Consider the following 106,000-nt stretch of genomic DNA (forward strand, 5'->3'; position numbering starts at 1 on the left):
TTGAGTAAACACCAGGAGTTGGTGATGGACAGGGAGGCCTGGCATGCTGCGATTCATGGGGTCGCAAAGAGTCAGACACGACTGAGAGACTGAACTGACTGACTAAACTGAAAGCTGTCAAAAAATTTAACTGTTCCTAAAGTTAACCTGGCAACTCTAGTTTTATCCTTCTTTCCTCTTTGCCCCAGTCTTTATGGCCTTCTTCTCTTCCTCAGAACATGCAGAAGGTAGTGGGCATATTCCTTCCTTGAGGGGACAAGAGCACCGTTTGATGAGTGAGGAGTAAGGGAGGCTTCAGGGAATCTGGATACCAGTCTGCTTAATCTCCAACAAAAGTCACATAATTTCCCAGTCTTGATCTTCCTTTCTGCCCACTGAGGGGAGGGAAAGCAGAGAATCCTTGCCTCGCATCCTTGGTGCTAAGTCACTTCAGTCGTGTCCGACTCTGTGCAACCCCATAGACGATAGCCCACCAGGCTCCCCCGTCCCTGGGATTCTCCAGGCAAGAACACTGGAGTGGGTTGCCATTTCCTTCTCTAATGTGTGAAAGTGAAAAGTGAAAGTGAAGTCATTCAGTCGTGTCCAACTCTTGCGACTCCATGGACTGCAGCCTACCAGGCTCCTCCGTCTATGGGATTTTCCATGCAAGAGTACTGGAATAGGGTGCCATTACCTTCTTGCATCCTTAGAGGTGATGTTTGAGGAGTCCAGGTAGGTGGGCGTGAATATTCTGGCCAGGATAGGCTGTGCAGGGAGGTGTGAGCGCTAATGAGTCTAGTACATGGAAGTTTCAACACCACATCTCCCAGCCTGGCAGATGGATTGCCCAGAGGCATCTTTTTGGCTGCATTCAAGGACCAGAGAAGTGAAGAAATTCATAGCCAGTACTGTGTGGGCTGGGGTCAGGAGTGAAGGCTTTGCCATGGGCCCAGATGAAGAGGAGCTGGTGCTGGGAGAAGACTGATTGTTTAACTGATGTGCAACAGGGCCAGGCAAACTGCTGGCCTCCTGTCAGGGGCGGGTGGGATGGAAGAGTGGAGGGGCTTTGCAGAGAGACGGGGCTGGGGCGGAAGGCCTGGGAGTTTCCCCTCAAGATTCACTGGCAGTGGGAGAGAGGGCCTTGGAGCACTAGCGCTTCCAGGTTTCTGAGTATCTAGAACCTCATGCCCAGCAGTCCTAAGTCATTAATCACTCAGGAGTTTGACAAGTAGGGTGTCTTCTCAGTTTCTGATTCATCCCTTCCTTGCCACTGCTTCCCTCCCTCCGGCTATGAGCATGCTCAGGTCTCCCCATGTGAAACCAAGTTCTCTTTGAAGCTACTCTCCTGCAGCTGGCAGTCCATCGTTTATTCTCTTCCCTGCAAAACTCTTTCAAAGCCTCATCTGCACCTACACCCCGCATTTCCCTGCCTGTGCCAGTGTTAACCTGTGAGATGGTACTTCTACCCCACTCCTCCTCCTTATTGTCACCAAATCTTACCATTGCCCCCTTAGACCATTCAAGCTACTCTCCAGGTCTGAACCCCCCAGAAGCTTTCTTCCTGAAATACCTGCTAGCCTGCTCCCCACTCGGGCTTCTCCCCCTCCCTGGTGCTATAGGCACAACCCTGCTTTCTTGCAGCTACTCTTCTGAGTGACCTCATCTCTACCAGACCTCAGTTGAGATGACTCAGATTGAGCTCAAGTTGTGTCCTTGGCCCTTCCCACAAGCCCGCTGGACCCTGCACCTGAGTGTCCCTATTGGCACATCCCACCAATACCTGTCCAGGAGTGAATTCCCACCCTTCCCCAGCTCTCATAACCAGCAGCTGCCGCTCCCTCTCTCCCATATAGGCATCAGCATTTCCTTAGGAGCCCACGCTTGACATCCAAGAGCCATCTTTGCCTGGCTGCTCTGCTTGACAAGCCAGGAAGCCCAGGAGCCCCACACGTCTCTCTTGCTCATCTCCTCTGTTCTCACTGCCTCTTTTCATGTCTGACCGCTGTTACCTCTGACTGGTGTCCCTGCTTTTTACCCTCTCCCTCCTCCAGTTCCCTCTGCACAGGGTCATAGAATTATCTTTCAAAGCTTCATTCAGATCTGTCAGTCTCCTGTTCAAAACCTACAAAAAAAGCTTCCCGTCACCAATAGAAGAGACCTTGATATTTATTTAGTGATTTACAACCTGAAAAACACTTTCAAATAAGTAAAATAGGCAATGTGATCACCCCTCCTTTATGGATAAGAGAACTGAGGCTCAGAGATGTGGTGAATTGTTGGGGTTCACTCAGGGCTGAAGGGTGGAGCCAGGATAGGCACTGAGGCCTTCCAGATTCAATTGGGTGCAACGCCCACTCCAGTCTTTCCAACCTCCCCTGAGAAGCCTTCAGAAACGTGACCGCTCACTGTCGCGCGTTGGCTCAGCTGGAGGTCGGTTCTCCCACTAAGTCCCTACCTTGCCCAAAGCATACCTCCTTTGCTCTGGGCAAGCTAGTTGAAGCTCAGATTTTCAATTTTTTTAAAGTCACATGGGCAATAGAATCTTACATCAGCAACCCTGATGTGATATAAGTCAGAACAGCTAAAGCAGGAGCAGCTCTCTGAGCCCCGAGACCTGAGCCTCCTTCCCAGCCTTTAGAGCCTCTTCTGCCAAGTCCTATGTATTGGGGGTCATTTATGCCTTCTGTCCCCCCAGCCCCGACTGGCAGTTTTCCTTACCTATATATCTGCAGTGCTCAGCTCACTGATACAACAAAAGGAGCTCAATAAAACTCTCCTGAACAGATCAAGTGGATGGATGAATGAATGAATGAGCAATGAGTTTAAGAAGAAATGAAAGTGACGTATTCACTTCAGGGTTTAGAAAGAGTTCCATGCTGTCTGGAGGGACTAACGGGCCCTGACCTACCCCACACTTCCCTCTCCTCACAAACACACCGAGCCACAGGGAATTCTCCGCCTGTGTTGTCACTCCTTCCCATAGACCCAGCATCTTGCACAATGAAGCCTCTGATCCCGGAGAAGGGAGAGAGGAGGAGGAGGCAGGGAGACCTAGATTCCAGATCTGAAGGGGGGAGGGTAGAAGAAAGAAGGAGAGGAAGGGAACTTCAGGAAAGCCGCTGCAGAGGCAGGCTTGGCTTGGGGTGGGCCCCACTGGGGAAAGGCCAGGGGCTTCCCTGCCATCTAGAAATCTTTTCCTTCCAAACTGCCTGCCCTTGCCCAATCCTGTTCCTTTTCCTCCTCCTTGTACACATGATACTCAGAACAATCCTAAAAAATAAGGCAAAAACTGAAATAACCTCCTGCTGTTGGGAAGAGGAGAATCCTAAAACTTCATCTACCCACCCAGTCCCCTCGGAGCTAAACAGAGCCTTGACAGCCCCCTTCCCTGCTGCTGTCCTGGTGGAGGGGGGAGGGCGGCTGGGATGGCTTCAGCCTCACTGGAGGGCCCCTCCTGACTTGGGGCATCTAACCTAGTCTGGAAAACTCCAGGAAGGAAGACAAGCAGAGCTGCCCCCTCAGGAGTGCTTCCACCTCAGCCCTCCCTCTCCTCTATCCACCCTTTTCCCCACTGCTGAGACTGTGGGGATGAAGCGTCAGGGAGAAACCCAGGACAGGGGCCTTGAGAGGACAGAAGCAGGGCCAAGAGGTAAAGGGGATGAGGGCCAGACCCCAGGGATCTCTAGACTCATGGTAATGTTATCTTGCTCCCAGAGCCACATGCCAAATATAAGCTTTTCATAGGGTATTTTAAGGACACCCAAACCTGGTACCTGTGGACTTTTAGCATGACTGGCTGCACAGAGCAGATTCCAGAATTTTTCACTTCTCTACTCTTTCTACCCCCACTACTCCACCTGCTGGGTGCTATCTACTTGCCTTGTTGATAAAATGTCTGTGCTAGACACTCTGAAAGTCAGTTTTTTAAGCCTTCATAACCGTGCAATGAGGTGGTATTTCTATGCCAGTTTTATGGATAAGGAGACCAAGGCTAAGCTGTTCAAGGCTGGTGTAAGCATGGAGGTCATTTATGCTTTGGAGGTCTGCAAAGCATAAGTGGACCCTGGCCATAGGGATGTTGATCTAGTCAGGGTGCCCTGGACGTACTGTGAAAACCAGCGTTTTTGGCTCAGTGTAAACTCCACACACCTTGCTTCAACCTGTTTGGTTAACACCTCTCTACACCATCCTCTGCCCACTATAGACCTCTGTCCCCCTTTTCTACTTTTCCCACCACAAACTTCCCCTCCTCTCAGCCCTGCAATCTGCCTTAGGTTAGGTAGCTTGGATTTAGTAGTTTTCTAGATGGAAAATGGGCTTCCCTGGTGGCTCAGCTGGTAAAGAATCCACTGGCAATGTGGGAGACCTAGGTTTGATCTTGGCTTGGGAAGATCCCCTGGAGAAGGGAATGGCTACCCACTCTAGTATTCTGGCCTGGAGAATTCCATGGGCTGAGAATTCCATAGGGTCACAAAGAGTCGGACATGACTGAGACACTTTCACTTTCACTTAGATGGAAAATCCAAGTGCCCATGGGTTCCATATCCATCTTGGCATCTTTTCCACCTTGGAATGTACTCACCAGTTGTCAGAGTAGGACAGGATGACAGGTGTCAATCGTCTGAGATGACTGATGGATAAACTGAAGCCAGGAGAGGAAAAGTAACTTGGCTGAGGCCACATAGCCAGTGAGTGGCAGAGTATGGTCTAGAAGCCAGCTTCCAGCTCTGCTAACTCTCAAGTGCTCTTTTCAGTGCGCCAAATGGACCTGCTGCCAAAGACAGTTCACCACTGATGCCCTCACCCTCTCCCACCTAGGAGACTCTGAGGAGATCGTGTGCTTTTCCCAGAGCAGTTCTCCAGGATGGACCCTAGCTGAATCAGCTCTGTTCTCAAAGAGGCCAGTCTGTTCCCCCAGGACGCTTGACCCTGGAAACAGGCAGGAGTAGAAGTGGGGAGGGAAGGATGGGGGGAGGAAAGAAGGGAAAATTATTTTGGTTTATTTTACCCAGAGCTGAAGAACAAACAAATTACCTACAGGTATTATGCAAATGTATCTATTACATGTCAAAAATCCATGGTGAGGTGAGAAGAACTGCAGATGAGAGTGGGGGCGGAGGTGAGAGGGCAGGGGAGCTCAGTTGCCTCCAGGACTGAAGCGGCTGCTGGAGTCTTGATAGGGTGACCCAACCATCCACCCCCAAGCTAGGCCAGCCCAGCTAGGGTTTTGCAGGTTTTTATGACAGCTAGATTAATGAAAATTAGGAAGCTGAGTGAAAATTAAGAGAAAGCCTTGAATCAAAAAGAATTTGAGTCAAGGAAAGGGCTGAGAGACAGGTGTGTGAACACAAGGCTTGTATGTTCACAGGGCATGGGGAGTAAGCAGACCTTCAGGAATGTGAAAGAAATCTGTAGGGGAAGTGGAGGGGGATGCTGGTAGGAAAGTTGACATGTTCCAGTTTCTCCAGCTAGGTTCTAGGGAAAGGTTGCAATTTTGCTCTTGAGGCATAGATTCCTTGCTCCTCCTTAAGGTAGAAATGGAAGTTAACTTTCCCCATGCTGGGCTTCCTCCTTCTCCAGGGAGATTCAATCCACCCTTACCCTTCTCCTCCAAGCTATTCAGGTTCTAGTCCCACCTCAGGCCTCACTGTGATTCAGCACAGATTTCCAGCAGAAGCTGTGGGCTCACACTTGTTAACTGAAAAAATGTACAACAAGAAAGTTGTGTATTATGTTTTATTTGGGGCAAAAAGAGGACTATATCCTGGGAAACAGATTCTCAGATAGCTCTGAGGAACTGTTTCAAAGAGGTGGGTGAGGGGAAGTCAGTATACATGTGATTTTGGTGAAGGGGGATATGTGCAAACAAGCACACATTTTGGTAGAGGGTTGCTGTTAGTTATAAGGAGCAAATGTCTCCATTAATGATTTTAGTGATTTTCTAGATATGAGAAAATGCAAGAAATTGGGCTCATAGAATCTTCTTCTGAAAATATCTAACTATCTGAAGGGATGTTTGGCCAGTTTTTCCCAGAGCACAGAGTACTTCATTCCTGATCTCTGCCCGGACTCCTGAGCTGAAGGTCAGTGACTGCAGTGGCTAGTGACTTAATCTTTGTAGAGGCAGAGGGCAAGTGACAATTTTTAGTTGGCAGGGACTCCCTCATGGCTATAAATTCAGCCATGACTTTTGGAGGCATTTCATGACCATTTTGTCCCATGGTGCTGGGTCAGGTGAGGACTTCATTGATAGGCCACTCAATGTGATATTACTGGACTGTAAAGGACAGAAACTATATGAAGCTAACAGAAGTAGGGCTTCCCTGGTGGCTCAGAGGGTAAAGCGTCTGCCTGCAATGCAGGAGACCTGGGTTTGATCCCTGGGTCGGGAAGATCCCCTGGAGAAGGAAATGGCAACTCACTCCAGTATTCTTGCCTGGAGAGTTGCATGGACGGAGGAGTCTGGTAGGCTACAGACCACGGGGTCACAAAGAGTTGGAAACAACTGAGCGACTTCACTTTCACTTTTCAACGGAAATAGAAGATATTAAGAAGAGGCGGAAAGACTACACAGAAGAACTATACAAAAAAGATCTTAATGACTTGTATCCATGCTTGCATGCTTGTACCCATGCAAAGAGTCAACTCATCTCTCTCCCTACCTTAGCTCCATCCTTGGCTGCATCTCTGAGTCCTGCCCGAAAAACAGCCTTGGGTGAGATCATGGCAAGATGGACCATTAAGTTAAGTGGATTATGCAGATTTTCTTCAAATAGAATGACCAAGATTCAACACAAAGCTTCAAGTAGCTTCAAGGATTAGTATTCTGGAAAAATGTGTATGCTTAGTCATTCAGTTGGACACAGCTGAGCAACTGACTGGTGCCCAATATGCTACTAGAGAAGAGTGGAAAAATAACTCCAGAAAGAATGAAGAGATGGAGCCAAAGCAAACACAACACCCAGGTGTAGATGTGATGGGTGATGGAAGTAAAGTATGATTCTGTAAAGAACAATATTGCATAGGAACCTGGAAAGTTAGGTCCATGAATCAAGGTAAATTGGAAGTGGTCAACCAGGAGATGGCAAGAATGAACACCAACATTTTAGGAATCAGTGAACTAAAATGGACTGGAATGGGAGACTTTAATTCAAATGACCATTATATTTACTACTGTGGACAAGAATCCCTTAGAAGAGATGGAGTAGCCCTCATAGTCAACAAAAGAGTCCAAAATGCAGTACTTGGGTGCAATCTTAAAAATGACAGAATGATCTCTGTTTGTTTCCAAGGCAAACCATTCAATTTCACAGTAATCCAAGTCTATGCCCCAATCACTAATGCCAAAGAGGCTGAAGTTGAATGACTCTATAAAGACCTACAAGAGCTTCTAGAACTAACACCTCCAAAAGATGTCCTTTTCATCATAGGGGACTGGGATGCAAAAGTAAGAAGTCAAGAAATACCTGAAGTAACAGGCAAGTTTGGACTTAGGGTACAAACTGAAGTAGGGCAAAGGCTAACAGAGCTTTGTCAAGAGGACTTACTGGTCATAGCTAACACCCTCTTCTAACAACACAAGAGACAACTCTACACATGGACATCAACAGACCATCAATATTGAAATCAGACTGATTATATTCTTTACAGCCAAAGATGGAGAAGCTCTATATAGTCAGCAAAAACAAAACCAGGAGCTGACTGTGGCTCAGATCATGAACTCCTTATTATAAAATTCAGACTTAAATTGAAGAAAGTAGGGAAAATCATTAGACCATTCCAGTATGACCTAAGTCAAATCCCTTACAATTATACAGTAGAAGTGACAATTAGATTCAAGGGATTAGATTTGATAGACAGAGTACCTCAAGAAGTATGGACACAGGTTCGTGACGTTGTACAGGAGGAAGTGATCAAGGCCATCCCCAAGAGATAGAAATGCAAAAAGGTAAAATGTTTGTCTGAGGAGGTCTTACAAATAGCTGAGAAAAGAAAAGAAGAGAAGTTAAAGGCAAATGAGGAAAGGAAAGATACACCCATCTGAATGCAGAGTTCCAAAGAATAGCATGGAGACATAAGAAAGCCTTCCTTAGTGATCAATGCAAAGAAATAGAGGAAAACAATACAATAGGAATGACTAGAGATCTCTTAATGAAAATTAGAGATACCAAGGGAACATTTCATGCAAAGATGGGCACAATAAAGGACAGAAATGGTATGGACCTAATAGAAGCAAAAGATATTAAGAAAAGGTGGCAAGAATACACAGAAGAACTATACAAAAAGGATCTTAATGACCTAGATAACTATGATGGTGTAATCACTCACCTAGAGCCAGACATCCTGGAATGTGAAATCAAGTGGGCTTTAGGAAACATCACTATGAACAAAGCTAGTGGAGGTGATGGAATTCCAGTTGAGCTATTTCAAATCCTAAAAGATGATGCTGTGAAAGTGCTGCACTCAATATGCCAGCAAATTTGGAAAACTCAGCAGTGGCCACAGGACTGGAAAAGGTCAGTTTTCATTCCAATCCCAAAGAAAGGCAATGGCAAAGAATGTTGGAACTACTGCACAATTGCTCTCATCTCACATGCTAACAAAGTAATGCTCAAAATTCTCCAAGCCAGGCTTCAACACTACATGAACTATGAACTTGCAGATAGTCAAGCTGGTTTTAGAAAAGGCAGAGGAACCAGAGATCAAATTGCCAACATCCACTGGATCATCAAAAAAGCAAGAGAGTTCCTGAAAAAACATCTATTTCTGCTTTATTGACTATGCCAAAACCTTTGACTGTGTGGATCACAACCAACTATGGAAAATTGTTAAAGAGATAGGTATACCAGACCACCTGACCTGCTTCCTGAGAAATCTGTATGCAGGTCAAGAAGCAACAGTTAGGACTCGACATGGAACAATAGGCTGGTTCCATTTGGAAAAGGAGTATTTCAAGGTTGTATATTGTCACCCTGCTTATTTAGCATATGCAGAGTACATCATGTGAAATGCTGGGCTGGATGAAGCACAAGCTGGAATCAAGATTGCCAGGAGAAATATCAATTACCTCAGATATGCAGACAACACCACCCTTATGACAGAAAAGAGTGAAAGTGAAGTCGCTCAGTCATGTCTGACTCTTTGTGATCCCATGGACTGTAGCCTACCAGGCTCCTCCATCCATGGAATTTTCCAGGCAAGAGTACTGGAGTGGGTTGCCATTTCCTTCTTCAGAGGATCTTCCCAACCCAGGGATTGAACAAAAGTCTCCCACACCGCAGGCAGACGCTTTACCATCTGAGCCACCAGGGAAGACCTTATGACAGAAAATGAAGAACTAAAGATCTTCTTGATGAAAGTGAAAGAGGAGAGTGAAAGAGTTAGCTTAAAACTCAACATTCAAAAAACTAAAATTATGGCATCTGGTCCCATCACTTCATGGCAAATAGATGGGAAAACAGTGGAAACAGTGAAAGTCTTTATTTTCTTGGGCTGCAGATGGTGACTGCAGCCATGAAATTAAAAGACGCTTACTCCTTGGAAGAAAAGCTATAACCAACTTAGACAGCATATTAAAAAGCAGAGACATTACTTTGCCGACAAAGTCATCTAGTCAAAGCTATGATTTTTCCAGTAGTTCTGTATGGATGTGAGAGTTGGACTATAAAGAAAGCTGAGTGCCAAAGAATTGATGCTTTTGAACTGTGATGTTGGAGAAGACTCTTGAGAGTCCCTTGGACTACAAGGAGATCAAATCAGTCAATCCTAAAGGGAATCAGCCCTGACTATTCATTGGAAGGACTGATGCTGAAGCTGAAACTCCAGTACTTTGGTCACCTAATGTGGAGAACTGACTCATTGGAAAAGACCCTGATGCTGGGGAAGATTGAAGGCAGGAGGAGAAGGGGTCGACAGAGGATGTCATCACTGACTGGATAGACATGAGTTTGAGCAAGCTCCAGGAGCTGGTAATGGACAGGGAAGCCTGGTGTGCTGCAGCCCATGTGGTCACAAAGAATTGGACATGACTAAGCGACAGAACTGAATTGAGACCTTATTAATGGTAGCCAAAAATCTCCGGACAGTTTGTCTTACTAGTCCGTTATGGTCCAGGAACCGATTCCCTATTGCTTTTTTTCCACATTAAAGTTACACTATTACAATCATTTGTATATTACTACATAAGTGGTCAACTGCTTCAAGTCATCTAGTTATTATTTTATCAGAGGCTCAGTCATACATTTGGTAGTGCAAGAAACAACAATTTTGTAAATCAGGCAAAATACAAATGCCAAGAACTTCCATTAGGTGTGGCCCAGTATATCCCTAGGTCATCTGACTTATTCTATTCTGTACCAATCATATCTTTAATAGAAATTACATATTGTCATTACTCATAAGGCACCCAACCCAATGTTCTACTGTTATTTTACTTTTTAATCTTTAGTATGGTTTAATTGTTCCCAACTTAAGGGGGACCTTAAACTTAAATTATTATATCTTGATGTTATTCATATAAATCTATTCCACAACTGAGGGAGGTTATATTCCATGGCTAAAATTTTACTCTGACAAGTTTGACTTTAGAAGAAAGTTCCTATTTATGATCAGAGTCAAAACAGATATTATTAAAAGGCCAGGTGAGAGGAACCTACCTAATAATATGAATAGTGACTTGAACAGAACTATGATTTCTTTCTTCTAGAATAATTTCCTAAGGGCCTTCCAATTAGAGCCTTGGGGTAGAGAAATCAACAAATGTAACCCAATTACAGGTAATTGACCATAAACCTAATAATTGGATGAACTTTAACTCTGCATAAGATTGTGATAGACATTTGGTTCATAAGCAAAGGTGTGAGTAATTATCAAAGTAACTGATGTACAGGCCTGGTCTAGCATCTTGGGTCAGCTGTCTGCTTCAGATGTTGTCTTCCTCTTATCCTGGTCTGGTAGTTTCTTCTCTGTATGAACATTGATTTAAGGTAATTTTAAGGTCAGGAGTCCTCTCTATAGGCCAGTTCAATGCAGGGGCACTTTCTAAGAGGAAGTAGTAATCCTAGAGTCAATTATCTTCAGTTTCTTGTGTATGAGTTAGTTAAGAGTACCTGATAAGGGTCCTTCCATCTAGATTGGAGATAGTCTTTTAAATGACATCTTTTCAAGTGTGCATACTCCCCTAGGTCACAGGGCCTCTGATCTTCATCCAGAGATAGATTAATGAGATAACCTTCAGAAACAAACCTAGAGTGTCCTTTTAATAATTCAATTAAACTTTACAAGACTATAACATAATAGCATAGAGCTGTGTGTGAAGTGAGTCTTAGGCAGTAAATACAGACCTCAATTAACAAATCTAGAATTTAATATCGACTGAAACACCATCTTTCTCTCTCTAAAATTACCCTCATTTCTAACAAATACTGCCAAATTGACTAATTTGTTTGCAAAATAAGTCTGATTTCAATAAACTTGGCCTGATTACTTATATAATTGATCATATAGGCTTTTTAAAAATTTGGCTTTGCTGGTACTTGTCAAAAAGTTCTTGCTAGGGACTTCCCTGATTATCAGTGGTTAAGAGTCCACCTTCCAACCCAGGGGACTAAGATCCCACATGCCACACTAAGACCTGATGCAGTCAATAAATAAATAGATAAATATTTTAAAAAGTTATTGCTATGAGTCTTCTTGAAGAGGAAACATTTTTGCAAAGGCATAAGTATAAAACTATGACTATCTATTAATGACAAGAAAGACTTAAGAAGGCACAGTTAAGTGCCTGATTATACAAAGCCATTGACAAAGAAACTCAGTTACTGCTGTGACATACAATGTTTTAAGATAATAACTAGAATTATGACTGATAATAGTTTATCAGAACATACCATATTTTTATAAATTCCATATACTTTTAAAAATATCTAGATTAAAAACAGTAGCCCAGAACTTCCATGGTGGTCCAGCGGTTGAGAATCTGTCTGCCCATTCAGGGGACATGGGTTTGATCCCTTGTCTGGGAGGATTCCACATGCTGGAGGCAACTAGGCCCATGTGCCAGATCTACTGAGCCCGTTCTTCCAGAGCCTATGCTCCACAGCAAGTGGAGCCACCACAATGAGAAGCCCTTGAAACACAGTTAGACAGTAACCCTCGCTCACAGCTAGAGAAAGTCCACGTGCAACAACAAAGGCTCAGCATAGACAAAAATAATAATAATAATAAAATTTTTAAAAGATGAGGTTTCCGTCATTAAAAAAGGATTACCCATACAATATAACCTAAGAAGATTTATTACACATTTGACAATACTTCCCATTAATTAACATATCAAATGAACTTAATTAGTTTAATATCTTTCTTTGGGATGTTTCAGGGTCCCTTAAAGCATCCCAAAGTAAGCTAGATGTTAAATAAACTTCACTAGAATTTTATTTGGGAAGTCTGTCAAAAAATATCAAGAAGTTTTAAAACTCTTGGTCAAATAGGATCATAGGTCACTGTTAAAAAACAGTTATTCACTTAACCAATGTGACAATAAGATATATCAGAGGCAAATACAGAGGCAAATCACTTAAAAAGTAAAGAAACTTAAAATTTGCTGCAAACCAGATCAACACTTTAAGAAAACATTGTTCTCTTAACAGAGAGAAAAGCCAAATTTAAATTTCCACAGTTTACTTTTAAAATTGATTTACTCAAATTAATTCGAAATTTAGTCAATCCTAATCATGCACAAACCTCTTCTCAGGGTTCCTTATCCATCACTTTTTATATCCATATTAGTTTGCCCTTATTTTCTCCATCCAGAAACAACCAGATCTAGGATAAAATTTCTTTCCCTTAATGAAATACAATTCCATTCCTCATATCTTCTTTTATTGAAAACATATATCCTACTTTCTTACTGCATACTGAAACTTTTATTATTTCTAGTAGCTTTAATGACATTTAAATTAGAATTTTCAACTCTTAAAAACCTTAATTTCTAGTGAAAACTAAAAAGTAAGCAATTGTGAACTGTCTACTACATTAGCATTCTGTAGACTGGAAAGCATAAACACCGATAACAATTGCTAAAAACATGTGCTTTTTTATATCAACTATCTCAGTATGGCACCAAATATATTTATTAATAGTATTGAATACCTTTGGTTTCTCTGTGAAAGGAGGCTGATGTTTAGTAATTAAAGTTTCAGTATCTTATTTTATTTGGGAATGATAAACTTCTATCATTTAACTTAACTTTGCACAACTCTAAAATTTTAAGTTACCAAATATCTGGAGAGATTATTTTTAAGTAAACATTCTCGGGGGGGGGGGGGGGGGCGCTTTTCCGGTGCTCAGCTGGTAAAGAACCTGCCTGCCAATGCAGGAGATGCAAGAGCTGTGGGTTCGATCCCTGGGTCAGGAAGATCCCTTAGAGAAGGAAATGGCAACCTCCTCCAGTATTGTGCCTGGAAAATTCCATAGACAGAGGAGTCTAGCAGGCTACAGTCATGACATGACTGAACACACATACACAAGCACAGATATTCCTAAAATATAATTACTCCTAAAGAATTCACCCAAAATCTATCTTGTTTATATTTTACTTATCAAGTATTTGATAAGTAATCAAATACTATCAAGTTATTTCTCTTGCTGACAAACTTGCAATAGATGTTAAGATCTTATTTGACTTCTATCAAGCCTAGGTACCTGGTGGATCAGAGGGTAAAGTGTCTGCCTGCAATGCAGGAGACCTGGGTTCGATCCCTGGGTTGGGAAGATCCCCTGGAAAAGGAAATGGCAACCCACTCCAGTACTCTTGCCTGGAAAATCCCATGGACAGAGTAGCCTGCTAGGCTACAGTCCGTGGGGTTGCAGAGTTGGACACGACTGAGTGACTTCACGTTCACTTTCAAGTCTAGGTACAACATTATTACACTAAAATAATGATGTCACTAAAGACATGTCTATATTAATTAAATCAACAAGCTTTATTGTTGTTCATTTGCTCAGTCATGTCTGACCCTTTGTAACCCCATGGACTGCAGCATGCCTTGCCCTCTTGTTCCTCACCATCTCTCAGAATTTCCCCAAGTTCATGTCCATCGAGTCAGTGATACCATCCAACCATCTCATCCTCTGTCATCTCCTTCTCCTCCTGCGTGCCTGCATCAGGGTCTTTTCCAATGAGTTGACTCTTCAGATCAGGTGGCCAAGGTATTGGAGCTTCAGTTTTAGCATCAGTCCTTCTAATAACTATTCAGAGTTTATTTCCTTTAGGATTGACTGGTTGGATCTCCTTGCTGTCCAAGGGACTCTCAGGAGTCTTCTCCAATACCTCGATTCAAAAGCATTAATTCTTTGGCGCTCAGTCTTTTTATTGTCCAGCTCTCACATCTGTACCTGACTACTGGGAAAACCATAGCTTTGACTAGACAGACCTTTGTCAGCAAAGTCATGTCTCTGCTTTTTAATATTCTACCTAGGTTGGTCACAGCTTTTCTTCCAAGGAGCAGGTGAGGTGAAATCGCTCAGTCATGTCTGACTCTTTGTGACCCCATGGACTGCAGCCTACCAGTCTCCTCAGTCTATGGGATTTTCCAGGCAAGAACACTGGAGTGAGTTGCCATTTCCTTCTCCAGGGGATCTTCCCGACCCAGGGATCAAACCCAGGTCTCCCACATTGTAGGCAGACGCTTTACCATCTGAGCTACCAGGGAAGCCCAAGGAGCTAGGATCTTTTAATTTCATGGCTGAAGTCATCATCTGCAGTGATTTTGGATGGTATTAATTTAATACTAGGTAACTCAGCTGGTAAAAAATCTGCCTACAGTGCAGGAGACCCTGGTTGGATTCCTGGGTCTGGAAGGTTCCCTGGAGAAGGGATAGGCTATCCACTCCAGTATTCCTGGGCTTCCCTGGTGGCTCAAAACTTTAATACCAGGTATTAATTTAATACTAAAAATTTCCCAGTTCATATGTATATAAAATTCATTCTGGCAAGCTTTTTATTCTGAAAAATTTATGTAAGCTCTTAATTTTCTTTAAGGCAATTAAGTAGAGCTAATATCATGCAAAGTTAGATGATATTAACAGACATATAGACAGATATAACCAGAGATCTCATAGCTTCATTTTAACACTTAGCCATGAATCAAGTATTACAATATAAAACTCATTAGAGTGCCTTGTTCTTGATCTCTGCCCTGAACTCCAGTGTTGAAAGTCAGTGACTGCAGTGGCTAGTGATCTAACCCTCGTAGACGCAGATGGCAAATAGCAGTTTTAGTTGGCACCCACCTCACAACAGAACCCCTCTCTTGACATCCTGAAACCCAACAAGAGTGCAGTGACCTCAAGGACTAGGGTGTGGCCAGGTGGCACTGGACTCCCCCCGCTTGACTCTTTGCCCTTCCAGAGCTCTTTTCCAATGTTCATGAGCAAGGACTTCTCAGGTTGGGATCTTTGTAAGGCACCTGGTCTGAGGGAGCATCTTCCTTGGGGTGGTCCTGAGGCAGTACCAGTGGCCCACCTAAATTGAAACTGTGGCAGGAGATCGCCAAGAGAGGGGTCAGGATGGTGGACAGTGGAGAGAGCACTGTGTGGGGAGTCAGCAGCCTGGCTTCTTATTCTGGCTCTATTAGGACTTGCTATGGTAACTTAGGAAAGTCTCTTCCTTCCCTGGGCTGGCTTCTTTATCAATAACACGTGGACATTGCACTGGATACCTGCGGCTTACGTACTGTGCTACGAAGAGGGAGAGAGAGAGAGAAGAAAGGAGGCACAGAGGAGGTGGAACTGATGGAAATGACCTTGTGAAGCCAGGTCACTTCCCTGTCTCAGTGCCCTCATCTGAAAAATGGGAATTGCTAATAGATTAAAACGTGTTATGAAAGATAGAGGTAAAGCGAACGTGGTGACTCAGGATAGAGCCTTCAAAGCAACGTGTGCTGGAAGAACATTAGCGCCTGAGAAAATGCAGGGGCTGGTTTCCTGGGAAAGGGGGGTTTCAGGCCGAGGGGTAGGAGCGTTTGCCAGGGCTTCCAACTGGCTGTTGAGGGAAATGGAGAAGGGGCGTCCTAGAGTCTCGCAGGTGCGATGCCCTGCTGCGACTTGGATTCCCACATCACACCCTACGGAAAGGTCACATCTCCCAGCTTCTTTCACCCAGAATCACGGCCTTTGTTTAGAGGAGGGGATGAGGGAGGAGACAGAGCCCAGCAGGGAGGGGCCGGGGCCGCCCCCGCAGCTCCGGCTTTGCGGAGCCGGGCAGCCTCGCTCAGCTCCCGGGCCGGGGCGACGGAGGCGCCGGGCGCCAGAGCTGAGTCTCAGCCAGTTACTCTCCCTCTGGATTCTTCAAGCATCCCTGGAGCGAGCGACTGCGCACGGTGTGTAGCTAAGAGGGCGCTTGGACAGAACCGTTCAGGTGGCTCGGAGCTCTGCCAGCTTTGGTAAGTCTGTACCTCGTTCGCCTGCGGTCATCCCCAGTGGGGATGGAGGAAAGGGCTGACAGGGACTGCTAGAATCCCCCGGGACCGGGTGTTTACGAGGGTCCCTGGCAGAGCCGCACCGGGATTGGGGACTGCTAGGAAGCAGGAGCCAGCGTGTCTCAGGTGGGTGGGCGTATGGCATGCATGCGCGGCAAGGTGGGAGACGGGGATCTCTGCACCCTGGCCGCTGCTGGGCTCAGTACTCCAGACCCGCGCCTGCCAGACCAGTCCCAGGTGCGAAAGTGGGGCGCTACCTCTTTAAACGCGTCCAGTCTGAGCCTCTGCCGCACCATGTGATTGCTTGAAAGGCAGGGCCGGGAGCCTGGAGGATGGTGAACCGCTGCGCGCGGAGCCCAGCCCTGCCTGGCGCAGCCTCCAGCCTCCGGAGGCACCAGGTGCCCAGAACTTTGGGCACCGCCTCTGGGACTCGCTGGCCACCAGCAGACAGGATGGTGAGCTCCCTGCGTCCTGTTCTGTGAGCATGGGTAGGTAGAGCCAGGCACCGGGAGCCCTGTGGGTTGTGTGTGTGCTGGGAACTGCCTCACACCTGATAAAAAAAAGAAAAAAAAAAGCCAGTGGAGGGGAGAGTGCTGCTATTTTAAGTTGTTGAATGGATCCTCTGGGGTTGACAGGGGGAGGGGACAGAGATTAGGCAGAGAAAGGGTTAGCGTGCCCTGTCAGCTTGGCTAGGCACTAGATGTGCCAAGTGGGGCACGTCTCCAAAGGGCAGCTGGAGTTCCAGCGCTGCCTGGTTCCCCTCCCCCCAGGCAGGCCTTCCCACCCTAGGCTTCCCGACCACAGGTGCTTGTCTCCGCCCTTTGGCGCCTGTCTGCTGATGTGCCCAGCCTGTGCCCACCATGCCGCCCTCCATCTCGGCCTTCCAGGCCGCGTATATTGGCATCGAGGTGCTCATCGCCCTGGTCTCTGTACCTGGGAATGTGCTGGTGATCTGGGCGGTGAAGGTGAATCAGGCCTTGCGGGATGCCACCTTCTGCTTCATCGTGTCACTGGCAGTGGCTGATGTGGCTGTGGGCGCGCTGGTCATCCCACTCGCCATCCTCATCAACATTGGCCCGCGGACCTACTTCCACACCTGCCTCAAGGTCGCCTGCCCTGTCCTCATCCTCACTCAGAGCTCCATCCTGGCCCTGCTGGCAATTGCTGTTGACCGCTACCTCCGTGTCAAGATCCCACTCAGGTGAGTCTAGAGCAGCTGCAGGTACCCCATGCCGGGAGACTCGAGGGCCATCTGAAGAGGATAAAAAGCAGAGCATAAAACCCCACATGAGCCGGACTTTCCTTGGGCCGTTATGCTCCAGCCCTCGCTCTGCAGCACCAAGCTGAACTGAAGTTGAAGCAGGAAGGGGCTGGGTGGTTGGAAGAATGTGAACCTAGTAGTGCTCGGGCCCCCAGAGCTGAAGCTGCTGCTGCTCTCCTGATCCGGCCATGGCACCTGAGGCTGCCTGCGCAGCCTGTGGAGGCGGTGGTGGGGAGCGGCTGGGTGGTGGAGCTGAGCTCCCCTAGTTTGAGGCAAGTAGAAAGAGCAGAGCAGGTTGCTCGGGTGGGCTGAGGGTGACGCACCGCAGACAGGGGTGCTGCTTCTCTAACCAGACCTGGGAAGACTTCCTAAAGGTACTCCATAGTTCTGTTCTCCAGATTCCCCCGTGCTAGCCAGCTCCAAGCTCCAGGGCTCTCCTGTTGAACCCGAGTGGCCTGATTACCTCTGCCCAACTCCCGCTTATGGAATCTCTGTTGCAGGCAGGAGGAGACAGGCTCTTAATGATCCCGTTCTGTTGTGAAACCGGTGTTTCTCCAGTCACAGCAGAGATCCTTATGCTGTGTCCAGGCAGCACCAGAGTGGGTGGCCTAATTACGGCAATCCTCTCAGGCAGGTGTCGAGCCCACACTGCGGTTCCTTCACTGGGCCTGCCAGGCCATAGGCTCATCACCAGGCAGTGCCTGGGCCACCAAGTGCCAGCAAATGCCTGGGCACACTGCCAGTGCTGCCTTGCTGGGACATTCTTGTGAGGCACGCTTGCCTCCTCTTTAAATCCTCTCACTAGTATATTCTCTCTCTACTGTGAAGTTCTAGCCATCTTTATCACCAGCCATCCCTGGAGTAGCTTCCTTACCTGGAATATGGGGCCCCTGGCCTCACTTGATGATTTGCCCAAGCAAGCCTAGGCACCCACATTTGTCCTGTTTGTACATTTACTTTTTCAAAGCTTCTTTAATGCACCATTTTCCCCCCTCTTTTCAACATGATTCTATAAGGGAGTTGAAGTGGAACCTGGTCAAGGGGAAACAGATCCAGAGAATCTCCTGAGGCTGGCTGGGAACACAGCCTTAATCCCACAGCTTCCCTTCCTTCCTGATTCCCCCGTGTCCTAGCCCCTCCATGCTGGTCTCTCTGCCCTGTTTACCCCTCTCACAACATCCAAGTTTCCCAGGGAAGGTGAAGACTGCTGCTCAAGGGAGAAGGGAAGGCAGCCCAGAGAGCCTGTGAGCTGAGGGGCCTTCCTGCTGCTATTAGCCCCAGGTCACGGCTGGCCTGTGCTGACGAACCTGGTTTCAGTCCATTAGAGTGGGCTGGGCCTCTGAGCCTGGCCATTACAACAAAGTGTTGCCACAATCAGAAAGTCACACAGATTTGTGAATATAAGAAAGCTGCTTAAGAAATGTGGTCTACTGAGTGGGTGCCAAGGTGAGACAAAGGCCTGGCCATGATGTAACAGTGATCGCAGACTCACAGAATGTGCCCGACTTGTCCTGTGGGGGTGGGGATGGCTGAGCTGGCAGGAACTGCAGGCTCATTCCTGCAGAAGGCAGCTTCTGTCGCTCCTTGCTTCAGCCTTGAGGCGGCAGGGTGGCAGGCGGGTGGTCTTTAAGAGTTATCATTGGAGGGCCAAAGCAGAGTCTTTGGCATCGAGGTGAAGACTGCAGACCTGGGTTCAAATCCTTGCTATGAATTCCTAGCTTTAAGAAAGTCACTTGTTCGCCTCCTTCATTTTTTCATTTCCATGTCAATGAAAGGAGACATTAATAATAGTACCTTCCTTCTAGGGTGCTTGGAAGAATATAATAAATTCCTACATATAAAGCACTTAGTACTGTATTATACACTTAGCATTATATGCAGTCCTTAAGTGGTAGGTTTATTTTGTTGCTTTATTATCATTATTAACATATGGGTCTGAATAGGCAAGCCCTGTACTCCCACCTCTCACACACTCATGCTCTTATATAATAACACATATGCCTATACACACATGTGCACACACAACACACTACATTCGCTGGGAGGTGTCAAACTACTATGAAATTATATTTATACATGTTTCTTCTCCCTTGCTAGATTGTCATGCCTCAAGGGCGGCAACCTAGCAGTGACCACATTTTGTTAATTCTTACAGATTCTCTAAATGCCTAGCATAGTGTCTGGCACATAGCAAATGTCTACTCAATAAAAGTCGATTGAATGGGATGAGTGTTCAGAGTTACACGGTGAAGCCTCAGGCAGGCTTCCCAGGGGTCTGACCTCTAACCATCCTGCTGTGGCCTGTCCTCCCGGCTTTCCACCTCAGGGTCAGGACCACAGCTGCCCACTCAGCTCAGGCAGCTGCTTCAGAGCCATGTATTGATAGTGCCTGAGAGAAAGACTGCCGGGCCTGGCTTCCAAAGCTGGGATCCCAGAGGCTGGGCTGAGGTGACAGACCCCTCCAGGCTCTTGCTGGTCACTGCCCAGGTCCCTCCTGCAGGAGGAACAGCAGTGTGGCTCCACTCTGGGCAGCTGGAGTCAAAAGGCTGTTGGGCTGGGAGAACACCTCTCAGCTAGAGGCCCCCGGGCGCCTGATTCCTTGCCCTGACAAGCCAATCTGAGGCGCATGGGGCCCTGGGAGCCAGGCAGTAGCACTGCCCAGGCATTGGTGAAGCATGTACGGGGCATCCAGTGACAGGAGTTAGCTGGACCCCTCGCTAAGCAAGGCATCATTGGGCTGGTCGACCACAGCTCTTATTTCCTTCCATATGGAAGTAACAGCAATTTTTAAAAGTTTAGATTGTTGATTCATCAATAACCTGTGGTTATGTACATGTATTTTACAGGTTATTTGCATAGCACCTCCACATGCTTGACAATAGATACCCCATCCCCCTCATCTCCTGCTTCTAGGGAACCCTGGACTTTCTTGGTGGCACTGTGTCATCTTGATACATACACCAGGGGCTTGTTATGGTGAGGTGCCACACCCCAACCACCAAAGCCCTCTCTGTGAAAAGGGGATCTGAGCATGATCTGTCTGTCATCAGATGGGTTGGTGTGGTGGGAAGGGGTGATGCATATTTGGGAGTAAGGAATACGTGAGTTTGAACCTTACTCTGTTACAAACTAGCTGTGCAACCTTTAATAAGCTACTTGATCTCTCTGAGCCTCCTCTTTCCTGCCCTGTCCCCTGCTCCCTGCATTCTGGATTTGAGGTCTCTGAGGTTCCTTTCAGCTCTAACTTTCTATGGTTCTTTCTTATCATGACTCCTTCCAATACTATGTTGAAATCCTAGGCAGATTGTGTTGTTTTTTTAGTTCCTAGTGGTGATGAGCTAGACACAATGCTATATTTTTATGTGTGTGTGTGCATGTGTGCGCGCACTCAACCGCTCAGTCATGTCCAACTCTTTGCTGCCCCATGGACTGTAGCCTGCCTGGCTCCTCTGTCCATGGGGTTTTTTTAGGCAAGAATACTGGAGCAGGTTGCCATTTTCCCCTCCAGGGTATCTTCCCAGCCCAAGGATTGAACCTGCATCTCCTGCATTGGCAGGCAGATTCTGTACCACTGGCGCCCTGTGAAGTAGTCATATTTTTTTTTATTAAATGAGATAAAGCATAATGCTCATAGTTTCTTGCCGGTAGAGATTATTATCCCCATTCTAGATACTTCTATAGATAAACTGAATTCTAAAGCTCAGAATGTTTCAGTAATTTGCCCAAATATCTTATCAGGAGCAGAGAAAGGATTTGAATCCAGGTCTAGTGCATACATGCCTGCTAAGTTGCTTCAGTCGTATCCAACTCTTTGTGACCCTATGGACTGTAGCCCACCAGGCTCCTCTGTCCATGGGATTCTCCAGGCAAAAATACAGGAGTAGGTTGTCATTTCCTCCTCTAGGGGATCTTCTGACCCAGTGATTCAACTTTTGTCTGTTTTATCTCCTTCATTAGCAGGCCAATTCTTTACCACTAGCGTGACCTGGGAAGCCCTTAACTAGTGAGCCCATGTGTATTTTGAGTCAGCCTCAAGAAGCTGTAGGATTTATGGAGGAGTTGCCTCAAGACTGTCAGTGGGGGTGATTTTTCTCCTCCTATTTTTGCCATGGACTCTGCACTCTGCTACAGCCCATGCCTGACACCTCTCCCTCCCTCCTCACCTTCTCTCCAGTGGGCAGTTGAGCCCCTGGCAGCCCTGCCTCTGTCCACAGCTGGAGGCCTGCCCAACTGGGCTGCTGACCAGGGAAGTACAGCAGAGTGTGGGGAAGGCCAGACTACTGGACCAGAGCTCTGACAGGGAAAGAAATTTGGTAGATTAAGGTATGTTTGCTCTTAGGCATCAATTTAGGTAACCCCAGAATAATTGCTCTTCAGTGATGCCATCTGCTTCCAGTAGACATAGGTCACCTCTAGCTCCTCTGTCTAAGGATGAATTAGTCATTGGCTTAGAGTGTCTGAGACAGAAGAGGAGTGATAGCAAGCCCTGAAGCCCAACTCCCTCACATTTGGAGAAGAGGAAACAGAAGCACAGAATTCCAGCGTTTTTAGGTCACTCAGCCACAGGCTCTTTTCTCCTCCTAATTCTGACTGTTGCTCCCCAGCCTCTGATGTAAAAGACAATCATCCTCAAGGAATAGAACAGAGAAACTCAGCCTCTACAGCTTGTCAGCAAATTAATGATAGGTCTAGAGGGGAAAAGTGATGGAGAGATGTCAGCTTTGTGGTTAAAAAAGTAGTTTCTTTGTTTGAACTGGGGATAGCCTTCAGATGGGTTATATTAAAGAGCGTGCTAAGCACTCTGGATTAGATTCAGTGAAAGCTTCCGCTAGCTGGCATTGGAATGGCATCTAGGAAGCCTCCAAGTGCTTTAGGAGCAAGATACCCTGGTGTAAGTGCTGCTTGGAAGCAAGAGAACGGCCAAGATACCTTCTGGAGAACCCCTCTACCCAGAGATCATGGGATAGAGTTTTAAAGGCTGTGCCCTGACATTTTATATTTATTTCCAAGCATAAAAGCAATCCATATTTATTGTAAAAATTTTGAGAAATATAGAAAAGAATAAAGATGATAAAGTGTTAGTAGCTCGGTCATGTCTGACTCTTTGTGATTGTAGCCCACCAGGCTCCTCTGTCCATGGAGTTCTCTGGGCACGGATGCTGGAGTGGGTAACCATTCCCTCCTCCAGGGGATCTTCCTAACCCAAGGATCAAACCTGGGTCTCCCACATTGTGGACAGATTCTTTACTATCTGAGCCACTCAGGTGTCCAAAATTACCAGTAATTCTGCCACCTGCACATCACTACTGATAACTTCCTGGTGTTCCAGAAAATTTTCCCATATAGATGATAGATGGGTAGATAGATAGTTATTTTTATGCAGTTGAGTACATCGATGATTTTTATATCCTATTTTATTCACTTAATGATATAAACATTTCCCTCGTCAATAAAAATATTTTCTAAGGATTTTTATAATGATATAATATTGGATTGACTTTTTATTCATCTTTTGGGTCTTAGCTAAAACAGCACCTTCATAGACACGCCTTCTCTGACCCCCTCCTCAGCTAAACCAGTTTCATTTCCTTTGTTATTTACTCGGGTTAGAAATGTTTCTACTTCCCATCTCTCCTGGCCCAGGTAGTTCCTTCTGAACTTAGTAAGTGCCGAAAGGGCAGGAACACATCTGCTCACATACTGACGTCTATCCCATGCCTGGCATGGAGTAGACATGCTGTAAACATTTTTAAATAAATGATTATCACATTTTATTGATGCATTCTTATAATTTTGACTATTTAGATTATTACTGATTTTTAAATGTTTATAAATGACACTGCAGTGATATCCACAGTTCACATTGTTTGTAGGATCAGGGCCAAGCCTAGAACTCTGGATTGTGCCTCCTAGTAAATGGCACAGCTTCTATCTGTGAGAGTTTTTACAAGTTTAAATATTCCCGAGGTCCTTTTCCTCTACTCTCCCTGCTCCTCCTGCCCAGTTTCATGAAAACTGCAAATCTCCTTAGCTGCGTCTGGCATTTATCTGCTCATTCACCCTTCTGGGCTAGGTAAGGCAGGAATGACTGGGCCCCAAGTCTAGGCCACATTGCCTAGTTCTCTGTTCCCTGAGGCCTGGGCATCCTGTTTCTTTGTGTCTTGGTGAGGGGAGCAACCCCTAGAGCAGAGGCGCTTGGAGTATGGTACTTCCTGGTTGGCCTCGTCCAGCAGGCTGGGCACAGGGCAGAGAGGAAGGACACCTGGCTCCGTGAACTGCATGAGTCACCTCTTCAGCCTCAGTCTCTCAGCTCAAGCCCAGAGGAGGCTACCAGCTGCTGCAGAAGAAAGAAAAGGCTAGCAGCTGAAAGTGGGGTGGGATACAAAGGAGAGACAGGTAGGTGGGCCTTGGTATTCATATCTCCTTGGAAATACTGGCTTGGGGGTGGGCAGGGAGAGTGGGGAAGCTGGCAATGGCTTTTCCTGACCTCTTCCCCCCAAAAAGGAGATCAGACATCTTATCTTGCAATGTTCCTTACCTTGGAATTTTTTTCTTTAGCAAGATTGCAGGGAGCTGTTCAGTTAGGGAGCTGGTTATATCCATTTATCTATTTCATAAACATACTTTTTTGCACTGACCACTTATTGGGTACTTTGTGTGGCCTGGGGATACAGAGATGGGTGGGTTGGTTTGGTCTCTATCTCTGTCTGGGGGTGCTTAGAAACTGCTGAAGGTGTGGATTCCTATATACCAAGGTGGCCAAGTAGAAAATCCCAACCTGTCCATGGTGGGGGTAGGGGTGGCTGAAGAGCTGGAATCAGCCCCTGACCCCTTGCAGGGCTCGGGCTGGGGGTCTGAGCCTGACTCCACACCTACTCTCTGCAGCCCTGGTCATGGTGGAGGGGGCCTGTGGAACTATCTTCCTACCACCTGCTTTCAGAACTCTGTTCTTTGGGAGAGGAGGGTAACTGATTTGTCTAACCCTAATTTGTCTCCACACAGGGCCCTGATTTAGAGATATCTGTTCATTCATTCATAGGAGGCATCTTATGTGCCAGGCATTTTTATGGTCACTTGAAATACATTCATTAATAGAACAAAGATTTTCATGGGGCTTGAAGGCTAGTTGGGTTGGTGGACAGGTGCTGAATAGTAAACATAAAACCTAATATGTAGAGTGTTAGAAGGTAAAACACAGGGAGCCCAGCCTGGCATGCTCTCACAACCTAGAGGGGCGGGATGGGGTGAGGGAGGGAGGCTCAAGAGGGAGGGGATATGTATAGAATTATGGCTGATTTGCATTGTTCTATGGCAGAAGCCAATACAACACTGTAAAGCAATTTTCCTCCAATTAAAAAAGAAAACAGAGCAGGGCAAATGAAATTGGGAATGCCAGGATAGGGGTCAGCGGGTGGGGGGCGGGGGTGAAGTTTTGCAGTTATAAATGGAGTGATAATTGAGGCTTTCTTGAGAAGGTGCTATTTGAGCACAAACTTGGGGATGAGGAACTCTGCCATGCAGATATTGGGAGAATAATCCACGCTGAGGAAATAATTAGAGCCAAGTTTCTGGGGAAGAAATGTACCCAAAGTGGTAGCAAGGAAGTCTGTGCAGCTGAGATAAAAGGAGAGAGTGGCTGAAGATAAGGCTGAAAAGTTTATAAACTGCTGGCTTGGAAGCCTCTGTAAGGACACTGGCTTACACTCTGAGGGAAATGGGAAGCCATTTCAGGTTTAGAACAAGGAAGTGACATGCTACTAATGACTTAGGTTTTCAATGCTCACTCTGACTGCTTTATGGAAATAGAGTGGAAAGCAGAAATTCAGGCAAGAGAAGAGGGAAGTGACTTGAATTAGAATGATAAAAGAGCAAGCAGAGGAGATGGTAAGAAGTGATTAATTCTGGGTGTGCACTTTCAAAGTTTAACTTTTTGTATTGTTTTTACTGTATTCTTCCCTGGTTGGCTGAGATGGTAAAGAATCTGCCTGCAATGAAGGAGACCTGGGTTTAATCCCTGGGTTGGGAAGATCTGGAGGAGGTAATGGCAATCCACTCCAGTACTCTTGTCTAAAGAATCCCTATGGACAGAGGAGCCTGGTGGGCTGCAGTCCATACAGTCTCAGAGTCAGACATGACTGAACGACTAAGCACATCCTTTTTATTGGGATAAAATATTCACACAATAAAGTACATAGTCTTACATGTACAGCTCAATAAACTTTTTCACATATGGATGTATCTATGTAACTACCACCAGATCAATATTTGGAAAAATTTCAGCACCCTAGAAGGTACTTTCCAAAAGATAATCACTATTTTGACTTTTACCCCCATAGATTGATGTTGCCTGTTCTTGAACTTTGATAAAGGGAATTGAATAATGTATCCTCCTTTCTGTCTGGCTTCTGAAGCTTAAAATTATGTCTGAGATTTATCTGTACTATTGAATGAAATAGTAGGTTTTGCCTGTTTTTTTTTTTCTTGTTGTTATTAGAATTCCATTGAATGAATATGCCATGATCTGTGTAAATTATGGATATATTTGGAAGAAAGAAAAATTTTTTTGTGCATTGAATGTGGAGTGTGAGAGAAAGAAGAGTCGAGAATAACTACGATTTTAGTTCTAAGCAACTGGAAGTATGGAATGTGCATTATCCAAGGTGGGAAAGGCTATAGGTGATACAAGTTGTAGGAGAAATAAACGGAGATCAAATTTAGACATGTTGAATTGTCTGTATCTATTAAATATCTCAGTGGAATGTTGAGCAGGCAGCTGGATGAATATACGAGGATGGCATTCAGGAAAGACGTCTGGGCTGGGGATGTGAGTGTGAGAGCCATTGGCATGTGATAGTGTTTAAATCCATAAGGCTAGAGGAGATCACCAAGAGAGAAAGTGGAAATAAACAAGAGGATGCAGATGATATGATACTATACATAGAAAATTCTAAAGACACCATCAAAAAACTACCAGAGTTCATCAATGAACTTGGTAAAGTTGTAAAATACAAAATTAACATACAGAAATCTACTGCATTTCTATACACTAACAATGAAATATCAGAAAGCTAAATTAAGAAAACAATCTCATTTACCATAGCACCCAAAAGAATGCAATACCTGGGGATAAACCTACCTAAAAGACAAAAGATCTGTAGTCTGAAAACTATAAGACCTGGATGAAAGAAACTGAAGATGATGCAAACAGATGGAAAGATACACCATGTTCTTGGATTAGAAGAATTGATATTGTTTAAGTGACTATACTACCCAAGGCAATCTACAAATTCAGTGCAATCCCTGTCAAAATACCAATGTCACTTTTCACATTTGTATGGAAAGACGAAAGACACAGAATATAATCTTGATGCAATCTCGAGAAGAAGGGTAGAGCTGGAGGAATCACATTCCTTGTCTTTCGTAATCAAACAGCATGGTACTCGCACAAAAGCAGACACACGGAACAACGGAACAGAACAGAGATCGAAGAAATAAACCCACGCATGTACGGTCAGTTAGTCTGTGACACAGTAGACAAGCATACACAATGGAGAAAAGATGATCTATTAATAAGTGATGCTGGGAAAACTGGACAGTTACATGTTAAAGAATGAAATTACAACATTCTCTAACACTGCATACAAAAATAAAGTCAAAATGGATTAAAAACCTAAATGTAAGACTGGATACTATGAAACTGCTAGAGGAAAAATATAGGTAGAACACTCTGTGACATAAATCACAGCAATATTTTTTTGGCTCTATCTCCTAGAGTAATGGAAATAAAAGCAAAAACAACAAATGGGACCTAATTAAACTTAAAATCTTTTGCACAGCAAAGGAAACCATAGACAAAATGGAAAAGCAACCTACTGAATGGGAGAAAATATTTATAAACAATATGAAATAATATGGGATTAATATTCCACATATATAAACAGCTCACATGACTCAACATTTAAAAAAAAAAAAGGTTTAAAAGTTGGCAGAAGAACTGAGTACACATTTTTCCGGAGAGGAAATGCAGATGCCCAAAAGGCACATAAAAAGATGCTCAACATCACTAATTATCAGGGAAATGCAAATCAAAACCACAATGACACAGCAACTCACACCTGTCAGAATGTTGTTGTTGTTGTTCAGTTGCTAAGTCAAGCCTGACTCTTTGCGACCCCATGAACTGCAGCATGCCAGGTTTCCTTGTCCTTCACTGTCGCCTGGAATTTGTTCAAATTCATGTCCACTGAGTCAGTGACACCATCCAACCATCCCATCATCTGTTGCTCATTCTCCTCCTGCCTTCAGGCTCTCCCAGTAGCAGAGTCTTTTCCAATGAGTCAGTTCTTCGCAACAGATAGCCAAAGTATTGGAGTTTCAGCTTCAGCATTAGTCCCTCCAATGAATATTCAGGGTTGATTTCTTTTAGGATTGACTGGTTTTAATATCCTGTTGTCCAAGAGACTCTCAAGAGTCTTCTCCAGCACAGCAGTTTAAAAGCATCAATTCTTTGGTGCTCAACCTTCTTTATGGTACAGCTCTCACATCCATACATGACTACTGGAAAAACCATAGCTTTGACTATACAGACCTTTGTCAGCAAAGTGATGTATCTGCTTTTTAATATGCTGTCTAGGTTTGTCATATCTTTACTTCCAAGGACCAAGTGTCTTTTAATTTTATGGCTTCAATCACCTTCCACAGTGATTTTGGAGCCTAAGAAAATAAAATGAGTTACTGTTTTCACTTTTTCCTCATCTGTTTTTCCATGAAGTGATGGGACTGGAGGCCATGATCTTTGTTTTTTGAATGTTGAGTTTTAAGCCAACTTTTTCACTCTCCTCTTTCACCCTCATCAAGAGGCTCTTTAGTTCCTCTTCACCTTCTGCCATTAGAGTGGTATCATCTGCATATCTGAGGTTGTTAATATTTCTCCCAGCAATCTTGATTCCAGCTTGTGATTCATCCAGCCTAATATTTCACATGATGTACTCGGCATATTAGTTAGATTAACAGGGTGACAATATACAGCTTGTTGTACTCCTTTCCCAATTTTGAACCAGCACATTGTTCCAAGTCCGGTTCTAGCTGTTGCTTCTTGCCCTGCATACAGGTTTTTCAGGAAGCAGGTAAGATGGTCTGGTATTCCCAGTCTCTTTAAGAATTATATACAGTTTGCTGTGATCCACCCAGTCAAAGGCTTTAGTGTAGTCAATGAAGGAGAAGTAAATATTGTTATAGAATTCCCTTGCTTTTTCTATGATCCAGTGGATGTTGACAATTTTATCTTTGTTTCCTCTGCCTTTTCTAAATCCAGCTTGTACATCTGGAAGTTCTCTGTTCATGTACTGTTGAAGCCTAGCTTGAAGGATTTTGCATTTGCCACCATGTGAAATGAGCACAGTTGTACAGTAATTTGAACACTCTGTGCCATTGCCTTTCTTTGGGATTAGAATGAAAACTGACCTTTTCCAGTCCTGTGGCCACTGCTGAGTTTTCCAAATTTGCTGGAATATTGAGCGCAGCACTTTCACAGCATCGCCTTTTAGGATCTGAAGTATAGTTCAACTGGAATTCCATCAGCTCCACTAGCTTTGTTCATAGTAATGCTCCTAAGCCCCCCCCTTGACTTCACACTCCAGGATGTCTGGCTCTAGGTGAATGACCATAGCATTGTGGTTATCCGGGTCATTAAAACCTTTTTAGTACAGTTCTTCTGTGTATTCTTGCCACCTATTCTTTAATCTCTTCTGCTTCTGTTAGGTCCTTGCTGTTTCTGTCCTTTATTTAACCTATCTTTGAATGAAATGTTCCCTTGGTATCTCTAATTTTCTTGAAGAGATCTCTAGTCTTTCCCATTCTATTGTTATCCTCTATTTCTTTGCATTGATCAGTGAAAAAGGCTTTCTTATCTCTCCTTGTTATTCTCTGGAACTCTGCATTCAAATGGGTATATCTTTCCTTTTCTCCTTTGCCTTTCCTTCTCTTCTTTTCTCAACTATTTGTAAGGCCTCCGCAGACAACCATTTTGCCTTCTTGCATTTCTTTTTCTTGGGGATGGTTTTGGTCACCACCTCTTGTACAGTGTTACAAACCTCCATCCATAGTTCTTCAGGCTCTCTGTCTACCACTTCTAATCCCTTCAATCTATTCATCACCTCCACTATATAATCATAAGGGATTTGATTTAGGTCATACCTGAATGGTTTAGTGGTTTTCACTACTTTCTTCATTTTAAACCTGAATTTTCCAATAAGGAGTGCATGATCTGAGCCAGTCAGCTCCAAGTCTTATTTTTGCTGAGTGTATAGAGCTTCTCCATGTTCGGCTGCAAATACTATAATCAATCTGATTTTGGTATTGACTAGCTGGTGATGTCCATATGTAGAGTCATCTCTTTTGTTTGGAAGAGCATGTTTGCTATGATTAGTGCATTCTCTTGGCAAAACTCTGTTAGCTTTGCCCTTCTGCATTTTGTACTCCAAGGCCAAACTTTCCTGTTACTCCAGGTATCTCTGGATTTCCTGATTTTACATTTTAGTCTCCTATGATGAGAAGGATTTTTTTTTTTTTTTTGGTGTTAGTTCTAGAAGGTCTTGTAAGTCTTTATAGAACCATTCAAATTCAGCTTCTTTGGCATTAGTGGTTGGGGCATAGACTTGGATTACTGTGATGTTAAATTGTCAGTCTGTCAGAATGGATTTAATCAAAAAAGCGACTGTTGATGTTGGATTTTCACATGTTGGAAATGGTGTGAAGAAAAGAGAATCCTCCTACATTTTGGTAGGAAGGTAAATTGGTGAAACCACTGTGGAAAACAGCATGGAGATTTCTTAAAAAGCTAAAAATAGAACCACCATTTGAACCAGCAATTCTACTACTGAGTATATATCTGAAAAAAACAAAAACACTAATTCATATGCAATGGAATACTGAAAGTGTTAGTCACTGTTGTGTCTGACTCTGTGTGACCCCATGGACTGTAGCCTGACAGGCTCCTCTGTCTATGGAATTCTCCAGGGAAGAATACTGGAGTAGGTTGCCATTTCCTTCTCCAGGGTAAATTCCCAACTCAGGGATTGAACCTGGGTCTCCTGCATTACAGGCAGATTCTTTTATCTGAGTCACCAGGGAAACCCAATGGAATACTGCTGAACCATAAAAGAGAAACAGAATTTTGCCATTTGCGGCAACATAGATGGATTTGGAAGGCATTATGCTAAGTGAAATAAATCAGACAGAGAAAGTAAAATACTGTATATCACTTATATGTGGAATCTAAAAACTACAGCAAACTAGTGAACATAACAAAAAAAGAAGCAGATTCACAGATACAGAGGACGAACTGGTGATTTCTAGTGTGGGGGGCACGAGGGGTGAGGGCAACATAGGGGTGGGACAGTGGGGTGTACAAACTGTTGGGCATAAGATAGACTTAAGGGTGTATTGCATAGCATGGGGAATATAGCCAATACTCTGAAATAACTATAAATAGAAAGCAACCTTTCAAAATTTTATAAATATATATATTTTTTAATTTAAAAAAGAAGAGGAAAGGACCAAGGACTGAGCATTAAGAGATTGGGGAGATGAAACACCAGCAACAGAGACTAAAGGAGAGCCACAGACATAGGAAGAAACCCCGAGTCCCTAGCGTGGTGTCCCAAAGGCCAGCTAGAGACAGCTGGTGAAGGGGGACCAAGAGGCCGGCTGCCACATACTGCCAGTGTGGCAAGGGAGGTGAAGACTGAGAATTATCATTAGCAGGAGCAATGTTAATAGATGGTGGGAGAAAAATGTCTAATTGAAGAGGACTCTGGAGAGAAGACGAACGGAATCGAAGGCAGCTGGCATAGATTACTCCTTTGAGGAATTTTGTAGCAGAGTGCAAAGGCAGGAGGCAGGAGCTGCCAGGGTAAATGGGAGCGAGGCATTTTGCTATGTTTTTGCTAAGGAGGGACATTGGTATGTCTGTGTACTTATTGAGACAATTTAGGAGAGAGTGCAAAACTAGCAACAGGACAAAGAAGAGAATTTCTGGATTGATGTTGTTTAGGCGAGCAGAGCTGGGACCTAAGGCAAACTCAGAGGGGTTGGCTGTAGAGGAGCATGGAGGTCATATAACAGGCAGGAAGGCAGGGTGTGGGTGCTGGTGGGTGAAGTTCTATTCTGAGTGTTTCAGTTTTCTTAGTACAGTGGGAAGCAAGGTCGTCAGCTGAGAGGGAGGAGGTGTTGGAGAGAGTAGAAAGTGTGAAATAATTCTTTAGGAAATGGGAAAATGACCAGATTCAGAAAGTCTAGTACAATTGGAGGCAGTGTTAAGGGCCCACCTGAAATTCATGGTGATCAATTTGAGTGTTCAGCTACATGGGCACAGGCATAGAGCAGGTGAAGAATTCATTCTTTCACTTAATCAGAAGTGCCAGATTCCTTGCCAGGCATCGTGTATCTTACAGTGGCCAAGACGTCAGCCCTGATTCCTGCGCTTGTGGAATTTAGAGACTAGTGGGGATGAACCAAGACCCAGATAGTATTCATGCATATATATGGAATCTAGAAAAATGGTACAGATGAACCTACTTGCAGGGCAGGAATAGAGACAAAAATGTATAGAGCAGACTTGTGGACGTGGGGTATGGGTCGGGGAAGAAGAGGGTGGGTCGAATTGAGGAGTAGCATTGAGATATATATACTACCATGTGTAAAATAGGTAGTGGGAAGCTGCTGTATGGCACAGGAAGCTCAGCGCGGTGCTCTGTGATGAACTAGAGGGGTGGGAGGAAGACTCAAGGGAGGATATATGTATACATATAGCTGATGTGGCTTTCCTGGTAGCTCAGTTGGTCAAGAATCCACCTGCAATGCAGGACACCCTGGTTCGATTCCTGGGTCAGGAAGATCCTCTGGAGGAGGGATAGGCTACCCACTCCAGTATTCTTGGGCTTCCACTGTGGCTCAGCTGGTAAAGAATCCGCCTGCGATGCGGGAGACGTGGGTTCGATCCCTGGGTTGGGAAGATCCCCTGGAGAAGGGAAAGACTACCCACCCCAGTATTCTGGCCTGGAGGATTCCATGGACTGTATAGTCCATGGGGTCACAAGGAGTTGGACGTGACTGAGCAACTTGCACTTGCATAGCTGATTCACTTTGTTGTATAGCAGAAACTAATAAACACAAATTGTAAAGCAATTATATGCCAATAAAAAATTTAAAAAGCAAAAACAAGCAGGTAGCTACAATTGCAACTTGAAAAGAATTTGAGGAAGGAAGCCATCCTCGAGCTCACTGTAGCTGGCCCTTGTCTTTGGCTTCTGCAGACTTTGTGTCGGTGCAGCTCTCTTGGGGTCCAAGGACTAAGGCAGGATCTTGTAGGCCCCAGGTGGTTCATGGTCAAGAGTTCGGTTTGGATTCTAGGCACACAGTGAAGCCTTTGAGTACTTTAAGCAGGGAATGACATAATCCAGATTACATTTTTAAAATGTCAAGTCCTTAACAAAAGAGAAGCAAATCAGATCCAGTGATACATAAAAAGGGTAATATATCACAACCAAACAGGTTTTATCCCAAGTATGCAGGTTTGGTTTAACATTTGAAAAAAAACGAATATCTTTACCACATTAGTGTAAGGTCACTCTGCCTGGTGTGTGGAGCATGGCTTGGAGCGGATAAGAGGAAATGGTAAGAGAGCAGGCCCAGGCGGGGGTTGGGGCAGGCAGGCAGCCAAGGAGGCAGTGGCGACGGAGAGAACTACAGAGGTTGCAGGCATGTTGGCTTTAGAACCAAGTGGTAAAGAACTGGATCGCAGAGTGGGAGAAGGATCAAGTGTGACTCCCCAAGATGAAGGCTAAAGCCACAGGTGGATGGTGGTGCCATTTCTGGAGACAGGCAATGGTGAGGAAGGGAGGAATTGAGGAGGGGGCGATTCAGATCCTAGTAGGTACTCAAGTAGAATTGATGCAGTGGCAGGTCTAGTGGTGGTCTCTCTCTTGCTGATTCACCAGCTTCTGTCCTTCTCATGTGGTCCAACAAACAGCCTTTTGGCCTCAAACAGCCTTCTTTAAGGAGTTCCTCAAACATAGAGCAAGCTTCCTGGGTACCTCCAGCTGCTGCGTCTATTGTTCCCACCTCACTTCTTAGGGGGAGATTGACTTTCTTAGGCTGAAACCCCAGAAATAAGGACATGTGACTTTGGACTCCCCAAAGCTTCCAGAAGGAGATGGCAGAGTTGGGGGTTTGTCCTCCTTGCCAGGCTTTATTTAGAATGAGGCACAGAGGCTTCTGTGATAGCGAAGGCCACCTCAAGTCTCTACTGATTCTCAGTCAGGTGGGCGTTCTCGTAGACACTGTGTGTGCCCCCATGGCCTCACTCCCACCCTCATCGCTGGAGCCCACCAGGGACCTGGCACTGTGCTGCTGGTCTCACTCGCTCAGTCGTGTCCGACTCTCTGCGACCCCACGGACTGTGGCCTACCAGGCTCCTCTGTCCATGGGAAGAATACTGGAGTGGGTTGCCACTTTCTTCTCCAGGCCTGGCACTGTAGATTGTGTTAATCCTCTGCACAACGGTTGTTCCTCTCCCACTCCACAGCAAGGTCCTCTCACAGCTGCTACATTGGGCACTGGGGTCCTGGTTTTAGCTAACACAGCAAAGAAGATGGTCAACCAGTAAGGAGGCAGTTATCAGCTCCAGACTAGCCCTGATGGGCAGAGCAGGAGGGCCGGGGAAACCCCAAGGCTGGCATAGGTCACACAGGGACAGGGTCTCTGCTGCCATGGGCTGCTTGGTGGAGCACTGTCAATTCTTCTATGCAGAAACAATCTCCTTTAGCCTTGTGTAGCAGAGAAAGCTTTGCAGTACAGTTTGTTGGGTTGGTGCTGGCCCTGAGGGCCAGACCTTGTAGCTCTCACCATGCAGCTTGTTCTTAGAGTCCACAGACTTCCAGTTCTCTGCTTCCCACCCCTGGGAAAGCAGGGACAAAGACTACAGGAGGGCAAGAGTTACTTCCTAGCCCTTGTTTTTCCAGCCCAGTGGAACCAAGTGCTCTGATGCATACCTACCCACTTGGAATGGGAACGTATCAGGCCATGATTCTCTTGGGGGCACCAGAGGGAAAGGTCTCTTGGAAAAGTGTCTCTTAGCCCAGATATATTTCATTTTTTTATTGAGGTATAATTGATTTACAAGATTCTCTTACTTTCAGGTGTACAACATAGTATTTGATATTTTTATACATTATAAAACAATCACCAGGATAAGTCTAGTTGATATTTTACCATACAAAATTATTACACTATTATTGATGATATTTCCTGTGTTGTATATTACATTCCCATGACTTATTTTACCCCAGATATTTAAAAGTTTTGTTTATTTTTAATTGAAGGATAATTGCTTTATAATATTGTATTGTTTTAAATTTTATTAATATTTAATTGGAGGATGTTTGCTTTACAATATTGTGTTGATTTCTGCCATATATCAACATGAATCAGCCATACGTATATGTATATCCCCTCCCTCTTGAGTCTCCCTCCTACCTCCTGCCCCATCCCATCCCTCTAGGTTGTTACAGAGCCCCAGGTTGAGTTCCTTGAGTCAGATAGCAAATTCCCATTGGCTATTTTATGTATGGTAATGTGTATGTTTCCATGTTTCTCTCTCCATTCTTCCCACTCTCCTCCCCTGCCCCCCACATGTCCATAAGTCTGTTCTCTATGTCTGCATTTCCACTGCTTCCCTGCAAATAGATTCATCAGTACTGTCTTTCTAGATTCCATATGTGCACGTTGATATACAATGTTTGTTTTTTTCTTTCTTACTTCACTCTGTATAGTAGGCTCTAGGTTCACCTACCTCAGAATGGACTCAAATGCATTCTTTTTTATGGCTGAGTAATACTCCATTGTATATATGCACCACAGCTTCTATCCCAGATATTTTTAATGATCACCTTTTCAGAGAAACATCTCTCTGGTTCTGCTTTATGGTGGCACATGAGTGGAATGAGGGGCAAGAGAAGTATCCCCAGACAGATAGTTCAGGTACTTAAACTAGTCATCTTGGAGTAGCTACTTAACCTTTCTGATTAAGGTTACTTAACTTTAAGGTTAACTACTCCACCTTTCTGATTAATGGTGGCTGTTACTATCGTCAAATAACCCAAACTTGGTTTCACTTACACTTGCTCTTCTGTGGCCACTGTGGTCCCACAGGGAGGAAGCTCTTGCTGAGATGAGTTGCCTGCTCTGTGAGAGAAGGATATGGTTCTCTTCACCTGCCTCACTGACTATTTCAGGACCTAACAACGCATGATTGACTGGCACTTAGTAGGTGACTGAATCAGTGTTTGGTGGGGGAAGGAAGCGTTAGTGGGGCAGATTGAGTAGCTAGATTGAGAAGAAGTCAGTTGGATATTTTATATTCACCCGCAGAGTGCAAATGCAGGTACTGGAGAGTGAAGTGTTATTTTATTAAAACATCCCCAGGAGATCAGAGGAGTAAAGGGTCTCATCAAACTTATCTGGCAAGTTAGGGGGAGTATTCTGGCCTCCTGATCCCCAGCTCAGCTTGTGTTGGTCTCCATGCTCCTGTTTCTATGAGGAAAGGGTGTGAAGAGTCCCTCCTGAGCTCCATTTACCTTCCCAAGGCCTCATCCTTCCCTTTCTGGAGGTCTGGCCTCTGAGAGAGCTGCAGCAAGGGCTCCCCTGAGGGCTGGCAGGTCCATAAATCCTCTCTGGGGAGGAAAACATTCAGTGTGTTAGAGTCCCACTGTGCTCAGCAGACACACCTGATGTGGTGCCCTATCCTCTGCGGAATAAACACAACCCCGCACCCCGTGTTATGGGCTGCTGGTGCCGCCTTGATGTGGATGCCCAAGTGGGGCTGGGGAGAGCTGCAGTCACCACTCAGGCCCAGGGGCTGACAGTCTGGGAGCAACCAGCATGCCAGAAAGGGGTGTGAAGGCATGACACCCCTGCCATCATCAGAGGCCACGGTGGTTTTAGGCTCTTAGTGGTGTGTGTGTGCGTGTGTGTGTGGGTGTGTGTGTGTAGGGAGCTATAGCTTTTTATTTTTTATGGTCAAGGAATTATGTTCTGGATTTTCAGCCCTTTCATTCAATTCTCCTTGTTCACCCCTGCTCACTCCCATTCCAGTCCTTCATTCAAGGCCTAGGAAAGAGGCCCAGCAAGCTAATCTCTTTTCTGTTTGTGCCCTCACCCAATCCTCATGCCTCACCCCCACCTTCCTGAAATGGAAATACAGTGTGTTCAAGTCAAGAAATGTTTTCTGACAACACAAGTCTTGCCCTCAAGGGCACAGCCCCATAGTCTCATGGGTGAGACTGGCAGTTTACCAGCTGCACACAGCAGGAGGCCTAAGCAGCCTGGTTCACACACAAGCACACAAGTCCAAGGTTACTCCCCCAGCCTAGGATGCTCAGCCCCATCCCTCTTTTTACCTGTGCTCAAAACTCACTTTCTTTGCCTCCTAGCCAGTTACAGCTTAATTTGTCCAAGCCTTGGAGTTGAGGAGAAATATAAAAGGATATTTAACATATAAGACCTTAAACAAATACACACACCCCTCAGAAAACTATTCCCTTCTCTTTTTTAATTCCTGCTCATTCCTTAATAGTCAACTCAGATGACACCTCCTCCAGGAAGCCTTCCTTGTTTTGTCATGTTTATAGTTCCCCATGCTCCCCTGTTACACAGCCCTTATCAGATTGCACTGAGGTAGCCTCCTTAATTGGCTAGTGAGCAACTTGAGGGTGGGGTCCAAGCCTATTCATCTCTCTCTCACAGTGTCCAGCATAGTTTCTGCCCATTTTTGGTATCCAATGCCTTATCGATAAATGAATGGTAATGGTAGCAAGTGACTCTTGCTACCTAATATTTGCTAGGCCCTGTGCTAAATGCTTTGAATGGATTCTCTTATTTAAGTCCTTACACAATTTTATGCAGAGGAGCTAATAGTATTTTATAGTAATAGTTATAATGTGTTCCACTTTTCCTCATTTTCTCAGGGAGTTGAGGCTCAGAGAGGTTAAACAGCTTGATATTAGTCACACAGCAGTGTAACTGGGGTTGTTGAATGAGCAACTGAACAGATGAATGAGAAGACTTGTCTTTGAGCCTTGACTCCACCGTCAGTGCTGGGTGGTTTTGGAAAAATCACTCACCTCTTTGGGTTTAAGCTCCCACATGTATAGAATGGATGCAACTGCTAACCATACTGCAGAGAGCTGTCTGTAAGAGGTGCTCTCAGAACATAAGAGGAATAGGCTCCTTGCTCAGGAGTGAGCTGGCTCTGAGTGTGTCTGGGGGAGGCAGGACCCCCAGTGCTCCAGCCCCACCTGTCCTCTGGCTGCAGCGCAGAGGAAAACCCGCGAGCTGGCGCAGCCGGGTGCGCAGAAGGGGCAGGAGGAGCTAACGCTGGGGGCAGGGCCATGGTGTGAGAGGAGACAGGAGCCCGCGAGGCAGACAGGCAGACACAGCTGCACTGGGCAGCGAGAAGGCTCAGGAGGCAGGTGCTGCTGCGCCTGGCTGAGGGGCCTCGTGTGTCTCTGGAGTCGACATTTAGAAAGAGCACCTCTTCCCTCTCGGGTGTCGGGCCGTGCTGTCTCCCCCTTGCCAGAGCGGGCACAGCTTCTGACCCCTGGGAGATGGCCATCCACCTCCAGCACGCCACGGACTGGCGGCTCCACACCAACAACGCCCGGACCACACGAGGTCAGCGGGCAACGTGGGGCTGGTGGGGGGCCTCAGCCACGGGGCATGCAGGCCAGCATGGAGCTCGAGGCCCTCAGTGTCGAGCAGCTCTAGGGCCTAAAGGGTCTGCACAGGAGCAGTTGTCACCTCCCGCCTGTCACTGCTGCTGTCCACAGAGGCAAGAAGCGGACACTCTTTAGGCCCCTGTCTTCTGGTCAGAACACGGCCTGAGTCTGAGCTCAGTCTACTGTTGATTTGAAGAAAAGAAGGGATACACTTGGGAGCAGAATCAAGGACAGGGAACCTTTCCACAACCAAGGAGACTTGATCTCATTTTCCCAGGGCAGAGAGAGGCTGAGAGCCAGCAGCCCTGAGGCTGGAACTCAGACTGCACCCATCAGACTGCACCATCAGACTGCACCATCAGACTGTACCATCAGACTGTACCCATCAGACTGTACCATCAGACTGTACCATCAGACTGCACCCATCAGACTGTACCATTAGATTGTACCCATCAGACTGTACCATCAGACTGCACCATCAGACTGCACCCATCAGACTGTACCATCAGACTGCACCATCAGACTGTATCATCTGACTGTACCATCAGACTGTACCATCAGACTGCACCCATCAGACTGTACCATCAGACTGCACCATCAGACTGCACCATCAGACTGCACCCATCAGACTGTACCATCAGACTGCACCCATCAGACTGCACCCATCATCAGACTGTACCATCAGACTGCACCCATCAGACTGTACCATCAGACTGCACCATCAGACTGCATCCATCAGACTGCACCATCAGACTGTACCCATCAGACTGCACCCATCATCAGACTGTACCATCAGACTGCACCCATCAGACTGTACCATCAGACTGTACCATCAGACTGTACCCATCAGACTGTACCATCAGACTGTACCATCAGACTGCACCCATCAGACTGTACCATTAGATTGTACCCATCAGACTGTACCATCAGACTGCACCATCAGACTGCACCCATCAGACTGTACCATCAGACTGCACCATCAGACTGTATCATCTGACTGTACCATCAGACTGCACCATCAGACTGTACCATCAGACTGCACCATCAGACTGCACCCATCAGACTGTACCATCAGACTGCACCATCAGACTGTATCATCTGACTGTACCATCAGACTGCACCATCAGACTGTACCATCAGACTGCACCCATCAGACTGTACCATCAGACTGCACCATCAGACTGCACCATCAGACTGCACCCATCAGACTGTACCATCAGACTGCACCCATCAGACTGCACCCATCATCAGACTGTACCATCAGACTGCACCCATCAGACTGTACCATCAGACTGCACCATCAGACTGCATCCATCAGACTGCACCATCAGACTGTACCCATCAGACTGCACCCATCATCAGACTGTACCATCAGACTGCACCCATCAGACTGTACCATCAGACTGTACCATCAGACTACACCATCAGACTGCACCCATCAGACTGCACCATCAGACTGCACCCATCAGACTGCACCCATCATCAGACTACACCATCAGACTGCACCATCAGACTGCACCCATCAGACTGCACCATCAAACTGCACCATCATTCTGTACCATCAGACTGCACCATCAGACTGCACCCATCATCAGACTCCTCCATCAGACTGCATTCATCATCAGACTGCACCATCAGACTGCACCATCAGACTGCACCCATCAGACTGCACCATCAAACTGCACCATCATTCTGTACCATCAGACTGCACCATCAGACTGCACCCATCATCAGACTACACCATCAGACTGCACCATCAGACTGCACCCATCAGACTGCACCATCAAACTGCACCATCATTCTGTACCATCAGACTGCACCATCAGACTGCACCCATCATCAGACTCCTCCATCAGACTGCATTCATCATCAGACTGCACCATCAGACTGCACCATCAGACTGCACCCATCAGACTGCACCCATCAGACTGCACCCATCATCAGACTGCACCATCAGACTGCACCATGAGTCTGTACCCATCAGACTTCAGCATCAGACTGCACCATCAGACTGCACCCATAGAGTGCACCATCAGACTGCACCATGAGTCTGTACCCATCAGACTGCACCATCAGACTGCACCCATCAAACTGCACCATCAGACTGCACCCATCAGACTGCATCATCAGACTGCACCCATCAGACTGCACCCATCATCAGACTGCACCATCAGACTGCACCCATCAGACTGCACCATCAGACTGCACCCATCAGACTGCACCATCAAACTGCACCATCATTCTGTACATCAGACTGCACTCATCATCAGACTGCACCATCAGACTGTACTATCAGACTGCATTCATCATCAGACTGCACCATCAGACTGTACCCATCAGGCTGCACCCATCATCAGACTGCACCATCAGTTTGTACCCATCAGACTGCACCCATCATCAGATTGCACCATCTGGACAAGCCACCCTGCTTCTCTGGCCCCACATCCCCACCAGGAGTGGGGACTTGCCACCCCTACTTACCTCTCAGAGTGGCTGCAAGGACCCAGGGGATAGCGTGTGTGCTGAGTCTAAAGAACGAAGGCAGGCTAAGGGGTGCAGAACTGCATGTCTTAGGAGTCAGGCTGGCAGGGCTGGTTTCCCCATCCTGATTCTGCGGCTCACTTGTTCTGGGATCTTGGCAGAACACTCTGAGCCTCAGTTCCTACATCTGAAAAATGAACATAAGGATATCTACCTCACTGAACTGTTGAGAAGATTACACGTGAAAATAATGTAAACCCACCATCTTTCTCTGGTACCACAGGGCTCATTCTCCCTTTTTCCGGCCGTTTCATGGAAGGGAGGAGAATAGATGGATAGTAGTGTGTGTGTGTGTGTGTGTGTGTGTGTGTGTGTGTGTGTGTGTGTCTGTCTGTCTGTCTGTCTGTCTGTCTCTGTTGCAAATGGGGTGGACAGTTAACACATGCCTGCTCCAATGTGTCTTGAGGGCTCATTCACAAGCTTGCCATGTTTACCTTGGGGAGGTGGCTGCAGCAGGCCGGGAGGCGCACTGAATGTGAGGTAGTACTCTGTCACTGTCCTGGGTACAGTGCCCGGGGCTCCTCCCTCTACTTGAAGCTCCTCCATGAGCCCCAAGGCTGTCTGACAAAGGGTCCCCAGGAAGGAGGCGTGTGGTCTTGAGGGGAGGGGAGGCAGCTGAGTATGTCAGGAGTAGCACTGAGTGACTTCTTTGGCAGCATATTTAATTTTATTTAGCCGTGCAAGGCTGGTATAAACATCATTTATACAAATAAAGAAATAGAGAACCAAGGAGGTAAAGGAGCTTGAAAATTATTATCCAACTAGTAATTAGCAAAAGTGGAGCTTGAACACCTGCCTGCCAGACACCAAAGTGAATGCTGTTTGTGATACACCCACTCACCCGGCCACTGTCCTCAGGGATTTCCAGGTCATGGGGAACCACAGTCCCTGTCCTCAGAGAGCTTCTAGGCTGAGATGGAGCTAGAACACACGAGATTTCTCAGATAAGAGAAACTGATAAGAGGACTGAGACTTCCAGGACAGGGGTTGCTAGCAGTGGACACAGGCCTGGCCTGCCCTGCCGTCTGGCTTCCTTCAGGCCCTGTCTGCTTCCTCTCAGGTTCCAGAGCCTGCATGCACTCATCTGCACAGCTACTTCAGTCACAAGTGCAAGGAAGCTAAATCAGGAGGTGTTGCTAGCATCACGGCAGTAGAAACAGCCCAGTGAGGTCTGTGGAAGTGAGAATGGATGGAGGTGATGGGCTAAAGAGGCAGCGCAGCAGACGCTGGGCTTGGTCCTCGAGCGTAGTGTTGTGAGAGGTTCCGGGAGACTTTCTCTGCCACCCGCTGGTAGCATGCACCCTGCAAAGAGCACTGGGCCACAGTCAGAGGAACCTGGTTAAATCTTTATTTGTCGAAATGATGTTTATACCAGTCTTGCATGGCTGAACCCTCTTAAGGCCTCAGTTTCCCTACCTGTGAAATGTCAACAACAAAAGCTGTCCTTTCTGTCAGGCAAGATAATGTGTGCAACAGGGAGGATCCTTGGTTGGAAGTGCTTTGTGAGGAGAAAGCTTCCGCCCCACTGTCATTTGCTGAGGTGGAAGCCTCTTGCCCTTCTTTCTTCTGGCTCCCTGCCTTTCCTGCCTCCATATGGTGGAGGTGGCTCTCCATAAAGAGAAGCATGTCACACAGGTGGTTTGCAGGGGGCTTGGCATGGATTTGAGTTCCTATTTCCTGCAGGATCCAAGACAATGCCTTTCTTTTTCCTAGGCTCCTCAGACAGGCTTTTGTGCAAACAAGGGTGGGAAGGGTTACTTTTGTGCCAACCATTTGGCTGAATGCCATTGGGCCTTGCTCCTTCGACACACAGTGAAGTCTGAGAAGCTTGGACAGTGAGGGACACTGGGGACGTAAGGCTACAGTCCCTGTTCTCGAGGTCCGCACTGCCTCACGGGGATATTACTGTGTGAGACACAAAACCCTGGTCTTGGAGGGAGCTGATGGGAGTTGCAGTCCCAGTTCTGGCCACCAGCGGTGTGACTCTGAAAGAGTTACCCAGTCTCGTCTGTGGAGACGCTGCCTTCTTCCTGGGAGGACTGTGAAAAGAGGAAAGGACAGACTGTGTGGAAAGCTCAGTGCCAAGTGGTTACCATGGAAACACTGGAAGGTGGGCTAGGCAGCTCTCAGCTCCATTTGGTATCTGCCTAACTAAGATTCTGAGAGGTGATATAATCTGCTAACACAGCAAGTTTGAATCTGATTCGAACCCAGGCCCTCGGACGCCTGTCACATGCCTGCCAGCCCTTTGTTATCTTGAGCTTCTTGCTTCCCTGGCCAACTGGTGTGACTCTGTTGCAGATACTGGTACCGGCTCCCCCAGGAGAGGAGGAGTGGGGGGTGGTCAGGCCTTTGTGGGATTTGAAAGTTGGGGGCGCTTGAGTTAGACCTCCCAAATGGCCCAGATTGTTGATATTAGTATCAGCTGGGAGAGGAAAGCCACTTTGGTATTCCCAGCACATGCCTGGTATGCCTTTCCTACCTAATTCTTGCCCAGTTGAGTCCCCAGGGTCCATTATTGCCCACAATCTGCCTTTATTTTTTGCGGCTCTGAGCCCAGCACTTTGAAGTTTTTGTGAATGGTAGATGGGGAAAAAGGCTTTGATTTTTAATAAACTTCCTCCTCTCCCACATACATCATAATGTGAGATTCCCTCATCCAGGGTTGTGGCAGATGTGAGTGATTTATTAGGCTTTGCAGAAGTGGCAGAAGTGACTGAAAATGAGGTCACTGATCAAGGCTCTGAGAAGCTGCCTCACCAGGTCCCTGCTCTGGGATGCTGCCAGTGGCTCCATGCTGCTCCATTATCCTGATGCAAGTCACGGGGATGTAGGCCAGCTCGCTGAGAACAGACTGTACCCTACTTCCACCCAGGAGCAGCTGTGAGGAGAAAGTCTAGTCTTGCAGTGGGAGGAAGTGCAGTTAGACTCTAAATAGGCTGGTGGTGGTGGTTTAGTCGCTAAGTCATGTCCGACTCTTGTGACCCCACGGACTGTAGCCTACCAGCCTCCTCTGTCCATGGGATTTTCCAGGCAAGAATACTGGAGTGGGTTACCATTTCCTTCTCCAGGGATCTTCCTGACCCAGGAATTGAACCCGGGTCTCCTGCACCATAAACAGACTCTTTACTGAGTGAGCTATGAGGGAAGCCCTAAATAAGCTAGAACTACCTAATTAAGTAGCTTAATGTACTAAGTTGGGTGACCTAGAATGGAAAGTGGGCTGGGTAACTGGGGCAGAAATTTAGGGTTGGAAATCTCAAGGAGTCTATGGGAGGTTCCTCAGCTGTGTGGGCTGGGTGCATGTTCTGTTCTTCTCCTTCCAGGAGGGATGTTGTGGCAAGAAGCAGAAAGCCTCAGAGCAGCTTCCTCTTCCCCACCTTCCTGCTTTATTCCCATTTAAAATGGTCAGTGATATCACTGGCCATCTACCATGTTAGTGACTGTTTTCTATTCATTGGATTTAATTGTTTCTCTCCCACTTTCCCTTTTTCTGACTTCTCTGGTTTTAATTGAGCATTTTATGTGAATCCATTTTCCTTTCTAAAAATATTATTGTGTGCCTACTGTGTGCCAGGTACCACGGCAGGTGCTAGGAATACAGCATTGAACCAGACCTGACTCCCGCCATTGGGGAACTTGCAGTTACGTGCTCAGGGAGGAAAACATAGTTTTAGTGACTGTCCCACACGGGGAAGAGGAGGGAATCAGCCTCCACCTTCACCCAGGTGAGCCGACTGCGAGAAGGCCTGGGAAGGGGCCTCTATGCTTGGCCTGCACCGACCTGGGCAATGCTGGGTGCTTCCCCATCTCGCACTGCATCAGGACCCTCCTTCTCCCCAGCCCATCTCTGGAGGTGCTACAGAAAAGAGGAGAAAAGCCTCAAATCCAAGAAGTTGGAAAGGCAGGGTGGGGCAGGGTTCAGAGCTGACAGCTGTTGCTAAATGTTTCTGTGTGCTGCTGCCTGGGAGGCTACACTGGTTCCTGGACTGGGCCTGGCCTGCAGCTTCATGTGACTGTCCTGCCCATGTGGGGATCAGTGAGTAGGCCTGTGCTGGGATCAGGGGAATAGGCAAAGGAGGGATGATGGGAAGCTGCTAGGTGCTGGAGTTCTTATCACTGTAATTTGGGCTCCAAATTTCCACCAACCTGAACGTGAGGTGGTAGCAAGGACAGGACCTGGGAAAATATGACTGCAGCTTCTTCCAGGTCCCGAGAACAGTACTTCATTGGGTTGGGATACAGCAGGAGGGACTGAAGTTAGATCCTGGGTAGGACTTTCTGGTGTAAAAGTACAAGCTATGGAATAGAGGCCTGCAGGTGAGACGGGCCCTCTCTTTGGAAAGACTTCCACAGAGGAGGGGTCTCCCTGTTCTCCCGTCCTCCTCCATGTCTGTTGTGTCTTTCCTAGAGTAGAGGACTGACGCTGTGACTTTAGGGAACCCTGAAAGCCCAAGCGGCTTTCTTCGTGGTTCAATGGTAAAGAATCACCTGCACTGCAGGAGACTTGGGTTTGATCCCTGGGTTGGCAAGATCCTCTGGAGAAGGAAATGGCAACCCACTCTGGTAATTTTGCCCAGGAAATCCCATGAACAGAGGATGGTGGGCTACAGTCCATGGGGTCACAAAAGAGCTGGACACAATTTAATGACTAAACAACTAAACACCACCAGCAAGGCCCAGGAGGCTAAAGCAAAGTGAGGACCCCAGTCCTCTGAGAGCAGCGGCCTCTGCGGGGCGGGCACCCCTCCTCCCAGGCCAGGGGAGGCCTGGGGGGCACCCCTGTGACTCCACGCCCTGGTCTGCTCTCTGATCTCAGTGGGCTACCGCCTTCGGGCTGCTCTGGGCTCTGCTCACTGTCTGTCTACCCAGAGTGGGTCATGGCCCCTTGAGGGAAACCTTCCGGCCTTCAGGCGGATGTTGAGTACGCCACAGTTCCAGAGAGACTAGAAGATGAGCAGACGTGGGTGGGAGACAGCGCCGGAGCCCCCCGAGACTGTTCCCCCGTCTCCACTCTCTGCACTGGTCACTTACTCGTGAGAGCATTACTGGACTTAACCAGGAAGTAAGGTTTCTCCAGGGCCCTGTGTGGGGTGTAGTGCTGGGCTCAGCAAGCTCCCCATCTCCATCTGCTCCGAATCCAAAGACTCAGACACTAGTCAGATCAGGGGACACAGACTAGTTCTGTACCAAGGCTGAATTCAGGAGGGGAGCTGACATGAAACAAGCAACTTTTTGTTTGTCTGAGTTGCTGCAACCTGTTTTGTTTCTCTTCAGGAGCTGCCTGTGTTTTCTGGTGGAGTCAGGGGTGTCCTTGGGAGAGGAGGCACCAGTTGCTACTATTCACAGAGGGGCCTTGTGGTCACAGTGAGCTTGCCAAGTAGGTCCTCTCATGCCAATGTGCAGAGGACAAAGCAAGGCTCAAGGAATTGTTACTTGGCCAAGGCCACAGACTGTTAACTGGTAGAGCCAAAGCTTAAACTCAGATCTGACTCCATAGCATTCTTCATTTATTGGAGAAGAGTTTCACCCAAGCTCACTCCCCAATGCAAAGCCTGGATCAGAACTCAGCTCTGTTTTCCTATAACGTCAGATCTTTCCACTCCATTGGAAAAGAAATTTGACACCCTTTACCACCGTGCCAACAACTCATAGGTCATTAAATCTATATGCAGACAGGATGTTTTTTCTTTTTTTCCCCCATGCCACCGAATGAGTCAGAAAGTCTCCCACAGTAGGTTGGGTTATTTGACCTTGGTGTTTTCACCATCCTGGCCTTACCCCAAGAACTGGAGAGAATCAAATCTGAGAGCAGGAAATTGCCAGGAAGGCTGAGGTCTGGGTCTTGTTTTCCTGAGTTTGCAGTTCAGGTGAGACATTCTCCTCCCTGAAGACCGCCCTGTTCCTGGGATGTGGGGCTTCACTGGTTTCAGGAGTCAGAGTACTGGGCTGGGGAGGAAGTGATGGCATCTCAAAGTCACCCAGGGAACTGTGTCAGAGCACAGTTCTGAGTCTCCTGCTGCCTGTGTGGGGATGTTCTGATATGCCTGGGATTGGGGGAAAGGGTTGGGGATGTAGGCAAGGTTGGATCTTCCCTGGGGGCTCAGACAGTAGAGAGTCTGCCTGCACTGCAGGAGACTCAGGTTCAATCCTTAGGTCAGGAAGACTCCCCTGGAGAAGGGAATAGCAACCCATTCCAGTATTCTTGCCTGGAGAATCCCATGGAGAGGAGCCTGGCGGGCTACAGTTCGTGGGATCACAAAGAGTAGGATACAACTTAGTGACTAACACTTTCAGTTTCATACTCTGAGAGCATGCCTTCCCTGAATCTGCGAACCTCCCTGCCTACATCCCACTCCCTGAAGCGTCCTCCACATCAGATGCTCTGAACAAATCCCAAACCCTATTCGTAAGGATGAGAGGACACAGCCAAAGAGGACAGGGGCTTTGTCACAGGCTCATAGGCCTCTAGAGGAGCTTGTGATGTCAGTTACCTGGACTACTTTTGAGTCTGGGGTTGAGGCCAGGAACTTTGGCCTTGTATGCTTTATTTAGCCTGGACTGCTCTTCCATCAGAGACTCAGGAGCTACACCTCCCCTGTCAGAAGGGGAGTTCCCTTGGGACAGAGAGAATAGCATGTATCTTCCACTCATTCCCAGATTCAAGGAAGCTCTGAATCTGAATCAGAGAGGGTGGGGAAGTTGTTCAGAATAAAGGACGTTACTGGGTCATATAAGTAGATATAATTGTTTTTCCTACTGAGTCTGTTGAATTGTTTGTTCTTAGAACATGACCAGGAGTATTTCCAAGGCCCATCACACTACCAGTATAATTAATTTATCCAGCTCTGTTGTTTCAAGGAGTTTAGTGTCTTCCCCACTGTCTGTAGCTCTGCAAAGTAGCCCGGAGGGTGTCAGATGGATCCCCCTTTTGGGGATTAGTGACACTGATATTCAGAGGTAGTGGGTAATGCCACAGGGCCTAAAGCAAGCAATATTCAAGGCAGGATAATTAAGACCCAGACATCCTGGTCCTTCCCCCGGGCTTCTGATCCAGACTCCCGTGGGGAATTTTGCTATTAAATATTTTGCCCCTGGAGTGTGCTTTTGATTGTATATGGTTTCCTGTTTCCTTTGAAAGGGAGAATTTCTCTGCAGGAAGTAGTTTAATAGTCTGAAAGTCTTACGTCTCTGATCTTGAGACCCAAGTTTCCATTTATAAGTAGCTGAGATCTATGATAAGAAGGGAGGAAAGGAAGGAGGTAACCCGAGCTGTGGAATATCACTCCTTCTCAGACGGCAAGAAAGGGAAGAGAAGATGGAGGATTCAGCCTCAGACTATCCAAACTGCATGTTGCAGAAAGGTGTGGACCCCTTCCAGTCTCCTACTCAGTTTGCATGCCCAGGACCTTGGTGAGAAGCAGGTGGCGGTAAACAGGTATGGCCAGGCCTGAGGACCCTTCCCTGGTCTCAGCAGTTCACGGGACACTTCATCAACCCCTGCCTCCAAACAGAACCATGTTTAGCCTTTTCCACACTCATTCTGTGGATTATCTCTCTCTTTTTTTGAGTTAACACATATTTATTAAAAGTCTAGTCAGGTCTCTTGTCTCTCTAGCAGGGAGTTCTTTGTGATAACTACACTCAATTGTTCCTGCTCCAGCTTCACTCCTGAACCATTGGGATCTAACCCAGAACACAGAAATAATTAGGTGTGGGCTAATAATAATAATAACAACTGAGGGCTTTTAATCCCCTCATTAGGAACTGGTAACATAGGTCATGAAGCATCTGGGAAGTCAAAGAGGGGATAGTGAGATAACTCAGACATTAGCAACAACAAGAAGCTACCCCTAGGCTGAAGGACAAAACAAGGAGGTGGTCCCAAAACCAAAGGGCTGCGGGCGGTTAGTGGAAGCTGGATCCACAGTGGGCGTGCTAGTGGGAGGTAGAGCCAAAGAAGCGATGTAACCGCTGCCTGAGACCTGCTTGTGACACAGGAGGGGTGAAAACATCCTTCTGTCTCCTCCCTCCAGCAGTCCAATGCCTTCCATGAACCCAGTGACCCAGGACCTTGGGAGATGCAGGCTGCAAGAATGAACCCCCGGTCCCCTGTGACTCAGAGCAGGGCAGGGTTGGCGGGGGAGTGCCCAGCTTGAGGACCAGCACCCCCAGTCTTGTCTGTGCAGGGATGGAGCAGCTTCTCTGAGGACCTTGCTCTGCTGGCCGGTTCTTTGTCCACCAAAGAGTTTTTGAGGATCTGTTTCCCTCCCTTCTCTTTTCTTTGTCAAATGCATCTTTCTTGCCTAGGTCCCCTGGTCTCTTTATCACCTGGTGGCATTCTGAGCATTTCCTGTTCTAAGGAGCTTATTGTTCATGGTCTCAGAGTCTGCCTAAAATCCATTCCATAGTGGTGTCCCTGAAGAGCCATCCTGTGATGCTGTAGGCAGGCAGAGGCCAGCCCTCTCTGCAGTCGGGTCTCTAACCCATGAGGAGGGCTCATTCATAATGCAAAGGGCCAATGCAGAGCTCAGGCACACTCATCTCTCCTGCTGGAGTTCAGCTTGAGATGGAAATGCCTCTGCCCTGGGAGACTCTGGGGAGGCTGGTTCTGGCTGGGGAAGCCTCTGCTGGTCTCACTGTGTGTTGGGAACAGGGCTGCTGTGTGTTTTGGAGCCTGGCCGGTGGCCTGGTGGCACGCGCTCATACTGCTCAGAAGAGGCCCCCGTCCTCAACCAATCATGAATGGTCAAATAAGTCATTTTTGTTTATCACTGAATAAAATGTGGTTGCCATTGCATAAATCATAAAGATTGAATAAATGGATATATGCATTCATGTGTCCATTTTTACGTGTATTTATTCACGTTGAGGACTTGGGAGAGGAGAGGGGCCCCTGGTGAGAGAGGGGTCAGGCTCAGGGAGGGTGCCACTGTTCCCTCAGTGGTTGGGATGAGAAACCGAGCCTTGGCCTGATGGTGCTCTCTCACTTGGACATCCAAACTCGGCAGCAGGTCCTGTGGGCTCTGCTCCCAACACCTCTGACAGCCGGGAGCTCCTCCCAACCCCCCACCGTCACCTACCCGAGGTCACTGCCTCACCTCTTGCCCTCCTGCATGTAAGTCACTTCAGTCGTGTCCGACTCTTTGCGACCCCATGGGCTGTAGCCCACCAGGCTCCTCTGTCTGTGGGATTCTCCAGGCAAGAACACTGGAATGGGCTCCATGCCCTCCAAGGGATCTTCCTGACCCAGGGGTCAAACCACATCTCTTATGTCTCCTACATTAGCAGGTGAGCTCTTTCCCACTGAGCCAGCAGAGCATAGGGAACCCCCGCCTGGACAGCTGAAATCGGCCCCCTGTGGTGTTTTTGCTTTCCCGCTGCACAAAGTCACTCCACACCGCAGCCCGAGGCATCTTTTAAAAACAGAAATTGAATTATATTCTTCCTTTGCTTTCCCTGCACAAGAACAAAACCTTGAAATCTTTCCTGTGACCTGCCCGGCCCAGGGGGCCGCCCCAGGCCACAGCTCTGACTGCCCTGCCCTGAGTCTTGCCCTCACCGGGCTACAGGGGCGGGCAGGGCTCTCCCTGGGCCCTTCAGTGACGCCTCCGAAGGGCTGCCTGCCCTGCGTGCCTGCGGACAGAGCTCCGCATGGTGTTTCAGTGCCTCCATGCTATTGCTTCCCCTTTGTCTGTGTGAGATTGCACACTGAGGGCAGCCATCTCTCTGACTAGCTCTCAGCATAGCCCCGGGGGTGATGAGGCCTTAGACCATGACCTGGGGGGGACAAGCCCCACTCCATGTGCACCCCAGAACTTGCAGCCTCTGCTGCTCTTTCCCACATGTAAGGAGAGGTGAGTTTTTCTCCCAGCCCTGGGAGGTAGCCCTTCCTGTGAATGCCTGCCCCCACCCCACCAAGGTTCTGAATCTAATCCTTTTCCACTATGGAAAAAATAGCAAGAAAAACAGATGAGAACTGATACCCTAGGCTGCAGGGTCTGCTGGGACCTGGTCCTGGAGGAACCCCAGGAAAGCTTTAACCTCAGGGCTCCAGGCAGTTGAGAAGGGTGAGGGGAGGAGGAAAGGGGGGCACCTCTTTAGCCAGAAACTGCCTCCTCCTTGTCTCCCAGCTGGGACACTGTCAGAATTCTCCACCTCTCTTGGTGGGTCATCACTGCCCAGATGTGGGTCCTGGGCTAGGCACCCCCTCCTCCAGTCCTCAGGCTGGATGTCAATACCAGAACTCACTGTGTCTACCCTTCTTTCTCCTGGTAGTACCGCCTGTGGACAGGGTGTAGGCACTCCCATTTTAAAGTTTGTCAGAAAGGGATATTCCCAATCTGCTTATCATCCACAACTAAACAACCCATAGTCAACCTGCAGAGTGGTCGTGGGGATTGCCTGAGACATGAATGTGAAAGCACTTTATAAATGATACACATGATGTGAACCATAGAGGTGACAGATTGTGACAGGGGATGCCTGCCTCCATCCTTCCTTCTGCAGCTGCAGCCCCATTTGGCCTGCTGAGGCTCACCCTAGGGCCCTGCCCCCAACTTGTGACAGCTGTGACAGAGTGCCTTTCTCTTTTGTAGAATGATCTGCACTCCTTTAGTCACACCACAGACTCTCCCAGAACTCCTTTCACCATGGGACATGTGGGAAAGCAATTTGAGCTCATCAGCAACAAATCCTGAGCCAGATGATTGCAGACACATTGGGCTACATTTGCTGAACATCTAGAGATAGCAGGGTTTCCAAGGTGTGTGTGTTTTCAGGGGCTTTGGAGGGGTAGGAGCTCAGGCACAGGAATGTTGGTGGGGTGCTTACAGAGCATTTCACATATATTAACTCATCTGAAGTAGGGCCCATAGTCTCATTTTACAGAGGAAGAATTGACCTAGTAGGTTGCAGACCCGGGACTCAGATATGGATCTCTGACGCCAAAGTATGCACCAGGCTTGCTATTCTGCTGGGGATTCAAGAGGCGGAAATGGGCTTTAGTTACAGCAAGAATGCAAGGATTCAGTTCAGTTTGGTCGCTCAGTCGTGTCCAACTCTTTATGACCCCATGGACTGCAGCACTCCAGTCTTCTCTGTCCATCACCAACTCTCAGAGCTTGTTCAAATTCATGTCCATTGAGTCTGTGATGCCATCCAGCCATCTCATCCTCTGTTGTCTCTTTCCCCTCCCGCCTTCAATCTTTCCCAGCATCAGGGTCTTTTCAAATGGGTCACTTCTTCCCATCAGATGGCCAAACTGTTGGAGTTTCAGTTTCAGCATCAGTCCTTCCGATGAACACCCAGGACTGATTTCCTTTAGGATGGATTAGTTGGATCTCCTTGCAGTCCAAGGGACTCTCGAGAGTCTTCTCCAACACCATAGTTCAAAAACATCAATTCTTCGGTGCTCAGGTTTCTTTCTAGTCCAAGTTCTTTCTCACATCCATATGTGACTACTGGAAAAACCATAGCTTCAGATAGGCACAAGCATTCTGGGCAGCTTTCAAGACTCCTTGGAGCTCTGGGGACACAAGAATACAGAATAGGGGAGGGGTACCACGCTGTGGAGTTGGAGTCTTCTAAGGGCCTCAGTTTCCCCACTGCAATGATGAGATTGGAAATGAGGTTCCCAAGGTCCCTTCTAGTGCCCAATTTTTAGATGGGGTGGAAGTGGGTCCAGCTTCTCGCATCCCCCATATCATTCCCTTTTTCACTTCAGTAAAGTCTTCAAGGAGAGGGGGGCTTTGGGCCAAAGTGAGAGAGACCTTAAATATTGCTGTGGAGGAGAAAGCTGCAGATTCTCCAAGCACAGGATAGAAGAAAATGAAGCTAGAAGGAGGCCTCCGCCTTCATACCCATGGGCCTCAGTAGCTGTTTACATGTTCAGGAGGCCACTCCATCCATCTCAGAAGCAGCATTGGAAAATAACAACTGGGAAACTGCTGGCCCAGAGCCAGGCAGGCCCCAGCTTTTGGCACTCACTCCAAGGCCAGTGCATGGGCCAAGGACATGCCGGCTGCTGGGTGAATTGGTTTAAAGGGAAGCCGGGAGCCCCTCTAGACTGCATCTCCTCAACCTTGGGGACAGCGGTAGAGAGAGGCATGGCCCACAGGCAGCCACGTCCATTTTCTGTGCCATCCTAATGTTTTCATATCTGTGTGTGTTATGGCCTGAAAAGGGTTGGGGGCTCTGCCCCTTAACATGGTCCTGTTTATTTCCTTCAAAGGACATATCACAACCTGTAGTTGTATTATTTATTTCTTACTTATATGTTTTCTATTTCTTCACTCAAAATGTGAGCTGCATAGAGGAAGGGATTCTTTATCTTACTCCCAGCACAGAGATCAATGCCTGGCACAGAAAGCACTCAAAAAACAAATGAATGCACCCATGCATGCATACCTGAATTGCAGTCCCTTGCATGCAGTCCTCGGTGACCATCAGTTTTCTTTCTTGAGAATATTTCCCAATTAGTTTGGGGGAGGAGAGCTGGTTCTTGAGATGAACCCTTCAGGAGATAAGCATTGTACAATGACTGAAAAAGAAGGGGAGGTAAGGATGGAGGTGGGGGAGACGGGACGGAGCCATGGGAGGCGGGTGTGGGGGAGCTTTTTATGATAGTGAGTCAGCTGGCCCAAGGGGAGAGGTGGTTTGTTAATCATTTGTTGTGTAGTCAGTAGGAAGCACAGGATAGCCTGCACCCTCCATGTGGCCTCGGGAAGGACACGCCTCGCACAGCATCTTCTCAGCTGTCAAATGGGCCCTCATTCTGATGATGCTTTTCTACCACATGGGGACTGTCATGAAGCAATGATAAGGTCACCAGTGATGGTGTGCCAAGTGCATATGAACAATTTTTACTTTGGCAATTTTAGTAAAACTCCTAAAGGAGTTTATCTGTTATTCTCTTCTAGATTTTTCCCACCCTCAGCAGGCGACATGAGCCAATGCATTGCAAGTCCTGGCTTAAATTTTAGATCCCAAAGACTTTGCCTTCTAGCCAAAGACATGCACCTCCCCACTTACTGGGCCCTGGCTGGGCAAGGAGCTCCTCTTAGAGACCCCCGGGGCTGGGTGAACCGAGGAGGGGCCCTCACACTCTGCCCTCCTCTCCCTCAGGTACAAGACAGTGGTGACTCCTCGAAGGGCTGTGGTGGCCATCACTGGCTGCTGGGTTCTCTCCTTTGTGGTGGGCCTGACGCCCATGTTCGGCTGGAACAACCTGAGTGTGGTGGAGCGGGACTGGCTGGCCAATGGCAGCGTGGGCGAGCCTGTGATCGAGTGCCAGTTTGAGAAGGTCATCAGCATGGAGTACATGGTCTACTTCAACTTCTTTGTGTGGGTGCTGCCCCCGCTGCTGCTCATGGTCCTCATTTACATGGAGGTCTTCTATCTGATCCGCAAGCAGCTCAACAAGAAGGTGTCGGCCTCCTCTGGAGACCCGCAGAAGTACTATGGGAAGGAGCTGAAGATCGCCAAGTCGCTGGCCCTCATCCTCTTCCTCTTTGCCCTCAGCTGGCTGCCCTTGCACATCCTCAACTGCGTCACCCTCTTCTGCCCTTCCTGCCACATGCCCAGGATCCTCATATACATCGCCATCTTCCTCTCGCATGGCAACTCGGCCATGAACCCCATCGTCTACGCCTTCCGCATCCAGAAGTTCCGAGTGACCTTCCTTAAGATCTGGAACGACCACTTCCGCTGCCAGCCTGCACCTCCTGTTGACGAGGATCCCCCAGCAGAGAGGCCCGATGACTAGACTCCCCCTCCCGCCCCCCCGCCCGTGTCTGGGGCGTCTCAGCCCAGGGCTCCCCTCCCTGCTATCCCACTCGTCTCCCTTGTCTCTCCCCGCTGTGGGCTGTGGCTGTGACCCGCCCCTCACGGTCCTGGGGGAGGTGTGGGAGGTTAGTCTGTGGGGAAAGAACCAGGTAACCTGAGGGAAAGAGGAAAGTGGCTCGTGCTTCCCCATCTGCAAGATCAACCCAAGGCAGCCTGAGACCCTGAGACTGCCCTGGGACCACATAGGCCAGAAGAGCAAGCTCAGCTCCCACAGCAGGCAGGACAGTGGCTTGTCTGACTTAGGTGCTGGGCTTGCAGCCCTGGGACCCAGCTTAAGGAGAGAAGCTCCCTACCAAGACGGAGAGAAGGAGAGAAAGAGAGAAAGTGGATGTCCTGGCCTTGTTTTCTCTCCTGTTCTGCAGGAGAAGGTGGCCAGAGCCACTGACAGGCAGGAATCAAGACGCCTTTAGTCCCCACCTCCCACAGCTCTGTGTTCCTGGCCATGACGCTTGCCAGGGTGCCTGCTCTCCTCACCACAGGGATTCCAAGGTTATACTTCCGAGAGGCAGAAAGAACCAGTCCAGAAACAATTTCCAGTATTTGCTTTATTCTCCACTAGCGCTTGGGCCCTGAGTGGGGGCTCCACGCCCCCTGGAGCGAGTGTGGAATGGTAGGTGTGGGCCTCAAACAGCCACAAGGCAGAAGCATTGAGCCCTGATTCTTGCCCTGAGCATCCCAAGTAAGAGAATGAAGTGTCATGGCTTGTCATCTGGGCCACCAGCTCTACCAGTCCTCTGTGCTGGGCACCCTTCTAGGTAACACCCCTCTTTGCTGCTTCTGGGCCAAATAGAGAGGGGAACTCCACACCTGTCAACTCTTGGGAACATGCTGCCTGCCTGGGGAGGAGGCAACCAAGAGAAGGTGAGCTGCCATGGGCACTGTGGGATGAGTGTGACAGGTTGCTCAGGCCGGGGGAGATTCCCCTCCGGAGTGTGTGGACAGGAAGGTCTTACCGGATTTTAAGTACCCTCAGCACCCCTGGCACTTAGCACTATATTCATGGGCTTTGAGGCTCTGTTGCAGAGTCTAGGCCCTTAGACTAGACCTTTCAGGAAGGGTCTACTCCTGGCCCAAACCAAAGCTCCTTATACAGAGGAGTGAGGGGCCAGGTTCTAAGTGTGAACAGCAACTCCAGGGCTGATTCCAGGCCCTTCCCTCTCTCAGGCAGGATGTGCCCTGGCTCCCAGGGAGGGTCACTTGACTAATAAAAGACTGTCAGCCCTCATGGAGAATGCACCCCACCACTGAGGGAAACAGACAACCTCAACAGAGAGAAATCAGTGGTGGTGTCTGGGGAGAAATGAAGGAAATGGGGAGGGCATGGAGGCGTTTGGAGCAAGGAGGGTTCCAGAGAAGGGTGTGTCTGTTCCTGTGGTTATCCTCTAAGGGCAACAAACTCTGAATGTGAAACAAGATCCTAAAAGATCTCATATCTGGAAAACCCCCATGAGATCATGGGTCCCCTCCCACTGAACCTTCCTCATGGTGTCAGAGGTGGAGACTCCCCCAGGGGACATATTCAGCCCACCCTCCTGGGGACACAGTGCCCATCACGCTGACCTCACTGTCACAGAGGCGCTGCACCATAACACCAAACACCTTTATTCAAGTGCTTCTGGACCAGCATACGACTCTGCAGGAGGGCTCCGATCTTTGCACCTTCCAGGGCTCCTGGTGTCTAGGAAGCCTGTACAGGGGCCTTCTAGGCCCGCTCCCAGTGGAGGGACAGGGGCGAGGCAGGTACCAAGGAGCAAAGCCATCAGCTGTCACTAAGATGTGAAGATCTCGGGCCTCTGAGGCACTCGACTCTGGGCCTGGCGGCCCTGACCCCTCAGGCCTGCAGCACCTGGCAGAGAACATTTCACGAGCCCCACTGTCAGGCAGAGCTGGGCGACGTACGCCTGCTGAAGAGGTGATATGGGGGAGAAGACCTCCCTTCCCGGCCCCCCTCCCCTCAGGTTTTAGACCCGCAGCCCCGGCTCCAGCTCTGCCCCCGCAACTCTAGGGTACACCCTCACCCTTCAGAACCTCAGATCCACCTGGGAAGGGCAGTCCGGGCACGGTTGTTTCTGCTACTTTTCTGGCTGAGGAAATTACCCCATGGGGATGCCCTGGTCTGAGGCCATTCAGAGTCAGGACTAGAGCCTGCCCTGTGCCCGTCCCCTGGATGCCCATGCCTTCCAGGCCTTGCCAGCATCACCCTACTGTGCTGGGTCTTCAGAGCACCACCGGGACTGCGCAGGTACCTTGCCTGTGGCTGCAGATTTATGCTCAGAGCTGACTGCCACCCTCCCTTCTTAAGCCCACCCCTGCCCCAGGCCTCCACCCCCAGAGGCAGGAGAAGGGGTGCATGCAGTTACTTACCTTTCTCCTCTTTACAGCTTCCACCAGAGGTTCCTCAGTGTGTGGCTGAGGCTGGGACAGACCTGAAGGTTAGAGCTCAGGGAGGGGGTGGGTGTCTGCTGGGGACCCAAGTGCAGGGTGGGAGACAGGGAGTCTCACACCCTCACCCCAGTGAGCCGTGTGTCTGCAACACAGACTCCAGCCCTCCTTTTCCCGCACTGGGCCATCCTCCCTCTTGGAAAGTCCCCCCAAGAGCCTGACCTCTATCTTTACTACCCTCATCTTGCCTTGATTTTCAGTGCTCAGCCTCATCGAGTCCAGAAGGAGAAAACATGGCTTCTCCTGGTCTCCCATGCATCAGAAGATTCCTAAAAAGCAACCTCTCTCAGTCCTCACCTTTCACCTCCAGCCGGCAGTCCACAGACGCCTCCCCCAGCACATTGATGGCCTTGCAGGTGTAAACTCCGGAATCAAAGGGGCTGGGTTTCCGGATCTCTAGGGTGCAGACGCCTTGCTCAGAGAGAGCTCGGTATTTGGGATCACCCTGGATGTCCATCTTGTTTTTCATCCAGATGATCTTGGGCTGGGGGAGCAAGGTCAGAGAGAGCTGGGAAGGGTGTGGGCCAGGATGAAGCCCCCAAAGGCCACCTTCAGGCTTAGGCAGAGTTGTCTGGAAAGACTGTGCAGCCCCAGTGCCCCTGCCCTCACCTTGGGTGAAGCTCTGACACTGCAGGAGAGCTGCGTGCTGTAGCCGGGGGTGGAGGTGTGGTCGGCCAGGGGCTGAGTGAAGGAGGGCGCTTCTGAGAAGTCTCGCTCAACAAAGCTTTTGGGTTTGGCAACAACATCTGGTTTCAGGGGAGAAAGAGGGGATGAATTTGAGGTTACAGGAGAAGACCTCTTAAGACTGACCTCATCTGTTTTCCTGAAATAATCACTACAGCTTACACCTAGGTATCCCATTTAATCTACACAGCATTCCTTTGGAAGGATACATTTATCACCCCAGCTAACAGATGAAAAATTAAGACCTTTCATGGATGAGGGACTTGCCAATCTCACATAGTGAGTTTGTGGCTTAAGAGGTGGAAGGTCACATGATGATCATGGCTCTTTGAGCAGAGAGCTGGTGGTCTGGAGGAAGATTGAGGGCAGGTGACTATCCATTTCATCCCTGCCTCCACCTCTGGAGCCCCATGGCAGGACCCCAGACTCCTGAGATCTTTGGGAAGTCAGGCACAGCCAACATGCAGGAGCTTAGAGACAGAGTATCTCAGAGAGGCAGAGGAAAGCCAAAACGATGGCTGGGTGAGTCACAGAGGGAGGCAGGGAGGGGAGTGATACTGACTGAGGGTGGAGACTAAAAACCCGAGTCCACATTTTATTTCTCTTTGTCTTTGGAGACTTTACTGGCTTTCTATTTTTAAACAAAAGCTTTTTCTTAATTCTGTGCAACTTAGGCTGGTGTTTAAAAGTGTGCTTTCTGCGGCCCACACAGACTATGTGCGGCCCTTAGGCCCAACGTCCAGGTGACATACAAGGCGACGGGGAGAAAGGACTGGGAATTTCACATTTGACGCAAGAGGACCATGTGTGTATGTAGAAGCAGTAAATACCCATATCTCTGTTGTCCATCTATGTGGTGCTATATATTAGGGTTGGGAGTTTGCTTTTAGCAAACTCACCAGTCTACCTAACCACACACATTGTCCTTCAGAGTGGTTCTTGGGACACTGTACATGAGTGAGTGCTATGATGTTGGCAGCCATGCGGCATCTTTAGTATAAGTACAGTCTCCCAAAGGGTGCTGCTCATTTGCGTGGTTTACTCCGATGTGTTTGTTACAATCAGTCAACCACATCCATTTCTCACAGTCACTCTATTAACATGTGTGTGCGCATAGCGGTGGCCTGGGTGTGGAGAAGCAGCAAAAGTTCTGGCAAGTGGACTCCTGTGAGACGTAACACAGGGAGCAGTGCTGACACTCCAAGGGAAGGGAAGAGATGGGCAGAAGCATCAGCATGGCAATGCCTGGCTTGGTTTCTGGTCTTGGGCCCAGACCCACCTGTCTTTACGATGTGGGCAAGCTCCTTGGTGACGGCCGCTGAGGCGCTGAGTCCACACAGGTTCTCTGAGAAAACTCGGAAGGAGTACGAATTGCCCACGATGAGGTCAGAGACGGTGCAGGTGGTGGGGTGGTAGCGCTCCAGCACCGTGAACCATCGCTGCAAGAGCCGGCCCCGTCATCCTCACCTCCACACGCCCTCACCCTCCCTTCGCCCCCGAGGCCTCCTCCTCCGAGGGGCTTGCTCCATGTCCCGTCCTTGGGACTTGGAATGCGGAGAAGTAACTCCTGGGAGAAGGTGATCTCTCTGGGAACCTCAGAGAATTCTAGAACCTTACTGGTCAAAGTGTGGCCAGATGACCTACAAAGTAAGAATCACCTGGGACCTTCAGAGAAGTGTAGGCTCTCAGTCCTCACCTCAGACCCACTGAATTAAGACCTGCATTTTAGCAAAATTCCCAGGTAATTCACATGTACATTACATTTCCAGAAGCACTGCTTTAGAGCTTGAAGTGCCCCAGAGAATCGCCTTTGCAGTCTTCAGGAGGAAACTGAAGTCCAGAGATGAAAGAGGTTTGCCAAAATCCACACAGCGAGTCCGGTTGGCAGTGGGCAGAGCAGCAGTCCTCTGTCCCCGTACCCTCTGCGGGCAGGCCTTCCCCACCTCTCGGGCGCTTCCTCCCCCAGCCCCGCTTCCCTGCTCGAGCAGGCCTCACCCCCGTCTTCTCGTCTGCCTTCTGCACTGTGTAGCCCAGGAGCTCTGTGTTGCCTGTGTCCTGGGGCGGTGTCCACTCGAGGGCAGCGTTGCAGCTCCAGACATCCAGCAGTCTGATGCTGCTGGGGGGTCCAGGTTTCTCTGCAGGACCAGAGAGTGAGGAGGAGGGCTGGGCTCGCGGCAACCCCACCCCCAACACGATCGGGCTCCTATCGCTCTCTTTTGGCCTGACCCTCTTGACCATCAGTCCTGGGGCAGGAGGAACCTCAGCCCTTGCCTCCCCTGGCCCCATACCAATCACCAGGATGTTGATGACTGCCTTGGCCTCCAGGCCTTTCAGCTGCACAGTGAGCTCATAGCAGCCTGAGTCGGAGCGCTGGGCTGAGCGGATGAAGAGGATGGAGTCCTGGTCCCCGGTGCGCACGCTCACCCGCTGGCTGTCCAGGGCATGACCATTGTGGGTCCACAAAGCCTGAGGCTTGGGATTCCCCTGGGAGGGAGGAACTCTCTGAGTGGGAGCAGAAGGTGCCAGGCCCCCACTCCTACCACTCCAGGGTTCTCTGGAGCTGTGCTCAAGGGAGCTGGCCACACTTGCCTTGCCTAGAAAGGGCAGAAGTGGCTAGAGCCACAGGTGCCAGAGCCTCACTGTCCAGTTGTCCAGCCGGCCCCGGGGCCACCTGTCCTATTTGCCGGCTGGAGAATCGACTGAGTCATGTGCATCTTGATGGGTGGGTCTCAGTAGACCTCCAAGGGAACCCTGACATTTTCTGGGCTCCTCTGATAAACTTCAGGTGGGGCCCTGTATTTCCACCCAAGCGCTTACCCTGGGAGGGAGGCATACCCACCTGGAAGGGGATTTGCAGGTTAATCGACTCTCCCACCTGGCGAATGTAGGTCTGACGAAGGTGGCGGGGAACACGGATCTTGGGGGCCTCTGCATTAGAACCGAAGTCTAGGCTTAGTACAGCAGGGGGGCTGCTGAGAGGCTTCTGCAGCAGGGGACTGGACACACAGTGAGGCTGCGCCCCAGAGGAGGGCTCCTGGGACGCTCTGAGGCTGCCCCCTTGTGGGCAGGGCAAAGCTCACTTCCAAAATTCAAGGGCCAGAATCCCCTGAGGCCCTTGAGGAGTTGAGAGACAGGAGGTTCCAGGAGGGCAGGGCCTCCACGGTGTGAACTGGTAGGCATCCTAGGCACGCCCTTGGTGCCCCAACCCTGCCAGGCTGGGATTTATCCTGCAGCCCTGGCATTCCTGGACTCCAGATGGGCCCTGCTGGCTCCCTGGTTCCCCCTGGTGGGGAGTGTGTGTGCACCTGTCGCCTGTGTTCCCAGGAAGGGTGCCCAGCTCTGTCTCCTTCCTAATGCCTCTGCCGTCAGAGAGGCCCCTCTGAGACCTATTTGCTCATTGCCCTGTCCCCAAACCAGGTGAGAGGACTGGGGTCTTTCCCTTGCTAAAGGGAGCCAGAGCAGGCACACCCCCTTCCTTCTCTTTTCCCTCCCACTACCTTTTAGTCTGCGTTTGGGAGTTCCTTCCTGACACCTAACTTCCAACCCACGCTCTGGTGGAGAACCACTTTCCCGACCATTGCCTCACTGGGTGCAACCGCTGGAGCTGCTGGGCGTCCCCGGGGAGCTGGAACAGCCCCACGGCTCTCTGCCTAGGTGGGCGGGGTGGGGTGGCTGAGGCCCCTCCGTGGCAAGCAGGTGGCTGCAGTCGGTTAGTGGCGTGCAGGGCAGGAAGGGAGGAGACAGTGAGAAGGAACACGGTGTCTCTGAGGATTAGCTGTGCAGGCACTTGGCCCTGGGAGCACCAGGGGTGGAATGTTCCAGAGGCAGCTGCAGGGGGCCAGGAATGCTTGGCAGTTCCAGGTGGCTGAAGAGGGACAGCTGAGCAGCTGAGGACTCTAGACAGGGTCCCCACCCTGCCCTGCCCCTGAGAAGGGCCTGGCTGCTCCCTGTTTACTCATGACCTCCTCCTGCTCTCTTCTCTCCAGGAAATCCCCTTCTTTCTTGCCAGAGGAATTTTAATGGAGTAGTGGGTGCTGAGTCTAGCTGATTCCTCCAATGTTAGGCCTTGAGGTTGAGGGTCCTGGCCCCTGTAGGCTCTCAGAGTCCAAGAGCCCTGTGCCGTCAGGGAGGGTCCAGGATGCCTGCCAATGCCCCTTTCCCCACCAGGAGGGCTCCCTGCCACTTCCAGGCTAGAATCATACTGAGCTGCCAGGTGGGACCATGTCTCACCTAGACTCAAAGGATGGACATGTCCTCTGGTTTTGAAATTCACCAGAAAAGATTGCTTGCCACCTGGTGGGACAGGAATGGTCTTGTGTGGGAGTCAGTTCTGAAACTGCCACTAATAGTCTGGGTGACCTCAAGGGAGTCCTGGGGTGCCTTGGCTTAGATAGACCAGCCATGACAGTCTATAATTCTGTATTGCTTAGCCCTGTGGTTCCCACATCTCTCAGGCCTTAAAGCTGAAAAGTATTTCCTTGAATCCAAACTTGACTCCCTTTTGCGGCCATGAAGTCCCTCTTTCTGGAGGCCTTGTCCAGAGCTGTGGGGTGCCCCTCTGCCTCTGGGAGATAGGAGGGCAGGACAAGCAGGAAGGTGGAGGAGGCCTCTGGCCACCTGCTGGCCCATGTCTCTTGTCACTCTGGGGCTCTGGGCTGTCCCCAGAGATCTTGGATCAGACCAAATGACTCACTGCCATTAACAGACTGAAACCCGATCAGCCTAGGGAGGGGAGCAAGGGTAGGCTTGAGGCTAATGCACCCTACAAATAGAAATCTTAGCAAGGAGACAGCAGCTGGCCTCCCAGGTTTCCAGTTCAGCACTGGCTTCTGGGGATGGAGAAACTTTCACAGGTCTTTTGCAGGGTGTTCATCTTCTTTCCACTAGGGACATGGTACAGTAAGAGGCAAACAAAGAGTTTTCTCTGTTCCAGAACCTTTGGGAGAATCTGGAACCCACGTCATAAGAAATGAGCAGAAAATGAGCTTCTATGGCTGCTGAGGGGATTATGATTAGAGAGGAAGAATGAAATGACTCTAAGTGTTGGGACTCTGAGGCAGGTGACCAGGGTAGTGTGAGCTTTTGTTTCTGGGAGTCGTGAAGCCCTTTCTCCAATGCTTGCGAGCTGGACCACCCAGAAAACTGGCCTCTTTGACCTCCAGAGACTCCTTGCTGCTGAGGAACCTGGAACTTTCTTAAGGCAAGATGGCACTAGCAGGTGGCTTGTGCACGTGAGTGTGGGAAAGCGACTCCACCCCTTGGCCTCCTTTTCTCCATCCCTTAGCTAAGGTGCTTGGGAAGGGCTGGGGAGCAGGGATTGGCTTTACCGATGGTCTCCTGGATGTGGACAAGCTGCTCCAGCACCGCTGGTGGGCCAGCCCCTGCAGAGCTCACTGCAGCCACGCGCACGAAGAACTTGTCACCTACAGCCAGGTTCCGCACAGTCTGCTGGGTCACCATCATGGGCCGGGCATTCACAGGCACCCAGTCCAAGGCTGAGAGGAATGAAGACAGTACAAGGCCCTGGCCCCATGGCCGCGGGCACCCCTTCTCAGTGGGGCTTCCCTTCCTACTGATGGTCTGAGGAAGCTGGCCTCCCTTTCCAGGCCTTATTCTCCTTTTGCTCTCCCTCCCTGACTTCTCATGTGTCAAATGGCATCAGAGGCACCTTGTGTCAGAACCCTTGAATGGTGGCCAGAGATGGGGCTGCTGAAGCCCAGACAGGCTTGGACACGTTCGCCAAGTCACACAGCAAGGCGGGGCCAAAGGCAGGAGCCAGCCTGCACTTGCTGCAGAAGGGGACAAGACGGCGGCGGACGAGGTGGCGGCCTCGGGAGTCTGGCCACAGCCCGGCTCTTTCTCCTCACTGTCCCTTGTTCTAACTTAGCCCTCTCCCTCAGCTTCTCTACAAGCAGGGTCCTCTGAGACTCAGCACCTTCTTAGTTCCTACAGAGGAGAACCCCAGTGTCACCGAGCCTTTTATTCTCGTTACGCAGAGGCTTCCTGGAGCTAGAGGGCAAGGCACCTGCTGAGGTCCCTTGGATACCATCCTGCTTTCAGAGATGTGTAGGTGAGCAAGACGCTGCCCGCGAGGCTTAAGCAGACTGCCTCCACTCCCTCTCTGCGTCTCCCTCTGGAGGGCTTGTCCCTACTGCCCCCCAGGCCCACCTCCCCTCCGTATATGAGGGTTAACCCGGAGCTCACCTCCCTCTCGACGGAGTTCCAGCACATAGCCCTGGAGCCCCAGCCTCCCCAGCCTCTCTGGAGGCTCCCAGCTCACAGTCACGGAGCTGTCACTCACATCCTCCACGGCCAGCAGCAGCGGGGCACTGGGGACATCTGAGGGAGAAGCAGGGGGTGGGGGTGGTGAAGGGGCTTGCAGCCGAGACCTCGCCCCCCACCGCTCCCTGCCGTGACTGCCTCCCCCCTCCACCCGCCCCAGCTCTCATCACCTTCACGTGGAAGTGCAGGGTCAGTGGCTGTGGGGGCTGCGGGGGCTGCAGAGGCTGCGGGGTCAGGAGGCTGAGGGGCAGACTCCTGTGGCTCAGAAGCCCGCTCTCCCCCGGGAGCCTGCTTCCCGCCAGGAGCCTGGGGAGCTGCCGTGTCTCCAGAGGGCCCTGTAGGGGGCACATGTGCAGACTCAGAGGCGGTCTCCTCCAGACCACAGGCAGGGGCCTCCGAGGTGGCTTGTTCGGTCATTGCAGTGCCTGCTGGAGGGTCAAGCTGGAGTGTGCAGGTATTAGCACCGGAGGAGCTGCGCTTCCAGGGTGCCCGGGACTACCTAGGTCCAGTCTTATATAGTCAGGGGGCTGCCCCACCCCCAAGCAAATGTTCCCAGCTGTGGGGTCAGGTCAGGCAGGGGGACTGAAGGGAGAGGGAGGCGCCTAGGCCAGAAATAGATCTGGGGGAGGAACTGCAAGGGTCCCTTGAGGAGCGCACAACCTTGTCCATCATCCCGACTGAATCTTAGAGACAGGGTTCTTGTGCCCAGATGGGAGGAGGGCACAGATCAGTGAGATGGGACGTTGCCAGGAGCCTGTGCCAGGGGTCAGGGCATTGGGAACAAGAGCTTCCATCTGGATAATGAACCCAGATCAGGCTGTGTGTGTTTGGCCTCTGTGGGGCCACTTGTGCTCAGCGCTTCTCGCTTGGGTGCACACAGCCTGAAGCAGCCTTCTCTTAGAGCACTCCCAACTTTGTTCCTGGGGTCCCACACTCCCCTAGTCCTCACATTCCCTGGGAATTCTCATTTGGGCTGTATGAGGCTGAGGGCCTAGAGAAGGCGGGAACTCAGATGCCCAAAGTGGACTGGATTGCAAGAAGTCTCCTAGCAATGGGACCCCAGAAAGGGAGTCCAAGGCCCCAGGTTACCCAGCCTCTCAAATTCCTGCTCTGGACCTCAGTTTCCTCATCTGTTACAGAGGGCACTATGACAGTCCCCTAGTCCTTGGGGTGAAATCAAGTCATAAGACAGATTTGGAAGAGATCTTGGAGGAGGACAGCACTCGGAGACTTCTAGAGTCCTCGAAGCAGAACATGGCATGGACATTTGCGTGCCACGGGGGAAATGAGGCAGGTGTGGCCAAATTTCTAGTCATTGAGTTATTCATCCAATAAAACGTTAAGATTTGTTGCTGGTGGGAGTGTAGATGGGAGCAATCTCTGAAAAAAGTGTGATGGTATCTAGTCAAACTGAAAATGTGTGACCCAGCAGTTGGTCCCGGAAACATGCATGTAAACATTCACAGCAGCATTGTTTATAACATTAAACCTGGAGAACACAGCTCTGCCTCAACAGAGGAATGCACAAATAAGTGGCGTGTATGTGTACCTATAAACCAAAAATGGAATAAAATGAGCAAACTTCAGCTACATGGTTGGTCTAACAGACATAACGGGGAGCAAAAGAAGTTGGGCACAGAGAGTGATGTGACCCCACTCATACTCAGTTCAACTACGGGCAGCAACAGCTCTCTTCTTCAAGGGGCATCTCTAGGAGATAAGACCACAAAAGAAGGCAAGGAAGATTAGGATAATGCTTGCCTCTGGGTGGAGGGACAGAGATATGGAGTTTCAGAGACACAAATGAGGTCTTGTTTCCTGTCCTTGGTAGTAGTTATACAGGCTTTCACTATATAGTAATTCTTTAAATAATAATTTTTAAAAAAATACATTTTGTGCGCTCTTCAGCATGTATGATATATCCTACCATTTTAAAAACAATGCCTGTGTAATTTATTTCAAGCCATCAGTCGTGTTCACACTCTGCTCCTTCCCCAGGGCTGGGGGCACAGGAATGTGGTCATGTCCCACGGTGGCTGTCCTTGTTGGGAAGGGCAGTGGAGGGCCTCAGGAGCCTCTTGATCCTGCCCTGCTCGGGTGCCCGAGCCCTCTGCTGGGTGAGTCAGAGTCCTGCCGGGCGGGAAGCAGGTCCTGGAGACCGGATCCCCATCCCTGGCCTCTGACTCTGCAGCTATAAGTGAATGTGACTAACACAGCAGGACCCTGAGTCAGCCCTGCAGAGCCTGTCCCAGGATGGGGGAAGGGTGGCTGGGGGAAGGTGAAGAGGGGGTTAGCTGCACTGGAGGACTCACAGCTCCTGGGATTTCAGAGCCCCCAGTGTGGTAGGAGGGCTGAGGGCACAGATTGGGGATGCTGGGTCCACTGGCCAGCAGTGAAATGCCAGGCACCCTTGAAGCTCTGGCCAAGTTCTCACTCTCTTTGCCTTTAGCTTGGCAGTGACCTTGGGATTAGTTGCTTCTGCCCTGCTCCAGCTAGTTCAGATTTCAGGGAGGCCGATAGGTATTTTCTTTCCCCACACCTCACTAGTGCCACAAACCACTGGGCCAAGTCACAGATAATTCAAACATCTGGGAATCCACAAATCAAATAAATCAAATAAATTCTATTTGATTTTGGAGCATGTAAATGAACTCTCTTTGGATACAAAGCTTGTCTGAGGCTCTTGGAGTGAGCAGGAACTGTTAAGAACATCTCTACTTCATGAAGGCTGGAAGGCTGGCTGATCTTCTCAGCTTGTCCTGTCTGACCCACACTGTCCCATCCGGCCCCCACCCCATGTCCCAGGCTAGGCCAAGGAGCCTTGATTTCTGCATGGGCTGAGGGCTGAGTGTGTCCTGAGAGGGGAGAGACAAAAGGGCTAGACTACAGCCCTATGACATCTGACCAATTTCAGTCCAGCAATGAAAAGGGCTCCTCTAAAGTAATGAGCAATGAGTAATGGTCACTGAAAGTGTTAGGGGAGCTTGGAAGGCCAGTTCTCAAGGTCTGCAGAGATTCTAGCTCTGGGATTGTGGGAAAATGTGTGAGGTAACATTGGTGTCTCCTTCTAACTCTGAGTCCCGGGTCAGGGCTCTGTCTAACTTGGCCCTATATTGGCTCCTATCCCTCCCCAGAGTGAGAAGAGATGAAGGGCTGGGATTAAAGGGTTTCCTTCCTAGTGCCTGCTAGCTCCTGGAAACAGAAAAGGCTTCTTTCAACAAAGAACTGTATAGAGAAGTCTGGATGACAATGACTTTAAGATCTAGAAGGCCTCCAGCACTCTTGGGTTAGCTCCACAACTGATGGATCTGGTGATGCTTGCCCCTTTGGGGGATGCCCTGGAGGCAGCAGAGGACAGGGTGGTCTCACTTTCTGCACCTCAGGGCTCCCAAGTCTGAGAGAAAGGAATCCAGAAGAGAGGCGGGAGGTGAGCCCAGTGGGACCACAGATGCTGAAGCAAGCGCCAATAACAGGTGAGCCCTGGTGCTTTATTGAGCAGGTGCAGAACCAGGAAGGGGAACTGGGATGGGGACACAGTTATGGTCCCGGGATAAGGTTTCAAGCTGGGCTTTGCAGACGGTGTAATTAGTGTGGTTGCTGCTTCTCCTAAAGCTGTGTGGCAGCAGAGCTTGCCAAAACGGCGTCCTTCGGCATCAGGCCCCAGAAGTAAGCGAGGGGAAGAAATCTCCCAGTGTTGGGCTTGGCATTGCTGAGCGTTCTCGTTCGTCAGCACCTACGTGCTGACTTTGCACCGTGCGCTGTGCTGCCCCGCAGCCCCACTCCAGCCTGCCCCCCAACCAGAGCTGAGCTCCGATGGCAGAGCCGTGGCCCTCACACGGGCCCAAGGAAGGGGGGCTGAGGCTCAGCGGGGCCCCAGCAGGGCAGGAGGTCAGGCTTCCAGTCAGTCAGAGCCAAGTGTGAGCGGCATCTCTGCCCACCGTGAGCCCAAGGGCAGACGGCTACGCCCCAGCAAGCACATCCTTGACAGCACTCGTGAGAGGAAAGGGCAGGTTCTGCCCACAGAAGGTGCCCCGGAAGTCGTCCAAGTCCAGGGCCCACACCATGGCGCCAGCCAGCTGCCTGTTCCTCAGGTACCGCGCCTGGTGGGGAGACCCAAGGCCGGTGTGGCTGGGTTCCCTGCGCCAGGGTGCACGTGGGCAGGGCATGCTATCTAGACGCCTCCGCAGGGAAGAGAAAAGCAGACACCCGGAACCTGAAACACCCCTGTAGCCAAGCCCCACCCTCAGTGCAGGGGGCGTCCCTCCCGCTTTTCACCTGGGGGGTGTGGCCTTGTGAACATACCTTGTTTTTGACGCTCTCCTGGTCGTCATAGGCTACCCACTGGTTGCCCTTGGTGGCACACGGGACCTGCTGGTCACGGAGCCTATGGACAGTGGCTCCATGGAGGAAGTCACAGATCTGAGCAGAGAACAAGGCAGGGGTGGCTGGGGAGCTGTGCTGAGAGGTCGCCAGTCACTGGGGGGATGCTACTCCCCAAATCTATCCCTGACCCTTGCTTCATCCTAAAGGTTGCACCTGCCCCTAGAACTGCAGGTTTCATGCAAATTTACTTAAAACAGATGCAAATATCCCGGGGTTCTGTGGCTGCTCTGCACTGACACTGAGGACTGGCCAAGGCAACTCAGAGCAGCAGAGGTTGGGTCAAAACAAAAGAACCTACCTCTTGGCCGTTGCTTTTTCCTGGGCTAAAAGGAAGGCCCCAACTTGGCGGCCAGAGGGGATGAAGATGTGATGTGCCTGCCCTCCTCCTCCCCCTTCTCCAGAGTGCTAGATCCGCTGGAATTTCTTTTTTTTTAAAGGAGTAAACGGGGTGATTTGGAGGGTCAATTTCCCCAGGGCTGCTGATGCTGTGGGAGATCTTACCTTCTTCCTAGCTCATACCTCATAATAGGCAAGGATCCCTTTCTCCTTAGTGAACTGGCCTGGTATTCCCGGCCCTGAGATGGGGGCTCCCACATCTGTCTTGGAAGAGGCCAGAGTGAAGCTCCTTCCAAAAGTGGGGATACCCATCACCAGCTTATTGGCTGGAGCCCCCAGCCTCAGCATGTAGCTCACAGCATAGTCCTGGGTGTGGAAAGGGCAGGACAGTTTGAGCAGTTAGTCTGGGAGAGAAAAGGTCATGCTTTTCTGCTGCCTTGAAAGGAGTTCCAGATCTAGATGCATCTGGAATTCCCTTCCTTCTGGGAACTTATAATGTCAGTCTAAAAAGCATTGTACAGTTTCCGTCTCAAAGAAATCCTCTTAGATATAGGAAGAGATGCTGTTTGGTAGTTGCAGAAATCAGGTGACTGGTTCAAGTTTCATAGCAAGCAAATGGCAGGGCTAGACTAGACTCTTGGCTTCTCAGCCCCCAGCTCTCTTTTGCTCTCTCCCATCTGCCCTGTGCCTTCACCCTATAGGCCTGTCAGGAGATATCTTGATTCTTTATGTAAGTATCACCTCCTCAGATCCCAGAGCCGTGGAGAATGCATGAACTTTGCGCCTCAGATTCCTCATCTGTGAAGTGGGCCCCTAACCCCTCCCTTACAGGATTACCAAGGAGTGGAGAGGTTGGTGTGTGAGCTCCGGCAGGCAGCAGGTCTTTGTGGCCCCCTCTCAGTTTTCCCTCCTTTGGGACACTCACAGCATTACTGAATCTGTCAGAACGTGCATCTTCCTGGCCTCGAAACAGGGGGCTGTGATGTCCTACTGTCTGACGCCAGGCTCCGTGAAAGTCATAGGTCAAAAGGCTGATGAAGTCCAGGTGTCTATAGAAAAGTGGATGCAGGGCAAGGAGAAAAGTTTAAAAGCACACCACCCCAACAGGATGTGAGCAAGAAAAATAGGCAGTCATTAATCCAAAACCTGGTAGAACCCAGTGACCAGACTAGGCTGCTGGATCTAGGCTCCTGCTCAGGGTCCCATAGGAGCATTCAAAGAAAGAACAGGGCTCTTCCTACCTGTTCCCAGGACACAACTGGGAGCTGCCCTCCAGCACACCTCAATCCCTACTCTCCAACCACATTCATCTTTGAGAAAGCAGATTGATATCATCAGTAATTAGCCTTGTGAGGAAAGAGCAGGACCAAAGAATGGCCTGAAACTATGATTCCTTGTAATAGGGAGTAAGGTTTCTACACACACAGATTAGGAGTCTCCAGGTGGATTGCATGACTATGAGCTTTAGGTGTTTGGGGCAAATGATTGACAGCTACCTCATTCCCACCCTCTAAGTGATCAATGCAAAGAAATAGAGGAAAACAATAGAATGGGAAGGACTAGAGATCTCTTCAAGAAAATTAGAGATACCAAGAGAACATTTCATGCAAAGATGGGCACAATAAAGGACAGAAATGGTATGGACCTAATAGAAGCTGAAGATATTAAGAAGAGGTGGCAGGAATACACAGAAGATCTGTACAAAAAGATCTCCATGACCCAGATAACCACATGGTGTGATCACTCACCTAGAGCCAGACATCCTGGAATATGAAGTCAAGCGGGCCTTAGGAAGCATCACTATGAACAAAGCTAGTGGAGGTGATAGAATTTCAGTTGAGTTATTTCAAATCCTAAAAGATGATGCTGTGAAAGTGCTGCACTCAATATGCCAGCAAATTTGGAAAACTCAACAGTGGCCAAGGACTGGAAATGGTCAGTTTTCATTCCAATCCAAAAGAAAGGCAATGCCAAAGAATGTTCAAACTACCACACAATTGCACCCATTTCACATGCTAGCACAGTAATGCTCAAAACTCTCCAATCCAGGTTTCAACAGTACATGAACTGTGAACTTGCAGATGTTCAAGCTGGATTTAGACAAGGCAGAGGAACCAGAGATCAAATTGCCAACATCTGTTGGATCATCAAAAAAGCAAGAGAGTTCCAGAAACACATCTACTTCTGCTTTATTGACTAAGCCAAAGCCATTGACTGTGTGGCACAACAAACTGTGGAAAATTCTTAAAGAGGTGGGAATACCAGACCACCTGACCTGATTCCTGAGAAATTTATAGGCAGGTCAAGAAGCAATAGAACCAGACATGAAATGGAACAGACTGGTTCCAAATAGGGAAAGGAGTATGTCAGGTTCTATATTGTCACCCTGCTTATTTAACTTATATGAAGAATATATCATGTGAAATGTGAGGTTGGATGAAGCATAATCTGGAATCAAGACTGCTGGGAGAAATATCAAAAACCTCAGATATGCAGATGACACCACTCATGAAGAAGAAATAAAGAGCTTCTTGATGAAAGTGAAAGAGGAGAGTGAAAAAGCTGGCTTAAAACTCAATATCCAAAAAACTAAGATCATGGCATCCGGTCCCATTACTTCATGGCAAATAGATGGGGAAACAATGGAAACAATGACAGACTTTATATTTTGGGGCTACAAAATCACTGCAGATGTTGACTGCAGTCATGAAATTAAAAGACGCTTGCTCCTTGGAAGAAAAGCTACGACCAACCTAGACAACATATTAAAAAGCAGAGACATTACTTTGCCAACAAAGGTTCATCTAGTCAAGGCTGTTTTTTCCAGTGGTCATGTATGGATGTGAGAGTTGGACTATAAGGAAAGCTGAGTGCTGAAGCATTGATGCTTTTGAATTGTGGTGTTGGAGAAGACTCTTGAGAGTCCCTTGGACTGCAAGGAGTTCCAATCAGTCCATCCTCAAGGAAATCAGTCCTGAATATTCATTGGAAGGACTGATGCTGAAGCGAAGCTCCAATACTTTGGCCACCTGATGGGAAGAATTGACTCATTTGAAAAGACCCTGATTCTGGGAATAATTGAAGGCAGGAGGAGAAGGGGGTGACAGAAGATAAGATGGTTGTATGGCATCACCGACCTGATGGACCTGAGTTTGGTAATGGACAGGGAAGCCTGACATGCTGCAGTCAGTGGGGTTGCAAAAAGCCAGACACGACTGAGCGACTGAACTGAAGTGACCAATTAAAGCAATTAAAGCAATGAGTCTACATGTGCCTGAGACCCTAAAGAAGATTTTAGTCAGAGTGAAGAGTCTTTGTTTCTTACTCTTGGGTTTTCTAAGATCCATGTCTTGTTCCACCAAGAAATCAAGCTGCTTGACTGGAAACTGCTCATCGCCACATACATAAGGAGGCAAGGTGAGGAGAAGGGACAGGTGGACAAGAAAGGGGAGTACCTGCAAGACAGAGTCCCTTGAGGACTCTCCAGCAGCCTAGAAATGAAAGGTATTATTAACTGCTGGTTTGCCCTTCCAGAGATTATTGACTGGCTCGTTTGTATAACTTTCTCTACTTCTTTTCCCACAAACATACATTCATAACAATTTTCTCAATTGGTCAGCACAATATCCCAAGTGAAAAGGAAAGATAAGGATTATTATGCCCCTTTTGACAGATGGGAAGGCTGAGGCACAGAGAGGCGATGTGACTTGCTCAAGGTCATGCATCTCTGGAGAAATTTGGACCAAAGGCCCAGTCTTCTGATTGAAAATAGACTGCTAAGGCAGAGTAGGTCAGAAGACTCACCGGGATATCTGGGCGATGTCATAGCCTCTGTCAATAGCAATCTTCCCTGCAGGCACGGCTGCGCTGAGCAGGAGCTGCTCTGTGCCTGCTTGGGCTTCCTTTACAAACTCAGCCTTCATTTCCTGGTTGACAGAGAGGCAGGTAAGTGACAGCAAGCCTTATGGAGAAAGATCTTTGAGCATGTCATTGGCCTTCCCTGTCTGCTGTAATCTCCAACCAGAGCTTAGTGGGAATGATAAAGTTGTCCCATCCGCAGGCTCACCCATCCTTTTCCTTAAAAAAAGGTTTGGGTTGATCTCATCCCTACACCCCATGCATACTCATCAATATTCAATTTTTCTTTATCCTGGAGGGACCATGAGACTAGTGATCCCACTTAGTGCACAGATAGAGCTGGAAGACATTTGCCGGTTGGTCTGTGCTTTTGTTAAGCTAGTAAATGAGGACACAAAATTAAAGTGATTTATACTGAGTGTTGTTCAGTCTGTTGTTCTACTCTGTTCAGTTGCCAAGTTGTGTCTGACTCTTTGCGACCCCATGGACTGCCGCATGCCAGGCCTCTCTGTCCCTCACCATCTCTTGGAGTTTTCCCAAGTTCATGTCTATTGAATCAGTGATGCCATCCATCCATCTCATCTGCTGTCACCCCCTTCTCCTTCTGCCTTCAATCTTTCCCAGCATAGGGTCTTTTCCAACGAGTCGGCTCTTCACATCAGGTGGCCGAAGTATTGGAGCTTCAGCTTCAGTGTCAGTACTTCTAATGAGTATTTAGGATCAATTTCCTTTAGGATTGACTGATTTGATATCCTTGCAGTCCAAGGGACTCTCAAGAGTCTTCTCCAGCACAACAGTTTGAAGCATCAATTCTTCAGTGCTCTGCTTTCTTTCCGGTCCAACTCTCACATTCGTACATGACTACTGGAAAGACCATAGCCTTAATTATATGGACCTTTGTCAGCAAAGTGATGTCTTTGCTTTTTAATACACTGCCGAGGTTTGTCATAGTTTTCCTTCCAAGAAGCAACCATCTTCTAATCTCATGGCTGCAGTCACCATCCACAGTGATTTTAGAGCTCAAGAAGAGGAAATCTTTCACTGCTTCCACCTTTTCACCTTCTGTTTGCCATGAAGTGATGGGACCAGATGCCATGATCTTATTTGATTTTAATGTTGAGTTTTAAGCCAGCCTTTTCACTCTCCTCTTTCACCCTCATCGAGACGCTCTTTGGTTCCTCTTTGCTTACTGCCATTAGAGTGGTATCATCGCGTATCTGAGGTTGTTGATATTTCTCCTGGCAATCTTGATTCCAGTTTGTAACTCACCCAGCCCAGCATTTAGCATGATGTGCTCTGCATATAAGTTAAATAAGCAGGGTGATAATATACAGCCTTGACGTACTCCTTTCTCAATTTTGTACCATTCAGTTGTTCAGATTCTAACTGTTGCTTATTGACCCACATAGCTTCTCAAGAGACAGGTAAGATGGTCTGGTATTCCCATCTCTTTAAGAGTTTTCCACAGTTTATTATGATTCACACAGTGGAAGGCTTTATTGTAGTCAATTAAAAAGAAGTAGATGTTTTTCTGGAATTCCCTTGCTTTCTCTATGATCCAGCAAATGTTACTGATACTGTGAACAACTTGTTTGATTGCTCTGCCCCTAGGGTAACTAGAGATGCTTGGGCTGCCCCCAGATGGAGTCGAGTATCCCTGATTTACTGCATGCTCGGGCGTGCGCAGTGTCAGTTTGAGAATGAATAGATGACAATGATGCTCGACTAAGTGGCAGTGAGGACTAGGTGCTCTGGTTAGTGAACGCTGCCTCTTAGAACCCCAGCCCACATCCCACTGTTTTCAGAGTATGTCTTCCTTGCTGTGTCAGATCTCAGGACACAGGCTTGTTTGTTTTACCTTTGGTCCAGATCTCAGGACTCTGCAGCAAGGAGGCTTTAGTCTCCCTTTGCCTGCCTCAGGAGAACATGCCCGAAGATAGCTTCTGCCCTCCCCACTCCTTGGTGCTCGCCACCTCCCTGCCCCTTTTCCCAACCTGACCAGCACCTTGATCAGAGCAGTGAGATGCCGCTTGTCTCTCCACCCAGGGTAGAGCCATGCTAGATCCAGTCCATCAAAGCCATGGGTCCGCAGAAATGGTGGCACTGACTTGATGAAAGTCCTGCGACTCTGGGTCTTGGAAGCTATTTTGGAAAATCTAGAACCAAAACCACAGTAGAGTAATCAGCACCAAAACGCTGGGTGCCTTGGCCCTCTGGAGGGGTCTCTGGGGCATGTGCAGCTGGGAGCCTGAACCCACACAGCTATAGGAGGGCATGGTTGGGACAGGACCCACTTCTAATCATCTTATTAATAGAAAGAACATGTGCATTATAATCAGCTATCCCTGGCTCTGTCACCTAGTAGCCAAGCCATTTTGAGCAGATTATAACCTGAGCCTCAGTTTCCTCATCTGTAAAACAGGCATAAGTGTAATATCTCACAGTGCTATTATGAGGATTACATGTGATAGTGGTTGGACAGGATGCCTGACACATAGTAACCACTCAATAAATGAGAGCTGTTATAGCCATTACTTTAACTCTTTTTAAAGCTGCTCCAACTCTACCCACTCCAGGAAGTCCTCCCAGGGTCTCCACTCCCAAATTCCCATTCATTCCATCTCGCTCCTTCCAACCCTTAGGGCAGTATCCCCTCAAATTTCGTTTTCATGTCTGAGAAGTAGTAAAAACAGCATTGGCAAGAAATCAGAACACTGGCTGCCATCTTGCTGTGTGTCTCTTGGCAAGTTCCTTCCCCTCTCTGGGCTCTGATTTCATGATTGCACATGATGCAAACTCCTGACAACCATTCACGCCCCTGTGCCTGACCATTCTGGGGTCCCTGTGACCTTCATCCCATGGGTGTAGAGAAACCTATACTTCCTCTTATCCCATAATCCTCTAGAGGATGCATCCTACCTTTGAGGACCGAAGTTCCAACCTCCAACAGATAGGAGGGTCTTCAGGTTGGGGTTCCTATGGGCACAAAGAGGCAAGAAGGCTGGGGTTGAGTGGAGTTGCTGTGACATGGGGTGACCCCATGTTTGGGAAGCTGTAGTAGGCTTCTAGCTTTGGAGAGAGGCTGAATCAGGCCTGCAAGGCCCTTCCAACCTTGAAATTCACTATTCTAAGATTCTAAGATTTTCTAAGTATTTGTGGCACTTATTCTGAGATGTGTTGCCCATTTTTCTTCCCTCCAGTGGGGAAGCCATGATATGGCAAAATAGAACCATGAATATTTTCTCTGTGGAGCGGCACCTTCAGGGGACAGAGAGTTCCTTCTCCCAGGGGAGTTCAGCTATGCCTTTTTCTGCAGGCTTCTTCTATACCCTGACCTCTGCCCTCATCACTTCCTCCCATTTGAGCCAAGGCCCTCCAATTCTCCACCCAGAAGTGAGTCCCGGAGACCTTGCCCATCCCCTTGAGCAGGTGTACTCTACCCTGAAACCAGCCCTCCTAATCCCCCATCTTTCTCCTGCCCTAGCTAGTCAGTGGCCCAACCTGTTCTTGAGTGTGTTCAGCGTGTCATAGAGCGTCACATCATTCCACTCCCAGGTGTCGATCTCATTGTTGCTTATGTTGGCAAAGCTGTAGATGACGTGGGTGCACAGGAAGGGGTCGATGGCATCTGGGAAGCAGCTCCCATCACCCTCCCGGTACTGGGACCAGCTGGTGTAGTAGCAGATCAGCTTGTATGTAGCACCTGAGGAGAAGGCTAGGGTGGGCCCTGGGCCAAGGTTGATCCAGGGGCCCTCTGGCTGAGCCCTAAGTTGAGCACCAGTGGGGTTTGGGGAAGAGGTGGGATGGATGGGTAGAATTGTGAGCAAAGTTAAAATTCTGTGAAAGGACTGGCTCAAGGGAGTTCTCTGTCTGGTGAAAATAAAACCTATTTTGAAAATGCTTAGGAAAGATCAAACATGGTAGATAAATATACTGCAGACTAAGAACAGAACACTGTGTGGAGGGAGGGGGCTCTGATGAATAAAGATGAGATGGGGCTTGGTACAAGTAAGGAAGGTTTCCTGGAGGCTTTGAAGGAGAGGAGTGACTTAGCCCCAAACAGCCAGTATTAGAAGACCTTTGCCTTTAAGGAGTCCTTGATCTGAGAGGCTCTGGCCTGTCTCTTTTCTGCCTTCATGGGGGAAGTACCCCTAACTTGTAACCCACCCAGAATGGCAGTCTCCGGCCCCTCAGTCCATCCCCCTAGCTGGCACACAATAACCCAGTGGACCGGAAAGTTCCCTCTCTCTTCTTTTTCTAATTTCTGCTGTTTCGGAGCAGGCCTCTTCTGCCCTCTTGATTGTGGAGGAAGACGAGCGGGCATCACTCATCCACACTGTTCCTAGTGGTTCCCACTAGGCTATGAGTTGAAGCCTTCATTGAAGCTAAACTTTTAAAAGTTTTTAATTTTGAAAAATGTTAAATATACAGAAAAGTAGAGAGTAGTATAATAAACATCTATATACTCATCACCTTGGTTTAACAAATGCTAATATTTCTGAGCCATTTGAATCATAGAAGAAACTGGGGGAAAGTGCCAAGGTCCCTTCCATACAGCCCTCACCATGCCCCCACCTTCCGTGACTTAAAAGAAGGTTACTTACAGCTCTGGAGCAACACCAGGACCACAAAACCTGAAGGGAAATCCAGGATGAGACCCCCGCAAGCAGCTCTGGCCCTCCCTCCTGCTCCTTGCTCCCGCCCCCGCCGCCTCCGCGGAATCCAGGGCCTCCTCACACCAGGCACCTCCTCTCTCTCCCCCGGCTCAGCGCCGCCCCTTCTCCGCCCGCTATCTCTCCCCTCAGCAGGTGGGAGGCCAGCCTCTGCAGGCAGTAGCTCTGTGGCCAACCCAGAGACCTGTCGGAGCCGCCCTCAGCCCCATCCTGGCCGCGGCAGAGGAGGGCATGGCGTGGCCTCTTCCTCTGCCTTCAGGTTCCCGGTACCCAGCTGCCCGAGCAGGACGCTTCCTGGGCCTCCAGCTTCCTCTTATACGTACCCCACACCACTCCCCTGCACGGCAATCCTCCGCTTACAGGAACGGAGCTGCGTGTCAGTGAAGGAGCTGGCAGACTGTGCAGTGGCGGGGGAGGGGCACTGTGGGCCACTAGAGGCGGATTGGGAAACCCTGGACAGTCTTGAAAGCTTGGGCCAGGTCTTCCTGAGGCATCTGCCGGTAGAACAGCCATGAGAGGGATGATCTGGGGGCTCCTGGGCCGGTGACTCAGCCTCCCACTCACTTTTCTCCAAAAGTCAGCAGTTCTCCAACTTTTCTGGCAACCCCTACCTTTGCCTCTCCAGCCCTCCCTCCAGGCCTTTGGCCAGGCTGAGACTGGGCACAATTGAGTTCTGCAGCCCACAACACCTCCAGATGAGGCTGTTATTTTTTCTCTTCCCGACTCCAGCATCACCCTGCCTGACCTCCTCTCCTCCTCTCCAAGCCTGTCTCCCACAGCAGCCTGAAGGTCAAGGTGAGGGCCTTTCACCAGCTGAGGAGTGTTTAACAAGAAAAGCTCGAGAGGAGTGGGCAGTTGCTGAGTGGCACTCTGGGATCTGCTGCTGCTTTCCTTCCTTTTGAAATGCCAGTTACAATGAATGAGAAAGAACTTGGCAAGTCTGGGGCTCCGGTGAAGTACCAAGAAGTAAAAATGCAGACAGCTCAATTTCCCCCAGGGAGCAGATAATCTCAGAAGATCAATAATCTCCATTCCCTCAGCTCCTCTCTTTTGAAGCCCAAGTGTAATGATACCACCCCTTTCTAGATAGGTCGGTGATTTTTTTTTTTTTTTTTTTTGGGTCACTCTTCAGATAAGAACAAAACTTCTTAACAAGGCTCTGCATGATTTGTCCTACTTGTGGGTACATTTTGAGCCAAAGATCCTGGACGACTCCATTCTTCGTAGGCTATAAATGAATTAATAGGCAGGGAGTGAAAATTCAGAACTCCAGTTGCTGGAATAGATCAGAGGGCTTCTGGATAGATATCTTTACTTTTGCACTAACATTAGGTACTAATTCGATGTTAGCCACACTGGCTTCACAGCCCTCTCTTGGTGAGGTCTGTTCCTCTGTGCCTTTCTCTTCCTTCCTCTCCCTGTAAAACGGAAGCAACGCTTCACTGAAAGAAACAGTCAGAGAGCAGTTTGTCCAGAGTCATACTCCTGAATACTAAAGGGTCATTGTAGTGGTTTAGTCGCTAAGTTGTGTCCAACTCTTGCGACCCCATGGACTATAGCCTGCCAGGCTCCTCTGTCCATAGCATTCTCCAGGCAAGGATACTGGAGTGGATTGCCATTTCCTTCTCTAAGGGATCTTCCCGACCCAGGTATTGAACCCAGGTTTCTTGTATGGCGGGAAGATTCTTTACCAACTGAGCTATAATGGAAGCCCTAAAGGGCCATTGCTTCATCCTTTTAAGGCAAATAGCTTTCTTTTGTACCCTAGATAATTGACAGAAATGATAGTTCATAATAACCTTTCTTTGTTTGGGGCACTGGGAAATAGACTTCTTCTAATGTCTAATAGAAATATTACAGTGGCAGGTATGTAAAAATTTTCATAACAGGGTGCAGGATGTTAAGAAAACACCTACTTTCACTCTCTTCCTTTGTTAAAAATTATTTCATAGCCTTAGATTGGCCCAAGCTTTATCCTGTGCTCCCCTAAGCCCAGTTTATTAGTTCCACATGTCCTGCATGAAAGTGACTGTCCTAAAAAGTGGTCACGACATTCCCTGGGGCTGCCCCAGCATGACTGGCCGAGGGTCCCAAGGCACCTCCCAACCTCATCTCATGTCCTGTCCCCTTCACCCCCCATAACCCATCCATTCATTCCATCTTTCTTTTTTAACTTTTTGTCCACACCACGTGGCATGTGGGCTCTTAGTTCCCTGACTAGGGTTTGAAACCAGTGGAAGCACAGAACTTTCACTGCTGGATTGCCAAGGAAGTTCCACTGCCTTCTTTCTTGTACTTGTTTATATTTGCTCTGCTCTCTTCCACCACACGGCTTTTGTATATGCCGTCTACTTGCCTGTCAATAACTATGAAGGGCCTGAGATTTTATACTCCTTGCAAGCTAATGAGATAGACAGCCACAGCCTTGTGGATTCTGGCAGAAAACACAGAACTTTAGGGCAGAGACAAAAGACTTTTCATGTCACAACAAGGAGCATGAACTTCATGTTTGCATCGTTTCTTGTGATGAGGCAGCTATTTTGAGTTGCTGCCTAAGCATTTTACAGTATGACAACTCTACTCACGCCCAGAATCTGGCAATTTAGATAAGAACCTGGGTTTAGGATTCCAGCCACAAGGTCCTGCTTTGCATTTCCCCGGGCACCTTTTAAAATATATTTTTAAAGTTGAGTCCTTGAAAAGTAAGTGGTGCTCCTCAACCACCTTATAAGTAAAAGATGCTTGCTCTCTGTCTCCTGCTGGCTTGTAACCTAGGACAGAGCACTGCTCCTACCCCCAGCTCATTGCACACCTCCCTCCTCTGTTTCTGGACTCTGTAAGTAATCCTGTCACTTTACTTTCTTTGTGTATTGAAACTGTGCCTTCAATCAAAACAGCCCCAGGGTTTTCATTTCCCCAAAGTCAAAGCTGATAATGAAGGAGCCACCTGCCCACCCTGTGCGTATGGCTTGTGCCTCTTCGTTCTGCAGGTCATAACCTGCATATCCTCAACTTAACACACTTACTCATCCTTCAGATTGCAGCTCAGCAAGCACCTTCAGAAAAGGCAGACTCCCCTGTGAGGGAAAATCCCTACTGGGACTGTCAGAGTACTTTGTACCTCTCTTCCTAGCACATGATTCTGTTATAATTTTACATCTTGTGTGTGAGTGGGGATGTCATTAATGTCTGCCTCCCTCACTAGTCTATAAACTCAGTAAAGGCAAAGACGGGGTCCTGTTTTACTCACCTTTGTGTTCATCCCTAGTGCCTAACACATAGTAGATGCATAGTAAAGTATTTATTAAGTGACTGAATAAATGAAGAAATGATCTCAGGATGGTACAAAACTCCAAACTCTTCTGCTCTGAGTTTGGAACCTGAGGTGCTAGAAATTTCATCTTTTTCAACAGTTATGTCCCCTTGTGAATAACCAACTCGGGAGGTACAATGAAATCCCAAAGAAAGCACCCTGACAGTTTTTTCCTGATCCAATCATTGTAATCCCTCAGTCTGCTCTTATCATTCATGTACTCGTTCAACCAATGCTAACTGAACACTCACAGTTGCCTTGTACTGTGGGAGGTGCCGGAGGCAGAAAACCGAGTTCAAACAAAGAATCAGTGCCTGTCCTCATGAAGTCCATGGCCTGGCAAAAAGTAGACATTAAACAATGGCTCATGTAAGTCAGTAGTTTATTACAACCGTGAAAAGTTCAACGAAGTACTTCTGAGGGTTAGGAGAGTTTATAAATGCTGTGGGTGGTCAGGGAAGTCTTCCTTGGGAAATGATGTTTCAGTTGAAAGGGGAAGAACAGGTGCTAACCTGGCAAAAACATATGAGGCAGGAGAAACAGAAAAAGCCTGTGGTGGGGAGAGGCTGCCATGTTCCAGGGCCTGGATGGATTTAAGAGCTTGAAGCATGAAGTAGGGTAAGGGAGGCACCTTGGTGGCCCAGACAGTAAAAAATCTGCCTGCAATGCAGGAGAACTGGGTTTGATCCCTAGGACAGAGAGATCTCATGGAGAAGGGATTGGCTAACATAACAACTTCAGTATTCTTGCCCAGAGAATTCCAGGGACAGAGGAGCCTGGCAGGCTACCGTCCATGGGGTCACAGAGGGTAGGACACTACTGAACAACTTCCACTTTCTTTCTTTCACTTTGAAGAACAAAGGAAGGCAAGGGAGGCACAGATAAGGCTGGATCAGGAGGCTGTGGGCAGACAGAACCAGGTCAGAGGACACCTTTCTGGATCCCAGGGATAGCCTCTCAGGCATAACTGTTTTGAGGATACTTCCTTTTGCATGGAGCATCAGAACAAATGAAGGTGATGTTAACATCCTACCAAATATCTGAGGGGAAGTTCTTTATTCACAGGGAGGGCTCTTCCTCAAATTCATTTCCAAATCCTCAGCTCCAGCATGGTGTTAGTGTCAGCACATAGTAAATGCTGTCAAAGACTCAGAGACAGAAACATTTGGACAAATAAACAATTGCAAAAGTAACTTCAGAAAGAAAGCTTTGTTAAATACAAGTCGCAGTAAGTATTTAAAAGTGAAAAAAGATGACTAAGGCTACCATGTTCATGGTAGAAGTCAGCAGCTTTCTTACATGTCCATCATATTCAGTTTATCTTCACTTGTTAGCGTGGTAAAAATCAAGGAGAAAATAGTTTTTGTCAAAGAGTCCATATTTATGAGAAATAGTCAGAATTTATTACTTTGGAGTCTGAAACCAGTCAGGATAGCCTGTTGTTTTTGATTTATCACCATATAATGAACTTCTGTCTGGAGGCTTGTGAAACTCCTGGGCTGGGAATTACTTTTCTGTGTCAGGGAAATTTTACCATCCTTATTAGCACTATTTTTTCTTAAATTCCCATCTTTGTTAATATGTCTGCCAGTAAATGAAATTTTGGAATTTCACAAGTCATAAAGCTGTCCCAGAAAAGTTTTCCTGGGAAGACTTCATAGATGTCATCCTTACATGTAAAATGTAATCTTTGTTCCTTTAAAAAGGGCTTATCACACCTAATTAAGTGGAATTGTTCTTTTTAAATTGTGCTAATGATATATCAGCTTATTACATATTTTAAGATCACTCAGGGATTATTTTTTTTCCTTTTGAAATCTGAAAGTTCAATTGGGACAAAATGACATTCAAAATGTGATTCAGTAGACTCCAAAGTATAAAAATAAACACTAGATTTAAAATAAAACTGAAGACAAAGAATTTAAAATATAAGCTATCTGTAATATTTTTTGCATTGATTATATGTTGGAATGTTAATATTATGGATTAAATACGGTTAAATAAAATATATTATTTAAAAAGTTAAGTATATGCTAAGTTGAGGGTAATAAATAGATTAAAAAGAAAGGTTTTATGTATGACAAAACTCACTGAAAAATAAAAAATAAAAAAAGAAAAAAAATAAAAAGAAAGGTTTTATCCTTATGCCAATTAATATAAATATTAATCATATAAAATCAGTCCATTTAGTCCGTTTAGCTGTAGGTAATTCATTTTAATTTTATTGATCTGGGGTTAGGTAGTCTATTTCTGGAGAAGGAAGTGGCAACCCACTCCCGTTTTCTTGCTTGGAGAATCCCATGGACCCCTGGTGGGCTACAGTCCATAGGATTGCAAAGAGTTGGTTACTCTGAGTGACTTAGCCACAGCAGCAGTCTATTTCTACAAAGTTTTATACTTTTAGGTGAGTTGCATACCTTGTATGTAACCACTGAATTCTGCTATTGTGGGAAGTGAGTCATAGATAATAGTGACTCAATGAGCATGTTGTATTTAGTCACTAAGTTCTATCCAACTCTTTTGCAACCCCATGGACTGTAGCCTGCCAGGCTGCTCTGTCCATGGAATTTTTCTAGGTAAGAACACTCGAGTGGGTTGCCATCTCCTTCTCCAGGGGATCGTCCCTACCCAGGGATCGAATCTGCATCTCCTGTACCTCCTGCATGGTAGGGGGATTCTTTTTAACACTGACCTACAAGTGCATGACTTGTAGGTTCATGGCACCTCAAAGTGCATGACTGTGTTCCTAAAAAGTGTTATTAACAAAAATAGACAGCTGGTTGGATTTGTCCTGAAGGCCATAGTTTGCTGACCCTTATTCAAATCTAGACCAAAGTCACTCCAGAGAGTCTGACTCAGTGACTTGGTTCAGTCTGATAGGCCCAGACTGGTAAGGATGTCCATTTATTTAGGGAGGTCTGTACCTGTCAGTGTATATCCTATGGTATTCAAGTCAAGAGTACCAGATTCAGGTTTGTCTTTTTTTTAATTGATGTTCCTTTGTTAGTTATTTCTTTCAGAAGACTGAATTTCTGATATTTCAACTTATAGCAGGGGCCTTTAGTAGATGCAAGGAAAACTAATTTGTAATTATGATTAATAAATCATCTGTAATAATAAGATTACATGGTTCTAGTTAATCAAAAGATGGGTTAGGATTATAGAACCTTTTTTATCCAAGTATAATATTCAATCCATTTGTGTGAGAGAGTGAATGCTGAGCTACAGGGATCTCTTATACCATAGCCAGGAGATGGTTCCTTTAAGGGCTTTCAACACTAAAACAGGCAACTAGAAACATCTATAGATCTTCCATTCTTAGAATCTTCAGCCAGGCACTTTGGACTGAGATAACAAAGTCCCTTTTGGAGCCTGGGAAATAGATGAAATTTGAAAAGAATAGCTTATACACTGAGACAATTGCAGTAGACAGAATATGGATTCCCCAAACATACCCACGTCCTGATTCTTGAACCTGGGAATACAGCACCTTACATACAAAAAGAGCTTTGAAGATGTGTCTAAGTCAAGAATCTCGCAATGGGGAGATTACTCTGGATTATCTGGGTGGGCCTGATGTAATCATAATAATCTTTCAGACACAGAGAAGGGGATGTGGTGATGGAAGCAGAGGCTGGAGTGATCAGCTCTGAAGATGGAGGAAGGGGCCACAGATCCAGGAATGCGGTGGCTTCTTGATGGTAAAAACGCAAGAAAATGGATTCTACCCCAGAGCCTCTAGAAGCAATACAGTCCTGCTGACACCTTGATTTTAGCTTCACAAAATTTACCTCTAGAACTGTAAGAGAATAAATATGTGTTACCTTAAGCCACTAAAGTTTGTGGTAATTTGTTACAGAAGCAGTAGGAAACTAACACAGAGGTTGTTTTCTCCAACTAGCAACAAGGAAGCTGAGAATAGGTGAATTCCCTGACAGAGCCCTGCCCTAGAGCCCAGACTTCAGCTTTGTTCCAACAGGCACAGCCTAAAGCAGACCTGAGCTCAGGGACTATGAGGCCGTGCCTGAAAGTGAGGGTTCTCCTGCAAAGCCTTGGGAGGTAAAACTTGCACGGTGTGAAATGAATACCCCTGGAATGTTGAAGGGGCCATTGCAGCTCCCTTAATAAAAACAAACTCAGGCAGGACTGCCTGAGTTGGTGCTGGAAGAAGGATTCGTACACGGGAAGGGCAACTGGACCATGTGATCCCAGCTTGAGAGGCTATCACCAAAGTGGGCTTGGGACACCAGTTGTCCCTCAGTAAATACTTTAGCCCAGGAGGTGGCACACGTTCCCTCTGCAGGGTTGGGTCTGAGCCACTGCATTCAACTAAGACGTTAGGGGCAGCCCCGGGGTGTCAAAGGGAAGTGTGCACCACACAATGGATACCAGAGGAAGCAGACCTTCCAGCTGTGGTCTCCCGCTGATGCCGCAGGAGGGCTGCCATCTCACAACCGCTTTTCAGGGATGCACCCCTGTTCCTGAGCTGGGGTTAAGAGAACCAGACCCAAGAGACTGGAGAGCCTCTACTCTCTGCCTAAGACCAGTCTTAGGAGCTCTGATTGCCAATAAAGATTTGCCCTTTCCCCACTAAAGTGCAAAACCTGAGTCCCTAGAAGAAAAAGTCCCTGCACTTTCTTCCTCTCCTCAGGGAGACTGAGCTCCTGCCCTACAGATGTGACCTGGCTCACAATCCAGCCCACAGAAATGCACCGGTCACCCAATGCCATAACAGTTTCATGTGTACATTGGTTAAAGCACTAAATCGTTCACTGGAGCCTAGGATTCTGTCATACCATTTATCCATTCCGAGGGAAATGGGGGCATTTTTTTAATGGGTTCCAAATACTTGACACTTATAATAAGCCAGTCACCACTTTGGCAGTTTCTGGAAAGGAGGTGTTGATCTTATCCTTATTTTGCAAATAAGCAAACTGAGACATGAAGAGGATAAGTAATTTTCCCAAAGTCACGCAGATTTTATGTGGCAGAACAAGGACTTGGACCAGACTGTGGCCTTTCAACTATTGAGAGTGGGGCTGGTTTAAGAACGCCTGCTGTCTTGGGAGAAGAGCAGGAAGAGAAGGTTAGAATGACCGTGTGGTAAGAAGACTCATGGTACATAGCCAAACACTAGAACAGAATGGTGGAAATCAGGGCTGTCCTAGAAAACTGGTAAGATCTTGCCAAGAAAAGCAGTCAGGAGCTAACTATAGAGAACGACCACGTCTCCGGAAACTGCACCAGGCTCTGGACTCAGCCACTTCTCCCTGTTGGGGATTTTCCATTCTCCCCACTGTTCCCCTGCAGTGACTAGTTTTTAAACCTGAAACTGAAGGTGACGGCCAGGAAGCAGATAGCAAAGGAGTCTTTGTCCAATTTTGCAGCTAATTTTGGAGGAGAAAGAAATCCTACAATATGGTGTTGTGTGGGCAGTTTTGAGAAACTGTAAAAATGTGGGGAGAGTGCTGAATCCCTGTTGGCATGGAAGGAAGAAGAAAAGAACTCACAGGCGATGGGACACAGGTCTGCGCCAACCATCCTTTCAGGAAGTAGTTACTGAGCCCTACTAGGTGCCAAATCCTGGGCTAAGCAGTGTGTGTGGGAGTGATGAGTGTGTGGAGGGACTTACTTTACTTTGCATGGCCAGGGAGGTCTCTCTGGAGAGGTGAGCTTAAGCTTAAATCTGAGGGATAGTAAGTTAGCCATGCCAAGAAATGGGAAAGTGAGCTAGGTAAAGAATACCATATGCAAAGTCCCAGGGGTGAGAAACAGCTTTGGATATTTTTTTAAAAAGTAGGAGAAAGAGACAGTCACTGTGGCAGGGTAGACTGAGGGGCAGAGATGCAGGAGGCCCAGTGGAGAGAGAGAGGAAGCTCTGGGTCAGGGGCCTTGGAGGTATTTTACTCTGTGCAATCAGATGACACTGAATGTTTAAGCAAGGAGATATGTGATAGGATTTGTGTTTTAAAAAGCTACTTGCTCTGTAAAGAATAGATGCAGAGTGGAAAGAGGTAAGAACATAAATAGCTATTAAAGAGTCCAAGCAAGAGACTTCAAGGCCTGCACCAGGCTGGTAGAGATGGAAATGGAGATAAGCAGGGAGATTCTAGACATTTATTGGAGGGGAATTAACAAACTTACCGATGAGTTGGATGTAAACAAATGAGGGAAAAGAAGCAATCAGGAACCACCTTGGACTTCTTCTAGCAACTTGGAGAGGATTGTAGTAATTTTCTAAAGTGAGGAATACTTGGGGTGAGGATAGGTTTTGGAATAAAGAGTTCTGTTTCAGACGTAGTAACGATGAGCTGTTTATACTTCCTCTGAGTGGAAATAACAAGGAGGCTTATGGATATATATGTCTGGAGCTCAGAAGGGAGTCTTGGACTAGAGATATAGAAGTATGAGAGTCGTTAGCATAAACAAGATATTTAAAGCCATGAGAATGGATGAGATCTTCCAGGGATGGAAGGGCAGCAAGCCCTGTGACGATTAGAGATCAGGTAGAGATGGTGGAGCCAGGCAGGTGCAGCTGGAGCTGCTTCATTCAGCCAAACACTTTATCCATCCTACAGGCTTGGCTGCACAGATGCTGGAGACATCAGAGGAGTAGGACAAGGCCCCTGCCCTCAAGGACGGCAGTGTGTGTGAGCATGTGTATGAGCCTGTAATTACAGTGCAGTGTGGTACAGTAGTCACAGAGATGGACCCAGGAGAAGGAGCTGAAAATGTCTGTTGGTCTCTGAAACGGAGAGTATGACTGAGTCTATGGGAGGGGCCGTGAGCCTCTGGAAGATGAAGGGAAAGGATGTACAGACTTGGAATTGTTCCCGATCTGGTGGATCTCCCATGAGACTCCCTGAGTCTCCTTGAACTTCAACTTCACCTTCAACTTCACCTCTCCCCTGCCCTCCACACCCTAGTCTTCTTCCACCAGAATATCCACTATCCATGCCAACTCCATACAGATCACTCCTAGTTCAGTTTCCACCCCTGTCTCCAGCCCCCAGGTCTCCACCCCTTCCCAGACAGGCTAGCATCCTTACAAAAACTGCTTTCAAAAACAGGATTGACTACAGATCAAAATTACTCTGGTGCCTTGCCCTCTGCCAAGGCAGGATGTTGTCTCAAAAACTGTTGCTTAATTTCCTACTGTTGAGAAATTGTGTATGTTGACCAACTTGTTTTTCACACTGCTTGAAGAAAAGAGAGACGTGTCTCACTGAACTCAGAAACAAGCCAGTTCAGCCCCTCATGACTGCAGGTGAAGACCCTCCTCTGCCCACCCTCTGCCCACCCATCCGCTGCTGGGGGAAGGGAGCCTGGCTGCACTTGCTCACTTTGCTTCTGGGTCAAGGCACCCCATGGCTCACTCCCCCTGGCTGTGCTCAGCCCACGAACTTGCAGAGTCTGGCCCCAACCTCTACATCCATCGTTGTCTCATGTGTGCCTCCTTCCAGTCAGGCTGGTGATGCCCTGGGGATCTTGGCACTCAGTCCTTGCCTGGGTGATGCTCTGCCTCTGAGATTGGGGAGGATCTGAACCCACTTCTAAGGCTCAGTCTCAGTGCTGGCACCTCTGTTAAAGCCCTCACCCATCACCCTACCAAAGAAAATTTCTCTATCCTTTGAACATGTTTAGTTTGTTCCTCTTTCGTGCTTTATGGCATTTTAATCTTAAAGTATAATGCTTCAGGCAAGCGTATTGCCCCTTCTACACTTTATAAGCTCCAGGAGATCAAGCCTTGAGTCTGAGCTCCAAATCTCATTTGTCTCCATCCACAGTCTCAGCAAAGATCCTCTAAAATTTGTGGAATGAATGAGTTTTGATTAAAGTTGTAGGGGGAAACTTAAAATGATGTGGGAAATGAAGCCTAGAACTTAATTTTATTGGTTCTCTGGGGAAAATTCTCCTCTGCTAAAAGCAGTATATAAAGGGATAACATCCATTCATTCATTCAACAAACAATTATCAAGCATCTGCCATGTGCCAGAAATAATGTTAGATGCTGGAAATAGAGTAATAAGACTGGTAAGTTCTTACTCAGGTAGAGATTCTGTTCTAACCCAGCGAAACAGGTGATAAGCAAGGAAAACATCACTTAGTGGTAAGTGCCATGATAAAAAATAAGTCAGAATGATATGATAGTGTGACTGGGAAATGATTGACAGGGCTTTCTGAAGAAGTGGGTCTTAAGGAAAGAGCTGAAGGATGAGCACAAGTGTCCACAGAAAGGCTGAGCGAGAGCAGTAGTGAAGGGACACAAAGCTTCGAGATTGAGGAAGGTGGGAAGAGAGATGGAGTGAGTTTAAAGGGTGTGAGGACTAGAAGGAGGGGAGAGTGACTGGGTCATGGGAAACAAGTGTTCAGTAGGGAGGTGATAGTGAGATAGCCCATAAATGACAGCATAGTATATAGAGTTTTAAAACAAAGGATGAATTTGAGTCCTGGTTCGAATTATTAGTGGTGTTGAACTTGGACAAATTTTCTGGGTCTTAATTTCTTCATTTGTAAAAGATCTCATTTTTAGCGTTTTTGTGAAATTAAATGATATGATAGAAACAAGCATCTACCATGTTGACTCTTTACAAATGGTAAATTATAATCTGTGTAATAACTTAGAAACAAGCTTAATAAGGTTAGGGATGACCAGGAACATGAAGCTCAGGAGGTGACGCGTTAACAGCTGCCCTAAGTCTTTCCTGCTCTCTCCTAATTCCATCTTCCTCTTCCTCCCTGACTTTTCTCACTCCTTCACCTTTTTTCTTACCCTTTATCTTTCTTTCTTTTCTTCCATCACAAATTTCTTATTTGTGCTTTCCTTCACATTATTTCGGGGCTTCCCTGGTGGCTCAGAGGTTAAAACATCTGCCTCCAATGCGGGAAACCCAGGTTCAATCCCTGGGTTCGATCCCTGGGTTCGATCCCTGGGTTCGATCCCTGGGTCGGGAAGATCCCCTGGAGAAGGAAATGGCAACCCACTCCGGTATTCTTGCCTGGAGAAACCCATGGACAGAGGAGCTTGGTAGGTTACAGTCCACGGGGTCTCAAAGAGTCAGACACGACTGAGTGACTTCACTTCACTTTCACATTATTTCAAGTCATATCATTTCAACTGACCAAACTGTGGATTAAAGACATATTTTAAAATGCTGATTATTTAGTATAGCTTTGTTTACCATTTAAAATTAGGTGTGTTTAATGCTTATACATCTCTTTAAGTTAAAAAGGAGCAGCAGCAGCATCCTCACCTAACTTAAGCAATTTTATTTGATTATATGACCCACGGATGTTTTGTTTTTTCCACTGAGGTCACTGTCTCTTAATAGAAAATGGCCCAACCTACTGGATTAAAGGATTGGACGGAGATTGTTTCAAGGCATTTGAGGACTGGTGTGCTGAGAGATCTCTCCACCACTGGGGAGTGGAGATCTGGATGTCCCCCAGAGGCCAGTGACCTCAGAATCACTCCAAGGATGCTCTGGAAAACAGCCAGAACATTATGCTCAGCTGTTGGCTGGCTTTGGCTCTGAGGCTGCCCTGCAGATGTGGAACAGGGCAGAGGCACGGGCAAGGAAGGCCTGGTTGAAGTCTGCTAGTGGAGATGGAGACCCTGAGAAATATGTAAAGACAGATTCTGGCATGAAGGGTAATGGAAAATCCCCATCCTATGTTGTAGCTCCTTTGCTTGGCCAAGGAAGCACAAATTTCCCGTGTGTGTGTGTGTGTGTGTAGGGGAAATTCACAGAGCATGCCCCCAACATTCAGCTCAAGACTTATATTAAAACTGGCCTCTCGGTTGGAACAACAGGGTGAGGGGGAACTATTTAAGCCAAAAGGAGATTCTGGCCTCCCCATGATGTTTCCTGGGAAGAGGTGCTCAGTGGTTGGTGGTGACTGGTTGTGACCAGCAAGTCTAACCCACTGGCCGTACAGGAGGACACCAGTGACCAGGATCAGAAGCAACTTCTGCAAGGCCACACAGGGAGGCCGAGGTAAAGCCTAGTATACGTTCTTCCTTATCGAGTCACTTTTCAGGGTGACAGTGGTAGGAACAGGATGGGGCGGCAATCTCTCGGTACTCTGACTTTAGGGGTTCCAGACCTCTGGATCCAGATCCTGCCCTGGCTCGTATTACACAGTCTGAGCGCCTCATAGTTGAAGTCTACCTTTCAGCGGGGCAAGGGTGAGTGAGAGAGACGGGTTGTACACTGGAAGGGAGCCCAAGACTTACGCATGAACACGGAGAAGCAAATTGAGGGTGAAGGTTTCCAAACCTACAGAGGTCCAAAAAAGGTCACTTGAATTATTGCTATAGCTCCAGGCTCTCATATTTATTGTTAGGAAGGAGCTTAAGGAAAACAAGACCCAAGGCCTGTGGTCTGGGCTGGTTTAGACTAGTCTGGCTCCTCAGACAGCTGTTTTGTCTCAGAGGAAAGCCAAGGGCAAGTCATAGTGACAATGGAAGGTATGGACACTGCGTCCTTCTGTCCTTTCCGTCTAGGTACCTCTCCTTCTGAGGTTGCCCCTTCGGTGTCCTTTCTTGGAGTGTGGTCTCCAGGAAATGAAGGGGCTGAGAGGATGGGAGGACTGGGAGGACATCCTCAGCTGAGCCTGGGCTCCCGGCTGCTTTGAGCTGTCAGCTTGCTATTGGCTTGGTCAACAGCTAGAAATAGCAAAGACACTCTGAAGTGGATGATGTTGGGGCCATCCTAAACTCCCAAGATCTCACATGCCATACGGCGGGGACCAAGGAGGAGAGGGGGAGTGCTAGGAAAGTCTGTATGTTTGCTTCTCCCTATTCCCTGTGCTAAATAAAATGAGGTAAGGCCCAAGAGAATTTGAACAGTCAGTCAGCTTTCAGAAGCTATGCTTTTCTACTTGAGATGCATTTAAAAAACACTTTTTTGTCTGAATGACTGAGCTAATTATTGACTTAATTAATATATGACTGGCTATTTTCACTTTGCGTCAAGATCTGAACATGAGGAAATGGGTTTTCTTTTCTTTTTTTTTTTTCATTTATTTTTATTAGTTGGAGGCTAATTGCTTTACAATATTGTAGTGGTTTTTGCCATTCATTGACATGAATCAGCCATGGATCTTCATGTGTTCCTCATCCTGAGGAAATGGGGTTTTTTAACAGCAGAGGAAGGTGGAATGAACTCCAGGAGTGCTTGTTAGCAGGGATTCCACACTGACCTGCGTGGTGGCATCCAGTGAAGATGCTTAGCAAAAGTGCTGTATTGATAGCTGCCCGGGCAGCATGACATGGCAGGGGTGTCCAGGGGCCCCTTAGCAGCCCCCAACTCCTGATATGCCCTCTGCTAGCCTCTTAGAGGCAGCTCTATCTAAAATGCCTTTCCATACCTCTCCATTTGTAATTCTCATGGCGCTAATCCCTCAGCCACAATCCCTTCCAGTTTTCCCCAAACTCAGCAATAGCAGGCCCTAGGGTCAAGGGAACTGCAGGTGTTTCCCAGGTGAGGGTCTTACACTGTAGGGAGACTGGCATCCAGAGGCTTTTGCCTTGTGGGTGGGGCTTGGGGTCAGGGCAAAGAAGGAGGCAGAGAGGCATGGAATAAACTAGTTCTTTGAACCTGAACCCCCTGGATATCCCTGGGGGTATCTGAGAACTCCTTATGGGAGAAGGTAAGGATGGTGCCTCTAGATTAACTGCCTTTCCAGGAGGCTTGTAACTGTCCATGGGACCTTCAATAATCTGAGTCCACTCCACTGACTTCTGAGATTATGGGTGCACAACCTGACTGAATCCTCTCCAGGGTTGCTTGGGAGGGACAGATGGGAAGAGAGAACCAGTAGCTTCCCCAACTTTATCTCAAATAAAGGCTGTACCAGGAGCACAAGGATACTGAATTCTGAAGAAATAAAAGCAGGCTCTAGGGCCACCAAATACAACCCTTAGATTCACTGAGGAGGAAGGGAAGAACTTTGGCCCAGAGAGTAAGAGAGTTCGAGTCATCAATCTACTCAAGGAAAACTAGAAAATTCAACAGTCCTGTAACCACAAAGAGACATTTAATTAGCAGTTACAAATCATCCTCTATGAAAGTATGGAGCCAGCATTCAAGAAACAGATGAGTCCTTCAATAAGACTCAGAGAGTGGAAAGATGGAACCTCCCCAACTCATTTTATAAGTTTAGCAAAATTCAGTTTACTATAAGCCTAGAAGGCAGCAAGAGATGGCAAGGACATTCTAGAATGTAAGAAAGAAAACATGCAGGCCCATCTAATTTTTTAAAAAGTAAGTGCAAAAACAGGAGACAATATTAACCATATCCAGCAATATATAAAAGCTGTAACCTATCACGACTCAGATTTACCCTGAGAATTCAAGATAAACTTAATAGTGATGCAGTTGAAAACTGTTGTTTACTATGTTAACAGTCATATGTTTACTATGTTAACAGTTAACAGAATAAAAGCAAAAAGCTGTTACAAATGAAAACCATCTGATAAAACTCACAGCCCTCCTATTTATTTTCTAGATTATTACAATGTCTCAGCTTTATACCTTAGGTTTTCTCTTACAACTATGAGATATAATTGATATACAGCATTGTACACAAGTGTACAACATAATGATTTGACCTACATCATGAAATAATTATCACAAAAAATTTAGTGAATACCATCTCACACAGGTACAAAGCTTAAAAAACAAAAAATATTTTCCTTGTGATAAACTCAGGATTTATTCTCTAAACTTTCATATATAACATTGAGCGGTATTATTTCTATTTATCATGTTGTACATTACATCCCTGGTACTTATTTATCTTATAACTGGAAGTTTATATTTTTAGGCTGTCTTCATCTAATTCCCTCTTTCCCCATCCCTGCCTCACTCAGTTCAGTTCAGTCCCTCAGTCATGTCTGACTCTTTGCAACCCCATAGATTGCAGCATGCCAGGCTTCACTGTCCATCACCAACTCCTGGAGCTTGCTCAAACTCATGTCCATCGAGTAGGTGATGCCATCCAAGCATCTCATCCAATGTCTTCCTCTTCTCTTCCTTCCTTCAATCATTCCCAGCATCAGGGTCTTTTCCAGGGAATTAGTTCATTGCATCAGGTGGCCAGAGTATTGGGGTTTCAGCTTCAGCATCAGTCCTTCCAATGAACATTCAGGGTTGACTTTCTTTCAGATTGACTGGTTTGGTCTCCTTTCAGTCCAAGGAACTCTCAAGAGTCTTCTCCAACACCACAGTTCAAAAACATCCATTCTTCAGCACTCAGCTTTCTTTATGGTCCAGCTCTCACATCCATACATGACTACTGGAAAAACCATAGCCTTGACTAGATTGACCTTTGTCAGCAAAGTAATCTCTCTGCTTTTTAATATGCTGTCTAGGTTGGTCATTAACTTTTCTTCTAAGGAGCAAGTGTTTTTTAAATTTCATGGCTGCGGTCACCATCTGTAGTGATTTAGGAGCCCCCCCCAAAATACTCTGTCACTGTTTACATTATTTCCCCATCTATTTGCTATGAAGTGATGGGACCAGATGCCATGATCTTAGTTTTTTGAATGTTGAGTTTTAAACCAACTTTTCCACTCTCCTCCTTCACTCTCATCAAGAGGCTCTTTAGTTCTTCTTTGCTTTCTGCAATAAGGGTGACATCATCAGCATACCTGAGGTTATTGACATTTCTCCCAGCAATTTTGATTCCAGCTCCCACTTCACCCAGCCAAACATTGTGCATGATGTACTCTGCATATAAGTTAAATAAGCAGGGTTACAGTATACAGCCTTGATGTTCTCTTTTCCCTATTTGGAATCAGCGTATTGTCCCATGTCCGGTTCTACCTGTTGCTTCTTGACCTGCATACAGATTTCTCAGAAAGCAGGTAAGATGGTGTGGAATTCCCATCTCTTTAAGAATTTTCCACAGTTTGTTGTGATCCACATCTCTTGCTTTTTCAATGATCCAACAGATGTTGGCAATTTGATTTCTGGTTCCTCTGTCTTTTCTAAATCCAGCTTGAACATCTGCAAGTTCATGGTTTACATACTGTTGAAGCCTGGCTTGGAGAATTTTGAGCATTACTGTGCTAGCGTGTGAAATGAGTGCAATTGTGCGGTAGTTTGAACATTCTTTGGCACTGCCTTTCTTTGGGATTGGAATGAAAACTGAGCATTTCTAGTCCTGTGGTCTCTGGTGAGTTTTCAAAATTTGCTGGCATAATGAGTGCAGCACTTTCACAGCATCATCTTTTAGGATTTGAAATAGCTCAACTGGAATTCCATCACCTCCACTAGCTTTGTTTGTAATGATGCTTCCTAAGGCCCACTTGACTTCCCATTCCAGGATGTCTGGCTCTAGGTCAGTGATCACAACTTTGTGATTATCTGGGTTGTGAAGATCTTTTTTGTATAGTTCTTCTGTGTATTCTTGCCACCTTTTCTTAATATCTTCTGCTTCTGTTAGGTCTAGAATATTTCTGTCCTTTTTTGTGCCCATCTTTGCATGAAATATTCTCTTGGTATCTCTAATTTTCTTGAAGAGCACTCTAGTCTTTCCCATTTTATTGTTTTCCTCCATTTCTTTGAATTGATCACTTAGGAAGGCTTCCTTATCTCTCCTTGCTATTCTTTGGAACTCTGCATTCAAATGGGTATATCTTTCCATTTCTCCTTTGCCTTTCACTTGTCTTCTTTTCACAGTTATTTGTAAGGCCTCCTCAGACAACCATTTTGCCTTTCTGTATTTTTTCCCTTGGGGATAGTCTTGATCACTGCCTCCTCTATAAAGTCATGAACCTCTGTCCATAGTTCTTCAGGCACTCTGCCTATCAGATCTAATCCCTTGAATCTATTTCTCACTTCCACTGTATAATCATAAGGGTTTTGATTTAGGTCGTATCTGGATGGTCTAGTGGTTCTCTCTACTTTCTTCAATTTAAGTCTGAATTTTACAATAAAGAGTTCATGATCTGAGCCACAGTCAGCTCCAGGTCTTGTTTTTGCTGACTGTGTAGAGCTTCTCCATCTTCAGCTGCAAAGAATATAATCAGTCTGATTTCAGTATTGACCATCTGTGATGTCCATGTGTAGAGTTGTCTCTTATGTTACTGGAAGTGGGTGTTTTCTATGACAGTGGGGTCTCTTGGCAAATCTCTATTAGCCTTTGCCCTGCTTCATTTTGTACTCCAAGGCCAAATTTGCCTGTTGCTCCAGGTATCTCTTGGCTTCCTACTGTGGCATTCCAGTCCCCTTTAATGAAAAGGGAATCTTTTTGGGGTGTTAGTTCTAGAAGGTCTTGTAGGTCTTCATAGAACCATTCAACTTCAAGTTCTTTAGCATTACTGGTTGGGGCATAGACTTGGATTATTGTGATATTGCCTTGAAAATGAACAGAGATCATTCTGTCATTTTTGAGACTGCACCCAAGTACTGCATTTTTTTTTTTTGCTCTTTTGTTGATTATGAGGACCACTCCATTTCTTCTAAGGGATTCTTCCCACAGTAGTAGATATAATGGTCATCTGAATTAAATTTGCCCATTCCAGTCCATGTTAATGCACTGATTCCTAAAATGTTGGTGTTCACTCTTGCCATCTCCTGTCTGACCACTTCTAATTTATCGTGAGATTCATGGACCTAACTTTCCAGGTTCCTATCAGACTTTACTTCCATCACCAGTCACATCCACAATTGGGCACTGTTTTCACTTTGACTTCTTCTCTTCATTCTTTATGGAGTTGTTTCTCCACTCTTCTCCAATATATTGGGCACCTACTGACCTGGGGAGTTCATCTTTCTGTGTCCTACCTTTTGTCTTTTCATACTGTTCATGGGTTTCTCAAGGCAAGAATAATGAAGTGGTTTGCCATTCCCTTCTCCAGTGGACCATGTTTTGTCAGAACTCTCCACCATGACCCATCTCTCTTGGGTGACACTACACAGCATGGCTCATGGTTTCTTTGAGTTAGACAAGGCTGTGGTCCATGTGATCAGTTTGATTAGTTTTCTGTGATTGTGGTTTTCATTCTGTCTGCCCCCTGATCAGGATAAGAGGCTTATGGAAGTTTCCTGATAAGAGAGACTGACTGAGGGGGTAACTGGGTCTCGTTCTGATGGGCAGGGCCATGCTCAGTAAATCTTTAATCCAATTTTCTATTGATGGATGGGGCTGTGTTCCCTCCCTGTTGTTTGACCTGAGATCAAACCATGATGGAAGTAATGAAGACAATGGCGACCTCCTTCAAGAGGCTCCGTGAACCCACTGTGGCACTCAGTGTCCCCGACCTTGCAGCAGGCCACCGCCGACCCATGTCTCTGCCAGATACTCCTGGGCACTCACAGGCAAGTCTGGGCCAGTCTCTTGTGAGCTCACTGATCCTCTCTCCTGGGTCCTGGTGTGCCCAAGGTTTTGTTTGAGCCCTCTGAATGTCTCAGGTGGCCATGGGGTTTGATTCTAAACTCGGTTTTGCCCCTCCTACCACCTTGCTGGGGCTTCTTCTTTGCCCTTGGACATGGAGTATCTTTTTTGGTGGGATCCAACATTCTCCTATTGATGGTTGTTCCACAGTGCGTTGTAACTTTGGAGTTCTCGAAGGAGAAGATGAGTGCACATCCTTCTACTCCACTATCTTGTCAAGGCCCTGCCCCTGAAAACCACAAATCTGAACTCTTTTTCTGTGAGTTTGTTTGGGTGTTTTTGATGTATAATTGACCTAAAACACTAATTTAGTTCCCATTAAGTGACATAGTGATTTGATATTTCCATTATTTCAAAATGATCATATAATAAGTCTTATGATATGTCACCATACAAAGATTTAACATTGTTATTGACACTGTCCATTTCTTTTTTTATTTTATTTTATTTTATTAGTTGGAGGCTAATTATTTCACAATATTTCAGTGGGTTTTGTCATACATTGACATGAATCAGCCATAGAGCTACACGTATTCCCCATCCCGATCCCCCCTCCCACCTCCCTCTCCACCCGACTCCTCTGGGTCCTCCTAGTGCACCAGGCCCGAGCACTTGTCTCATGCATCCAGCCTGGGCTGGTGATCTGTTTCACCATAGATAATATAGATGCTGTTCTTTTGAAACATCCCACCCTCACCTTCTCCCACAGAGTTCAAAAGTCTGTTCTGTACTTCTGTGTCTCTTTTTCTGTTTTGCATATACGGTTATCATTACCATCTTTCTAAATTCCATATATATGTGTTAGTATGCTGTAATGTTCTTTATCTTTCTGGCTTACTTCACTCTGTATAATGGGCTCCAGTTTCATCCATCTCATTAGAACTGATTCAAATGAATTCTTTTTAATGGCTGAATAATATTCCATGGTGTATATATACCACAACTTCCTTATCCATCCATCTGCTGATGGGCATCTAGGTTGCTTCCAGGTCCTGGCTATTATAAACAGTGCTGCGATGAACATTGGGGTGCACGTGTCTCTTTCAGATCTGGTTTCCTCAGTGTGTATGCCCAGAAGTGGTATTGCTGGGTCATATGGCAGTTCTATTTCCAGTTTTTTAAGAAATCTCCACACTGTTTTCCATAGTGGCTGTACTAGTTTGCATTCCCACCAACAGTGTAAGAGGGTTCCCTTTTCTCCACACCCTCTCCAGCATTCATTTTTTGTAGACTTTTGGATAGCAGCCATCCTGACTGGCGTGTAATGGTACCTCATTGTGGTTTTGATTTGCATTTCTCTAATAATGAGTGATGTTGAGCATCTTTTCATGTGTTTGTTAGCCATCTGTATGTCTTCTTTGGAGAAATGTCTGTTTAGTTCTTTGGCCCAATTTTTGATTGGGTCATTTATTTTTCTGGAATTGAGCTTCAGGAGTTGCTTGTATATTTTTGAGATTAAGTCTTTGTCTCTTTCTTCATTTGCTATTATTTTCTCCCAATCTGAGGGCTGTCTTTTCACCTTACTTATAGTTTCCTTTGTAGTGCAGAAGCTTTTAAGTTTCATTAGGTCCCATTTGTTTAGTTTTGCTTTTATTTCCAATATTCTGGGAGGTTTCATACTGGTGACTCATTTACTTTGCATCACAGCCCTTCTTATGAAAACTCTCGGGAAACTAGGAATAGAAAGAAACTCCCTTTGTCTTATAAAAGGGATCTACAAAAACCCTACAATAAATAGCATACTTATGGTTGACTGTTACAAGCACCTCCTATCTGGCCAGAAACAAAATAAAGATGCCCACTGTCACTGTTTTTATTCACCACTGTACTGGAGGTGCAGACAACAAGAAAATTAAACAAAGGTCATAAGGTTCAGAATACACAAAACATTCATGGAGATGATATGATTGTCCACATAGAACCTTCTGCAAAGTAATCACTGAAATTAATAAGAAGATTGGAAAAGTTTCTGAGCACAGCATCTATATCCAAACATCACTGACATTATTATACACTAGCAAAAATTAATGAAAAATTTTAATTTTTAAAAAGGATAAAAGTTATCAAAAATTAAAAACCTAGGAATAAGTATCATAATAAATGTATAAGATCTTTATGAAGAAAATTACAAAATTTTATTGAGCTACGTTTTAGAAGATAAAACTAAATAAAGAGATATACCATGTCTTTAGAATAGGAAACAATAAAAATACCAATTCTCCCTAAATTAACCTATAAATTCAATGTAGTTCATAATAAAACCTAAACAGAATTTTTAATGAAATTTGGCAAAATGATTCTAACATGTACATGGAAAGAGTTAAGAATAGCCAAGACATTTCTGAAACAGAAAACAGAAGGATTTACTCTTCCATCTACCAAAATGGGGGACCAAGATATGGAGCTTCCATGGTGGCTCAGATGCTAAAAAATCTGCGTGCAATGCAGGAGACCTGGGTTCGACCCCTGGGCCAGGAAGATACCCTGGAGAAGGGAATGGCAACCCACTCCAGTAGTCTTGCCTGGAGAATTCCATGGACAGAAGAGACTAGCTTAATACAGTCCATGGGGTCAAAAGAATTGGACAACTGAGCAACCAGCACACACAAGAAGAATGAAAAGCCAAGCTTCAAACTGGGAGAAAATATAGTCGAATTTGTAAAGATTTAAGGATCCGTGTTCAGAATATGTAAAGAATTCCTACAATTAATAAGAAAGAGACAAACAACCCAACAGAAAAATGGGCAAGAGACACTCACTCTATTCACAAAAGAATGAAAACAAATAGCTTATGACACAGGAAAATATGGTAAAATAATGAGTAGTCATGAAAATGCAAATTTAAACCACAGTGAGATACCTGTTTGCAATTCTTGGATTAGTAGAAAGGATGGAAGCCAATGTAAATGAAATGAGACGAAAAACTTGTATAATCACTTTGGAAAAACATTCACCGGCACCCAGTAAAAATGAACTTGTGCATGGCTCAGGTCCTAATAAGTCCTAGACACGCCCTATACACACTCAGCAATAGTCATGGTCAACGTGCCTCAGGTCCTATCAAGTCCTGAACACACTCTATACACACTCAACAATAGTCATGCTCAACATGCCTCAGGTCCTATCAAGTCCTGGACACACCCTATACACACTCAGCAAAAGTCATGGTCAACGTGCCTCAGGTCCTATCAAGTCCTGAACACACTCTATACACACTCAGCCATAGTCACGCTCAACATGCCTCAGGTTCTATGGAGTCCTGAACAGACCCTATGCACACTCAGCAAAAGTCACGCTCAACATACCTCAGGTCCTATCAAGTCCTGGCCACACACTATACACACTCATCAAAAGCCATGCTCAGCATGCTTCATGTCCGATTAAGTCCTGGACACACCCTATGCACACTCATCACAAGTCATGCTCAAGAGTGTTCATACCAGTATTGTCCACACTGGCCAAAAGCTGGAAGCAACCCAAAATGCCAATTGACAGCAGTGTGTATAAGTTGTGGCATAGTTATGTAACGGAATACTGCAGAGCAGTGAAGAAGACTGGGTTCCAGCTCTGGGAAGCATTAGCAGTGGGCCACAGAAGGTATCACACCTATGTTTCTGTTTAGTTAAGGTTCAAAAATGGCTAGACTAAACAATATCTTGTTTAGGAACATACACACAGTTGGTAAAACTGTAACAAAAAAGAAGGAATGACTAACCAAAGTCTGGCTAGAAGAGTGTGGTACTAAAGACGGGCACAAGAGTAGCTTCAAAGTTCCTGGTAATGTTGTTTCCTTACCTCCTGTGATTGATTTCTGGAAGATACTGAACATTCATATTTTAAACACTCTTTTGCTCATGTGGTAAATTTCATAATTTGAACAAAATAAAGACAATAGTGCTTCAGTTTCCATGGGTCCAGGTAAGGTGTGGTATATTCAGAAGTAGATAATGTTGGGACAATACTGTGGGCCCACCAAGAGAGCTGGGTCCCGGGTTGGGTAGGGTTTGAGGATTTACCTGTTCCAGCAGGTGTATTAGATGTGGTGGTGAATGCTCAGAGTATGCTCAGAGAGAAGACCAGAGGAACTCCTCTAGGGGCTCAGAGTGGTCACTGCTGTTAGGAGGAGTGATCTAACAGCAACTCATGGGCTAAGCCACTAAAGCATAAGTGACCCAAATTCCTTTTTATACAAGCTGTGTTGCTCAAAGACAAGCAAATTCTAACATTTCAGGCAGCATTTGCACCAGACTTCAAAGGCCTGCTCCATTCAAGGGTGCATCACCTAGTTTATAAAATTAGGGGTGGATGGGTGGGGCAGACTGGTGGATCAACAGAAACAGTCTTGTTTAAAGCAATATTTGCTATGGGGCAACGGCTCAGATTATAGGAAGACATACACATATGATGGTAGACATCTGGGGATCCTGTATGAGAAGATGCCATGTCTGAGGTTAGCACTGACTGCTGGGGTACATGGCAACCAAACTGGAGTGGGAAGATAGATGTGAGAACAGAAGAGACTAGTGCCTGATGGAAGGTCTTGGCACCTGACACTTTATTCTTTAGACAGGAAGAAGTTGTTTGTAGTTCTTGGGTATGGGAGATGACAGGATTAGATTCCTAATTTAGAAAGATCAGCTAGTCACAGTGAGGAGGTTGCACTGGCTGGGAGAAGTACGAGAAACAGAGAGCCCAGTGCAGAGACTGGGGGGAAGCAGTGCTGATCACATTGACCTTACCCACCCGGACAGGAGGAGGCTGTCCCCAACTGACGGACACGGACACGGACACGGAGCTCCCATTTCTTTGCCTAAACTTCCACGACTAGTAGGTGGTGGGGCAGGAAGTCAGCTCCGCTCCTACCGGGTGCTCCCCCTGCCATGAGGAGACTTCCATTCTACACTCCATTCTGAGCAGGTAGTTAAGTCTCAGTTGAGACCTCAGAGGAAGGCACATGAGCAAAAGCAGACCTGTGCTCTGGACTGAAGAAGAGCAGATTTCAGAAGGCCTGAAGACAGGCAGGGAATTGAGGGGAAGTCACTGCTCAAGGGATCTGGTGCTGCTTGTACCCAGGCAAAGAGTCAGTTCATCTCTCCCCCTACCTGTCTCCATCCTTAACTGCCTCCCTGAGTCCTGCTCCAAAAACAGCTTTGGGTAAGGCCATGACAAAATGGACCATTGGGTTAAGTGAATTATGCAGATTTTATTCAAATAGAATGACCAAGATTCAACCCAAAGCTTCAAGAACTAGCTTCAAGGATTAGTATCCTGAACAAAAGTGTGTGTTTAGGCACTCGGTTGGACATGATTGAACAACTGATTGGTGCCCAATTTGCTAAGGGAGAAGAATGGAGAAATAACTCCAGAAAGAATGAAAAGATGGAGCCAAAGCAAAAACAACACCCAGGTGTAGGTGTGCCTGGCGATGGAAGTAAAGTACAACGTTATGAAGAACAATATTGCTTAGGAACCTGGAATGTTAGGTAATTGGTCCATATATAAAGGTAAATTGGAAGTGATTAAACATGAGATGGCAAGAGTGAACACCAACATTTTAGAAATCAGTGAACTAAAATGTACTGGAATGGGCAAATTTTATTCAGATGGCCATTATATCTACCTCTTTGGGCAAGAATCCCTTAGAAGAAATGGAGTAGCCATCATAGTCAACAACAGTTGAAAATGCAGTACTTGGGTGCAATCTCAAAAATGACAGAATGATCTCTGTTTGTTTCCAAGACAAACCATTCAATATCACAGTAATCCAAGTCTATGCCCCAACCACTGATGCCAAAGAAGTTGAAGTTGAATGGCTCTATGAAGACCTATAAGACCTTCTAGAACTAACACCCCAAAAAGATGTCCTTTTCATCATAGGGGACTGGAATGCAAAAGTAGGAAGTCAAGAGATACCTAGAGTAACAGGCAAATTTGGCCTTGGAATACAAACTAAAGTAGGGCAAAGGCTAATAGAGTTTTGGCAAGAGAATGCACCGGTGATAGCAAACACCCTCTTCCCACAACACAAGAGAGGACTCTACGCACAGACGTCACCAGATGGTCAATACTGAAATCAGATTGATTATATTCTTTGCAGCAAAAGATGGAGAAGCTCTATACAGGCAACAAAAACAAGACCAGGAGATACTGTGGCTCAGATCATGAACTCCTTATTGTAAAATTCAGACTTAAATTGAAGAAAGTAGAGAAAACCACTAGACCATCCAGATATGACCTAAATCAAAACCCTTATGATTATACAGTGGAAGTGAGAAATAGATTCAAGGGATTAGATCTGATAGAGTACCAAAAAACTATGGACAGAGATTCAGGACATTGTACAGGAGGCAGTGATCAAGACCATCCCCAAGGGGATGCAAAGATGCAAAATGGTTGTCTGAGGAGGCCTTACAAATAGTGGAGAAAAGAAGAGAAGCTAAAGGCAAAGGAGAAAAAGAAAGATATACCCATCTCAACGTAGAGTTTCAAAGAATAGCAAGGAGAGATAAGAAAGCCTTCTTCACTGACCAATGCAAAGAAATAGAGGAAAACAATAGAATGGGAAAGACTAGAAATCTCTTCAAGAAAATCAGAGATACCAAGGGAACATTCATGCAAAATGAGCACAATAAAGGACAGAAATGGTATGGACCTAACAGAAGTTGAAGATACTAAGAAAAGGTGGCAAGAATACATGGAACATCTATACAAAAAAAATTTTCATGACCCAGATAACCATGATGGTGTGATCACTCACTTAGAGCCAGACATCCTGGAATGGGAAGTCAAGCGGGCCTTAGGAAGCATCACTACAAACAAAACTAGTGGAGGTGATGGAATTCCAGTTGAGCTATTTCAAATCCTAAAAGATGATGCTGTGAAAGTGCTGCACTCATTATGCCAGCAAATTTTGAAAACTCAGCATTGGCCACAGGACTAGAAATGCTCAGTTCTCATTCCAATCCCAAAGAAAGGCAGTCCCAAAGAATGTTCAAACTACCACACAATTGCACTCATTTCACACGCTAGCACAGTAATGCTCAAAATTCTCCAAGCCAGTCTTCAACAGTATGTGAACCATGAACTTGCAGATGTTCAAGCTGGATTTAGAAAAGGTAGAGGAACCAGAGATCAAGTTGCCAACATCTGTTGGATCATTGAAAAAGCAGGAGAGTTCCGGAAACACATCTACTTCTGCTTTGTTGACTACACCAAACCTTTGACTGTGTGCATCACATTAAATTGTGGAAAATTATTAACTAGATGGGAATTCCAGACCACTTGACCTGCCTCCTGAGAAACCTGTATGCAGGTCAAGAAACAACAGTTAGAACTGGACATGGAAAAACAGACTGGTTCCAAATTGGGAAACGAGTACACCAAGGCTGCATATTGTCACCCTGTTTATTTAACTTATATGCAGAGTACATCATGAGAAACGCTGGGCTGGATGAAGCACAAGCTGGAATCAAGATTGCTGGGAGAAATATCAATAACCTCAGATATGCTGATGACACCACCTTTATGGCAGAAAGTGAAGAAGAACTAAAGAGCCTCTTGATGAAAGTGAAAGAGAAGAGTGAAAAGGGCGGCTTAAAACTCAACATTCAGAAAACTAAGATCATACATCTGTTCCCATCACTTCTTGGTAAATAGATGGGAAAACAATGGAAACAGTGACAGACTTTATTTTGGGGGGTCCAAAATCACTGCAGATGGTGAATGCAGCCATGAAATTAAGACACTTGCTCCTCAGAAGAAAAGTTAATGACCAACTTAAACAACATATTAAAAAGCAGAGACATTACCTTGCCAACAGTATCAATCTAGTCAAGCTATGGTTTTTCCAGTAGTCATGTATGGATGTGAGAGTTGAACTATAAAGAAAGCTGAGCACCAAAGAATTGATGCTTTTGAACTGTGGAGTTGGAGAAGACTCTTGAGAGTTTCTTGGGACTGCAAGGAGATCCAACCAGTCAATCCTAAAGGAAATCAGTCCTGAATATTCATTGGAAGGGCTGATGCTGAAGCTGAAACTCCAATACTTCGGCCACCTGATGCAAAGAACTAATTCCCTGGAAAAGACCCTGATGCTGGGAAAGATTGAAGGCAGGAGGCGAAAGGGGAGTCAGAGGATGAGACGGTTGGATGGCATCACCGACTCAATGGACATGAGTTTAAGCAAGCTCTGCGAGTTGATGTTGGACAGGGAGGGCTGGCGTGCTGCAGTCCATGGGGCCGCAAAGAGTCAGACACGACTGAGCGACTGAACTGAACTGCATGGAGCAACTAAGCACACTTGCCCAGCACACTGTGCGCGCAGGCCCTTCTGTCCCATGTGGTCGACTTAAGCCTTTGTTCTGGTCTCAGAACTGGGTTACAGTAAGTCTTCAGTTTAAATACCTGTACAACGAGGGTAATAATTGACCCAGACTCATCTGGCAACTAGGACTTCCCCAGTGGCTCAGCAGTAAAAAATCTCCCTGCAAAGCAGGAGGCTCAGGAGACAAGGTTTTGATCCCTGAGTTGGAAGATCCCCTGAGGGAGGAAATGACAACCCACTGCAGTATTCTTGCCTGAAAAATCCTATAAACAAGAAGCCTGGAGGGCTACAATCCAAAGGGTACAAAGAGTCAGACATGACTGAGTGCACACATCTGGCAAAAGAGCTTAGCAGCAGGGGGCCTGGATTCTCCTTCTAAAGCAGAGTGAGTGTGCTGCTAAGTCACTTCCGTCGTGTCCGA

The 106,000-nt window shown here is 47.2% G+C and overlaps 3 protein-coding genes across 6 annotated transcripts; 1 reads left to right on the forward strand and 2 right to left on the reverse strand.

Moving 5' to 3' along the window:
- The first annotated feature begins 17,317 nt into the window (after positions 1–17,317).
- ADORA1 (adenosine A1 receptor) lies at positions 17,318–55,000 on the forward strand. The gene is made up of 2 exons (XM_065938185.1): positions 17,318–17,658; positions 54,159–55,000. Exons 1-2 carry the CDS (start codon positions 17,318–17,320, stop codon positions 54,796–54,798), a joined length of 981 nt encoding a protein of 326 aa, XP_065794257.1. The 3' UTR covers positions 54,799–55,000.
- A 1,457-nt stretch (positions 55,001–56,457) lies between these two features.
- On the reverse strand, positions 56,458–64,773 carry MYBPH (myosin binding protein H). 4 transcript variants are annotated; one of them, XR_010663467.1, is made up of 11 exons: positions 64,457–64,773; positions 64,209–64,343; positions 63,332–63,499; positions 60,844–60,932; positions 60,293–60,488; positions 60,000–60,139; positions 59,284–59,443; positions 57,930–58,066; positions 57,509–57,589; positions 57,243–57,293; positions 56,458–56,724 (listed from the first exon to the last, which is right to left on the reverse strand). XR_010663467.1 is itself a non-coding variant. In XM_065938184.1 (11 exons), the coding sequence occupies exons 1-10, from the start codon at positions 64,701–64,703 to the stop codon at positions 57,277–57,279; spliced, it is 1,476 nt and encodes a 491-aa protein (XP_065794256.1). In that variant the 5' UTR covers positions 64,704–64,773; the 3' UTR covers positions 56,458–56,724; positions 57,243–57,276. The 4 variants fall into 4 exon arrangements, 2 of the variants coding, with proteins under 2 accessions (XP_065794256.1, XP_065794255.1); XR_010663468.1 differs by having other exon boundaries at positions 57,243–57,304; XM_065938184.1 differs by lacking the exon at positions 57,509–57,589 and adding an exon at positions 57,618–57,804.
- A 2,659-nt stretch (positions 64,774–67,432) lies between these two features.
- On the reverse strand, positions 67,433–77,836 carry CHI3L1 (chitinase 3 like 1). The gene is made up of 10 exons (XM_065936676.1): positions 77,721–77,836; positions 77,468–77,497; positions 76,365–76,566; positions 75,783–75,839; positions 74,869–75,019; positions 72,810–72,931; positions 69,931–70,054; positions 69,189–69,371; positions 68,589–68,705; positions 67,433–68,386 (listed from the first exon to the last, which is right to left on the reverse strand). The coding sequence occupies exons 1-10, from the start codon at positions 77,767–77,769 to the stop codon at positions 68,246–68,248; spliced, it is 1,176 nt and encodes a 391-aa protein (XP_065792748.1). The 5' UTR covers positions 77,770–77,836; the 3' UTR covers positions 67,433–68,245.
- Positions 77,837–106,000: the final 28,164 nt, after the last annotated feature.

Source organism: Muntiacus reevesi, chromosome 5 (assembly GCF_963930625.1).
Source record: "Muntiacus reevesi chromosome 5, mMunRee1.1, whole genome shotgun sequence".
Lineage (NCBI taxonomy): Eukaryota > Metazoa > Chordata > Mammalia > Artiodactyla > Cervidae > Muntiacus > Muntiacus reevesi.

Bases quoted from the DNA above. Each gene is read 5' to 3' on its own strand.
- CHI3L1 (XM_065936676.1), bottom strand. From the start codon at position 77,769: ATGCCCTCCTCTGCCGCGGCCAGGATGGGGCTGAGGGCGGCTCCGACA. The intron at 76,567-77,467 runs GTAAGTAACCTT...CCTTCTCCTCAG, and splicing joins CCTGGTGTTGCTCCAGAGCT to GTGCTACATACAAGCTGATC. The intron at 72,932-74,868 runs GTGCTGGTCAGG...TCTGTCAACCAG, and splicing joins ATCTCACTGCTCTGATCAAG to GAAATGAAGGCTGAGTTTGT.
- MYBPH (XM_065938183.1), bottom strand. From the start codon at position 64,703: ATGACCGAACAAGCCACCTCGGAGGCCCCTGCCTGTGGTCTGGAGGAG. The intron at 64,344-64,456 runs GTGATGAGAGCT...CTTCTCCCTCAG, and splicing joins CCCTGCACTTCCACGTGAAG to ATGTCCCCAGTGCCCCGCTG. The intron at 58,067-59,283 runs GTGGGTCTGGGC...CCCTGAAACCAG, and splicing joins TGCCCACATCGTAAAGACAG to ATGTTGTTGCCAAACCCAAA.
- ADORA1 (XM_065938185.1), top strand. From the start codon at position 17,318: ATGCCGCCCTCCATCTCGGCCTTCCAGGCCGCGTATATTGGCATCGAG. The intron at 17,659-54,158 runs GTGAGTCTAGAG...CCTCTCCCTCAG, and splicing joins CGTGTCAAGATCCCACTCAG to GTACAAGACAGTGGTGACTC.